Source organism: Tinamus guttatus, unplaced genomic scaffold (assembly GCF_059628265.1).
Source record: "Tinamus guttatus ecotype Peru unplaced genomic scaffold, ASM5962826v1 Tinamus_guttatus_pri_ptg000242l, whole genome shotgun sequence".
In the NCBI taxonomy this organism is placed as follows: domain Eukaryota; kingdom Metazoa; phylum Chordata; class Aves; order Tinamiformes; family Tinamidae; genus Tinamus; species Tinamus guttatus.
This window is the reverse complement of record NW_028288776.1, coordinates 6689994-6799230: the sequence shown is the minus strand read 5'-3', so window position 1 is coordinate 6799230 and position 109237 is coordinate 6689994. Positions and strand designations below refer to the sequence as shown.

Genomic DNA, 109237 nt, shown 5'->3' with positions numbered 1-109237 from the left:
TTCCAGTCCTAAATGAAGTTTGTCCCTTTACCCGTTTCCTTTGAAACTGCTGTATTCCCAGAGCTGCTGAGAGGAACTGTACTGAAAGGACTGTAGGATCAGGAGAGAATATATGCTGGGGTCTCCCATATCACAGCGAGCAGGGACATTGTTTCTGGGAGCTCTTGCCTGCAGCAAGTCTGCCACACTCAGCTTGATGGGTATGAAGTCCCATCTGCTGCTGGGGTATTTTTGGAGCGTGCTGGGTTATTTCAGAATTGGGCTCTGCAACACGGGGTCTGATTTCAATATCCCGTGAGGACAAGAGCAGGGCAGTGATACCATTCCACTACGGAGGCTGAGTCATTTCCAGATGGTTTGTTTTAAATGGGCAGGAGTGAGCTGGTGAAAGGGCCTTGATCCTCTGGCTTAGGAGGACCTTGCTTAGGAATGTCGGTGAAGGAGCTTTTCTCTTCAGAATAAGCTGGGGAGCCCAGAAAACAGCAGGGTGAGATGGGATTTGAAATGGGCTTGTACATCCTTTCCGAGCACTGATATTTGGGTGGAATTGGGCGTTTTCCAACCTTGTCTGTTTCTAAGATGTGTTGTCTATTTACTGAGCAGAACTAGAAGTAGCAAGAAAATAACGGACTGCTCTGATTTTTCTATTGCGTTCAATAGGGCTCTTAGCACAAAGGTCATCAAAGCCACAGATGTGCTCTGTGGCTGGGCAGCGGGTGGCTACCTGGCTACAAGGGATTGATAGCACTGCCAGCTTGACGGGTTCCCCGGGGTGATGTCCAGGCTGAGGAGAGGCGCTGGTGGCAGCGGGAGGTCGCCCTGGTGGCATCTCTGGAGCAGGGCTGCTGTGGGTGCGCAGTGATGGGTGGCAGCCTTAACCCAGAAGCGTTGGGGCATCTTCATCTTTGGAGATGCTCAAATCTTGTCTACCCGTAGCCCTGAGCAACCTGGTCTGATTCCCTGCCAGCATCACCTCTGGGTCCTTCCAACCTGAAGTACTTTATGACTGTTACTACTCTGTTTTCCCCCATTTGTCCTTTCATGTTCTTCCTCTTAGTAAGGGCTTTTAGCCCCCTATCTTCACCAACCATTAGATTTATTTTCTGCCATTGGGAAAACACAACTCTGCAAGCTTCCTAGATGGAGTGCCGGGGCTCTGGGGAATGGCCCTAGCTGGTAATGGGGATTACTTTTTCTTTTTAAAAGCACTAGAAGTTACAGGAACCTGGGCCAAGCAGGAGGGTTGCATCTGGAAACTCATGCAGGACACCCTGGGGTTTACTCCTCACAAGCATGTTGAGAAAAGCATTGGTTTATCCTATAGTTTGGGACACTGCATTGTGGCTGCCATAGTGCTGCATGGGGATGTAGAGACCTGTGAAAGCCCTTCCAAATAACAGGACATGCCGGTCACTACAGTGAGGTCCCAGCTGCGGTCACTGAGAGCTCAGAGAGCGTCTGGGCAAGTGCGGCTGTCGCTGAGCAAGGCCTCGAAACAGCCCTCAGGTGACACTGTTAGTTTGCTGCGCGGAGGTGAGCTGGGGACAGGGAGCGGGTAGCCTGCCTGGATTTCCTCCGTGCAATCCCATATCTCGTATGTGGTGATTTATAGCCAAGTGCAAACTGAACTTCTGCTGTGACAGCACGACACGTTGTGGGAAAGGTCAGCCTGGCTCAGCTCCAGCGATCTCAGGAGACAAGTGTAGGTGCCACTGCAGGGCTGCGGCGTGTTCCTCCTCTGATCTCTAACGTGGGTGGTGGCTGTTTCCTACCGTGCCTCTTGTAACACAAGTTAAGGGTGATCGTCCTGCCTGGGAATTTTGCCATGCTGCTGCCCTGGATGGCAGAGCCAGGAGCCGGCGGCTGCGCTGCCCTGCTCTGTGGCCAAATCACAGGTTCGTATGGGATCGATTTTCGAGAGAATGACACTCGAAAAAGATGCTCATGCCGATGTGCTGAGATGAGGCAGAGCTGCAAAGAAGATGTGTCCACGTGCAGGCAGAGCCGTCAGCTCCACGGGAAGATGGGGAGGGAGCAGGTTGGCACCGCTGGGGTGTAAGTGGCTGCGGGAGGAGCGGGGGACAGGACTAATGCTGTCGCGGCTCGGTGTAGCTGCTCGATGTACATCTCCTGGTTTTCAGCTTGCTGAATTGTCATAGAATAGCTTCAGGTTATTAATACGCACATGTAGACTAGCTGCTCGTTATTCCACTAATTAATAATTATTAGTTAACTAATAATTATTAATAGTTAATACCTTGGAGTATTAAAAGTTATAAATAGGATGACAGGATCTGAACATCCCTACCTCATGTAGGATCTAAAATAAAGTGAACTAACTAATCTTGGTGTTTCTGATCTGTCTTTGCCTGGGGTAGCTGGGGATTCTTCTTGTTCCCATCGCGATGCAGTGCCAGAGGCTGAGGGCACAAGAGGCAATTGGAGGTGAAGCAGTGGAAGTTGGCCACTTCGTTACACTTTGCCCCCGAAGTTTGTCACCGAGGTGGCGCGGGGAATTGATTGGTGCAGCCCTTCATTTGATTTTGCAGACAGATTTACAGGGTAAGAGGAGGGGAAGATGCGGAAAGAGGTTCTCCCACCCCTTTGAAGCACCACAGTCTAGGGTTCCTTCCCTTGATTTTTTTTTTTTTTTTCTTCCAGTGATCGAATGCATCTATGTTACCGTAGAACTATGAAGTATTTTGGGAGTTATGAAGATTTGGGAAAAAAATTACTGCCAACTTTTTAAGGGAATTGATTGATTTGCACCTGGCGAGCGGGAAGCAGGTCACCAGGACAGGCTTTTGCCTGTGACAGGGTCACTTGTTCTTACAGGGCTGTAGCTGCAGCTCTAGCCCCGTGATTAGCGCCTCAGGCTCCGCTTGTGAGGGCTGGGTTCCTGCCAGGAAGATGTGATCTTTCCACACCTCCAGGAGATGAATGGTAACCACCAGCCACTGACCTGCTCAGCCATCCTGAGGAATAAAAACAGAAAGAGAAGGTTGTGTGCGGAGCCTGGGCCGGGCCACCTGCTCTCCTCCCTGAGCTGCTGGGGTAGAAAGAGGCTCTTTTGCAGGTTGGGGCCATGCACTCGCAGCCCAGGCCATGTCCCTGGCTGCCGCAGGGCCTCGCGAAGCTGCTCTTCCTGCTCTATCAACCCCGTACTTAATCGTAGCCCCTGTCCCTGGGCCATAAGCAGAGGTGCACAGGCCCCATGGCCATCGCTGGCAGCAGGAACAAGTGGCCAGCCCTGCTGCCTCGGTGGGAGAGACTCGGGAAGATCCTGCCCAACAGCCCCGCAGGGATGCGGCCTGGCTCCCTGCGTGCCACCCGCTCCCCTTGCGCCTTTGCAGCTAGGGATGGGCCTGGACTCTGCCCCGCCGCGGGCACAGGCAGGCGCCAGAGGGGTGCCCAGACCTTTGAGCTCTGCCCTGTTCGCTGCTGCTCCCGCCCTGCGCCTCCCTGCTCGACCCAGAGCAGCGCAGGGTGGAGCCGGGCCCGTCTCTGCCGCCGCGTCGCAACGCGATGTGACAGCCGCTGTGACATGACGCACCGCGGCCTTACAGCGTGTCCGGGCGCTGCTGGGCGTCGCGGCACCGTTCCTGCTGCCCGGGCACGTTCCTGCTGCTCGGCCGCCACGGCTGCACAGCTTAAAGCTGCTCCGGGGCAGGAAGGCTGCTCCTCCTCCCAGAGCGCTCGGAGCTTCCCCACGGCTGCCTGGCCGCCAACACGCTCTGGGGAAGCCCCGCGCCGGCTTTCCCCACACCCGTGTCCCCGTCCCTGGACCCCCTATTCCCTTCTCTTCCTCCCTCATCCCGCGGGGTGCCCGGAGACCGGGACCGGGCTGCAGTGAAGCCGGGGGCGGCTGCGGCCGGGCAGCCCCGGGCGAGGCCCCGGGCGGAGCGGGGGCCGGGCCGGGCCGGGCGCGGCGGGAGGCGGAGCCGGCGGCGGCGGCAGCGGCCGGGGCGGAGGCGGCAGCGGCCGGTGCGGGGCTCGGCCGCGGGGGCGCGCGGGCCGGAGCGGGGCCGCGATGCGCGCGGGCGCGGAGGCGCCGCACCAGGTGCTGGGCCGGCTGCGGTTCCTGCTGCAGTGCAGCGAGTGCTTCCGCCGCGCCCGCCCGCTGCCCGCCGCGCTCTGCTACGTGCCCCGCGAGGTGCAGTACAAGATCTGCAAGGACCCCGCCGCCGCCGCGGCCGCCGCCGCCGCCCGCAGCCTGCTCAGCGTCTGGGACAGCCCGGGGCCGGCGCGGGGCGGCAAGCGGGCGGCGCGGGCCACCATCGAGGTGCGCAAGGGCGGCTGCCTGCGCGCCACGGGCGAGGAGTACTGCAACGGCGCCGGGCTCTGGGTGAAGCTCAGCAAGGTAACGGCGCCCGGGGCCCCGCAGCGCCCGCTCCCCGCTTCTCAGCAGCCTTCTCGCAGCACCCCCGTGGGACAAGGCCCAGGGGTGCGGCAGAGGCGCTGGGTCCCGACCGTTGTGACAAGTGCAGGTGTGATTTCAGGAGCAGCTCAAAGAGCACAAGGGCTGCCATGACCTGGAGGAGGGCTGGCTCCTGGCGCAGAGATTTGGAGAGACAGGAGATAAGCTGGTCCCAGTCGAGTCTGTGGAGAGGATGCAGTGGCAGCAACAAATGTTCGGGGTTGATTATAAACCTGCGGTCAGGTAGGGCCCAACCTGGGGCTCCCAGCTAGGGCACAGCCGTGTGTGTGTTGCGGAGTCGCATGTCACTGATACTGTCCTATCCCTGGGTAACTGCTCTGCTGGGGCTGTTCCAGCTGGGAGCAAGTGGTGGACCTGATGTACTCCACGCGGCTCGGAGGCAACCCCAAGTTCATGGATCAGGATGAGGCTGCGGTGCAGAAGTTTCGGTACGAGCACATCTCCTGGAGGGGGTCCCCACAGGGCCAGGGTCGGAAGGGAGGCCGGGCACCACTGCATGCACGCAGTCTTCTCTCCACACACTGTCGGGTCACCTGCGTGGCACTGTTTTGCCCAGGTTGGGGTGACCATAAACACCCAGCACGATGGCGGCAACACAGCTGTGTCTGTCAGCCAAAGAGCAGTCCCCATTTGGTGACTGCGGGATGCTGGAGCCATCCCAAGCTGGGGCGACCAGACTGGACAGTGCTGTGAGACAGGCGGGGGGCCGGCTGGGATGTCCGGGGCACAGCCTGGTCACCCCTGTCCTGTCAATGCTGAGCCCTCCTGCAGGTCTCTGCCGGCGTCCTGGAACTACGAGTGCGACGTAGAGCTGGCGCGCTTCCTGCGCGATCACAGCGAGAGGGAGCTGCAGGGACAGGACTGCATGAAGGAACACGTCAACAGCCTCGACGTCTCCTCGCAGGCGGTACGTAGCGCGGCTCCGCCGGCCTGCGCAGGAGCAGGAGCCAGCTGGGCTGGGCAGCCCTGGAAAGCCCCAGAGATGGGAGGAGTAATGAATGACTCTTGCTAAAGCCTCTTCTCGTAAGGGGAGGGAGCTGGAAGGTGCCTGGGTGCCAGGCAGGGAGGAGGCTCCGCTCAGGGCATGTCTCCTGTGGGGAGCTGGAGGTATCCTGGTGAGCCTGGCATGTGCTGGCTAAACTCGGCGTGAGCCGCAGCACAAGGGACACGTGAGCCAGCCAGGCCTGGTGCCTCCTGAGGGGCCGACACAGGTTTTAGTGAAGCTGGTGTGAGTTGGGCAGCTGGAGCAAAGCCCCGCGGCACTCGGTGGCCATGTCCAGCTCGCTCTGGGAGTCGCTGTTCACAAGCAGCCCTGCAGACGCAGGGGCTGGCCCGCTCTGACCTCCTCCGGCTTCATGGGACCCCTCCTGGGGTGGCCCAAGGATGCTCACGCTGCCTCCTTCTGCCCGCTGCGCTCTTCCAGGAGAACTTCGGTGCATCCCACCTGACAGACGGCCAGACAGACACCTTCTGGGAGAGCGAAGGGCCCCAGGGGGAGCACTGGGTGCGGCTCTACATGAAGAAAGGCTCCATCGTCAAGTGAGACCCATGGGTGTCCTCTCCACAGCAGGGGTTGTGCTGGAGATGAGCAGGGTGTGGGGGGCCAAGTGCCTTGTTGTCTTGACTGCAGCTCTTCACCTGGGCTCTCTTTGCCACAACGTGGGGCTCTGGATAGAGGTGGGAGATGGCCGTGTCCCAGGAGGGACGGGGGTGTGCGCAGACCTGCTGGCAGGGCTGGGGGCTTCTCCCAGGTGTCTCCACACCCAGGCAGATCCAGACAAAGCTTCCCACTCTTTTCACCTCCAGGAAGCTGTGGCTGGTACTGGAGTCACAGACCACATCCTACATTCCCAGACGGGTGGCTGTGTATGGCGGGGAACTAAACAGGCTGCAACACCTGAGAAGCGTCCTAATCAGCGAGTGAGTAAGGAGAGAGGAATAGCCTTGGCGCAGCTTGGGCCAAGCTCCTAAACTGCATGTTTGTCCTTGTGGAAGCGCAAGGAAAGGACAAGGGTAAATCCCAAGCGATCTGTCCCTGTCATGGGCCCTCAGCGGCTCCGAGCTCCCTGGGCTCGGGGTTGTATCAGTTGCTGCAAGAGTGATGTCCACTCATCCTCTACCTGCTGGCTAAGCACCTTGAGCTGTACATCTGGCCTGCGCGCTCTGAGAGCTCCCTGGCCCCGTAACTGCTGCTATGTATTTGACCAGTTCTGCTCTAAAAATGTTTGTGTCAACGTATGTTTGAGACATTTCCTGTGAATCCCCCAGGAGCCCCGTTGGGAACAGCATCACGGTCATTTCGCATTTCTGTTCTGCTCTGTCTTTGCTGAATTTATGCTCTTTTCTGGTTCTTCTCTGGACGTGGCTTTCACCTCCTTCAGGATGTCTCTGTTCTTCTGTCCTTCTGCATTCGCTGTCTTCCTGCTGTAGCCCTCGGTGAGCAGAGGGGCTTGTGCCGTGGGGCATTCCGGGTGCATCGCAGAGTCCTAGTTTAGAGTTTGCTTCCCACTTGCTGCTTGGCCGTGGTCGTGTTGCAGAAATGCCCCTTTGGTGCATTGGCCCTGGTGGTTTCGGTAGCCAGGCCTGAGCAGGGTTGGAGGCATTACCGAGACAGGAGCTGGCGCAAGGGCAGCATGGCCTGGAGTGCAGACGGTGCCAGCGGCAGCCCGTGGATGCTGCGGGGTCTGCTGAGGGCTGCAAGGAGCATCTCCGATGGAGATCTCCCTCTGCCCAGGCGCCCTGCAACAGGCCTGCCTGGGAGCCGCTGGGGGCAGGAAAGGGGCTCTGCCATCTCCTCTGTGCTGTGTGTGCAGGAGCAGCTACCGTAACGTGTGCATCCTCCGCAACATGAAAACCCACCTGCCGGTCCTGGAGATCCGCATCCTGGAATGCCGGGGTGAGCTCGCGTGGTGAGACCTGGGGCTGCCAGCCCAGCAGTGCCCGTAAACCCCCAGCAGCCTTCACAGATGCTTGTAGCTTTTTCCATCGTGCTGGCTGCTTCCTTGGTCCCTTGGAAGAAGGGCTGGGGATGAGCCCCTTTGGGATGCTGCAAGGCAAAGCTGGAGGTGGCTCCTTGTCCCCTAGTGCAGCAGCGCTGGGCTGTGCTGGCTGCAGGTCTGCACCCCCGCAGCACCTTTGCCCTTTCTTGGCAGACGGCGGGTACAACGTTCGCCTGCAAGGGATTAAGATCAAGTCCTTCTGGGAGTGGGACCTGGTCCTCAATGTGGACATGTTCCGGCCTGCCAGGCTGGTGCGCTATCCCCTCCTGGAAGGGGTGGACAGGGACACGCTGTACCGGCGGGCTGTGCTCATTCAGAGGTAGGGCACGGGACAGTCCCTCACGCGCAGCGAGCCTGGGCTCTGGGGAAGGACCATGCCCAGCCTTCAGCACGGGGTTGCGCTTGTCTTTCCTGCTAGTTCCTGGGGCCAGCACTGACCCACCGGGAGCCCCTCTGCAGTGAGCCGGCCACCGCACCGCAGCATGGGCCTTGCGCTAGGGCTGCTCTTGATTGCACTTTTTCCTAAGGGGCGTCCAAAATAAGCACTGGGACAGAGGATGCTCCTTGGGCACCCCTCGCCACTGGGCCAAGGCCCCTCGGTGGCGAGGACCCGCATGTGGCAAGGTTGTGCTTTGGGCTCCATGCTGGGCTGGGGCAAGCTGAGGTTGTCCATGGGGAAATGCAGAGAGTGTCCTGGGCTCTGCGTGTAGCCCAGCCTGTCCCCACACTGCTCCTCTCTGCTCTCCAGGTTCATCACGCTCCTGGACAGCGTCCTGCACTACCTGATCCCCATCTCGGACCAGACCATCGGCACCTTCAGCGTGCTCAGGGTGAGCGCTTGCAGGGAACTCGTGCCAGGGACGGTGTGTCCGCGCGCAGGCAGGACCGCAGCCCCTGACTCGCCCTGCCTGTGCCTCGGTAGAGCATCAAGCCCTTCCTGCCGCTGTCCAAGCACTGCAGTGCCCTCATCACCCGGTATCTGCAAGACTCGCAGAGCCCCGCTCCGCAGTCCGTGCCCAAGGTGCACATCAACCGGTACCTGGCCCGGGATCACCGTGTCAACCCCGCACTGGACCCCACCTACAAGAACTCCATCTTCACCCAGGTGCCCTTGGCTTGGCCGAGACGGGCTGCGCGCCCTACCCGGGTGCGAGGCAGGGTGTGTGTTTGCTGTCTGAGCCACTGCTCAGCTCCCCTTTCCACCTCGTGCTCCTCTCTAGCTTTACGAAGGCCTCAGATCTTCAGGCAAGAACCAACAGCCCATGAATTACAGGTAGGGGCCGTGCTGGGATTTCGGGTCTGTGTTCATGGGGTGTCGCTGCCCCAAGCGGGACGTGGGAGGTGCCGGATGCTGCCGAACCCCCACATCCTCTGCCCGGTGTGGAGGAGGCCGGCGCACGGAGCTGCTGCTTCCCCACAGGTGGCCCCCGGACTACACCCAGTGGTGGGAGTGCGACTTCATCTCCGAGGGCATCGTGGACAACGGTGAGAGCCTCCCGTCCGGCTCCAGGGCTCTTCCAAGGGCACCAGCTCGCTGGGGAGCAGCGGGTGGCTTGGGAGGTCGCTGGCTGCTGCAGGGTGCCCATGCTGAGCCTGGTGCGTTCAGGGTGGCAGCCCCGCTCTGCGCCTCGGGATGCTCCCTGCATCTGGGACAGTGCCGGGACAGCCGCCTTGGCCAGGCCCCGTCTCTGTGTCCAGCTTCACCCCCCACGCTAAGCAGCCTCTCTCCACATTGCAGGCGGCGGCTTTCGGGACAGCCTGTCCGATGTGTCGGAGGAGCTGTGTCCCAGCGCGGGCGACGTCACCGTGCCCCTGCCCTTCTTCGTGCGCACGTCCAACCAGGTGCAGCAGCCGCCTGCACAGAGCCGGCCACCCACACCTGGCCTGTTGGTGCTCCTGCAGCAGCTGAATTTGGGCTCCGGGAGGTCCTACAGGCTGGGCTCCCTCTTCTGCAAGGGGCTGCCAGACAGACACTGGGGAGAAAAGTCAGCAGAGTGTGGCACAGCCCATGGGCTTGTCTCTCAGTTATAATATTTTGGGAATTTAGTCCTATCCGAATGCTTGCAGGGCCATCAGCCTGGCTGCTGTGCACGCACCCGTCTGACAGAGACCTCCTGCATGGTGTGAAAAGGGGCAGGGAAGGCAGGCGAGGGGATGGAGAGGGAGCGTGGAGAGGGAGACTGGGCTGGCCCTGGCCGCATGTGTCGCATCTTTGGCTGTGGGTCCTAAACCCCTCTTTCCCGCAGGGTGCTGGTGACACCAGGGATGTGTACGTCCCCAACCCCTCCTGCAAAGACTTCCCCAAATACGAGTGGATCGGGCAGCTCATGGGAGCAGCTCTGAGGGGCAAGGAGTTTCTGGTGAGCCTTGGCAAGGGGGACTGGTGAAGGTCATTGCAGCCCAGGGGCATCAGTCCCTGCTGGGAGTGTCGCCTGGGTGGAGGGCTGTGTGCTCAGGCGGTGCCGTGATGGAGGTGCACGAGGAGGACACGTCTCCACTCCCTCCTGCAGGTCCTGGCTCTGCCAGGCTTGGTGTGGAAGCAGCTGGCAGGGGAGGAGATCAGCTGGAGCAAGGACTTTGCTGCTGTGGACTCGGAGCTGGTGAGTGGGGATGGGGGCCGGAGGTGGCCCTACATTCCTGTGGCCAGCTCGTTGCTCTGCAGCGGTGGCTTTGGCCTGTTTTGGTTCCAGGTGAAGCTCTTGGAAGTGCTGCAGGGGGTCGACAGGGAGGCCTTTGACTTCATGTTTGGCAGAGAGCTGACCTACACAACGGTGCTGAGCGACCAGAGCGTGGTGGAGCTGATCCCCAACGGCAGCAGCACCGTGGTGCGCTACGAGGACCGCAAGGAGTTCATCCGCCTGGTGCAGAAGGCCCGGCTGGAGGAGAGCAAGGAGCAGGTGACACTGTCTCCCAGGGCTGGCTGAGCTGCAAGGTGGACCCTGCCCCATATGGCAGATTCTCCTGGTACCCTTGTAGCCAGCAGCGGGTCTGGTCCCTAACTGTGTGCTGGTTGCTGCCTGCAAAAACGTCCCCAGCACCAGTTCCAGCAGGGTGGTCCCTTCGTGCATCCCATGCAGGGGCTGCTCTGAGTCCCAGGGATGGTTCCTGGCTCTGTTGTGAGCTGTGGGCCCTCTCTGAGCTCCCTCAGCCCCTCGCCTCGGTGCTCTGCCAGCTGCCCCAGGCTCAGACCCAGCGCGGTGACGTGGGACCTCTCCTGTGCTCCCCCAGATTGCAGCCATACGGGCTGGGCTGCTCCACGTGGTGCCCCAGGCCATGCTGGACCTCCTTCCCTGGCAGCAGGTGGAGAAGATGATCTGTGGGGAGCTTGAGATCACAGTGGCCGACCTGAGGAAACACAGTAAGTGCTGCGGCAGACTGACTCTGCTCTCTGCTCCAACCGGGCCCTGCAAGCCAGGACCCCATGTTTCTTCTCCTGGTTATGGACAGGGTGCCAACCCTGCTCAGGGGCACCAGGGGCTCCCGGGAGCTCACTGAGCATCTCAAGCCTTTCCAAGCAAGCCAAGGGTGACCCTCGCCTCTGTTGCACACAGAGAGGGTCTTGGTAGAGGATGGTGGCTGGGGGAGCCAAGGCAGCTGCTGAGGGGAGCCGAACCTGCCTGGCATCGGGTAGGAGGTGGCCCCATCTTCTCCAGGAGCAGTGCTCAGAGTGCGCAGGGTAGAGGGAGAGCAGCCTGCTCCATGCCCCAAGGCTCCCTTCCTCCTCCACTTACACTGTGGAGACTTGCAGAGAGGCTGGACACATCCCACCTTCATTTTTCTTTGCTGGGAGTCTCTAAAAAAGCTCTTGTGTGTTCCTTGTCACAGTCACCTTTGAAGAATTCCCCCCCAAGGACCCCCGTGTCGAGATGTTTTTGGAGGCGCTCAACAACTTCACCAGCAGTGAGTGACCCCCCAAGCCTTTCCTCACTCTTCGAGTGTACTGCAGTGGGGTGGCGGGTCCAGGGAGATGGGGTATCCACCACCCTGTGCCCCTGGGAGACTGCCTAGAGACCATGGGCTTCCCTGGGAAGCCATCCCGGGATGCTGAGGCCATCCAGTAACTTTGCTGTGCACTGTGTGCTCCTGGGGTCCCTGTGGCAGGTGGCCAGGGACCCCACTGGCAGGTTGGGGCGATCAAGAGCAGAGCTTGCCCGCCCCGACAGCCCAAGACCCGACCCTCTGCTTCTTCCCAGGGGATCTCAGCCGCTTCCTCAAGTTTGTCACTGGCCGGAGCCGCCTGCCAGTTCGGATCACCATCTACCCGGACAGGACCAAGTGAGTCTGTCCTTCGCTGGCCCGGGCGTCTCTGTGCTCTGGCCATGGCCTCACTCCTTTCTCCTTGCTCCAAAGCTCGCAGGCGGTGGACATGATGCCAGAGGCCTCCACCTGCTCCAGCATCTTCTACTTGCCCACATACTCTTCGTGAGTGGGGCTGGCCTGGGGGTCCCTCCTGTCCCCCTCTCAGTGCCCATCGCAGCTGTGACCCCCGCCTCTCCCTTGCAGGGCCAAGGCGTGCGAGGAGCTGCTGCGTTACGCTGTCTACAACTGCATGTCCATCGACACGGACAGGAACTTCTGGGAGGAGTGAGCGCCCCGAGGGGCCCACTGGCACGGAGAGCGGCTTGCCGGGAGCCCTCTGCCCCCGGAGACACCAGGATCAATAAAACCGGAGGCCCCTTTGCCTCTATTCCACTGCAGCCCGTGTTTGCGTGCGTGGATTTTGCAGTGCTGGGTGCTCAGGTGGTGCACGGCGCTGCGGGAGGGCAAGCGCTCTGTGCAGCCCAGCCCTCCCCGGGCCCCGCGTGCCCGTGGAGCCCGTCGACGGGGCTCGTGGCCACCAGGTGCCGCGTGCGGCCGGCCGCTGCGCGGAGCAGCAGCAGGCGCGGGTCCATCTGCCGCAGGGCCGGGCTCGCCGCGCTCCCCCCGCGCCCACCCACGTTGCGGCCGCCGGCAGGGCCCTTCGCGGAGCGCGTCCCGCGGCACGGCGAGACGCTCGCCAAGCGGCTGCGGCTCGCCGCGGGCGGCCCCGCTCCCGGGGCCTCTCCCCCGGGGCCGTGGCACCCATGGGTGTTCTCTGTCCTTCTAATCGCCCTGGGAACATTTTGCGGGGGTGTGAGGCTGTATCTGGGCCCCATGGGGCTCGCACATGTTGCCGGTGCTGGAGATGCGACTAGGATGGGGTGCAGCTTGTCTCGCACGCAGGGTGCTTTCCGTGCGGAGCTTTTTCAGCCAGAGCCGGTCACCAGTGGGATGGGTCCCCGAGGGCACGGGGATGTTCACAAGGAAGGAAGCCCCGTACGCAGCCTGCGCCTGCCATGGTTTATGGCGCGCGGGAGGCGGCCTGGGCGCCGCCATGCCAGCCGGGCATGTTGGGGCCCGAGCCCGGCTGGCGCAGGCGGCCGTGCGGAGGCAGCGTGTCCCGCTCGTGCACCTGGCGCAGCCGCCGCTGCCCCAGGGAGGCAAGGGGACCCTCTGCCGCCATCCTCGCACCGGCACCCGCCGTCCCGCTTTGGGCTGAATGGACACAGTCCTGAAAGCGCCTCTGCCTGGGCTTTGGCCGCCCTCCTGCATGGCGAGGAGGAAACTGCCCAGGGATGGGTACAAATGCTCCCCCTCCATCGGCAATGCCCCCTGCACCCTGTCCCCGCTGTAGTGTCCCGTGCACTCTGCCCCCCTGCAATGACCCTGCACTCCATCTGCGCAGTGTCCCCTGCGCTCTGTCCCTCCGCAATGCCGCCTGCATTCGGTCCCCCCCAGCGTCCCCTGCACCCTGTCCCCGCAATGTCCCCTGTCCCCGCAGTGTCCCCGCCGTTCGGCCCCGCTGCGGTTCCCCGCCCGGCCACGCGGGGGCGCTCTGCTCCGAGCCCCTCCGCGGCCAGGCGGAGATCCGTGACTCGGCGCTCCTCTGCCTGGGATCCGTCCTCTCGGTATTCCTCTCGCTGCCCTGGCCGGTAGGGCAGGAAGCGGGATCCATCCTATCGGCGCTCCGCTGCCGCCGTGAGCCATCGAGGCGCTCGGCCGTCCACGCGCGTGCGCAGTGCGCGCCGGCGCCGCCATCGCGGTGCTGTCAGAGCGGCGCTGGGAGCCAGGCCCAAGGTACCGGGGCGGCGCGGGGGGCCCGGGGGCTGCGGAGCGGGCCCAGCCGGGGCCTGGCAGCGCTGCGGGGCCGGCTCGCGCCGAGGGCCCGCACTGCCCGTGTGTTCCCCTTGCAGCATGGAGTTCCAGGCCGTGGTGATGGCTGCGGGCGGCGGCTCCCGCATGACGGATCTGACCTCCAGCATCCCCAAGCCGTTGCTCCCGGTGGGCAACCGGCCCCTGCTGTGGTACCCCCTCAACCTGCTGGAGCGCGCCGGTTTCGAAGGTGAGGCGGCCCCGGCGTGGGGCGGGTGGCCCCGGCCGCCCCCTCGTCCTGGTGCCCTGTCCCTGCTCCCTCGCCTGAACCACGGGGCCCCTCTGCGCCCTGGAGCGGCCTGCGGCAGCCCTCGGCCCCTGCGGCAACCGCTGCCCCTGCTGCGGCCCTTCCTTAGCCCTGGCTGCCCCTCTTCTGCCACGCTCCCTCAGGGCTTTTGCCGTGGGTGTGCCTTTCACCAACTTGGTGTTTCTCTTGGTGTTGTTAACTGGGTTCCTCCCCATTGCTTCATTCTCTGATTCGTTATGGCAGGAGATGCGTGTCAGCTCTCTTGGGATGTCCCTTGGTTTGTTGTTCCAGTCTGGCCTGAAGTTCAGGGTTACTTGCTTTGCTTGAGGCACTGAGGCCTTTGTTATTCCTGTGTGGAGCGAGCCTGGGGGTTTTGTATGGAATAGGGCAGGGGGAACTAGCTTAGCTGTAATGCAGGTAGGGCAGTTAGTGTATTGTTAGTATATGGTGAGGCTGTAAATTTTCTTTACCTTTTGGATGATGGACTAAATCTTCCTGTGATGTTCCCTATGCTGCTTATAGAACTTCTTTCTCATACCCATCGTGTAACTGTTTTCTTCATACTTTTGCTGCATTTTGCCTTTCTGTTTCCCCACTTTTTTTTGTTGTTCCTTTGTGACTACTGTTCTTCTTTCATCCTGAGAATTTTTCTTTTTCTATCTGCTTCATTTTTTCTTTCTAAAGATGGTAAGTTTCACTCATGATTTGTCCAGGCTAGTCTCTTACTACTGTAAAAATATGAAGGGATGGAAGAAAGTATAAACTTAAGCTTTTGGGCTTAATTTTATTTATTAAGAAACCTCTAAGTTTTTTTTTTTTCATTTGGAATTATTTTTTGACAGCTGCTCTTGAAGTCAGCTTTCTGAGTGTTAGTTTTCTTCATTTGTCTGTTCTTCCTTCTCTTCTTTAGGATCATACTTTCATCCTGTGATATGCATTTATGGGCAGCCAAAAACTTCTTTGCAACCATTTCTGTTCTTCTCATGGCTTTTTTTAGCTATTCAGAAATAGCCTTTTCAAGTTGATGCTCCTCAGCACTAGCAGGTGATGTTATGGTAGGAGCTATTGTCTTTATTTTGGTTGCTATGCAGAAATTTTCAGCTTGTTTACACTGTTTGGACCATGCAAGCTTGTGTGTGCATCTCTGGGAAGCAAACTGCCACCTTCCTTCTTTTCTCCTGCTTTCTGAGCAGACCGTTTCCTTCTGTGTTAATGCTCCAGTGCTGCAAATTCTGCCCCCGTTTGTTTGTTTGTTTGTTTTTTTCAGTTGGATCATAATTTGATTACATTTTATGAGTGTTTGCTCCATTCTCTTTATTCCTCACGTGTGCCTGTGTTAGTAAACAGGAGTTCAGCAGGCTGACCGGCCCTTTCCCGTTTGTCCCCCTTGCAAGTTCCTTGTCTCTCATTTGTCCAACTTGCAGGATGTATGCTAAAAGGTGGGAATTCTTTCTCCATCAGGGATTTTTCTCCCCAGTTCAAGATGTTGCTATTCTGTTGCTTTGAGTAGGTCCTACAGTTTGTTTTGAGTCCGAGTTGGCTTCCCATATAGGAGAGGGTACCCATATACAGATACCAAACTGCCCCACAACTCATGTTTGCAGCTTCTTCATTTTTTCTGTTAACAGGTTCATTATGACTTGGGTTTTAACATACATTAAAAACAATTTGTGTATTTTTGGCTTATAACAGAAGCTTCCTAGGCTTATGGCAATGTTTTTTGCTGTATTTGTCTGTTAAAATCTCACAGGTTTATGATGATATGTTTTGTTTTATTTTCCGTTTCAAGGTAAATTGATGGTTAGACTCTTCCTTTTAATTCCAGTTCCTGAGGCCAGAAGAAAAGATTTCATGTTGTTCTCTTTCTAAATATTTTCTCCACAGCATTTCAATTGTCACATTCTTTGCTTTCCAAATATATTTTGATATCATTATTGCCATACTTCAAATATGACCCACCTGTTCTCTTTTGTAAATTACTTTCCAAGCTGATACAAGAAAGTGATTTGAGCAATAAAACGTTGTGGTTGGTGGTGTTTTCCAGAGAGCTACACAGGACTGAGATGGGCAAAGGATGGAGATCTAAATTGTCAGTGGCCTTAATGCAGGGTCTTATGGTGGCATTCCTCAATTCATATTCCTTGAGAAGATAGTTGGAGAACACTTGCTAATGGTAGAAAATGTCTTTGTCCTGCTACCCCTTATGTCACTTTACATGTCAGTCTGTCCCTTTGAGTAGACTCCCCGCAAAGCAGAGGATTTTTTTTCATCTTCATTAGGATCTTCATTGCCAGACCTATTATTACCAAGAGAGCTTAGTTCACTTTAGAACCCAATTATGTGACTCAAGCCTTTCAACACTCCCATCAGGCTTCAAAGTAAAAAGTGAGCATGCCTTATTCATTATAAATACGTTGGTGTCTTTGCTTGATCTCACCATGCTTTCTTCTGTCCCAGAGGTCATTGTGATTACGAGGAAGGAAATCCAAAAAGTGTTAAACCTGGACACAAAAATGAAGCTGGATTTTGTGTGCATCAGTGACAACATGGACATGGGTACAGCAGATTCACTGAGGCATATTCACCAGAAAATTAAGGTATGGTTGTCTCTTCTTGTTTTTTAACCTGGACTAGAAGACATTCATTCAAAATAATATCTTCCCCTCTCTCTCTTTTTTTTTTTAAATCGTACTTATATGGTAGATCTCCTAAAGCATTTAATAATAGTGCAGGTAACTGAATTTCCTTCTTTTCAGAAGATCTGAATTTTGCCTATGTCATTATTCCAAGGGGAAATCAAACAAGGCTTCTAAACGACAGCTAGAAAGGCTGGAGCAGGTCTGGGCTTGGCACTAACCTGCTTCTTAGTGGTACCTTTCTGTCCAGTTAATAAAGATGTTGCACCTATTCATACAGTTTTTGGTATGATGCATGATAGCTGTTGTCCAGCTAGTGCTTGGGTAAGTAGAGTTCTGCACAAATACTCATTTTACTCATTAGGCAATTAGCTGATATTTAAAGAAAACCAGGTTCAATTCTTGGCCCCATGACAGACTGCCTGTGCAGTTAGGCGAGTCACTTACTCTGTGCTTCATCTCCCTACTTTTCTTGTGCTTTTGTTGGCTTGGTCACATTGTAAGCTGTTACATTAATAGCGCTCCAAATTTCATAAAGGGCTGTTTTTCACAGTTGGGTGCTGTTCTAGAACTGTGCACTGAATTTTAACTGCTGACTACAGTAGTAAAAATACTTCCATGTAAGGCTGAAATGCTGCTTGGAATTCTTGCCAAGATTAGGGGTGGAATTTTGTTTCTGTGGTTGTCCTTTGTAACCTTTCTGATTTATTTCCTATCTGTTTAGGTCATCTTAGCCAAATTGTTCAAATAAAAGTTGTGACAGAGTATCAATGGACCATTTAATGTCCTGAGGTGTCTTTTGTCTTCAGACTCTTTTTGAAGGTAATAAACCGCAGGATAACAGGCTGTGTACTCCTGAGAGGAAAGCACCAATCAAGACAAGATGAGACTTAGCAGGAAAGTGTGGTATAATGAGACTTATTTGGCCAGAGATTAATGCACAGACTGGCATGATTCAGTGAGCCAAGAGAAGGTGCAAAGAGGAGAAGAAAAAGCAACAAAATGATATTTTTACTTAACTGAAGGTTTCTGTCATCTGGAGAATTGCACTCTGTCACAGCTCAGTTTGGTATTATTTTTAACTGGGCATATGCAATAAGGAGGTAGCTGTCTGCACTGCAAATGGTGGCCAAGGTCGAACAGTGTTAGTGCCTGATCAGAGTGGTAAGTCCAGCTGTCTGGGCAGATCTCTTTTTGGCAATTCTGGCAGCTTTGCTGAGAAGGCCTGAGGTATGACAGTGAAGAGTGCAAGAGTAAGAAATGGAGTAGAAAACTGACTGTTTCTTCTGAGCAGAGACAGTGTTGGTTTGTGTTTATTCTCCCCCCCAAAAAGTTTTGGAGAACATGGTAGGTGGTAGTGGGAAACGCACAACTTTTCAGTGAACTATGTATGAATGTCAGCAATTGTTTATGCACTTTTTATTTTGTCTTGCTTGTCTGGCCAAAGAGGACATAGTGCTCTCTTATTTGAAAACCCCTATAACTAAGTTCTTGAGCAAATTGCTGTGTTGTGTATTTTGGAGTCATTCCATTAGTAAATGCATACCCCTCATATGCTTCTTACAGGATATATCCTCTCCTGTCTGATACAGGTGAGAGAACTGTGCAGTACAGGCAGATGAAAAGCTGCAGTATGTTGGCTATATCTGTGGGATAGAAGGAGAGGATTCTTGCTGAAGAATGAATTTCCCCGGTAAAAACAACTGCTACTTGTGGCCGTAGTTTGCTGGCAGACTTTTTCCAGCCCATGCCAAAAGCCTCATGAGGAGCTTAAACTGGTTGCTGAAACTTTTATTTGTCGCAAATTGAGTTAATTGCCCGCAGACAGAAGAGCAAGTATGCTCAGTAAAAATGAGGTAACATGGCACAGTATAGCATGCCTGTGTGCAATGCAAGTGACGTGGAGGAAAGCCAAGATTGTAAATGCGCTGTAAAAAAATATGTCTAAGGCAAGCTGAAAGGCTGATCACAAATCTTGAGATGCACATAGATATTGGGCCACTCTAAGGAGTAAAGCCTCATGACTTTCTGCTTCCTCTTGTATTTAACTGAGGGATTCCACCTGCGTAGCACTGCTATTCACTATGCCTGCTTAAGCAGTATTTTTTTTTTTTTGCTGTGTTGCACCTTCATCAATAAAATTTGATACTGTAGAGATTAGATGTTGAGATTAGATTTACAGAATTGCATTCAGTAGTAGCGTAAGAATGCATGTGTGCAAAGCCTATGGAGGCTGAGGGAAGATAGTTTTCATTTTGTTTTATCACTTTTTTTGTGTGTTAGCTGTTTTGGGTAGGTAAGACTGACCGTCTCTGTTCACAGGAACAAGCAGCTGACTCCGCCAGACTTAGTGTTTCCTGGTTGTTCAGAAGTTGCAAGAGAGCAAAGGAAACCTGTTCAAGTTTCCTGTTTGCTCTTTGCCTACTCTATGCACACAGGCTTTTTTGGACATATTTGCTTCATGAGTTGATGTAGTAGATGTGTGTTCTTTGCTCTACTGGAATCTTCCTGTTGTTTTTGGCTGTCTCAACCTACAACTGATTGACAAGGTAGCAGCTTTATTAGGTGTTTTATATTCATTACAAGTCTGAATGTATCCTTTTCTTGGATCCTTCCCACAACAAAGATACTGTGCTAAACTTAGTGCTTCCTAATGAGAAGTAATGAACAACAGAAAGCTTGGTCCTGTAAGTTCTACTTTGTGTGTTCCTAGGCCTGAGTGTCAGACTAACCTCTTCTTTCCCAGTTGTTTTTTTATTGACTTGTTACTGTGTTTTCTAGGACATTCAGTTCTGGTGTCTGAATAGTTAACAACAGTAGTAAGTTTGACTTTGCTACTCAAGGTCTGAGAACTGAGGCTTAGGGAGATGAAGTGACCTATTTAGGATGATTTAAAAAGTTCTGTAAAAGCACTGGAAGCTGGACACATATCTCAAATCTCTCTTAGTTTTATGCACAAATCTGTCTTTACTATGTGCAAATTGCACCGTTCCTCTACCCTGATAAGGCCAGCAAGACAGGAGATTGAACACAATTGCTTTTAATGGAAAGTGCTGAAACAAACTGTAGTAGAGCTGCAGTCCAATTTCTGAAAAGTTTTTTCCAGTGTGTGCTGGAGTATGACTTTAAAATGGTCTTTAGTGTGATACAGTGTTGGTCTTAAATTAAGTAACTGAAAATTCATTTTGCAACATATGCGATAGAAACTGATAAAGAATTTTTGTGTTTGTTCATATTAATCTTTAATTGGATAATAACTTAATGCAAAACATTAAGTGTTTTATTAAACTGCAGCACTTAAAATGACCTGATCAAAAAACAGAAGGTGTATGTAGCAGCTATTCATGTACCTCCTAAATGTTTCCTCTTGTGTAACTGTATGAAAACTGTACAAGAACTTTGTGACAGCTACTGGTCTGAACCTTTAGCTGCTTTCCTGTCTACAATCACAGTGTTTCCTAGAATGCCGTCAGTTTGAGAGCACTGATGCAGCCTGTATCCTCTACAGCAGCTTCTATGGCTATGATTTTAAGGTCTGCTCTTCCCATTTTTGGTTATAGTTAAGTAAATTCATTACAGGAACACATTTTTTATGCCTTCTGACTTCCATTTTCCTTTGGGTCACTCACTCATGCATTTATACCAGAATAACTCTGAAGTTTCAATGCAAGCTCCAGCACTTGAGCTCTGCCGTGTCTGCAGCATGGAAGTGAAAGAAGGTGAGGGTCCAGCAAGACTTCCTGGATGCAGGAAGGGACACGATAGTAGATGTCTTCTGCTCGCTGTCTGACAGGTTCTGAAAAGCTCTGTATGTAAGGAAATGGAAAATACCCTTCACTAAATCTTTTAAAGACAGCAAAGAGCTATGGCAGGCCCAGCATCTTTGGATTATAACAAGCAATAAATAAAGAAAGCAGCTGCATCCTTAGATTCCAAATTGCCAAAGCATTGCAGGCATGGGAAGCACATAGTTTGTGTAGTTTGTCAAGGCACTTGTGGAGTTTGCAAGGGGGAAGAAGGAACTTGCCTTCCTAAGAGTCAATTTCTCTAGAAGAAGCTCTCTTTAGGCACAAACAGGAAAACAGTTTGGATGTAGGGATGTTGCTTTTTTACTGTGAAAGTATGTGGTGTTTGAAGACTAAGGGCTTTTAAATGAGATCAATGCTAGGCACATTTTAAAAACAGAGTGACCCTTCAGCATCCTGCTCTGAGCCATTAGTAATGTTGCAGGTGTGACAGCAGATGCTTCAGTATTCAATACTCAGTATAATATTTGTTAACTTCTACATGCCTTTTTTTAGTGTCCAAAGCCTCCCAGCTGCTGGGAGCAGTTGGGAAGGGACTTTATTTATTTATTTTCATTCTAAGTCATATAAAATTGATTTCTCCTCAGTAACTGTCTCCAGTCCTTGTTTTTGATTTTCATTGGGAAGTAAAAATGGCTGGAGCCTTCAGGTGACTTGAACCTGAAAAACAAGGAAATCAGTAAGAGGCCTCACAGTGCCAGAGTTGATACCTGATAAGCGTTTCAGCAAGAGAGAAGGTGCAGGTGCTGTCTGCAGCAGGCAGTAGAAGAGGATGCAGTCTTGTTTTGTAGGCAGCTCATCTTGTAGTGGTGACTTTCTTTCTGTGATAGTGGTCTGCAGACTGCTTCTTCAAATGTTAACTTATTTTGATGTCTCCTGAAACCTTACGTAACGTAATTACACAACTTGCTTAGGAAGGCTTTTCCTCTAACTTTGGGATGCTTTTATCAAGTTGTACTGTAATGCATTCTAATATGTCAGTTAAGGCTTCTGTAGGGTCCTTCTCTCCTATGTGTTCTCTAATGTCTTCAGCTATTTGGGCTCTACCACCATTCTTGAGAATCTTCTCCTTCAGAAGATCGCAAGGTCAATTTGCAAAATACATGTCCCATGGCCTGTTATATTATTGCACAGTAATAGTGACAGGTCTTTGGTAACACAGGCCTCCCACTGCTGGGGATTAATACATTCTATTTAAGCCAGGAGCTGAATAGTAAATTACAAAGTCCCAGCATATACTAGTTGAATGTGGGGTGATTGTGAGCATGAAGAGCTAAATGTAAGACTAGATTATATTGGGAAAGTGTGCTTTGACAGAGATGAGAAATTATTAATGCTGTGGATGCGGTGGAAATGCAGTGGAAAGAATTTGCCAGAATACTCTATAGGTCTGGAACTCAAATGTATATTCAAAAAAAAGTGAATTCAAATGGGAACAGATGCAAAGAAGGGCTGCTGAAAAAAGGCGGAGGATGGAGAGTTTTTATTAAAAGTTTGACATTTCTGTGGCAAAATCAAGGAAATGTACTTGCTCTCCCTATTTTGGGAAAGGGAAACAAGCACTGGGAGAACAGATAAGATATTCAGGATTACATATAATGGTGGAGCAAATATAAATGGGTTTGAATTTGCTTGAAAAAACATAGAGTGAAAATTACAAAAAGGTTTCAATCAATCAAAGCAGAATAGGGTCGTGGAACAGTCCTCCAGAAGGAGTAATCAAGACCAGAAAAACCCTTATTTTAAGCCGGAGTGAATATTTTTTTCTATAATAAACTAAGTAATTTGATACCTGCAATGGCAGGAGGCTAAGCTGTGACTCGGGAGACCCCTTTCAGAACTGTGTTTCTGTGACCTTCTCCTTGTACCATTCATCAAGCTGCTGCAGAACTCCTTGCGAGTTGTAGGTTACTCCTGACCAAAAAAGAAGGAAAAAAGTCATCGAAACTTACAAATGAGTTCCTGTGAAATTTAGGCCTCCCTAATATTGGGCCATTTTGTTTGAGTGCCAGGTTTTACCAGACCCAACAGCCGCTGTCTGGCGCCACCTCTCAGGCTGGGGCCTCTCCAGGCAGCAGGTTGAGAAACGCGATTAAATCATGAATCTGCATTTCAAGCTGAAACAGGAGGTGGGTTGGGTGTGCCTGGATCAAGCATTTGTCTTCACTGCATCTATATTATTTTCACCTTCTGTTAAGCATTTCTCTCCCTTGTGTCACTCAACTATACCCTGTTTGGTGATTAAAATGTGGTATTTCAGAAGAGTAAAAGCAATGGAACAATTTCACATTTTCCTTCCTTGATGAGCCCTTAGTTGCGTTGATGGAACCCTGACTAATATGCTGTGAATTAATCAGCATGCCTCCTGCTACTATCACTGGTGAGTGCTTGTGTGTGGAATATCTCATCTCAGGTGGTCCACCTGCTTTTCCCTGTTTCAAAAAGCAAGATTGGAAAGTAATACAGCTCTTAAAGCAAAAGAAAACAAACCCTATAAAGCCACCAAAAAGAAGAAGAAGGAAAGAAAGAGAATGTCTTTGAGCAAATAAACAAAGATTGAAACTCCAGATCCTCCTGGTATGTGCATCTTTGGGAGCCATGTTGTGGAAAGGGTGATGTCACGGTGGTGGTCTGTGTGCTGCTGAGGGTCACTGATCCGTGCAGTCTTGGACGGCATGGCTAAGCGCTCCACTTCCTCTGTTGAAAAATCTCCTTTCCAAACACATGATGTAAGTAAGCTTGCTGTAATGACTGGAAGGTGGAATCTGAATCCTTTCGGTACAGCTGAGTAGCGTTTGGTGAGCATGGAAGGAAAAACTTCAGTCCCCGTAATGTATGGCTATGTATTTTTGTACTGTCAGTGAAAATAAAAAACGAATGAAATGCGTTTGTAAGAGACAAACAAGGTCTGTCTCTGTGGGCAAGATACCTTTTGCTATTCCAAATAGATTAATACAACATTCAGTTATCTCATCAGCTTTTTGGGTAGATCTGGCAGCAAATACTGTTTGCTGTGTCTGCCCAAATTACAAATAAAATTGCTCTCTCGCCATCTTTTTTTGTCTCTGCCCTTCATGGTTGTGGCAGCACATTGCATGGGGAAAAGCAGATGAATTGGGTGGCAGCACACAGGGTATGTAACATCTTGTCTCCAGTTCTACCTCTGATTCAGTCCAGATTGAAATTTACCACCATCGAGGTATTAGGCAAAATTAATTACTAATTAACATGCTCAAGTCTCATTCCCAAAGCACAGCTGATCGTTACGCACGTGTACTGGCAGGTACTCAGACTGGTGCAAGTAGGAGTGATACAGCACTGCCTGATTGATACCTGCTGCATGAATTATGCTCTGCACTCTGCTCTGATCTTCAATTTTCCTGGCAGTTGAGGGAGTTAGAGAATTCAACTTTTTTTTTTTTTTTTTTTAAGTTACTGAGCTTTAAAAGTATGTAGTGTTTTTTTTTTTTTTTTTCCTCCTTCCAGTTTTTACTATGGGTCAGGATTAAAACAGCTGAAGTTTGAATGAGGCAATTAGCTCCACAGGTTAGGATCCAGAGTGGTTATTAGGGCATTTGCTCTAATGAGAGCAAATTAGAAGGATGCTGCAGCTGAGAAGGATGCTTCCCATTATACACACAGGCAAAAAATATGCACAGACTTTAGGTGTTTTGCAACAAGAGTCACTGACAGACCCGAGATGCCTGTCAGTTTTAATTGCTGCATCTCTCACGGCGTGTCCTTATCCTTTCTGAGCTCCTGGCAGCTCAGGGCTGTGCTTATTTTGTTAACCAATACCTCTTGTTTCCATGTGGAAATTAATTGTCACCATTTCCCCCTTTATTACAGTGTATGTTTTCATTCAGATCTTCAGTGTGCTGATGAATTGCACCAATTCTGCCTGTTTTAGTTGCAGACATAGTCAGCACTTCGCACATGTGTATAATTAAAATCATTTTCTTAAAAGTATTCTTGTAAGTCTCTTCTGTTTTCCGTGAGCTACTGTTAGTTTCCATTTTGTGGATGTAAGTAAAATTAGTGTGTGTTTTCGTTTTTTAGTTATAAAACATCTATTAATTTCCCTATTTAAAGCATATACAGTCTCTGATAATACTGTGCTGTGTGTAAGGGGAAAGTTAAAGTTTAATATGATCTCAGTGTTGTGCTTTTTGTACTTTTCTGCTTAAAGTGTAGCTTTCATGGATGTGAGTGCAAAGAAGTCACTTTCTAATCTGAAGTTCTATTATTTCTGACTTGTAACTTCTGATCTCCTTGGTCCTTCCCCATAAGTAGGGCCTTCCTAGCATCAAGTATGATGTGATGCTTGCAAGGAGGGGTTCACCTGTGACTTTCTGAGTAATGTTCTTGCTCTCTGCAGCCTTTTTTTCCTTTGTTTTGAGCCTGCATGACTTCTGTTTCCCCCCCGAGCAGTTAGTCGATCTTGATAGCCATGCTCTCATCTGAAGCTGGGATTTCCTTGGAAGTTGTGAGCTGTTCAGCTGCCTCAGTTTTACTACAGGTGATGTTTCTTAGTGAGTATCCAGCCCTCAAACGGCAGGATGGAATTGTTCAGATCAAAAAATGGCATTCGATAAGTTTGTCATTCTGGTTACTGGGGAATGTGAAAGGGAATAGTTGTCAAGCATCAACCCGTGGACTTACTGTGTTAAAAGAGGGTTTTTCCTCTGATGGTTTTGCAGCCTGGTGCAGTAGTGAGTTCCTAATGGTTATAGGAATAAGAGGATAGATACAGGAGGTGATGGGAATAGTATAGGTTATGGGATTTTTTTTTTTGAGTCTTGCTAGAAAGCAAAAGAGCATCAAGTATCCGTATTTTCTTGAAGTAAATTTACGCATTATTTTTGCAATATTTTATTAGCTCCTTTGAGAATATAGTGAGGATCTGGGATGTAAACGAGCAGTGCTGGAAAAGTCAGGGAGTTCTTGACGTTTCGATAGCCTGTTTGTCATAATACCGATTGCTGCAGACCAGATACCACAGGAAAACTGGAGAGGTGCTACAGGAGAAAAAATACACCTGCATAGTATTAGATGGGGAAGAGCAGAGTGGCAGAGTGGTTCCTGAAGGCGTGTGCTGTGTGTCTTGGTTTTCAGTAATATTCTGGTTTGAGACTGAAAGGAACCATTAAGATCCTCTAGTCTATAGGAGCATTTGCTCTGAGTAATTAGAGCTGTTAACCCCCCGACTTGTGGATGAGTTAGAGAATGCGCTTTTCTAAAAGGCAGCAAGTCTGTAGTCGCATGTGCTTATTGAGGAAAAGTCTATTAGTGTAAACACATTTTATGGTTTGTTCCAGATGACATTTATTCTCACTCTGAAAACACTTCATCTTTTATTTCCAGTTTGAACACTGCTGATTCTGATTTCTAGCTGTTGAATCCAGCCATTCCTGCGTGTTGCTTCGTTGCTAAAATATCCTTTGCAGGCTGTGGGCAAGGGTCGTCTTTCTCCTCAATAAGTTGAGCCGGTTGAGCTCCATTAGGACTAGTTTTTATTACTATTGTTTGCATGACTGCAGCACCTGACTGCCTAGGGCTCTGCTTACATTAAGTGTTAAGCCTGGGCTTGAGCTCTGGGCTTTGGCAGCAAGCCGGCTGCGCCGCTGCTCCTGGGATTGGAGTCTGAGGGTGGATTTCTCCTTTCTGCTCGTGTGAGGCAGAGTCCAAGATCAGCTGCGCGGTGGCTGTTAGTGCTGCCGGACGGGTAGTCCTGGGAACCTTCCTTCCAGGAACAGGAGAGCTCTGTGTGTCTCTGGAATTTTCCTCGCTGCAGAGAAGAGGTCTGGCCATGGCCTGCACTAAGTAAAGGGAGAATTCTGCTTGCCCCAGAAAGCCTCCCTGAGCTGGGCAGTTCTGGCCCTGGATTATGGCATACTCAAGCCCTAGATCTGGCTTTTAATGGTTTGTGTAGGAGACGGATCTGGGCTTCTCACCCGAGCTTTAGCCTGATGGCTCTCATGAGTGATAGTGACCTCGTTGTGGATGCCTGGCCTTAAGTAAGGAAAAACAGTCCCTTCTGCAGACTGCCTAGCACCTGAATGCAAACCCAGGAGATAACTGCCCTCAGAGAGATGAGGAAGCGGGTAATAAAGACACTAAATAGTACATGTTGGTATGTTAGGGCAGCATCCCAGCACGCTGGTGGCCTGATGACTGTCACTGTTCTGTAGGTGCAACAGTAGCCAAGCTCTATTCAGGATAATAATGAATTCATGAAAGACATTCATGATAAATACCGTGCCAGCTTGCAGGGGTACACGGAGCGCTCGGAGCATGCCAAGTGCATTGCTATTGATCTAAGACAGAAACAGACCTTTTGCTAAGTGAAAGATCAGTGAAAGGAATAGGCTCTCAAGTGGAAGGTAAGTGACTTGCTCTTGATGTTATAGAAGGTGGGGAACCAGTGGAAAAGGCTGTTGTGCCTGGAGGAGGGAGCCGGGAAAAGATTGTTGGAATTCTGCAAGTGTGGCAAGATTGCATTAATCAGAACTGGAATAAAATATGGATTGCAAAGTTTATATCCCAGACCACCTGGTTTACTGTTCTGCAAGTTTATGATATCAAAGTCCTGCTTGAAAGAAAAATCCATATTAAGTTTATGAATTTATGTAAGTTTGTATGTTGGTACTGCTGATGGTTGTACTTTTTCCACCGCACAAGTCAGTTTTAGCACTAGGTAACAAGACTTCCTCCTGGGAGGAGACAGGATGCCTGCAGGGCTTGAATATCTTTCCTGTTCTGAGCTTATATATATGTAAATTAAAAAATATTGATTTTGGATACTAGGTCATGAGATGTGAAGATAATGTAAAATAGTGTTTTCATTGTAGGATCCCATCTGATACAATGCATAGGATGAGCCATATGATGGGAGCAGGGTTAAGTTTCCTCCCCAGCTCCTGGCATCTGTCTTCCTGCTCTGTTAGAGAAGATAAGCAGTGATGCTGACAGGTTACGTATGCAAAGACATTCACATTGCCTTAAGATATTTTCACCTGATGAATTCAGGGCCATCCAAGAAACTAGAAGAGACTCCCTTGGCTCCTGAATTAGACTTTGCTAGTTAAAAACAAAAAACAACAACAACCCCCCCCCCGCCCCTAAAAAAAAAAGACATCACTTTTTAAGTTTAAGACACTGCTTCCCCCCAGAAAGAGGGGGGGGGGAAAGCACCCAAAAAATCCTCCTTCCACTTTTTGTTGGGGAAAGGCTGCTTCTGCATTCTAGATTGAGGAACAAGCTGGTCCATCCCCAGTTTGACATCCTCAGAAGAGTTCCAAAGGTGCTAGTCTGCAGCAAACCTGCTCTTGCAGGGTGAGTGCATAGCAGATGAATGTTTTATATCTGCTAAGTAAGGACTAAATCGTTTGCTTCTGAATCCTGCTATCAAGGTCATCAAAGCAGAGTGGGAATTCCCAGCCAAAGGCGGTCATTATAGTTTGGTAGCTAACAAGATCCTGCAGACATCAAAAATAAATGTGGTTCCCTGCTCCAGTTACAGCAACAGCCAAAAGGCTTCAAAGAGGTCACAGGTGTGGAAATTGGAGGGCTTGTAATGGAGAGTGAGATAAAAAGGGATTCTCTAAAGCCTTGGATGTAACTCTCTGATCTGAACCATGGTGACTAATGCAATTGCTGGGAGGTATCTCTGGCTTTGCCTAGAGCAAGCTAGCAAGTAATCAAAATGTTTGCCTGTAGCCAAACTGTTTCTGCCTTTCTATGCTTTAGAATAATAAAAGCATTATGCAGAAACCCCACTGTTAATGCAACATACGAGTGAAGTTCCAGGCTATTGTGTACATCAACTCTCAGCCTTAATACCAGCAGTAATTATAACTTATTCCTCCCTGCACGTAGTATGGTGACACCCCAGGAAATGATGCAGAGCTCTCTGTTTGTGCATGCGTTGACTTAGGCTGAGTGTAGGAACAAAGTCCATCTAATCCCTCTTGTTTTTCACCCCCTCTTTTGTTTTTCCCTTCCCGTCAAAGTGTCAGCTGCAATACTGTGCAATTGGAAACTTTTATCATTTAACTGCCATGTTTTGTCTATCCTCAGTCCTGTTAGAAGCTGGTTCTTCTGCGAGTGGATATGTTACTACTTTTCTGTTTGTAATGCAAACTGACATTTGTTTTTCTCTTTCTCTTGAGGCTGATTTTGTTCAAATTAGAGATTTCCTCAGAACATATGTTTTCTCATTTTCTCCTCTGTAGTTTTTGAGGCCCCTCAGCAGTTTAGGCTACAAGGTCCTGCCCTTGTCTGTACTTCATAAAAAAAAAAAAAAGAAAAAAAAAAGAAAAAAAAAGTTAGTGAACACCATTAAAAAGTCAGCTTTTGCTGCCAGCTATCTGTGGTAACCTTGATATCTCCTGTTTGAACAGAAGGGATCCAGCAGTCATTTCTGAATGTGAAAGAGTTTACAGTGTTGCCTTTGGTATGTAGGGTGTGAGCAAGTCCAAGGCTTTTTGTTTATGCTGGTATATTACAGCATACAATTGCACTCATCTTTTGATCTATGGTAAGAATTAGTTCCATTGAAAACATATTTTCTATTTTTAAATCATTTGTCTTGAACTGTGTTCTTGAAATGTTCTGCCTTTTGGTTTTGTTTTCTTTTTTGCATAGATGCTCCGTGTTGTGCTGGGTTTAATATAATTGTTGACATGTTGGTTTGAGGGTTTTTTTTTTCTTTCTTTCTTTTTAATAGTGCTTTAGCCTGTTTTGTATGACTTGCTTGATGTTTTGTGTTACAGTGTGTTATTCATCCAGACTGAAGGTGTGTGTTGTCTCATGGCATCTGAGTACCTGCAGTTTGGAAAGATCTGTCGGGTAATGCAGTGGTATTACCCAGAGTTAGAGGCAGAGATGGTATATGGAGGCCTTAAGTGCTCTGTTCCCTCTCCTGACTAGAGGGAAGTGTCTGTGCTCAGTGTGGGCTGAGCTGGAAGCCCAGGGGTCCTTCCATGCTCGGGACAGAGGGAGAAACACCTTGAAATTCAGATTGTAGGGGCGATAAATTGACTGCAAGAGCCACTTTCTCTCCACTGATTAGAGGCTGAGTTTCTAACTTGAGTTTCCCTCCTTGCAAATCCAAGGTTAAATAGGATTATTGAGGCCTAAGTGACTCTTCATTGGACATTTCTATATTCTGCTGTTTCCCTTGGTTCTTGTGATGCCCCCAGAGAACACGATCTGGTTACAACGTGCTGGGGCTGCTCCACCGGTATCATAGTAATATTTCAGCATCCCCTTGTCACCCATAGTCACTCCCTGTCTCTTTTCTTAAAGGTGGGTCATAGTTTCTTTATGATGCAGATTTTTTTCTTTAGCTCGGCCTGTTCAGCTGCTGCTGTTATGGAGTTCTGGTGTGAAGTATTAACCAAAATGCTGCAGCCATTACCCGGTCTTCCTTATGTCCCTTTCCTCATGCTGCCCCATGGGTGCAATGGGAGTTGAGGGTGCTGTTTGCAAGCCTTTGTGCAGGTACTTTTCTTCCTTTGCGGTGGTTGTGCTTGGGGTGTGTGCTTGCTTGCTGGTTTTCTTTCTTTTTTTTTTTTTTAAATCAGTTCGTGTTGATTCTTATCTTGTGTTTGTATAATAGTTTGGGGTTGATGTAATCGTCGTTACATATATTTCATTAAGAGATGTGTGGCTCTTAGGTGTTTGCATAATTCATGAAGTCAAGTATGTTCACATACCCCTGTCAGCACAGGAGCGCGTGCAGGACCCACTTCTCCTCTTTGTATCAGTGGTTCATTGGGAAGGTGTGCTGTATTTATACGGCCTGTATAGAAGTATATACTTAAAGAAAACATAAGCTCTACCATTTATTTTCGTTCTACTCCACCCGCCCTAAGAAAGTGAAGAAAAACACACACTTCTGCTAGGGTTCTAGGATAGTTTATTTTTTCATTCAGCCATTAGTTTATTCGTTCAGGAGTTGTACACTGGAAAAAAAAGTGCATCCCGTAGACAGTGAGGGCTTTATTTATGGGGGTGGTGGTGTTTCAAAGGGGAGGCTGTCAAGTCCCAAAAGAGCCTTTCATGGTGTATTCTCAGCGTGCTTCTGAGGCCGCTGCTCTGCTCATCAGGAGCAGAGGCAGAAATGTGGGCTTTACAGAGCAGCCGTGTGTTCCGCTGGTCCCCGCGCTCGCTGCCGTTTATTTACATACTGGGAGAGTAAATGGGGAGAACAGATGGCGACCAGACATTTGGTGGTTCTGTTCCCCTAGGCTCCTCGGGGGTCTTACATTCAGTTCTTGCAAAAAGGCTTGTCCTATAGTGAGGAGGGAAAAAAACCCGGGAGCCCGCTCACAACTATGAAAGGCTTGTTGGGATTTTACTGTAGTGAGAGATTAAAGCACTTAGTGAAATGAGAAATAATCACAAGATTTGTTTTACAAGTCCAGTAATTGTGGCTTAAGATAAATCCCCCGGTGTGTCTCTGTTTCCCCCCACTGCCACCCACCCCCCAGGGATTCGAAGCCAGAGATTTCTTCCGTCTACAAAATGAGTTTGAAAAGAAGCAGTTTCTTTATCCAGGTCCTGGGTACATTTTGGCCTTTTCTCCAAGTGTTGTAACTCATTTGTGCTCTTGTGAATACTGAATATCTGAAATTTTTGTAGGGTTTTTCAGGGTGCCTAATATGTGTTATGTTTGTCACTATCTGCAGTTATGAAACTGAAGTTTTGCTTCTATATGAAGATGGATGATTTTATCCCTTGTTTTTGCACACTAAGATATCGATCTGTTCCAGAGCTGTTCCAGAACTATTCCAGAGTAGTGGACAGCTTACTGTTTTTTTGATATTTTGTTTTTCCAGTATGTGCAAGTTGTTCGTGTTAGGCCAGTGATAATTAAAATACTTCTCTGAGGCACAACCATAATATAAAATACACATTTTGAAAATATGTTAAAAGGGGAGCAAGTCTGGTTTGGATGTGTAAAATTCTCAACCTGCACCTTATTGCTTCCCACAAAGCAACCTCAGCGTTTCTCAGTAAATTGGGGAGAAGTCACATGAAAACTGAAGGGCCTGACCTTCTGTGCAACGTGCCAAATCAGCACCTCTCAGTTTGGAACAATGAATTCTCATGAGTTACCAGTAACACTCAGAAGCTTCCTTCCATTGTAGGAGAACCTGTCAAATAAGTTGTATAGCAGACCTCAGTTACTCTTATCTACAATATGGAATCTCCTAATACTAGGTTAAAATTTGTAAAGCAAACCTTCCAGGTCAGAGCTGAATTATTTTTCTTTCAACCAAGATGGCATTTGAATTAAAAATAGAATTATTGATCCTCTATGAGTAAGTAACTCAGACTTTACCAAGTGTTTTCTAACACCCTTCCTATTAAATAATGTCTTAGAAAAAAAAGACCTGAGAAACCACGTTCCCCTCCTTAGGGAGGTTTATATATTAAATTATGGCAAAGAAAGTGAAAATGGTTTATGTCAAGAAAGAAACACTATCTTCTTGAAACACAGACAGTTGATCATTAACAAAAATAATGAGGTGGAAACTCACTAATTTTCTGTAGGCCGTGCTGCAGAAATATTATGTTAAGATTAGTTTAAATGAAGATAATTGCCAAACTGCTAGATTTTTGGCAGTATATTCCACAAGCCATGAGAAAGGCATAAAATCATTTCTAAGTAAGAGTTTTTAGCCTGACTGTATTGGTGGTGTGCGGTGCTAATGAAGCTGCTGGGTCTCACCCAGTGTGTGATTACATTTCTGTGATATATGCAGCAGTTCTCTTAAATGCTTTGTAAAGCACTTTGAAATCCTGTGAGATCAAAATAAAATACAAGCCTGTTATTAAATAGGACCTAACTTCCTCATTTTTTTTTTAATATGGGGTATTGCTGGTTTTAGGAAATGTATTTCTAGGCTGAGCCCACCATCACAGCACAATTACTGAGTAAATCACATCCTAGATAGTCTTTGATCTTTTTTTTTTTCCCCCGTGATAAAATAACATAGTTTAAATCTTTCCAGTGGTTTGTAGCCAGATGCAAAGTCAGCTAAAAAGATTTCTCCAGAAAGATTTCTTTTCTACATCATTATGTAACTAAAAGTAGCCATTAAAAATACTGTAGATTTTCATGGCAGTCTTGGAAGTCCTGGCTTCTGTATCCCAGTCCCTTCCATTGGGAGGAGATGGCAGTTCAGATGATCACATTTTCTTTACAGCCCAGAGCTGGGTAACATAGAGCTACTTCAGAAACAGCAGAACTCAAGCAGTGTGAACTGGTGAAATTCTGTGCCTTGAAGTTAATTGTCCCGCTTCCAGTAAAACCCTATCCCAGCAACATTTTTTTTTTTTTTTTGGTCAGTGTATGTATAACTTGTGTAAAAAGGTTAACTGTTACAGGCAGCATTTGTTGCAAAGTCATCAGATGCTAGTCTCTATCTGGTCATGAGAATCTCTGAAGGGCTCTTTGTGTTCTTCTCTGGCAGACGGATGTCTTGGTGCTGAGCTGCGACCTGATCACAGATGTCGATTTGTACAAAGTTGTGGATCTCTTTCGGGCCCATGATGCTACTCTCTCCATGTTGATGAAGAAAACTCATGAGCCCACAGAAGTGGTACCAGGGCAGAAAGGGAAAAAAAAGCCAGGTATGTAGGAATATATATGTGTGTATATATATAAAAAAAAAAAATAGAGAAACCTATTAATATGTATATTGTGTATGATTATCCATTGGAGAGTAAAAGAGATTAAAAGGTACAGATACTCTGTTTTTTCTTCAGATTCCTTGGTGGCAGTGTGACTTGCCTTTTTCCAGTTCAGAATTAAGTTGTGTAGTCTTGCAGGCTCTGGTCCAAAGCTCATAAGAGTTCAGGGAAAGGCTCCAGGTGACTTCAGTGGGTTTTGGATCAGACCCTAGATTTTTGTTACATGTGAACATTAAACCCATTAGGTTTTTCAAGAGCACTCATCATCAGCCAGATTGTAACTGGGAATTTTACCATTGACCGTAGAGAGCAAAGTTAGATGGGTAACAAATACTTCTGGAAATTCTTCACTCTCATGGTATGTACTGAATTACTCTTCTGAGATCACATCCAGAAGCCTTTTACTAGGAAAAACTCCCACTGATTTCAAGGACTTGGTTAGATGCTTATCTGGTTCCTCTTACCATAATATCTGAGTTAGTGCCTTGTAATCTTTAATGTATCTATTCTCACAACACTGCTGTAAGGCAGGGCAGGGCTATTATCCCTGTTTTACCTATATGCTAAAAGCCCTGAACAGCATAGTGTTGTTCCCATACTCTGCCTCTCATTTTCTTTTAATGATACGTGTTAAATTACTGAGGCTTGATTATTGCCAGTGTGTCCTGGTTCATGATTAAAGCTCACAGGCGTTACAGTAATACAAATAAGAAAGCATGGTTCAAATTGATTGGGAGAGGAGGGAAATGCAAGCCAACAGTTGCACTATGTGTATGTGTGAAAGTTTTTCTTTATTTTTTTCTTTTTTCTTCTTTTTTTTTTTTTAAAAAAAAAGAAAGATACTTAGGCCTTTTACATGAAAAGATTTTTCTAGAGTAACGCATAAGGATAACAGTGCTAAAAACGTTTATGAATTTGACTCCCTAACAGCTCTAAATCATAATTGCATGTAAAACATTGTGAAGAGCATTGCCATAGCTGCACAGCTGAGCATCCAGGAGTTAAGAAGTGCCTGGAACCAATGGATCTATGATTAAACATCAGAGTTGTCCAGTAAGAGCGCCCTGTTCAGCACAAGTCAGGGGAGGTCTGTGAGGAGAAACAAGATCATCTGAAGACTCTTAGCCAAATGTAAACACATCAGGTTGCCCATGCATTCTTAATTTCCTTGTTTCCTAGAGTTTGTGTGCATGACTTTGTAGCATTACTCTTCTTGCATTACTTGTATAATAGTTTGTGTACAATTTGCCTGATCTGTAGAAGGCCAAATTTAAAAATATTTGAATTCCATCATGTGGAAGCATTTTGATGCTGCAGTGTTTATCTGTGAGATTGAATGCTAAAAATCTCCCTCTCAGAGCTACTCAACTTGAGCTGTCCTGGATAGTACTCGGAATTTGCTTTTTCTCTAGGGACTGTCTCCGATAAGCCAGCTACCTGCCCAGGCATTTTCAGTCTTTTGCTAACAAAGAGGAGTGCTGAGACTGAGGCCTCTCAGCTTCTCAAGTTCCAGGCTGTGGAGGGGGACAATATGCACAGACTCTCCTGCCTTTCATCCCTGGAGATTATTTTTCCTCCCTCTTCTATCCCCAGCCTAGAGTCCTTGCTTCTATGTGCTTTTTTCCTCCCTTTGTCCCTGTCAGCTTTGGTTTGTGGGTGTGTATTTTTTTTTCTTTCTTTCTTTCTTTCTTCTCTCTATGTTAATTGTGTTACAGAAATGCAGCAGATTGAGCCCTTTTGCCTGTAACAGTCCTCACAGGCTGAGCAGCCTCATGCCTTGGGTGCTCTCTATGTTCCACCTGATGGCACAGAAGATTCTAGATAGTAACTGCAATTTGATCAGTTTGAGGAACTGATTGATTGAAAGAAAACCTTTGCATAAGTGCAAAATCTACAAAATTGTTTGCAGCTAAAATAGCAGCCTTGCAAAAGTATGTGAAACTACAGTTTTCCAAAAGAACGAGATGGTAAAAAGCACATTCTTGATTTGCAGATCACCACCCTTACTAAATGTCTCATCCCTTCTCCAGAGAATTGGCCTACCAGAACTTTTCAAAGGAAGGGACCATTTACGTTTAAGGCTAAAGGGACCGTTTACATTTAAGGCTAAACACTGCCTTAGAAGCAGCTGAACTGTTTTCTCTGAAATTTTCCCAATTTTCCCCTTAAGGCAGGCAGCTGGTATTGAAAACTTCATCCCAAACAGTTTAAAACAGACAAGGCTTATAAACAACTAAAACAAGATACTAACACAAAAAGTGTTGGGCAGGCGTTCGTGGTGGGTGGCACTGTTAACTCCTTCTCTAATACATGGCATAGCCATGGTTCTGTGTGCTCACGCTGTACTGTTTTAAGTTTAGATGTTAGGAAATGGATCTCTCAGCCCTGATAAGCCACTAGATGTTTTGACAGTTTTATTTATTGTTAGTCTGTTACTACTAATTTGTTATTTTTTGAGTCAAAGGAAAGCAAACCTTTATTTCCCATACCAAGTCATTGCTTTTAGGGTATTATTGAACATTGAAGACCTGTGATGGAGGAAACAATTTCTAAATTATCGTGAGCCCTAAACATCTATAAATTGCTACTGATGATTAAATGCTTGGCCTAATTGAGTTTCAGGATATAGAGTGAAGTTCACTGGCTTCTATACTGGGGGTAGAGGGGGAGTGTCTCATATTGATTATAATTATCCCATGAGCTTCTAAAATTGATTAATTAGAGGTATGCAGAGCCATGGCGATCAAAAAAAAAAAAAAAAGGGAAGAAAAAAAAAAAGGTGCTAATGAATGGTACAAATCCAAATAAACAGTGTGTGTCAGAAGTTCAGGAACCCAGAATGGAGTCCTGCACTTAAAAGTGACTTGCGAGGGACTGGGAGGAGGAAGAGTGCCCGAAACTTTCTGTGTATAAAGAAAAGCAGAGAAGATGGGGATGGTGACTCTTCCTTGCTTGTTTTTCTTGTCTTGAAAGCAGCAGGCATGTCATCACTGGTATTCCCTCTGGTTGCCAGAAGACCTCTCTGGTGGTCTCGCAGGCTGCGTCGTGTGAATCCTCTCCCCTTAATTGAAAGGGTGGGGATACCAAATCCCTAACAAAGGTGTCTTTTTTTTTTTTTCCCCAAATGACAATTAATTATGCTTGATTAAAAAGCATTTTAGATGATCTGACTGAAAATTATTTCTTCTCTCCAAATTGCTCAACTTCCATTCTCTTGTGAGGTCATAATTTCTTGAAGTCTTAAAGTCCTCAAAATTGATGGGATCTCATTTCTAGGGTACTCAGAAATTGCCATAACTGTTTCAGATCCTTATTTTTCTATCACAAGGAAGCAAAACACATCCTGTATTCCATTTTCATACTTTAAATCATTTTGTATTTAACGTCACTGCAGATTTAACATTTTTCTCATTCATCCCTCGCAGGGTGTGTATTCATTCTTATTAAATAGTGCCAGTGTGATTTGAAACAGCCCTCTTGTGTCTCTGGGTAATTGATTTTTTGTAATAAATTTTGTTGTTTTTAAGTTACGATAGTAATGCCTTTGATTGCCAGCATACAGTGAAAAACTTACTTTGACTTGGTATTCACTGTATATAAAATACATCTCTCTAACATGGTTTTCCTCTCTGTTTCTTATGTATCTGCACAAGCAAGAAGAACTTGTTTGGCAGTAGCTATGTAGCCAGTATGTAGTTCTGCTTTGAGCATATTTTCCTTTTATATTTTAGTGTGTAGGCAAGACCTGTGTGTAGGCACTGTAGTGTGTTGCAAATAGCAATACTGAGGGCATATTTAGGAGGTAGGCAGTGACAGGCTGAACTTACCTGGGGAGAGGTGTGGGCCCCCCGTCTGAGACACCCACACACTCGCATTGCTCTGCAAGGACACCCCAATTAGGTGGCACTGGTGACAGTTGTTTAGCCCCTAGTCGCAGATTTCATGGTGCTCCTTAGCATGAGGTTTGTCCTTGCTTTCCAGATTTTATTCTGATTTCAACTGATCGTACTTAATTTGTCATATTGTTGCATGTTCAGGCCTATTTTTGTATTCAGCTGCTGTCTAATGAATTTCTGAGTGGGGTGGGGAGGTTTCTGAAGAGGGTATCCTTGATCACTCAGATCAAAGGCTGCCAGTGGGAAAGCTTTCAACAGCTGCATAGGTTTGACTGTATTTGGATAGTGGTTGTTTCTATGGTAACCCTGATGGAACAAATATCAAGAAAATAAAGGATGGGGCTGAACTGGGGGAGATGGGATTAACAATGTAGTTTAGCTGAGAAAAGATCTTAAAGAATTAACTGCTTATAGAGGATGCTGTTATGTGGTTAAAGGCTTAGGATTTAGGTGATTGAGTATTTGCCAGTATGGCCCTAAATAATAGTATTTAGTGAGAGAAAGGAGGTTTTGTTAGAACTATGCATTTTATATGTGTATTTTTGCACAGTCTATGTCTGCATAAAGAGCAGTCTGTGGGTGCCACCAGAATTATGGCTTACGTTATCAAGTGCAAGTTAGCATAAGCTTCCGTTACTCTGTTCAGAAAAAAATGCTTTAAATTTCAGCAGACCAAAGTCACTGTTGATGCACTGTCACTGATTGCAGCAAATAGAAATCACCACCATAATATATGTGACTATTAAGTATTCTCTTCATTGTCAGTTTTACAAATAGGTTTTTAAGACAAGGTAACCCACCCACAAACATCAAAGTGGTAGGAATTTTAGAACCTGTGCAGTTTATATGTATTTGGGTGGTTTAAGTTTTCTATTGCTATCAGTATTCACCTGAAATAGGAGATGAGTTGTGAAGTAGTTTTGTCTTGCCCGAAATCATAATACTCTCCACACCACCTAATTCTAATGCAAGCAATGGAGTGATTTATGATGAGGAAGAAACAGCTGTTTTTTGAAGAATTTTGATTGCCATGGGTTTTGTCATTATGTAAATTCAGGTATTTTTTTTAAAAAAAAGGGGGGGAGGAAAAAGGCAAGCACAATTTAGTGTAGCTCAAGATAGTGTTGCCTGTTAGGACCTGTAGTTGGCATCTTCACAGCAAGGTTGCAAAAAGCTTCAGGAACAGTGCTTTGAATGTCATGATCTACATATCACCTACCCTGACAGAAAAGAAGTAAATGAATATTGTGGGAAATTGGTACAAATTTGTTATTGCATTAGTCTGAAGCCTAATATTTAATGTTCCAGAGGTAGTTGGTGGTCCCGTTTGTTTTCAGCATACATTAATATAGGGTTATATAATGATTGCGTTTGGTTTTCTACTTTAGTGGAGCAGCGCGACTTTATTGGAGTGGATGACACAGGAAAAAGATTGCTCTTCATGGCTAATGAAGCTGACTTGGATGAAGAACTTGTCATTAAAAGATCCATCCTTCAGAAGTAAGACTATGAGTCCTTGTATTTGAAACTGACTTTGGAATGGGTGGAATAGGAAAAATAGATAAAGGCAAAGTGGGATGAGGAGGGGAGAGAGAAGTTTCTTCAATATTCAGTGAGCAACATTTTATTATTTGTTGTGTCATTACAAGCAGTTGATAGGCCTGTCTGATACCTTCGTTGTGAAAAATTCCAGGGAAAGAAGTAGAATGGGTGTGAACTCTTTTTGAAATGAAGCCTGTATAGTTATAATTCAGATACCATTTAGAGTCAGAGATTCAGAAATGGTAGACCTATGGCCATAAGTGAAATGCTAATCTCACTGCCAAAGTCGCACATCATCTGTGAGACTTGAGGAAGATGCTCAAAATTTCATGGCACTTTTGTGCATGTAGGCTTGGAAAGCTTCACTAGAAAACCCTTTTTATACCCATGGTTAAACTGCACTGATTTAATAAATTAATAAATTAATAAATTTGCCTGACTAGCTGAGCTTTCTGCACAGTGCAATTCATATCTATTAGCAGAAGAAAGATGCATTACTTATTGTTTCTTTATAGTAATTTTACTTTTCTAAGACCCATACGCTGTCTGACATTTCCTGTGGAAAGATTTGCTGGCTCTTTCAGAGCCCAATCTTTGTAGTCTGTCCCATACTGTTGGTCAGGCTTCCCCTTTGAGATTAGACACGTGTAGGGCAGCCATCTCTGAGCTGGGAAATATATCCATGTGCACCTTGTAAATCAAGGATGTGGATGGACATCCAGGACCTGCTCTTAGGTCTATGAAAATATTGCTGATGTATGTGGTAGGCTGTGTGGAATATTTGGGCATTGACAACCTGCTGCTAGGTGTTACCTTCCCTTGAACACCCCATGTGTGTGCAGGTACATCGTAGGTGCTATATGCCTATGGCATGATGACTCTTCTGCCTGGATTTTCGATTTACTCTTGGAGAAAGGTGACCAAAAGTGAACCATGTTAGCTACTGTGATAGAAAGACCCTGTCCCACAGTGTTCCCACAGCCTCTCTCCTTAGATTTTCTTGGTCCTGGCAAGGAGCAAGCTGCAGGCTTGCCTTCTTTGCATGCCCAGCAATTGATGTGCACGGTAGAGTAAATTATGTACTGTTCATTCTGTGTTTTTGACCATAAAACAAATAATAGATCTATTTTGGACTAGGATGGAATATTGTATCTGCTGTTAGTGGTAGGCTTGTTTTTATGGTTTTCTCATAGCAAAAGTGGGTGGCTGTAATATAACAACTTTGAAATTGCTGTAACACATGTGATCCTAGTTGACCTCTGATTTTACAGGTTCATCTAAACAGAGGATTCTCATTCCTGCTATCCTATAGTTAAATTAATCAGACTTTATCCTGCAGGCCAAACTGTGCCTTCAGGAACACCTGTTCAGTCACGTTGCTTCAGCAGATCTTCTTGAGTGTAACTGTTTGGGATTTGGTAAATGGGGTGTTGGTGATTGTACAGATGGGATAAAATCTGTATGTCTCCATGTCTTAGCTTTGATAGTTTTGCCTGAGTAAATGTATTGTAAAATGTTAACCAACTTCAAAGTAAAAGCCACAGATGATAGTCTAGAAGCACAAAGAGAGATCTGCTACGTGTATACAAGTCACCAAGAACTTGATTTTATGTATTTTATTGAGGTTCCAAAGACCTCAAACAGCCTCAGGCTGAAGCATTGGGTCATTATCCACTTGGGTGATCTTCTAATGCTTCTGTCCCTGAAACCGCCTGCTGTGGATGCTCGTGCGCTCGCTCTTTTTCTTGGAGAAGTTCTGAGGAAAGCAGCATTGTATATGGAAATCATGAAGTATTTTTAAGTAAGCCATGGCAGCAACAACTGTGGGAGCTCTAGGAAGACAAAATGTTGGCAGCTAATGATGTTTTAACCACCGTGTTGTCTAGACCTGCTCTAGTCCTGACTTTCTCATGTGAGAAACAAAAGTGATGCTTAAAACCATCTTTGAAGTCTTTTTTTTTTCATACATCATACATCATAGTAAAGCAAGCAAGAAAGAGCAAGCCCAATCTTGCTTTTCTTGTGGATCACTTGAAATGACTGACTTTCAGCTGCCATGTTGGCCATTTCTTGATCTCTGGACTTTGTTTGGATGGAATAACAGACTTTGTGGCACGATGGGAGAATTTCCAGTACACTCATTTTTTCCTTTGTAAAATACAATAGACATCTTGAGGGTGTTGCTCTTGTTTGTTTTGCCTTTAATGATCCCTTTGAAGGGTTATGGTGGTCCTGCTACATGAACTCTAGAACTCTTCCAGTGCTTGGTTTGCACACTGAATCCTTTTGATTTTTCTTTTTTTTCCTTTTTCCCCTCCCTTTAAGGAGGGGGGTGGAAGGGAGGGAGTGGAGGAAGGAATGGGAAGAGGAAAGACAAACTTCTCCTTAAAGTGTGGACTCTTGTTACTACAAAAATCTAGATCCCTTACAAAAACTGTTCAAAGGGCCTTCGGCTTCCCCCACTCACAGGAGGGAAGTTCTGTTGACAAAACATCCAAAGCTGTAGAACGCTAATTTAAATCCTTAAAGAAAAACCTTTTTCTTGACCTTTGCCTTCTTCCTATCATTGGATTTCACGCTCTTCATTTTCTGGCCATAAAAGAGCAGCTGGTGGGGAGGGACAGAGGAAAATACACATTCTCCTGAGTACCTGTTGAGTATTAAATATTTGTTTGCTCTTGATTCAGGCATTCTGTAATAATTAAAGTGTTACAGAATGAACTTTTTAATGAGACTTATAAATTCCTGGTGAAACCTATTTTTCTCCCTTATTCTGTTGCTGAGTATAGTTAGGACTTCTTTTGAGGATTTGTTTTGTTTTGTGCGCTGTGGGTAGTTATTTTGGTTTTGAGGAATACCTGTCCTCTTCGTACTACCACAAAGACGATGTTGGGTTTTGCTCTTTTGATTGCCAGAGCAAATCTGTCAAGGCTTTCTGTTCAGCTGTTAAATTGCCCATTTCTTCTGTGCAGTTAATAGTTCTCAGGACAAGTCCCTCAGGTTGCATCTCACCTCTGGTAAACAAGTGCATAACGGTGCCAAATGCATCCGTTCAGACACATTTCAGTGCCTCTGACACTGCAGCAGGACGGGCTGGGCGGAAAATTTATTGGTAGTGCCTAGAGAGATGCCACGGGGGAAAAGCATTTTCAAGGAAATGGTTCCCTGTTTGGGTCATGAGAGCTTATAAAAAGCCATGAGCAGTCTGTGTGTGTCATTCACTCCAGCAAATAGCTGCAAGATGAGATACTAGAACGAAAGAAATACAGTTTGGGGAAGTTTGGGAGCCAACTCGGGGGCCCTTTGAAGAGAAAGAAAAGAAAGTTATGTGCTCATCCCTGGAGCCTGGTTCTGCCGGTGACATCTCTCTGACTCTGGGTTTGGCAGAATGAAAGACCGAGGAAATAATGAGAATTCCATAGCTGCCTGTTTTGTTTTTGGAGAGAGGGGGTAAAGGTATTTGTTTTCAAAGCGTGATTACAATGGCCGGGGACTTTTTTGCTCCACCTCTGATATTTATGGTCATGCAAAGTGAGACAGTAAAAGACACCTGTTGGAGCAGGTCTAAATTTGGAGTGTTTCCTTTTAAGATATCGTCGGCTGTTGGAGGGCGAGCGGAGCCTTCGTGGGTGTTCCCTCCGCTGCTGCAGGTGCAGGTCTTCTCCTCGAGAGTGCGTTAATAAATCACCATGACAATCCCAGCTACTTATTACCTCATACATTTCAGACAGAAAGGGATACCTCATCTGTAAATATATACATACATACATATATATATATATATACACACATATATATGGTCCTCTTGTAAGTAACCTTGAAGTAACAATACAGATCTGCTTTTAAGATATTTTAATAAAAAGAAGGGGGTAGAGCAGGGGAGGAATTTTTTCGTCCCTTTTTCCCTCGCACCATGAAAGTAAAAATGATGGTGCTGTATCATTTTAAAAGCTAGTGTTGCCAAGTGGGTAGGTAATGAGAGTTCAGAAATAGTTTTGATCCACTCGATATCCTTTCTGTTGCCTTGGGATGTTGCCTTTTTCTTTTTTCTTCTTCTGATGATTTATTTTAAATAAATGGATTGTATATAAATGCACTGGGACTTCCTCAGCATTTCTGTTATCTTAAACTGCCTTCCTTGAGAAGGTGTCTGGGAAATACTTTGAATCACCTTTGGTGCTTTATTTGTTTTTAATTCAAAATGTAGCTCCCTGAGGAAGAGTGGGAGTGACACAGATCCAGGCAAATGCTCCACTCTATAAAACATCCTCAAGGAGGTGTCCCCTTCCAGGGACAGCTGTGTGGCCAAGGGGAAGACCACGGCCAGGCTGGATGTATGAGGGAGCTCTCCGTAAGCCACGTGTGTCAAAATGAGTTGGATCACTTCTAATAGATTAAACAGCGGGACTTTGATAGCGTGGTTTGTGTCCCCATGCTCCCATAGGCAGTACCACTGACAGACCTGGACCTGGTAGGGAAACTGTGAGCGTCGACTGTGGGGCAGTCCCGGGAGCCCTAACTCAGCTGCCTACAGATAAATATATGTATTTGCTTTGGTGTTGTTCCCATGTGGGGAAACTTGGTATCTGCTCTTTTCATAAATAGGAATTAATTTTTTCTGATTACCATCCAGAAAATATATCAGGTTCTTTTTGGCTCACTCATCACAAAAATCAAAGTTGTTTGTGTAGATTTAGGTAATAATCCTTTTGCAGATGCACAAGCCAAAACAGAATCTGGTTCCCCTTTCCAGAACTGAATTGGTTTCGCAGTGCTAGTAGGAATTTAGAAAGTTGTAAAATGTTATTTTGGCCAGTAAAGTAAGCAAATCCGTCTCTGAATCAAAACAGGGGAACGAGGTCTACTGAATAAGAGGGTGCAATTTTTACACACTAACTTTTCAGTCTATAACCACATTTCAAAAACATTGGTTTAACTTAAATCATATTTCTTCATAGAGAAGAAATATAGATTCCTCTTGAAGAAATATAGATTCCTCTTCATAGAGAAGAGGAGCTTGCTGAACACTTCAGCAGCAGACTGTTGGGTTGTGAGTTGTTGCTTAAGCCATGGATTGGGAAAAGATGCTCTCAGGATGCCCTTGGAGATCTTGCTCGCCTGTTCTCAGTTCCCTAAGAGTTACTGCTATAACCTGGAATGAGTTAGTTTGCTCAGAAAGTATGCCTTTTTATTATGCATTTAAACTTTGCTCAACTAGTTATGCTTTTTCTGAAAATGCATCCTGGGAATGACTGTAGCCTTCAACTTCAGAGATGAAGTACTTTTTTAGTTACTGTTTTTAAAATGATTGTTAGACGAATATAAAGAAAATATTTTAATTGATGTTTATATTTTATATTTGTGCAGCAAATCTGGCTATATTGTGAAAGCAGTTTTTGAGACATTGAGCTTTGAAGAGCATACTGCTATTGCTGCTACTGTTGTATCCACTGCATCCACTGTTTTTATTGTGTTTTCCTGTTGCTATATTTTTTATTCATTCAGTAATGGGTTGAAAGAATGTACAACTTGTCCAGTCCTACATATAAAGGCAAGGGCATGCCATGTCTTCACAGACATACAGATAAGCAGTCACGAATCTTAAAATCTGGAATTTCTAGAATCTGGAAATATTAATAAGAACACTTATTGAATTTATCCACAGAAAGACTGATTAGCAATGGGTTTAGTTTGGCTACAAACCTTTTTTTCCAGCATTACAGAAAACATAAGACTAAAAGCAGCAAGCATGGGGCTTGGCATTTGGTTCCCAATCGTCAGTAAATATATGTTGCCTGGACTGTCATTATCCATTTGTCTGTCTAATGCTGTAGTCTCAGATCACCACTCGGGCTGTGATTCAAAGTTTTCAAAGGAGGAGGAGATGACTTTGTTGTTTGGACACTGCTGAGTGCATGTGACTTGGTAAACGCGGAACTTTGCGTGAGTCACCTTACCGGACAATGCGAGGCTGCATCTCATTGTTACCCCGAAGGAGCCTTGGGTCTCCAAAAGACAACAGATGCTCTCCTCGTTTTAGAAGTGTTCATGTTTTGGTGCAGTTGCTGCTGTGTCCTTACTTCTTAGCTGTGCAATGAGTTCAGTTCATCTCCCAGAGTTGGTGCGAGCTGTATCCATCGCTAGTTATTTGTGTTATATTTAGCCCAGTTGACCCAGATGTAACCTGTTTGATCTAGAAATTCCTCTGTATGGTCTGGTTATGGAGGAGACACCGAATGGTCAGATTTTGCTTGGAATCTGTGCTCAGCCGTAGCATGGATTTGATGAGGTAGAACATAAGAGTCTATTGAAATCTTGGGGTTTTGGCCTTGTGTTCGGTGTTTCCAGAATGACCAGCAAGTGATAAAGGGGCCCAGAGTCCGTGTTGTGCAGGCGGGATGGCACAGAGAGAAAAGTCAGAGGTCAGAGGAGCTATCCCTGCTTGTGTGAGCGCTGTCAGGCTCTCCCCTACCACATGTCCGACATGTGTTACTCATCAGCGGGATGTGGGACTCCATGACGCAGAGCAGACTGGAATGCGGAGTTAGTTAACACCCGCCGTTGGGGAATTTAGCAGCCAATGTGGAATACAGGGGGGAGGAAACTGCCTGGTTTAAAGCAAAGTAAGGGTGAAATGAGGCATGTGACTGTTCCTCTTCAGTTAGAAAGCCTAATTCTGCATGGAGCTGAGGCCCTGGTTGCTTAGCCCAAGCAGAGCTTACTCTTGTGGTTCCCTTACCATGTTGTCTTTTTTTCTATTATTATTCTCTAATGTCATGTTTGGCAGAAGCTTTTCCAGTAGGCTGGAGGGAAATACCTGTGGGATTTTTCCAAGACACTATTAATCTAGCTGATGCCAAGCAACCTGGATTTTGAAGAGCCTTTCCATCAGCCTAGTAGCTGAGATCCCAAATCACTAACTCACAGGGACACATAAAAATGATAGTCTGTCTAATAGACTATTTATGTGTCTAATAGACACATAAAATGATAGCCTGTAGCTATTAATTAATATTAGCTACACTGGGTATCAACTGAACTGCTAGTTGCAAATTCTTTAATGCTAATTTATTACACTTACTCTTGGCCATTGTGAACTCCAATCTCGATGATTTGTTTAGCACTGCTAAGAATAAGGCACAAGCCCTAATGGAAAGAATAAGAGCATATAATTAACTGCTTAGAGGTATATATGTGTGCCTGCGATCCTTGTTTTGCACTCTGCTTTACTCCCAGCAAATATATATCTTTCAAAATGTTTCCATTCATTCAGAATACAATGCTGAATTCCCTTGTGAATAGCCGTTGTGTGGTTCTCCCCAGACAGCATTGTGCTGGCAGTTTCTGGAATTACACAGGAAATGAAGAGCATAGCAAACTATCCTTTCTCTTGCGAAGACGCGCTCCCCGGGAGCTCTTCCAGTGGATCGAGTAAATAGCAGTGATCCCTTCCTAAGGGCAGCAGCTCTTACGTTTCAGCTTTGAGCAACCTTCATTTTCTCTGACTATGAATCCCCCTTTTTCTCTTCAAATTGGTTGTAGCTTTTTTCCAGTTTGTAAAGACTGGATATTTCCTTCTGCTACTAGTAAAATATATTATCCAGCCATCATAGAGATTTTGTATAGAACTCTCTCCTTCCCCAACCAATATGAAATACTCAACTAGGAATTAAGAGAAGTGATGATTAGACTTTCATATGCTAACTGGCAATGCAGAGCATTTCACCTTCCACAATTACTTACTTTATACATAGCTTACATGTACCAGCATACCTGCAGATTGGCTGGCAATAGCAGTTGTTATTTCTTTAGCTAGTCTTCTTGACCATCTTGAAATTCTTTAATATTAAAGGCGAAAAAAAGAAAAAAAAACTCCTGAAAAACAAAAGAGGAGAGGAATATTCTTAATTTCAGATTAGTGAAAGCTCAGGAGTTCAGGAAATGTAGATCAGTCAGTGCATACAGATTTAAGGGAACAGCTTAAAGCAGACAGAAGAAAAAAAATGGCTGATGGACTTTAATTAAACTCCAAGGGCTGGAAATGAACCAGTAAGAAATCAAGTGAGATTCAAGTTAAAGCTGAACGTCTAGTTTGTCTGCATTTAAATGATCTGAGCAGCTGATGATATTTGCAAGAGACCATCTTTCAGTATTGCTTTTTTTCTTCTTTGCTTTATTATTCTCAAGCTGTAGCATTAAATATCATTTGAGAAGCATGTCCTTAACTTCTGCCTGTCTTGTCTCTACAGTGCAGGTGTTCATGCATATACATATATGTGTGTGTGTATATATATATATATATATATATATAGTATTTTTACTTTCAGTGCCCTGGTTACAGGATTCTTTCTGTATTAATACTATTATTTATTATTTTGCTTCTTAACCCCACCTCCAGATGAGCTACAGCATTGCTGAAAGTCTCTGAAATTCTCACTTCTGCAACTTTGAATCTTAGCCAGGTAGAACAGTAATAACAGAATCACGGCCAGCGGTGCCATAAATTTCAGCTAAAGTAGAGAGGAAGAAAGCTGATTTCTGTTTGTACTATTGTTCGAGATATTTATGCAGGGCAGGTCTTTCAGCAAGTGTGATTATTTGCAGAGAGGCCCTCTCCCTTCTTGCATTAGAATGGGCTGGGATGTGTGTGGGGAGCAGCACCTGAGGAGCCGCAGACACACAGGAGTAAAATCCCCTGAGAACGAGACTTCTCTTTATGGCCCCCTTTTCTTTTTTCACTTCTAGGGCACTTGAAAAATATTGTTCTTTGGGTAGATCTTTTTCCTAGATCCCTGGGTTAACATTTGGGTGCTTGCCATTTTCCCAGACCAAGAAGCTACTGGAGATTTAAGCTTTTCAAGCAGGAAGGTATGCAAGCACATATTTTGCAGCCCCAGACACTATTGAAAGAATAATGGACCCTTCCCACATTCAACTCCATTCTTTTTGCACTCACTTCCAGACCTCTGGAGCCACCAAGCTAGCAAATGATTACATTCTGCCTCTCTTCCGGAACTCTTCCTAAACAAAATCTTAATTGAGACATTGGTTTACACAATTTGGATTCCTTTGTTAGGCAAGGAGTTAAAGGTAGCCCCTTGTTACTGAGGGGATGGATCCCTGAGCCAAATTACTGCTTGCTGGTATGTTTTTTGTGTATCTTACTACTTGAGAAAATAATGTGTATTAAAGATTTGAGGGGTTTTGTCTCTTGCATTTGCTTTCGATGCAAGTTGTGATACTGCAGCTGTAGAATTCAGGACCTGCATTTTTTTTCCAATTTGCCTTATTATATGAACACAGAGACTCAAAAAAATCAGACTTTGACATGTTTTTGCTATGTCCTTAATATTTGCCAACTGAGAAGGACAAATGATGACACTAGGGAAATTATATAGATTACAAGGCTTTATATGTGGTGGGGATAACCTCATGGCTGGGATAAAAAATGACTTTACATGTCCTGAACATCTGTATTTGCAGAAAGGTTATCTGACCTTATTTCCTAGTAATTTGTAATTTTCTTTGAGGGTAGGAGGGGGAAAGAAAGATGTTCATCTGTGTGATTGTTATAGAGAGCCATTAAAGTAAAAAACCTTTTTCTTACAGAGGAAGAGCGTTCTTGTTCTGTAAGTGGTGTTAGAAAGAATGTAAATTTAAATGTGAGTTAATGCAAGCAGGTGATCTTATATCAAGAAGGTGGTGTCATGAAGTATGAAGAAATAAAAAAGGAGATATCCTGCTCTCTACCTGGCTTCATGGCCCCTGATTTTTGTCTCTGAGTTTCCTCATTTTTAAATGAAGATAATACTACTTTCCTGTCTCATAAGATCATAAATCATAAATCACTGTGAAGGTAAAATGCCACTCTGAGTACGGGGTATTAGCTGTCGCTTTTCCTGCGTTTAGAATTGGAGTCGGACCTCTACAAAGAGCAGCTGCCGTAACATTGCATGCAGCACGAGCTACAAACCGTGTTTACATCTAGCTGGTGGCTTTCAGGACTTGTATTTCTGCATTTGTCAGGCCCCAATAATATTTAGATGTATTGCTGTGTAGTTTATACTTTATTGTGGCACACTGCTGTTCTTATAATCACTATGCTTTGTAATTCCCTTTCGATTTAGTCATTTATTCTCCAGTCCTTCGCACAAAAGCGCAGAACATATGGTGGAAATAAACAAACATATATTTTTTGCATTAACAAGCCACTGCTCCTAGGTGTGTGACCCCGGCTGCAGAGGGGTGGCTGCCCGTGGTCCCCGGGCTGCTTTGGCACACGGTGGCCTTGGCTGGCGCCGCGGGTCGGGCAGCCGCAGAGCCGGCGCGCGGGGCCGTCCCGGTGCCAGGGCCGCGCGGAGCCGCGCGCCGTGCGGGGCCTCCCGGGGCCCGGAGCCTGCCCCAAGGCCCCGGCGGCCTCCGGAGGAGGTGCAGGAACAGTAGGAGGATTGTGTGGGGTTTCTGAGGTCTCCGCTAGCCGGGATGAAGGAGAAAAGGTGATATTTTATAATCGCAGTGTTTGGCTGCTGTCCACTTCCAGCACAACCTTCTGGTGGCAGTTCTTGCACTCTTAAGAAGGGCATTTTTGTTACCAATATGTGCAGCTTGGGTCAGCACTTTCAGGTCCTACCAAAATGCAAATGTCAAATAAGAGTTAAAATCCTTTATAGTTCTTGCTTTAAATAGTTTACTTTTTATAGTAGAAAGCCAATTCCCTTTAGAAAGTGATTGCTCCCCAGACTACTTGTTTTCATTTCTCCCAAGACATTTTAAAAGCATGCCAATAATTTCTGCATTAAAGCGCCTTTTGAGTTGACTTGGGCTGCCAAGCAAGCTTCTTGTGTGTGCCTTTGTGAAAATCTTATGCATGAAGAGAAGGAGTTAATGTTTTCCAAATGACAAACTGTGTTAATAAAGCAAAAGGTGATACTGCCCTGTGAAATAGTGGCCCCACAGATATCATGTGCGTAAATGAGGATCCGATGAACATGTATGTCAAGAATGCTACAGACAGCAGAAGTGCCAAACACTAGGGCTGAAGCAGAGCTGAAGAACCTGCTGGAAAGGAGCCTGCCAGTGTTCCTTTGGTTTTGTGTTTTGAGGCTATAAAGGATTTTTTTCACCATTAGGAAGGCAGCAGCCTGCAGCAAAATAATTTAAGGCTAATTCCCCCTTAACACACTTTCTGTCCAGTGACTACTTAATTTTCCTAAATAAAAATGTTGCGTCCACTGTGGAGGTGACTCATAGCTGCAATTCAGGACTTTCAAAAGCTTTTGCTCTTTTTACCTGCTATATGCCTGCTGCACTGCTGCTGATTTCCACTTTTCTTACAATGGTGATAAGAAAACCTAAGTTTTAATTCAAGCAAGTCTCATGCGAGTATCCAGAGGCTGGATGTCTTAGGACACTACTGTTTCCTTAGTTTTCCAGATATGCTGGTGAGTCATTTTCATCATTGGTCAGTTATTAAGGAAAGTTACTGTATGGTGGAGAGATGAAAGGTGACCAGAGCTGTTCTTGGTAAAAACAATTAAAATTAATGAGGCTTGTGGGAAAGTACTACCATATAGCAATTTGAGGCTACAGCCAGGAGAGTGCTATGTGTGTGATTAATCAAGGCCACTCGCAGTGCATACAGGTCCATAGCTTTGCAAAGGCTGAACTGATATCAAAGTGCAAGTTTATTTGGTCAAGGCTGTTGATTCCTGCATGCTGCAGGCTGGGTAGAGCACTGGTAGGGAGAGTTAGATGGAGTTATACAGAGGAAGGAAATTACTGAGCCTCGAAAGCATTCCCTGCAGGTCAGCGCTGACTTGACCGTGAACTTTGTCTTGGAAAGTATTTTCTTATTTACACTTATAGTTAATATTCATTCTGAAAGTTCTGCAATGTTTGAGCTTCTAAATGTAATATGAGGAAAGACAGATAGACAAAAAGTGCCAATATACAGTGAAATAATGCTACAAGAACTGCTTATTAGCAGTCTTGTTCATGCCTACCTGCAACAGTTAATGAGACTTCCTTGCTGCTGTCTTGAAAGAGGTAACTTTGTAGTTCACTTGGATAGTAAGACCCAAAATAGATCTTAATATAAAAATGATCACTTGAGGTTAGCTGTTAACCAGAACATACGAAGTAAATGTCTGCTGTTACTTGATCATTTTGTGTTTACTTGCCAAGCTGAGATTTTTACCAGGTATATTTATGTTTTCTAAGTATCTTTTATTATTCAAACACTTTGCTTCTGAACAACAGCATCTTTATATACTGCTGGGTCACTTCTAGCTCTGCTTTGAAAGGAGAGGTGGCTTTTTTTTTATTACTAGAAATGGAAATGTTGTGCTGTATGGTTTGTACTTCCAGCAAATTCTTCTGGACTTTAATTTGTATTTGATTTTCTGGCTGGTTTACAAGAATATATGATTCAATTGATTCAGTCGTGTTTTTAATTGAAAACATGCACAGTTTGTATACATGGAAAAAGGATCGTTTGCGTGTAGGGAAGAGCTCATGGGAGGGCATGTGAGAACTCTTATCTGCACCTGAGCATGTAAGTTTAGCAAATGATCTTGTGTCTGATTTTTATTCGTGTCTTTTTATCAATGTACGTCAGAGGTTTGCGCACAAATCAAGTGTGCTGTGCAGGCTAATTAAATCAGGGCCTCTGTAGAAGAACTTAGTTTCTGGAATTGCTCTTGTAAATCACAGATATAAACAAAAATCTAGTTTTTTTATATCATTTTTCCTCTGCCTCGTGTACGTGATTCTGGGAGTTGGAGAGTTATATGTTTATGCATTTGTTTTTATAGCAGAATATTTGTGTGGCTGGATTTTTATTGAAGCATAATTCCTGATTTCCTTAAAGCTGAGCAGTGCTACTGTACAGTGGAAACATGCATTAATTTCAGAGTAACTATAAGAGGTTGTTCATTCTGAAGCCGTCAAGGCAGCAAAATTGTTTTCAAGGGTTCCTTCATTAAGATCTTTTTGCCACTTTTGTAGAAATTGCTGCTGAAAGTAAATGGAAGTTTTTCCTGAGAGAAGGATGTACAAAGAACGGCATTTAGGCTGGGGAACCTTATTGCCCTTCCTTCTCCTGCCACTACTTTTATTTTCTTTCCTTTTGCCTGCATGCCAAGATGAGCAATATCCAGAAGATCCATTTAAGCTGAAGTTAGCTTTAGTGTGTTCTTTCTTGGTTTTGTTTATGGTTTTCTCACAAGTGGACAATGCATTTAGTTTAGAAGTTTAAAAGCCAAATGGGTGTTGCAGTTAAGGATATGGTCCTTGCTTATGTTACATCAGATATTCCAGCTCTTTGAAGAAAGCTTATCTTCCTGTGAATTGCTGTATAAATACAAAATCTACTTTTTCTCAGAATGCACCTTCCTTGGTTAGTCATCAGGCCCACTTCTCATGCCAAAGTGCCACAACTACTTTTTAATTTTAATAGCAAGATATACTGGGAGCAGAGTCAGAAGCTTGGGGTCTTTTAGAAGCAATATAACAGGAGTCTTTTAAGGCTTCCTGCGCATTTTGTTTGTTGCTCGTGGCTTCTTTACACTCTTCAGTTTAATACTGTTTTCTGCAAAAGCAGCCATTGTAGACTTGGGTCTTTTTATATTACTTATACAGTCCAGAGAGTTAGCACAGGTCTTTATAGTTACAGATTGTTCCCAATACATTTTTTTCTTTACAAGCTAAGGGCAAGACTGTACATGAATCTCTGTTATTGTATTTGTGCTTTGTACTCATATACTTGTTGACTGTTTTACAAGCCAGTAACGTAGTAGCCACAGGCTAGGAAGCTTGCCCAGAAATCTGGCATATTTAATTAGTCCTAGTAAACAAGCAGAGTTTCAAATTTAATTTTTCCTTCTTTAATTCCTTATAAACCTCAAGCCATTTAAAACTTAATTTTGACACTAGTTTCGTTTATGCAGTTGGATAATACTGAAGCAGTCCACAACCACAGATGGAGAATGGTCCTGGTCCCTTCCAAGCAAGGAGGGAATATGAAGTGTTTTGTTTTAATAGTATCTGAGGTTGTCATAAAATAGTAAACGATAATTTTCGGGTCATCCAATACGCATTTTCTTTTCCTTTTTGTGTTTTCTTTAAGTGTTTCAAGATGAGGAAATTGTCCTGCCATGGATTTTGCCTTGTAAAGGAGAGGGTTTGGATTTGTTGCCACTCTGGTCTTTGTAAAGAGACTTGCCCTAAAAGTAAATTATAGAGGCATCTGAATTTTGTTATTCACTACAGCCAGTTTATTGCTTCTAGCCAGTGATGTCTAAATCACTACCACCGATGGCCGGCTTGATGCAGGGCTCAGCTGCCCTCTTCTCCTTTTTGCTTTTTGATCTCAGCTTGTGATCAACAGTGAAAATGGCTCTGTACTACTGCTTTCATTACTAGGGACCAATAAAGTCTGGATTAATAGTGCTTCTCCTATCTATTTCATCGCTGAAACGGAGCTCCAAACAAGTAGTGTGCCAACGTCCCCTTCTCACAGCCGTGAGACACTTGCTAGTTTTAGCCAAAAACTGGACTTTGTAATTGCAGCTGCAATCAGTATTTAAATTGTGCAAATATACTGATGAGCAGTGTCTTACTAGCTGTCAAGGCAACTTTTCCTCCAAGGAGGTTTATTTTAAAGCAACAGTGACTGTTTCTTGTATTTATTACGAAGGCAGCTGCCTCCCAACCCTCCTCCCATATTAAGTGCATTAGGACTCGCTGCGATGTGCAGAACGATGCTCTCGTTTGCACCAAGTTTCTCTTTCAGCAGCAGCCACCCGAGGGAAGGAAGCAACGTGGGGCTTCAAACGCTGCTTCTTCGCCTTCAGTTTGCCAGGATCATCTTCTGCCCACCGTGATACTCGCTGTGCAAAAAGAGAAAAGGTCCTACCCAGCTTAAGCTGTTATTCAGATCCTATTCATTGGTGAAAGATGAGAAAGACTTTAAAAATCCAACCCTGTCTTTAGCATGTGGTGTATATTTATGTTTATATTCAGCTGGGGTTTAATGTTGTAATGCTCCAACTTTACGTCTTCCTGAAAGCATTTTAGGTGTAAGCTTACTTTCTTACAGTAATAAGTAATATGATGCAGCAACTTCTGTTATAGCTATTAAAAAAATCTGGAAATTTTAAATCATGAGTAATCTAGTTTAACCAGAAATTAATCCAGTGTGGTTCTAACCACTGTAATTACTTGTTTAAAAATATAAATTTGGACCCTGGGTAGATGTATTGTGCTTCTTGTGATAACAATAGATTTTCATGAGTGGGTTGCTGATTTTGTTTTCTGGTGGTGTGCTTTTTCTTCTCTGATGCTCATTCTTATTGTCCCACAGTATTTCTGATGGTGCTTTGTAAAATACCATTTAGCTGTTAAAATCATTACTCATAAAGTTCTTTTGAGTTGAAAGGAGGGGAGTTCTCTGCAGTTGGCTTCTGTCTGATTTTTTTTTTTTTTTGAATTCTGGTGTCACACTACAAAAAGAACACTGTAATTTCAAATTGCAAGGTTTTAATTAATTTCTTATTTGACTGTCAAAATACTAGTTGACGTATTTAATAATATCATTTCCTCTACAACTAGAAAGGAATGCAAATAACCTACCATTTTTAAGTGATGTTCAGATCACTCAGAGGTTTTTTTTTTTTCTTTCTTTTTTTTTTTTCACTGCAGAATTGGGCTATGTTTTGCTGCTGGAGTTTTCCCTAACCCTGATCACTGTCTGTGCTCCGAAGTCTTATGGCTCAGTGTTGATGTTGTCCTAAATCCAGACTAGCATCTATCTGTGGATTTGTCTGAATACATTGGCTGAGTCATGGCTTCAGCTTGCCCAAGCCAGGAAATCCTTCTATTTTGCTGTAGGGAAGCAGCATTCATCTCATCTAGCTGCTTAGAGCTTATTGTAGTTTCCCCTAAAATGTATTTTTTCAATGCGTGAACCAGTCTATATCCTTGGCACCACAGCCAGGCTCCTTCTGCACTGGTGGCAGAGTCTAGATCTGTACCCGCTTTCTTTTAATTTCTGGCTGAAATGAAGCTGTTTTCATTAACTGCTTGACATTTATAGTTGTCTGTTAAGATCTTGTCAAGATGATTACTTAGTGTGTGACCACATGCTAAAATGTCCACACTTAAAGTTGCAATGTGAATAACTATGACTAGAAAACCTTGTCATGAATCAAAATCGAGGCAGAAGCAGTAGGTTCCAGGGGGAAATCAAAAGGAAACACAGGTCAAAGCATCAGTCTAGGAGGCTACAGAACCTCAAGGAGCAGGAGCTCAGGTTAATTCACTTACTGTAGAAGAAGGAAATGAGTGTTGCCAGATTTACTGCAGAGAACGTCCTACACGGGCTGGATTTAGGTAGTTTTCAGTAATTTAAAACATAACATTTGATTTTTTTTTTCCTTTTTTCTTCCCCTTTGGATTCAGAGCTAATGTCATGTATCTTGCTTTCTAGACTTTTAAATGCTGCAGGGAGCCAGATATTGCTGTCTGTCTAACACAAGACATGCACTGCTGAATAGCATTTGAGATGTAAAAATTAGATACGCCCTTTTATTGTCTCTGTCTGTCTCGTTCTCTCTGTCTGTCTTTCCTTCTAAGCCTGATAGCTTGCTGTCAGTCTCCTGTTGGATCGTTCTTGGGTTCCATTAAATTTAACTATGGAAAGAAGTAGAAATAATGATGCAGTGGCAGTTGCGCACATTGTCTTTTATTTTAAAAAGAGAATCCTAGATGATTCTTACAAACATGATGGTTTGAATGTATGTATCCTGTAAACAAAGAGGCAGAGAGATGCATCTTCTGGCAGAGGAGCCTGTTTGCTCTTCAGTTGAAGATCCTACCAGAGGAGGGTGAGTGATGAGGTATGGCCTGCGCACAGGAAGAGGTTGCAAGAGAGATTTTTAATTCTGACGAACCTATGGTGCAGAAGAAGGTGGCTTTCCTGAGCTACCTGGAGGGTTTTTCACAGTGGCAGAATAAAGGTGTACGTCAGCTATGGTTGTGCTGCTTCTGGGCACTGCACTGTGAAGGGAGACGCTTATTTTTACCTTATTTTTGTCTTTTCTTCTTCTGTATTTGCTTGTAGTTGGAGGTGGGGTGAGTGGCTCATTTTGTGTGTTTCAGTAGTCTGAGGGTGGGCAATGACCTTAAATCTCTGAATTTTGAAGATGACAGATTATGAATTCTAGACAATAGTGAAATCCACGTCGCCTGGGAGGCACAAGAGCATCTTGTGAGCTTCTTCAGCAAGGCCCTGGCCACGAGCTGCACCGTTCCCATTCTGTGCTGTTTGTCTTTGAGTCTAGGCCAGTGACATAAGAAATAGTGGCAGCCTTGCTGTGTTTAAGCTATATATTGCTAGTGACCTACAGCTTTGACCCAGTGTTTAGTTTCACTGTTTCCCATGCATTTACTGTAATTATTTGATTTAAGAAAATATATCATATGTCTACTGCTTAGCCCTCTGGGAGCTGGCGTAGGAGGGATCAGCAGGAGCTGCTGTTCTTCAGTAGCCTCTGTACTATTCTCCAGCTTCAGCTGTTTGCTTAAAACTTGTTGTTCTTATGTTTTGTCATCCTTTCAGCCCCGGTGATTTTAGGAAACTGTTATTTACTAATGTGAATTTCCATTAGGCAGGAAGCAAAATGAGCTGAAATTTGGAAAATATTAAGCTTACCAGGTGCAGACTTTTAGCTCTTTCTCCTTGTTTAACAAAGAAAGCATTTCCCAAAGCTTGATTAAATCTCTTAAATCATAGTTTAGCCCAGCATAAGACAAATAAGCTCAAATACCAGATCTGAACCAAAGTGACTAAGCCGTGTCCTGTTCTGTTGGAACTGAATCAGTTATGGTGTACAATAAACTGTTTATTGTCATCCTGGCCTTAACTGTAGCATAAGATGATTACATTGAATGCATATAATAATAAAGCTTACATTTGTATACACTGCTTTAAATATTTTGGCAAACCATGGAGAGAACTTTTACGTGTGAGGCTTGATTAATTCTTTTCCTCTGTGGATAGAACAAGTAGCTGCCAGAGCTCAAGGGTAAAACCCACTAATAAAGCCCCTCCTGCAATTCCCTCCCTCTAGTGCAGTGTATTCGGTTCATGCTGAACTCTGTACTCATCAGTTTGGTCTCTCTCTGTATGGCAACTTGGGTGTTAAATTTAATACTATTCTCTCTTTTATTTATAAATGTGGAAACTGAAGTGGAACAAAGAATAACAATTTCTGTAAGGTTTTGGGATGAGCTGAGAGCACAGCCAACCCCTAGACATTCAGCTTCGAAGTCAGGGCGATGGTTATGTTCAATCATAAGGTTGGTGTCAAGATGTGACTGCTTCCTACAGGAGCTCATCCTGGTTCATTATAAGCTGATTTTGACCCAAAATCAATATTACTCCTGTGTCCCGAGTGCTATACTCTTTAACCTAAAGTGATTTAATCTTTGCCTATCAATGAAGAAAGTTCCTTTACCAAAAAGTTTTCAGCATATTTTTGTCAGAAACAGGTTCGTAATTTTTGCTATGTCTCATGGGTATATTATGTATATATAATACTAAAAAAAAAAAAAAAAGGCAGGTGGTGAAGGTTTTAAATTAGACATTTCTTTTATTCAGAAGATTTTCAAGAGTGTAGCTCATCAGGTAAATAATATGTTGTGTTGTTTTTTTTTAATTTTATTTTAAAAGTGCTTCAGTGTCTCTTTAGAAGCAGCAGCCCAAGGGATGCAATGTGGAGTTCTCCTTGGGTCGCTATCGGACACATCTCCTGGAAGCTGACGGAGCATCTGATGTTAGTTACGCTGTGGATGTGGCCTGTCCTCCCTCTCCAGGTCCTCAAGGGACCAAAGTGTCTTTCATATCTGAGATGGTAACAAACTACGGAGGAGAAACAGGCGGAGCCAGGGGTGCTGCCGAGCTTGGAAGCGGAGGCCAAGGCCTTGGGGCCCATGGCACGTTTTGTAACACAAGCAGTAGCAGCCGATGCCTTCAGATCCATCTCGGGCACGTGCGTTTCTGCAACGCTGCCCCCCTTGTCTCTCCTGCAGTTCTCTTCGGCCACCAAAGTGTTATTTCTCATAGTGCTAACAGAACAGGTTTTGCCACTGCTGACACTTTATTCATTTTCCCTGAAGTCTACCCGAAAGCGGGTGCCTGAGCAGAGCTGTGCAGGCCGGCTGGTCGCAGTCGTGCTGTGCGCGGCCTACGGCTGCTGCGCGGCAGCCCGGAGGTGGCAGCATTTCACTGGTGGGCAAAGGGGCCCTTGGACACAGTAGGGACATTCATTTTGCTAAGTGCTTTGGGATCTTTTGGGCCAAAAGCACTGTGTGAAATTAAGGTCATAAGATGTCTGGGATTTTGAAGAGCCAACATAACAGTGGTCTTTCATTATTAGTGAGTTTACAGCCAAGAGCTGTCCCGTAAATGAGCAATGTGATTTAGAGATTTTTTTTTTTCTTTAAAAGTAGGAATGCTTGAGACATTAAAGGTGGTCTGGCAGCTTTTGCTATAAGACTTCTTTTAGTGTTGCTCTGTAAACTGGTTTTATATCAACATGAGAGCAAGCAGCTCCAAAATGCAGACAATCAAGGCTCGTACTATGCATTGGATTAGATGGTATGTTTCTTTGTGTAAGAGTACATATGGAGAATGTAGCAGCTGGGCTGCACATCTATATGAGCTATGTGTGATTGAACTAGAAAATAAGAGTGGAATGCTTAGTTTATACTTACTCTGCATGAAAATGGGGGAAGGATGAACTAATATTCCACAAGTCAAGGGTGGACATAGTTTGCGTATCAGTACAGAAACCAGATTAATCATTGTAGTTATGATTGCTTTTTCACCATTTCAGTGCTCAGATGAGGTACAGATAGCCTCGGTTCTTTGAGCTCATTTATAGACCTCCATATTTTCCGTCAGCAGCTGTATGAAGTTAAAGGGAAAGAGACCATGGGATTTCTCTTTCTCAGCTAGTTTATTTGGGAGGTGGTGAGGTTAATGTGGCAATATCCCATGCTTAGTAGAGAGGCTTTTTGGCTTTAAGCATTGTGTGTGCTCCCTTCAGATTTATGATTTTGACCCTCGCCTGGCATTATCACGTTGTCAGTGGGAGTGCAGGGCCGGCTTGAACCTCCAGCTCTTGGCGGTAATCTCTCTTAATTAGTTTACAGCTGAAACAATTGTCCATCTTTTTGCTTTTGAACAGGGGAAGTTTGCTCTATCGGGGGTTAATTTCCCTTAGGGAGAAAATCCTGAGCAAGGTTATCAGAGAGAGAAAGGCTCAGGGCTCCCCTTTGAGAGTAATGCTGTGTATGAAGCATGCATCAATCCTGTTAGTACTGCTTATTATTTCACAATGGCGTGCGAGGAATTACATACCCCAACCTTTCTAAGGACTCTTGCAGACCTTCATGCACCCTCACCCCACGCCAGGATTTTGTGGAATTATGTGCTAATAAAAGCTCGTTTTACACATTAAATTACATTCTTGGAAATTGCTCTTTTAACTGCTGATCTTTTCCGGGCTTCCCAACAGATCCCTGTGCCTCCTCTTTGTCATTTTCCTGCCAGGGAGCCCTCCCTGCCTCATCATTAAGGCTAAAATCTGCCGTCACTTAACACACACAGCTTGCAACTGGGAGCAGCCCCTTGCCTGGCATGTAAGCACACATACAATAATAGCCACTATAATGGCAGAGTTTTACCATGTGTTTAAATGACTTGTGCTTGATTACATTTGCTAGATTGAACTGAAGTTCATTTAGTAATTGGTATGATTCGGAGAGGGGGTTCACATGTGACATTCTTAGCTCATTAAAGAGCTCCAACAATGGCTGCTACAACTTTCATCTTTATAGTGATCCTCTCAGATATATATCCTGTCATTTTCTTTTGATAAACTACCCACCCCAGCATTCATTAACACTTAACCATCTGCAGCTGGCCCCTCCTAGTACCTTCACATTGCTTTGATGATATAATTAAAAGCATTCTGGATTATCTTCCTCAGACCGGTAAGTCTAGGTGCATCAGCCCTCAGCACATGCACTGTTGGTTATTTGATTCTCTCTGTATCAGCTGTTGCTTGTGACCAGCTCATTTTTCATATGCTGCAAAGATTAGCTGATGGAGAGAGAGAGAGAGATCAGAGGCATGGGAAGAGTGTGGCTTTCAGTATTAGCAACCAGATGCTCATTTGAAATGGTGATAGAGTTTGTTATCTGTTAGATTATTTGCCTCCTATTCTTTTACCAGAAGATAAATTGGCCTGAGAACTAGTCGGTGAAAATTGGTGTCATCTTTAGTGGCTGGTTATGATAGAGTGCTCTTATCAGCCTGCTTTAGGGTGGCCATCCTCTCCTCGAGTCTGCTTTACAGAAATCACAGCTTTGTTTATGCATGTGCCCAAACTTGCCTGTTTGACCTCTAAAGCTGTGATTAGAATATTAATCCGTGGGCCTGCTTGGTTGCAAATGGCTTAGGTGGTCTGTGTTTCCGTGGATTTTCATTGCGGGACCTCCCTCCTGTCCGGCGCGTTGTTCCGCTGTGGTGGCTACATGCAACGCTGCGAGCCGGCTCCAAGGAGTGTTCCAGTACCTCTGGCTGCACTTTTTGTGGTAGAGCGGCAGGTAGAATCACACTTAGCTACTGTCTACCCACTTTCACCGATTCTCTGTAAATATGTTACACGTTTTTACTGCAGCTAAGCAACTTTATCTGTATGCAAATATTGTACAAACCTCAGCTAGCAAATCCTCAGGGCCCTGCTCTGTAGCTCAAGTGTTATTCCAGCTTGCAGATGGAAAGACTGGATATATGACAACCCCACAGACAACTGGCAACAGAACCAGCAGTTCGGGGGGAGTTCCTGTTTTTTGCTTTTCTACGTCTCTGCCCTTGCAGCCTTCATGCCTTGCCTGGTGTTTAAGGGTGGCAGAGGGGAGGTGTTACACGTCCTGAGTAGGGAAGGAAGTCTGGTGGCTTTCTTCAAGCTAAGAATTGTTTTCTTTTCTCACTTTCCCTCTCCTTCTTTCTATCATTCCTTTTCCGTTTCATTTTTATGCCTCTTTCCTTCTTCCATTGTATTGCTAAATTTTGCTACGTTCCTGGCTGCTTCATTTCTTCCCATTTTTTTTCCCACCCATTACAGTAAATTTATATATTATTTAGTATACAGAATATAATAATTAAATGCAGGCAGCACTGTTTTTCTTGGAGAAAATATGAAAATTCTTCATCTCCTACTAATACACAAAATATCGAAACCATCCTGAGGATACAGAGCAGGAGGGAGTCTTCTGACTTCCAATTGCAAGACTTCATTATAACTAGTGGAGTCCTTATCCTCTTTGCATAAGAAGTCTTGCTATTTGGGCTGGCTTCCACAGCAACATCTGGGTCACTGATAATAATCAGTACTGGAGCATTGCTAGGTGAGCTCATGTTTAGTTAATGAAGTAATCTACTAAAAGCGTATATATCATTTTTGAGTACAACGTACTTTGCTGCAAGTGTTATACTGTTATTATAAGAAGTTTCTTTGCAAGTGAGACTTAAGGAGATCATCCCTGTATTTAATAATATGCCAAGTTTGAATTGAACCTGCTTGTTTGAACCGACCTGCTTGAGAGATGGCATTTAAATTACAAAATTTTACCCCTTAAATACTTTGGAAGTTCAGTTCAGTAATCAAGAGCAATACACTCAAAACTGGTATTCTCAGGAGCTTTGGTGTTGATAAATATTTCAGCATGCTAGTGTTAGTTTACTAAATATACGTATTATCTCCAGACATTGTTAGTGATTCCTTTATTGAGCTTACAAAATAAGGAAAGTAAAAGTCAATGAAAGGGAACTTGATCACAAACATCTGACTCAATCATATCCTGGAGAAAAAATAAAAATGGATGAAATATTCTGATTATATATTTGGTTCAAATGCCATTATGAAATTCAGACATCAAAGGAGGAAAAACTAAAAATATAGGCAATTTCTGGTGTCAATTGATTTTTTTTTCCCCTCCTCCAAAATAACCTTCCCTAGAGATCACAAATCTAATTACGGATATCTCAAACAGCCCAGTGTCGTCATAATTTGTCTTTTTTCTTGTTTTATTTTTATCTCTAAGCTAAATACTTCTGTGGCTTTTGTGCCATAAGAATTAGTGGAGGGCGTGCAGACATCCCGAACGCTCTAAAATGAGGTTACAGGTGTGTGGAAGGGAAAGCAGCATTGGCATAAAACCTGAGGCTTCTTTGGGATAGGCTGCATAGGACTATCCCACTGTATCCCAGGAGAATGCGCAAAAGGAAGTAATAAATGAGTCTTGCTGCTTTAGAGCTCTGCTCTTAACAGAGATTTGAAGCTAATAGAGGCTTCTGAGTTACTGAACTGCTAATGTGCCCCTGGTCTGATAGGTAAGACTGCCTTATTTGAAGGCTGTTTGGCTAATAATGAGAGAGAATTTGGCTGACCCTGTCTGTCGTCCTGGGCTGACGAGGCAGGTACTCTGTAACTGAGCTTTGACGGCTGTTTCCAATGCGTACTATGGCAAACGGGGGGCAGATGCCATCTCCAATCCCTATCCCCCTCCAGGAAATGTTGGAAAAAATACAGTAGTGTTGTTGTGTTTGCTAGTGGAACGTGCACAGCCTTGCATATTAAGGCAGGCATTTAGCCAGAAGCTTTGAATTATTGTACCCTGACATTACCCGCTGTAACTTTTAGCACTCTGGGCCCATTACTTTGGCTTGCTGCCCAGCAATGTGCAATTTCCACTTAAAAAAATAAGAAGATGTAGCAGGAGTAATGACTCCTGGGAGGAGGTATTTTCTTTTGCAACAAATCAACCCGGAGCCAGCAGGTGTAAGTTTATAGACACAGTCTAATAATGGCAGCCTGTGTCATTCTCCTCTCTGTTAATACAGTGAAAGATGGACAGGAATAGATCTGTCTTGGTTAAACTTTTCACCATCCACTGACTTAATTGCAAAGTCAAACTTTGAAAAATAGTCATGCAAAATTCCATTACAACTTTCCCTTTTCTTTCCTTTTCCAGGCACCCTAGAATGCACATCAGGACAGGGCTGATGGATGCCCATCTCTACTGTCTGAAGAAATATGTGGTAGACTTCCTTGTAGAAAACAGGTAAGACACCTGGCAAAACATGGGCAAGTGTTGGTGCTGACATATTGTTCATACTGTGGCTTTTAAAGGAAAATGTGTTTCAATAAATCAGCTGGCATAAAATAGAAATGTAAAAGAAACACAAAAGAATGTCAGATATTACGTCTGAGTTTCTTATTGATTTGTTTTTAATCTAATAACAGCCTTTAAAAAAATGTACTAACAGTAAAAGTGAAAGCTAATATTTTTGCCTCTTTTCTTCTTCCCTTGTTTTCCTAATGTGTATCTCCTCCTTAGCTGCTCATTTCAGCAGGGCTCCCCCATTGTTAGAGCTGTAAATACATTTCTGACCTTTGGTTTCCCCTACCACAGTCTGTTTTGGCCTTTGAAATCACCTTTTCTCTCCCCCTTCACACCCACCACCGCTGCAGGTGGGCTATCTCTGTAGCATCCTATGTTTTTAGCTTGTGCCGTTCCCCTCTAAAAACTCTGAGACCACCCACCGAGAGCAAGAAAAACAGCCATTTATGGAAGCAGAGCAGGATCTTAGCTATAATATTTCATGAAACGGACAAAAAAAAAATCCCTGTTTGTCTTTAAAAAACAAACAATGAACAACCCCCTCACAGTATGTCGTTCGGTTTTGGAATGACTTCTAGTTCTTAGATTTTTTTTTTTTTTGTAGCTGTCTCCTGCCCACTTTACATACTGAATGCTGCCTGAGTTCTCCAGAGTATTTCTCCTGTTTTAAGTAAGATGACAGATAAAGAGGTTGACTAAGTGTTGTGTTCATAGTGCTTTCCCTTAGTAGATAAACTGGCATGTAAGAAAACACTGAGGGAGGAAAAAAGGGATTTCTAGTAGTCTTGATCATGTACGATTCTGGTGATGCAAGCCTTCAGCTGGGTACGTGACTGAAAGATGGCTTCCAAGATAAGGCTCTGTGAGCGAGTTAAAGTTAAGTGGAAAAAAATGTGTTAACCCCCAGGACAATTTCTTACCTTGTGTTAAGAGTAGAGTTTATCCATTGCTACGACTGGCATGTGGAGGCATTGTACAGTTCATTTTCGTTTCAGCTCTCGTTTGTGTATATGAGCACGTGTGAAAGGTGAGAAAGCTCTGGGAGCAGCAGGTAATTTAAATATGGAACAGGGCTATTATTCATAGGAAGTCTGTGGCGATTTGGAATCCTTATAGATTGTGTGGTAGTGTGAAACAGTGTTTGCTCCTTTCTTTTGTCATAATATGGTACATAGAACTCATTTCTTGTCATCCTGGCCATCTAGTTTTCCTGGGATTAGACATTTCTGAAATATTAGACATTTCACACATTCAGTTCTCTTTCCCCAGTACTTCATGCTGTCTTGAATTCAGATCACTAGGTCTGTGGGACAAGGACTGTCTTTGTTAGACATGTCACAGTGCGTGACACAATGAATCCTCTAAGCATAAATAGTGGTAATTTCAGATTTCAAGGCTTTATGCTATTCCCATTGAAACTAATGAGATCTTTGGCTTTGTCAGTAGCAGGATTTTATCTTACATTAACCAAGACCAGCAGAGTGAATTTTGGCTTTACACTTCTAGAGTTTTCTCCTTTCTCTTTAGAAAATCTGTTGACTTTTTGCAAGTATGACCAGAACTTTTTGCTTTCAGTAGAGATCATTCTTTTCTTCACTATTTTCATGGGACTGCTTTTATTTTCTGTGATGCTTCCCTCATGAATGCCTAATTATCGCAGCTAGGCAGCAATTCTATGACCTATGATAACAACATTTGGGTTACTAGTAGCAGGTAGCTGCTTCATTCTCTTTATTACATGCATGCTTATTATTCAGTCAATTGAGAGCAAGAGAGAGTCAATTGCAAGTAATGTGCTTTCTGGCAAATCTGGGGAATGGGACTTTTGCCATGATGAATAACGTGGGCTTTCAGGCTTTTGGCATTGGTGGGCATTCGCAGCTTGTTTTTCTTCTCTGAGGAAGGGGAGGACGGAGCACACTCAAAGATCTTTCCATGTTTGGCAGCAGTATACCAAGAATTTTGAAAGACCCTGTGGAATATTTTTGCCTCAGAAGTACTGACATCTACATAATTGTTTGGGTTTGAGGATTTTTTTGTAATACTTTGTTTTTTAGTCTAGAGAGAACCTTCAGTAAGATTTTTGCCTCTCTGCAATCCCACACCAGGACTGGAGAAGCTCAGATGCCTTGTTTAAGTTGTGTGTGTTTAAAACTAACAGCAGGGATTGAAGTGAACAGTGAAGCTCTTGTACGATGCCAGGAAGTACTGACACAGTGTACTTCCTCAATATTACAATATTTACATTGTGTTAATATTTTAACAGTGGGGTTGATGGCAGGCAGAACACCTTTTTTCATTGTTTGTAGCTCAGTGAAGCATTTACATTTTTTCAAACTTTATTTTGACATATGACAGCAGAAAAATGGAGCCAGGCAGTAAAAATACCAGGTATTACAACTAGCTTTAGCACACCATTTTACAGAGGAAAACTATGACTACTTCCAGGTCAAAGAATTGCATGAAAAGCGATGTGATGATGTACTTAGGATACCCAGTGTAGTCCTCAGCATAACTTCAGAACTGTGGTTAAATGGCAAAAATAATCCTCGCCCCGTCACTAATGTAGTTTTTATATGTACACCTGTATAATGAATTGCATTCCTCCACTTTGATTAAATCAGTGTATTAGCTGTAGGTGAAGTCCAAATTCACTAGTGACTACTGCAAAAACGGGAAAAAAGTAGCAAAACTTTAGCTATTCAACATTTTGTCATGTGGGACAACTTTGTAATATGACATCTCTGGAAAAAGGCTCAACCCATAGTTCAGTCTAGAGTGCAGTTATGATATGAAGGCTTCATTATCAGCTCTTTCACTGACTTGCTTACTGGACAAATCCTTTTTAAATTATTTTTCTTTCTTTTTTCTTTTTGTCTTATATATGTGCATGTTTTCTCCTCTGGGTGGGTTTATTTGGAGAATAAACAATACTTGTAAAGTGATGCTGAGATTCTTCTGCAGAGGATGTTCAGAGGGGTCAAAAGATTATTTAGCAGTTGGTAACACAGTTCATAATATTTGAATATAGTTTATGAACTGTTTTAACAAGACCAAATAATAGGTTCTATTGCCTGAAGTTTTATTGCGCTGTAGCAAACCAAACAAGTTCTTGAGCTTTAAAAAGCAAAGATCTGTGGTGTGCTTGAATTAAAGTCAGAGGAAATGGTCTGCGTATCAGAACCCCCTCAAAAATGTATGTCCGGAAAAAAAAAGTCAAAAATATCATATCCTTAAGGTTATTTAAACCTAAGGTTATTTTTTCAAGGAATGAGATTGCTCTTTCCTATAGAGGAAAAAAAATGCATTATGGCAATTAAATCTCCATCTCCGTTTACTTCTCATTTCCAGTTTCAGTGCTGAATCTTAGTGAAATTGGTCCTCAAGTGTATGTCACTCCTACCACGCCTGAATCTCCTGTAGTCAAAGGTTCGTGGTTTCAAAGTGACTTTTGAAGGAAGTATTGCCCCCAGCTATTTGTTGCTCCCTTTGGCAGGGATTTACCCCTGTCCACACTCCTGCCACTGGGATGGACTGGTTATCTCCAAATTCCCTGCCCAGCTTCAAGGCACAGTCAGGCTGCTGGGGTTAAACTGCAGGGTTCACTGGCAGGGTCCCTCTTGCCTTGGGTGATCAGGAGGAGCACTTGGAGCTCCCCGGCTCCATCCTGGCTCTGCAGGGAGTACCTGACACTGAGGTGGAATCCTTCCCACTAGGTTCAGGAGAGGCCATACCCTACTACCGACCAAATGTACCCTCCTCACTTCAGACTGTGATCTGAACGTAATCCAGGATGCTTGGGTTCCATATTCCGCTGACTGTTGTTGCCCACAGAGATTTGCTCTGCGCAGACCTTTGGTTCTTCAAGGTTAGATTTACTGATTTACTCGCTTTGGCCGCCACACTCAGTCCACCACGTTGTACCACCTCGACAGAGCTGACGTGAGGCGAGTTAGTTACAAATCTGCTCTCCCTGTATTCAGACAAGAGCTTTCCTTTCCTGAGCGCTTCCTATCCCCCAGTGAGGCTAACCAGAGAGGAGATGCCTGCACGCCGGGGTCGGCGCTGCGCTTTGCAGGGCCAGGCCGGTGCGCGGCGGCCGCGCGTTGGATGCAGGGCGCAGCGCGGGGCCGGGGCGGCTGAAGGGGAACACCTGCAGCACGTGAGGAACGGCTCAATTTCGCCTCGCGAGCGATGGCTGTGGCGGCCGAGCTGCCGACAGGAGCCGAGGCCGGAGCTGGCTGGGGGCACGGCTCCACCCCGCAGCTGGCCGGCCTCCCCCCGGGCCCGGGGTGGCAGCCAGCACGGTAGCAGGTCCCTTTTCTGGCACTCTCCTGCGTGCTGGGTTGGAACCCTGCCTTGTTGCTGCGTTCGCGGCAGATGGAAGAAGAGAGCCCTTATTCCCCCTTCCCTCGTGAACTTGGTCTGCAGCGCGGGGCAGGATCTGGGCCGTGCTCTGTGCGCGCTCACGGGGCGCTCGCCGACAATTCCAGCAAGGCTCCTAGCAGAAAAAATGTGATAAAGTGAAAACACATAGAGTTCTGCATTCTGTCTTTTTTCCAGAAAGATTAAGCTCTTGCCTAGTGAAGTAAAAGATACCTGTTTTAGTCCTAGTTGAGGGAGAGAGAGAAAAGATTTTTTTCCCCCCCAGTAAAGTTCTAACACTAAAAATCCTCGCCTGAAAAATCACTCTGAGAATGTACACTTAGAAATGTTGTGGTGCATTTCTACCTGTGTAATCTCTCTGTAGGCATAAAAGCATGTATGTAATATGCGTTTATAATTCATATTGCATAGACTTAAATCAGTAAGTGTATGATCTCCCTTAAAGTTCAGTGCAGTTGTTATTTTTTTTTCCCAAAAACATGTATTTTCCCTAAACTATACAGGTCATTGCTGATGTGCTAATGAAACCCTAGCTACGGGTTGGACACACAAAGCTGCATTTAAAAATACAAAATCAGCAAAGTTAAGTACTCAGCAGTTAGGAAGGGAAAAAATTGAGGCTTCCTGTGCAATACTCTGCTTCTGTGTGTGCGGCATGTTATGGCACAGTCTCCAGTTACATGATTCTGTACGATTTTTCCTCTGTGACTGTTGCCTCGTTTTGTGCATGAGTTGCTCAGTGAACAGGATACTATTTAATACTTAATTTCTGTGGTTCAGACCAAGGCCGCCAGTTTACTTGATGCTCACCATTTAAACCCTATTCTGAAAATAATTACTTTCTCTAGGGATTCTTGATCCTCCTCAATGGTACTGTAATGCTCTACATTTCATTAATTAAACTTTTAGCACCAGTATGAGTGAGATAGTGCACTTACCCAATTTTAAAGGCAGAAGCTAAGGCACAGCACAGGAGTTTGTTTGATATATCTTTGCTTTAGGTATTTCATTTTTCAGTCTTTACCATGATACTGAACTCTCAAAATATTGGGAGAATCTTCTCATTGGTGATGGTGGTTCCAATAAGCAGCATGTAGTCAGTGCCAATCTGCAGAAGCTGCATTTGTGCTCTGCATTCAGCAGCATCCTCTGACAGAAGCGGGGAGGGGGAATCCGGTTCTTCGGGCATCATTCGTTTGCCTTAAATATCAACAGTTCTTTTCTCCTGTGGTAGCCCTCTGCCTTGAACATTTAACACACATGTTCTAACAAATGAGGCAGGCTTTCTTCTGCCTCATTACACAACCTTGATTCATCTCCAGGGCATAGTCCATCTTTGCATTGGGTGAAGAAGAGGAGAAAAATAGGTGAGCGTGTTTTTAATGATCATGTCATGGTGCGTACACAAAAGGATGCCTTAATTAAGGTTGTATAGGCAACAATTCTAGCTTTTCTTAATTTGAGTACCAAATTGTTACCCTGGTGTTCATTTAAAACTGCATGTGTGTATATATGTGACATTCTTCGCATTGATCAGTGAGGCTGCAACCTAAGTTTCTCACACAAACCACTGTGATTCCAGATAATGGAGTAGCTGTTATCAGCACAGATTTATCACCTTTTAGGTCAGCCAACAGAAGGAGATGTGATGCTCTAAACTTCAAAGAAAACCCTGCTCAGTCTCTGTAACCTTGGCCTGGAGTCTGCTCTGTTACTCCAAGGAGCTGTGCATAAGCAGTCCAATTACCCTGCAGGAAGAAAGAGAGAATGGAGTATGCCCGACATAGAAGGACTCAAAAATTTAGCTGTAAAACAAACAAGTCTCTTTTAAGCCTATATAAACAGTAGTTTTTCAGACTTAGTTCCATGTATTAGAGGTACTTTTTATGAGTTTACAAATCTAACACCCTGACTAAAAGGTGACCTCGTGCCAAATTGCAAGCATGGAAGTGCAAGAGCCTTTCAGCAGAGCAATTGAAATATTTTTAACATGGACAAAACAAAGTATTTTTCCGTAATTTTGTTCTTGGAAATAGCTGAGACATTTTTGATGAAGCTATCCAAAAAAACAAAAAAAAATCAGCTTGAGGCAAACACCTGGCATGGGTAATTTCAGCCAAAACAGTTAAACTTTTGGCAACATTTATGAAGAGATGAGAATAGAGCCTTACAATAGGAAATGCTGGGCAATTTTTGTATGGGCACCCCAACTACACCACCTCTGAAAGCTTTTTACCCGAATTTCTGTGAAAGCAGATGCTTTGTGTATTTGCTCAGATGTTCAGACTTCACTGTTATACACAAGAGTGGTATTTACAAGGTAAAATCTTTGTTGCACTTAATTAACACACTTTTTTTCTTTTTTTTCAAATGAAAGTTTTGGTCTAAATCTAATGCTTTTCACTAGGGCACGGAAATGCCCCAGTTTCCAGTGTGTAGTCACCTGGGATTCGGGCAGCTCTGTTTTGTGGCCAGGAGGAGTGATTTGTGATACTGGAAGGGCAAATTAGAGCTGTCACAAGGGCAAGAGTGATGAACAGCAGCACTGTGGTCATTTGGAAGGCTCTGACTAAGCCTTCCCAGGGCTCACTTGCCACCGGGGAACTAACTCCCTGGGGAGCCTTCCTCCCCCAGGGCACAGCCCAGGAGGCTGAGCTAGGACTAAGGAAACAGATTTTTTTTTTTATTTTCAGCATTGGGGGGCCTGCCTGCCACAACTCCCTCGTACAGAAACTCGTCTCTGAGCTTGAGCACATTTGCTGGGAATTTTATACCCAAAGTCAGCGTGATTTGTGTGCAAAGTTAAACATTGTGTTTTGAACCGCTGAAATAAATTGGAACAAACCATATGAGGTCATGGAGCGCTGCCTTTCCAAGCGGCTTCAGCTGCAATCCCAGAGCAAGCGCCTGCCTTCCCGCTGCCTCCGGGGCCAAACAGCCTCGGCTGGGCCAGCACTAAGAGGCTAGAACAGGTTTTGGTGTCTCAGCAGTGCTCAGTGTCCTGAATCTGCAGCCCTGGGACAAGCTGACATGGAAACACCCTCCTTTTCCCTGAAAAACGATAGGGCCGGGACGAGGGATCTGTGCAAACTGGAGCTGTGAGTGACTCGCTGTGAAGCTCCTGCTTGGATGACTGTGTGCTATGCTGTACACAAAAGCCCCTGCAGGTTTATATTAAGGTGCTGCCCAGACTAAACCAGTGCTTTTTTTTTTTTTTTTTTTCTTTTTCCCTTCTAAATGCCTTTTTATCATTCAGGCTGTCACCTGTGTTTCCTGGCAAAGGCTGCTGGCTGGGGGAGGTCTGGCAAGGCTGAACACCCAGCTTGGTGGTCTTTGTATGGCTGCCTGAAAGATGGCTTAAAACAGAACCTGCTCTGTGAATACCTGCGAGTTAACATGTGTCAGCCGTGTGGCTGGAAGGTTTCTCCCTTGCTGTAAAGGCGGATTTTATAATGAATACTTTCCTTGTGATTGAAATGGGTAAATAAACAAACAGCTCCTGCAGGAAGTATACTGTGCAAAGATGGAGCAAATAGATTGTAGCTCTCCAAACAAGGAAAAGTTATTTAAAAAAAAAAAAAAAGAACCAGCTACTCCTTAGTGCATTTAATCTATTAGAATGTGAAATGGTAGTTTATCTTCCCTATTTCCTTTTCCTCATCAAACATATCCAGCTGTTCGAGCTTTCTCTGCTCCCAATTAGAAATTCCAAGACTTGAATTTCTTTGGACATCCAATGACTTTGGATGTACTAAAATGATCTGACTTAACTTTGTAGTAATTGCAATTCTTTTTTTCAGAGACCACAATATGCCACATTTGCTATGAGCCTGAGATGCTTAAGCATGCTTGGTCACAGGTGACACAAAAGTCATGCAAACTGATCCTATTGCAAATTTTTGGGAAGGTAATCTTAAAATTTGTTCACTTGTCCTTTGGCAGTGTCTTGAAGTATCTGGTAGTGATCTTTTGGGTTCCCTTTGAAAAGTGAATATATGAAGGATGTGAAAATGGCCACTAAGATGTCAAGACAAGGTTTGGGAGGGATATCTGACAGTCCAACTCCCTGTTCAAGCAAGGCTCCATGTCAGGTTGTGCAGATTGTTTGCAAGGTGAGTTTTAAAAACCCCCAAGCATTGAGACAGTCTCCAAGGATGGAGACTGGGCCTTGTCCTAGGATTTCAACCCTCACTGTATGAAGTTGTTTTCTTTATATCCCGACTGGAATTTCTCTTGTTGCAGCTTGTGTCCACTCTCTTGCAGGGCATCTCTGAGAAGAGTCTGGCTGTCTTCTATATTGTTTCCCTTCAGGTAGTGAAAAACTGTAATCAGATCCCCCTGCACCCTTCCTTTGTGCAGGCTGAACAAACCCAGCTCCCTCAGCTTATCCTCACGCTTCATGTGCTCCTGGCCCTCTTGGTGACCTTAGCTAGACTGGCTCTGAGCTGACAGTAAACATTAAAAAATGTTAACAACCTTTTCACTGTTTCATGCAGCTCCAGTTTTCTGGGGTAGCCTCCAGTCAAACCGAATATTTCTCTTACAGTAGAATGTGAAATTCAAGTGCTGTGAAAGCCACAGTAGAGGGTACAAAAGATATGTCCTCACGGAGGGGTGAGGAAGGATTAATGACTAATATGAAGATGCAAGTACAGGTAGAGTGATTGATGAGGAGAAGGACTGAAGGAATTGAGCATCAGAGCTTCTGCTTTATCTCCCGTACTCTTGATAGAAAGAGCATGTGTTTAGTAAAGTGGTCAAACTGAGAATGGTCCTATTTGGTTGCAGAACAGCATCTGTATAAAGAAAAAGAGGTAAGAAATAAAGCAACATTTCATAGAGCCTCAGTGGAGCAGGCTGAAAGAGCTTGTTCTGTCTAACCTAACCAAACAATGAATGAGGAAATCCCTGTAGATGCACCATGGGGAAAAGCAAGAGAGGAAATAGAATTATTTAAGCTTGAGAGCCTTATTGATACAGGAACAAATGGTGCCAATTGTCTACAGATATATTTCACAATTTATAATATTCCTTTAAGCAAAAGCTTAATAACAGTCTATCACAAGGTGTAGCTGATATTTCCTGTCATCACGGTAGTTCCCAGAAGATCCCTTCCCTGTATATATATTCCTGGTAAACATTGTGGGAGGTGTCTCAGGTGTTCTCTACTATTTTGTGAGAAATCTTCCAGGACTCTAGGAAGGTTTCTTCGTTCTTGGAGCTTACTGAATAGTTGAAGCTTTGTTTGAAGAACATGAACCAGATCTGTATCATGAAAGCATATATGTATGAATAACTACTTAATGCTACAGACAAGTCTAAGTTTTTGACATTTATGCGTTGTATGCAGACAAGTTCTGAAGTGTTATAATGTAAATATATATCTAAATGTATATTCATGCACCTTAAGTTTACACAGCATATCAGCTTTACAGACGCCCATCAACCTGACAGGTGCACACTGTAGATATGTTTGTTTAGGCATGTTATCAGAATGCCTCTGTTCAGTGCAGGCTTCAGAAAAGGAGCCTAATTTCAAAGGCACTTGGAAAAGAGCTGAGAGCTCCGATACAGATGGCTGCAAAGACAGAGGTGGGGAAAGAATAGGGCAAGATGAGTTCTGGCAAGGAATCGCGCGTGGTGCAGGTGCGCCTGTCCTAGAAGAATGGGATGCTGTCTGGGAATGAATGAGAGCCATTCCTCAGCAGCTCGCAGCGCCTGCCAAACACCCTGGGTGGCCTCCCCGGCCGCAGAGACTTCGGTCAGAGAGAAGTTCTAAAAATGTCTAAACCTGCTGCGTTCCCAGGCAAAAGATATATTAGTCTGGAGCCGCGTGGCCTTCCAGGCTGTCTTGTGAGTGGGCCAAGCTAGGGTTACTTAGATGACCCGAGGTGGGTGCCTGCACACTTTCAAAGGGTTTCAGCGTGCAGTTGGGGAGCGTTAATTTCTGTGGTCAATTTTGAGAATGCTGTCTGGTTTCCCAAGGGTTCACTGGCAGAATTAGAAGTTAGATCTTGGCTCCTTTAAGCACATCCAGACTGGATGGAACTTGGAAAAGCTTTTTTATGTGGTTTGCTTCCACACCATCTCTTCCATACTTTGATCTGGATCTTCTCTGACTTACAGTGCCTGTGACTGTCACTTGTATGTCTTCCTCTGATTTCCTTCCACCATCCAGGATGCAGCAACTTCCAAGGAGATTCTGCAGCCTTAGGAAGTCATTCATAAACTTGGATCTGCAAAGCAGAGCTGTGCAGTTAGGCCAGCTTGCTCTGCAATGGCTTCTGAAATGCAGTCACACACAGGGCTATGAATGTGGGAATGAGTTGCTGTTGGATATGGAGGTCTTGCTTAGAAAGTAGTATGGAAAGACAGAAATGTAGTCATGTGGAATTACCTCTTAGTAGAACATTTCTCAAAGTTTCCTTGTGTTGTCTGTAGGCTTTTAGCTCCAAAAATAATAAAAGGCACTGACAAATATGTTTGTTAATGTGGAATTGGGGGGCATGGGAAACAGATTTATGCTTTCTATGATAGGAATTTTGAGAGCAGAATAGGACAAATAGAACGGAGGTAGAAATGGAGAATGAAGGTAGAGGTAGAATGGAGGAGGAGGTGGAATGGAGGTCTGTTTGAAGCCATGGTTAGTTTGGGGAATTACTGAGTTAGGAGTAACTGTTAGTTTATTGGTTTGCCTGGTTACTTTGGAGTTGTTCTTTTAGTAAAAATAGTGTTTGGTACACAAAACAAGAAAAAAAAAAAAGATTGTTGAAAGATAAAATTTGTCTCTGCAGAATTTGCCTTCTGGAAAGATATGACCCACCCTACAAATTTATTTTTTTGATATCTTCTCCTTTTCTGTGTAGTCCTTGTCTGCTTTCTCCACATTCTTAGCATGTTTCAGAAATTCCAGCGTTTTTAGTAGCGAATCAGTGAGAAAAGGGGGAAAAGGCCTGTAATTGCTTTTTCCATTGTGCTTGTTAAAACCACATTGTGGGAAATGGACCCAAACACTGTCTTTTAAGTGGTGTTGAGTCTGAGGCAGGTGGTATTAAGTCAGGACTGCATTAACTCTTTTCAAATCTCTTTCCTGTTTCCTTGAGGAAACATGCCTGGTGTATATATGTGGCAAGGGCTGTTTGCCTGCCTCTTGCATTGACATTTTAATTTGGTCCATGATATAAATATCATTTCCCTAATCCCCGTTGCCCTGACCCTGTTTTGTCTTTTCTTCAAAGTGAGTTGACTTTTTTTTCTTTAAGGAGGGGGGAGGAGATGGGAATGGTGACTGGCTGCTCTAGTTTGGAGCATTAAATGCTCGGGAAAAAAATCTCAGAGTAACTGTTGTTTCTTTCTTTGTATTCACATGGAAATTTTTAATCTCCATCAAAGGATCAGGAGAAAATAACGTTGAGATTCAATAAGAGAGCTCCCAGCTTACATGGAATTTTTAAATGTTATTTGGCTTTATCCTTTAAGCGATGAGAACCATGAACTATGTACCTACAGGGTTCAGAATTAACTTTTCTCTTTCTTCCAACACACCCTTTTTTTTTTTTTTTCTTCTCCTTCCCTTTTTCTTACATCTTTATTGTTCTGCATAAACATGCAGCTTCTTTTTGGCTAAAACTACAAGTGCCTTAGGATTTGTTTAGTTTTATTGATGTATACATTTCTAACATTAATTATGAGCACCAGTCTGAAATACCACATCATGTTCTCCTTTTGATGTGATCCGAAGAATCTCTATTGAAGGCCATGGAGCTAAGATCACAGCCCAACTACTGTGTGCTTACATAGTCATGCAAGAGCTACCATTAGACCTCCAAAAAAGAAAAAAAAAAGGACAAAACTAGAGAAAAAAAAGGCAAATAATCTGCCAGTTTGTAGTTGGGGACCACGAGAACTGTCTGCACCTGTGGAAATAGCTGTTTGTAACTCACCCATGGAGAACAGTGACAGATTTCACAGGTGGGTGCTGACAACAAGGGCAGATTTCACGCTTCATCACAGATTAATAAAAAAGGAAAGATATTAAAATGCTAATACTCATTAATACTATTTTATGGTGTTTAACATTAAACATGGAAAATTAAAATGAATGACAGCCGGTAAATGGAAGTGACAGTGTGGTGCTCAGCGCCTGAGGCTGCTGAGAAGTAGCTGCAGGAAAGAAAAGCTGAGGACGCCACCAGTCCTACTGTGGGTCAGGCCAAACACCTCCTTCCACCTAGATTTTTGCAAGATTACCTCAACTTAAATTTATATAACTCTTCTATTTCAAAATATTTGATGAGATTTTTTTTCTGCCAGGATTGGTCAGAAGTGTTTTCTGTGTCATCTGACTATCTCCAGCAATACATTCATCTAAGAGAAGAAATCTCTCAGCCTCTTGGAATATGATCATGCAATGATTTATTTATTTATTTATTTATTTATTTATTTGAGGTGATCATCTTTGTTTTTTTTCTCCCAAATTCTCATTCTGCTTCAGCTGGTTCTATTGCTCTTCTTTTCTTACTAGATTTAGTAACTTTGCCTTCATCACAGAGGCAGCTGCATTTCAGCAACAAGTAAAAGTTGGCCCTCTGTGGGCCATAATTTATGTGTGTGCGTAATGTAATAGAACAGAATATCACATGGATACAAATTTCAAATGTCCAAATAGACCTAATTCTGCCATATTACAGGCCATTCTAATTTTATTTATGGTCCGAACTCACTGAAAAATTTGACATAGCTTTGCTGAAATTTGGTATTTAAAGATTCAGGTTTTTCACACATGAAAATTTTTACTTTAGCACAATTATTAACTCTACCCATTTTGTAATGCAAAAATCAGAGGATTACTGAGAAGACACTGTAGTACATCAGGACCAGGAATAAAATAATTCTAAAATCATGTCACTTATTTTTCTCTGATGGTGACAGCACTGGATAAAGTTGCAGTTGTTTGAATATATTTGCATTCCTTAAAATTTTAGATTTTAAATAAAGCTAATTGCGAGCACTCTAGGTTTATAATGCCTAAATCTGAGAAGAATTACAATTGCATTGCCTCTTGGAAAGTATTTCATTTTTATCCTTAAAGTTTTATCAAATTTGACCACTTTCAAAGCTATTGCTACCTCCCATTGTTCTCAAGGGGTTGAAGCCACATGGGTGTTCCAGGATTTTGTCTCCCTTCCTCTGCAAGCAGTAGTTGAAGAGCACTCTCAAATCTTTGACAGTTTAGTTGAAAACTTACTGCTTTCTGTTGAAGTGAAAACAGACATATAACTTTATTTTTTAAAATCTTAGCGAACGAAAGATCATGAAAAAAGGCTTGTCACTTTGGTTGGAATTTATGAAAGCATGTTTATTTTGGCAAACATTTCTCAAAAGCAGGTTCATTTTTATCCTCTCTACCCTCTAGATTTTCCTGTGAGGTGTCAGACCATGGCTACTCAGATTTGGCTTAGAGCTGGATTTCTGCCAAAAGTTTGTATGACCTCCTCTCCTACCCACTCCCATTTCTTTTTCCCAGATATAGTACATTTTTCCTTATGTTGATCTTAGTGAGTATTTCATTCTCACTTCTTGGTGCTAAAGAAAATAACAAACTCAGACACCGGAGTGGTACCAAGTTTTAGAGGCTGAAGAGAATAAAAAAGCCTGCTTTCTTCTGAATATACAGTATTACACTTATTTCTTCTTAATATAGACATGTGAAGTTCAGGATTTTATTAAAATGTTTTTAATAGACTGGACAAATAACCTCTCTTTATTATTTAGAGGGGTTTTTTGCCTTTTTTTTTTTCCTCTGGAATCTAGGTTACAGTCTAGTTGGTTCTTCCAAACTCTTGCTTTTTTCCCTTGATGAAGGCTCTACAGTTCTAATGCTCCTTTGTCCCTAATTTATTTTGTAGCCCAAGCCAGATGTTTCTTGACAGTCTCCTGACACTGTTGTTGACACTCGCTCAAATAATATTCTCACGCTGTCAGTCTGTATATCCACCTTTGCAAGGTCTGACACAAAAAATCCCGGATTTTTATCACCGAGTGCCTCACTGCAAACTCTGTAATGTTTTCCAAATTCCTTTAACAGTCACATAAATCCTGCTTAAAAAGCAAGCAAGAGTAAACCTTACCACTTTTTTTTTTCTTTTCCAGTAAGAAGGGTGAGTTTCTGAGCCACATCTTATAGATGACCCAGAGATTTACTCCATGTTTGCCGGAGGAATGTGGCTAGCACTTCAGAGACTTGCAGGGAAGCTTTAAGAATTTGGCCAAGAAAGAGTAAAACATAAAAAAACAGGCAAAGCTTCATCTTTCCCCATTTCCAGTGCTTTCATTTCCTACTGTGTTGTGTTGTCCTCTGCATCAGACTATTTAAGACTGCCAAATACTTGGGTATTTTATAGGTAATATATCTTATAAATGCCATGGCCAGCCTCTGAGGGAAACACAGGATTGTCGGTTTTGGACAGAGTATAAAACCCAGGCAGGAAATCATTGCAGAATGGCACAGCTGCAGGCAAACATTTCAAGCTAGTAAACTGCCCATCTGCACACCCACACGTGTGTCGGGATGCGAGGCCAAGACAGCCACGGTGCGCGCGGCTGTAAACGGTTAGTGGGGAGAGATTTTGTGATTAAAAAATGAAGTGTTCTGCTTCATTAGTTCCTGGAATACAACTGTCTGAGGATGGTTATGGTATTATTTTCAAGAACAAGGAAAAATTGTAAACTGGAGCTGTTATTTCTCTTTAGAAAAGAAAAAATACGTTAAAGAGCAGCAGTTCAGATCTGGGCTGGTTCAGATGGTCCCACTGCAGGACGGATGATACAGCACAACCTGGCAGTGGAGACTTGAGGAGGAACTTTGGCAGGAAGGGCAAAAACCCTTTCTATGTTCTATGGTCAGGGCAGACTTGGTGATCACATCTGAATCTGAAACAAATTGTCAGTTTTTTTTGGTCCTCAGCTTGGTTTCCTCATGGTTCACCTTAACAGGCACCTCAAAGGGTTGTTTCTTAAAGTTTGAACTGTTTGAAATTCTGATTTTGCTGATCAAAATCCCTTTTGGGAAACTCATTCTAATACTTTCCTCTTTTGTTTAACCTGTAAGTAGATCCTAGTTTTACTGTTTTCTGTTCTAAATAATTCCTCTTTCTTTGTGGGCTGCCATTTGTTGTACCTTTATCAAAGCTCTCAATGCTTAGTTCTCCCAATACTTCATCAGAAAACTAGCACTTCTGAGTTAGCTTTCCACCTGGTTTTCCCTAGTGTTATTCTCATTAATCCATAATTTAGTAAATAAATGCAGATTGATAAAATAATGAAGTAACAACCATAAAACTGTTTTAAGACTACATGTCATGCACTACCACTGAGCAGCCATTGATTTGAAGATTGTTTCTAAACATTGTACTGAAAAATAAAAGTATCCTCTAATGGTCAAAAATAAAGTGCCAGGGCTAGAAACCGAATTTACAGTTGACTTTTTACTTTCTTGTTTGTCTGTTTGAAGGATCATCCTGATGCATAATGTATAAATCAGTGCAAGAAGGAAGATAATCTACTGGTCAGGGTTCTTGTTGCACATTGTGTACAGCTAAAGTTTTAAGAACCTTTCTATTGGCTGTGAGATATTTAGATTGGGTCGTCTAAAGACTCTGGAACTCTTGCTTCTTTAATGTGTTCAGATGTGTTCGTTACTCTTGGTTAAAGGACCAAATGTTTAAAATGTTCTTGATATTTCATGTGAGCAGCAGATGAGGACATTATTGTCTATGGTTTGCTGTCTTCATTTAAGGATCAGATATTTCAGATGTTCTTGAGCATTTCCGTGTTCATCATATAGAAAAGCTACCTTGATTTTTTCCCCTTCTGCGCTCTTGTGTCTCTTTTCCTGTCAACTGATGCCATTTTTAAGCCATATAAATAGATTTTATTTGTATCAATACAGCGTTGGTGGTGTTCTGCATTATCTTTGCACACAAGCGTGAATTTCAAGATAATGTCATATTGACTTACAGGCATTTCTGTTAAACTGGGGAATTAGTTAAGAATTGCTTTTTTCTGAAACCTCTTTTATATTTTAATTCATTAAGACGGGACATGATTGGTGGATGCTGTCTTCTTACCAGTTGTCTAGGAATACCGGCATTTTGATTTATGATGACAAAAACTGTGCAAAATATTTGACAATGTTATGGTATGCAAAGAAAATAAAAGCATATAAGTTTTAACATTCGTGGACTTAATATGTGCATCTCCTTTCCCAGGACGATCACATCTCTCCGAAGTGAACTGATTCCACATCTGGTTAGGAAACAGTTCTCTTCTCCTACATCGTTGCAGCAGGGACAAGACAAAAACAAAGAGGAGGACCAAAAGAAAAAAGACCAAGCATCACTAGGTCAGTGTGTGTATCACAGAATTGGTAAAGGTTTTAAAGCCCTTGTGTTGCAGTTGAGATACTGGATAGAGTACAGAATTAGCCTGAAGATTAGCCTAGGTTCTTTCTTCTCTCTCTTGTACTTCATGATAGCAAATATTCTAGTAGATTTATTTTTTCAAACAGGAGTGTGCATCTTATAATTCTTCTTTCTCTTCTTTTATTTTGGTGTAAATAACATGAAAGTCAACTGGGTGCTCAGTACTTTTCTTCCAAAAACAGTACAGGTAAATGCACTTTTAAAAGTGTCATTTCAGGAGGAAGTTCTAAGACTAAGCCTTAACTACCCCACAGTAGGAACTGAACAGAATCTCAGATATAGATTTTATTTTTAGCATTGCCACTGTTTCCTTGTGTGACCTTGGACAAAACATTGGATCTGTCCCGTTCCCTTGATTCCCACCTGTAGAATAAAAATAAGCACTTACTCACTACACGTGATAAGATCTGTTAATGATTGCTAAGTATCCAGCCACTCAGATGATGTGGGGCAAAGATTTCCCTTCACCAACAATATTTTAATAGTACTCATCTTCAGAAAGTATTTCATTAAATCCTGTCTAACTTCATGCATGTGTGTGTTCTCCAGACATTTATAGTTTCATAAAGGAAGATAATAGCTTGCTGAAACCTGCTCCAGATAACTCTTGTTGGAATGATCGTAGAGGAGATATGAATGAAACTCTCCATGAAGGAAAGGTGCGCTGTTACGTCCATATAATGAAAGAGGGATTGTGCTTCCGAGTGAATACTCTTGGGCTATATATTGAAGCTAACCGACAGGTGAGAAAAATATGGAACTGACATGTGGGAATGCAGCAATAGTTTATGGGGCATTTTATTCTCCGGGGGTGGTTCCCTGGGTAGAGCTGAGGAGTGCGTGGGAATTGAACCGGTGCCATATTACCTATGCAAACTGTCGGGTTGGTTGCTGAATAGGGGCTTGAGACAAGAAAACAGCCCTGTCACAGAGTTACTCCACACCTTTGAGAGAGCCAGGAAAAACCCCAGTCTGGATGTTTGTCTGTTTTGGGGGAGTGACAAGTCCTACAGCTGAAAAGCAAAGAAATCTGGAAAATAAGGCTAGGAGAAGCTTCAAGTGATCATCAAGTCAATGTCCTTCCTGCCCCAAAGGAAAATAAAAGATTGCAGGGGAGGACTAGAGGAATCCTGTACTAGTTAATAAGCTAATGGTTAAAAGTTTTTACTCTTAATATTGTCTTTTTACTATACTGGCTGATAGAGCTTATGGGTTCTCACTTGAGTGTCCAAGTGATGAACTTTGTGTTGTTTGGAGAGGACAGTTTCCTCCAGTTTTGAAAGACCAAGTGCAGAAGGGAAAGCCTTAGGGTTTCAGAAGCGGGACTGGGAGAGCAGTGCAGTTGTATTGGGAGACCTGGAGGCAGTCGCTTCTGTGCCTCTGCTCACAGATTGAGCAGATTTCTTTTTATTAAAATGAATGAATTTATGCACATTTGAATTGCAGCATGTCGGAATAAGTTCACACGCTGAAATTCTTTCTGCTGGGCGCCTGCAGAGGAGCACAGAAATAAAGTGATTCGTTTTGCATGTAGAGGCATGAGTAAGAAGATAAGGAGGCAGCATTGCTGTCAGAGACGGAAAGATTTTTCCAAGAATATCAGGAACAAGTGTGCCCAAAGGGTTAAGGGAGAATACCACTGCTAGGGGAAGTGTGCGTGTACATTTGGCAGCAGCCACTTCAGTAAAAAGTTATTGAGTTGAGCCAGTCAGACTCCATGTGGTTTTTGTGTTTCTTTTTTTTTTCTTTTAACCTAAATATTCTACATTTTGGTCAGTTCAGGAAATGTGTTTGCTCCTGGGTGGTACATAGAATTAGTACTTTGAAATCACATTGGGGCCTTCAAACCTTGGAGAGGATTTTCCTTGAATTTTTAACTTTTCCAGAATGGTAAAATTTCTAAGGAAACTACATGGAGGTAAAACATAAAACAGAACTTAATCAGTGCTTGTGAGAAAGAAGCGCCACTGTATTTTGTTTGTCTTACTAATCCTGATAACAGATACACATTTACGTTTATCTGCATTCTTTTACCTGTTTATTTGGTCTCTAATGAACAGTTATGGTGAATGGTTTGCTCTTATCTTGGTCTTTGCAGACCAGATTCTGATTCCGTGGCTGCAAAGCTGAGCCCTGTAGCTTTGCTGTCCAAGAGGACAGGCTCCCCGAGCAGTAGCAGGGCCGTCCAGTAGCTTGGGAAGGAATGGCATCCTAACCCATTGCCCTTCTGGTGAGGAAACACTTTGCTCGTATCGTTTCGCTTCCAGCTGGGTTTCTGGATGCCTGCAGCCTGTGTGTGGGCAGGTGGGTTCAGGAGGGAGTTATCTTCAATAGCAGGAAATAGTTTCTTTGTAAGATGAATTAAATCCAAACATATCTTAAACCTTCCCTTGACCCAGGCACTCCCTCTGACTCCTGCCCCCTATCTAACCTTCCTTTTCAGAGCAAAATGCTTGAGATAGGAGCTTTCTTGGGTCACCCCTCAGGCTGCACTGTCATCAACTGATTCTAATAAGGGGTTTCCTCTGGCCAGTAAAACCCTTTATTTATTATTTATTTCATCACACCACCTTTCTACCGAGGAGGGCTTCTTGCCTTTCCTTGCTTCTTTCCCTTCTCAGGGACCTAAACCAGAGAGCAGGAATCTTTCCAGCCTATGCTGTAGGTATGTCCTGGGATCTGTCTATTAGAGCTGTCTGTTACAGCCGCCCTGCTGTGTGTGAGGTGAGGACAGCCTCCCCTCACCAAGCCAGCATAACTGAGGTGAATTGGCTTATTTTGCGGTCCTTTGGTTATAGGATGTTTTTCTGTAGTGTCTGCATCTTGGGCTGAAGGAACTAACCTCCTCTTTTGCTTTTGTTTCTTTATTTAAAAAATAAAATAAAAAAAAAAGAAAAGGAAAAAAGAAAAACAAACAAAACACAAGTCTAGTGGGAAGGCAATCTGCAAAATGTTGAAGACCGGCAGATGTAGAAATGAATGATGCCTTAAGTGAAATGTTGGAGGTGTGACTGTTCCTCATTCATCTGTGTGAAATATCAACTGTAAAAATCTTATGATATAAAAACCACTATTTAACCATCCTTGCATACTGAAAGGGAAGGGTGCTGGTCGTGTGAATATCCAGACAATTTCCTGGAAGCACCTAATTTGAGACCTTGAGGGCGTTTTTTTGTTTGTTTTTCCTATCTGACTCCAGATTCTTTGAATTTATGGGATCTACTTCTTTATGGTCACTCACAAGCCTTGTGCTCTTGTTATCCCAGCTTTCTAAGAAAGTGGTTTGACACAATCATTCTGCGTGGCAGCACCTCCATAGCAACTTTGAATTTTCTGGCAACTTTGAGCCAAATTGAACGGAGCAGTAAAGATCTCCAAGATAAAACATTCCTCACAATTTTGTAAAAGTAAGCGCCTGGATGGAGGAAAGAGACATAACGCGTGCCCCTTCCCGCTCCCCTGATTCCATCACCGTGCTGAGAGGCAGGCTGCCTTCCCAGATGACCCACTCATGGTCTTTTAGGACTCACGGATTAATTTGCCACCTCGTGTCTGTTCCGTGTTTCTTTGGCCGCCCCCTCCGTCGTGCAGCGATGCGTCAGAGCCTGCCTCGGCGCTGCGAGTCCGTGCGGCGCGGCGCTGTGCGCTACGGCGAGGCTCCCGCCGCCCCGAAACCGCCGTCTGCGCTGTCGTCACCTCTGCTGCCGTGTGTGACCTTGGCCCTGCCGGGCGCCTGGAGATGCAGAGTGCCTCAGGCTGTTCTTTTGCCCAGAAAAGGAGGAATGATAGAGTGATATCGCTTCGTTCTACTATGCTGGCTCCCCTTTCTTTTCAGGAGCCAGTTTCAGAATTGCTCTCCATGGATTTGTTCTTGGCTACCTCATGGACCTTGTCTCTCTCTATTACCATCTCTGCTTTGTCTGCTTATCTAACACCTGCCTTCTCTCTGTCAAGAGCCTTTTCTTCTGCAGCTTTCTACCATCTGGAATAGCCACTCGATCAGCTTCAGTTTCTTTCTGCTTAAACATCTGAAATACATTTCTGTTGCCTATACCTCAGCTTGCTGCCTTATAGAGTGGGCTGAATGTAGTCACCTTTTAATGCCACCTTTTAATGCCTGTTTACTCTGTTTTATATTCGGTACTGCTTGGCTGTCATGCACGTGTTACTGAAAGGTACAAAACATGTGGAATTGCGGTGGAAAAGGCAGATGCTGTGTAGTGGTGTATGGGGTCTTGCTCTGCTCTGCTGGATCCAACCTGCTTGCTGGTGCCGATCCAATCCTGCTTCACAGGTGGGAGGCTGAGTCGAGCGGAGACATGCAGTGCACTGCACTGGGAGTACACTGCCTCCTTTATAAAATGGGAAGATGATAAACTGCACATCTGGATGTAGATTCAAAATGCAGGAACTTATATTTTCCTGCGAATTGTTTATCGTAGATGCGCAAGTGCTATGAAAACCAAAGCCTGCCTTGTGCAATTTATATAACATGCTGATATATCAATGTCATATTAACAAACAACATGGATTTCTTCTTCTAGGTTCCAAAGCTATTGCTTAATCTTGGTTTAGAAGAACCACTGATTCATGTATCTGCACAAGTCACTGACAGAGGCATGGTAAGTCTTCCTTCTACCTCCCTCTGCTCCTTTAAAGTTGTCTGCTTGCCCTTCGCTTCAAGAAGTGCTTGCTAGAATTCAGTCCCACTGTTGGAAATGAAGCCGAGTTCTGAAGTACAGATGACCGTGTGAATGATAAGGCCCAGAGTCTCCTGTTGGACTCACTGTGTGTTCCTGCCTTGCATTTAAAAATGTTCAGTAAAAGTGCTGCCTTATCCCTGAGTCATACACTGCAGTCATTCGTGATAGCTGATCCGTTAATCCATTTGATTTGTTTCCCAAATGGCACCAAAGTTCAAGGGATCAATATTTTAGCTCTAATTTTTAACTAGAGCATTTTGGTTAAACCCCAGCTTCAAGCCTTCCTTTTACAGGCCTCACCGTGCAAGCCTAGTGAAACCAATGAGCCCCAGTAGAGCTATTCTTACAACACTTGCCTCTGTGCCTAAGGGCTACAAAGCTGGGACAGCTAATGGACTTTTGCTGGCCTAATGGACCTTGGGAAAACTAGCCAGCCATCTGTGCAGGGGATGGGGCCCATATTAATTTTTTTTCCCTACCAATGATAGAGGGATTCCTTGTTAATGAGTACTGGACACATATGCAGCCACACGGAGCATATGGAAGGAGAACACTTATCAAAGAGCTCCAGAAGCTAGCAGTGAATTTGGGCTGATTTAACTTGCAGTTGTGGTTCTGTGCCCCTGTTTTCATTCTGTTCTCCTCTAGGTTGGATCAGACAGCATCATTGGGTCATCCACACAAGTCGGGGAGAAGACATCCATTAAACACATTAAACACTGTTTTCATTCTGTTCTCCTCTAGGTTGGATCAGACAGCATCATTGGGTCATCCACACAAGTCGGGGAGAAGACATCCATTAAACACTCCATCATTGGCAACATGTGCACCATAAAAGACAAGGTTAAGATAACAAACTGCATCATCATGAATTCTGTCACAATTGAGGAAGGGTATGTCACCTCTTTGTGTCTCAGCCCCCTAAATTTCTTGTTTTCCAGTTGAATGGAGTCAGGAATAGTAAGAGATTCTCAGGTAGGTCAGTTGATCCTAGATGTGTTTCTACGGACTGACTCAGAAATAACTCTCTATAAACAGATCTCAAAGGCTCAAGTGAAATAATTTAATTAGAAGACTGTAGGCTTGGAACATATATTCTTCTTTTAAGAAGGGATCATGTCATCTTCAGAATGCCTAAGTAGTTTAAGTGGATGAACTTCTGCGTCATCCTCCCAAGCTTTATTTTAGTGACTAGATCTGTGAGCATACTTAAATCATTTGGGATAAGAAATATACTTTAAAATGGTACACTTACCAACTAAAAATGCTTTTAGTGCGTTTGAACATTACAGCCCCGCCTAAAATGTAATTTTATTAGGTCCTTTTTTGTCATCTTGTAGCTTTACTTTACTATTGCAAGTGCTGAGTAATAGAGTAAGTGAATAAACTTTTAAAAGAGAAAATCTGCCAGCTAGTAGAGGTTTCCCATGCATTAAAGACACTATATAAATAGGTAGCGCTGATCATTCATTTTCTAAATGTGGGAAAGGTGGCCTATCCATAATTGTTGATGTCTGCATGCCCCTATCTTTCCATGCAAACTGGCTTCCTGTGGATGTCAGTGGAAAGGAAACTGCTGATTGAGTCTGTGCAGGCCTATATAAATTCACTGCTCCTTCATGGCTTGAGGTTTGCCTAGAGCCTCAGGAAAAAGGCCAAACTCTTTAAAATGCCAAGTTGGTTTTCAAAGTTACATATCTGAAAAAAAAAAAAAAACCCAAAGGATGTGGGGCATATGGAGGGATACTACTGTTACATAACTAAATTACAGGTAAGTAGGGTACCTTACTGCCAAGTGTTTGTCTTTAATATAAATCCACAGTAATTTCAAGCACATCATAAATCAGAATTCCTTTGAGTATGGAAAATAGCTAGTTTTCAGTTCAATTGCAAATGGATCCAGTATGGCTGTTTCACAAGCAGTGCTGTCCTAAGAAGTACCAGCACCTCTCTGGTTTGAACATGAGACCCTCTGTCATTTTGATTAATGAATTGATGCCACAGTCATAATGGTATGGTAGCTTTACCATTAAATCACAAAGGAGGCTAAGTGTGTAAACAGCGGTATTTTTATGAAGAGTTCCAAATGAGTAGTGTTTATCTCCACTGGTATGCAGTAATATTCTCCACTAAATCCTAAACAGAGCTCAAGGTTGTTGTCTTAAGCACTCCACAAAGTTCTGTGAGTATTATATGGTATGATACTATTTTTATGAGAGAAAAATCAACATTTTGGGCAATATATTTTTTTTAATTTCTGAAAATGGATTTCATCCCTGGTGCCTCTCAGAATAAAAGCACTGTAAAACCCTTGAATGAAAAATCTGGTGGTCCTAGGGGGTTCACACCCTCAGCTGCTCCATAGACATCACACATTGATGTACTAGAATCTAATTTGCCATGTTTCCTTTCAGCCAGAATTCAGATTGTACACTTCAGAGCTTTATTTCAAAGCATACTGTAATTCATATTGCAGAGATCTGCACAGATACTGTGCTAATAAAGTATTTCTTATTGCATCATGGAATCTTTAAGATTAGAGGGGTGAGAAGTCACAGATACACAGGTAGTGAGATTTGGAAATAGTTTTAGCTACTACATTTTCTTGAAAGAAGGCTTATAACGTACTGAAAAGTTTCTTTGTGTTTTGGCCTTTGCTTCTTTTATGGCAGTTATTAAAGCTGATTTTTTAAAATAAAATACTGATGATTCTGAAACATTTTGATAGATCATTTGCAACAGGTAGATAAATTTGATGAGATTTTGTTTAATCTGTCCACAATGGACAGCTCCCCTTTCCAGACGTCTCCTCTCCCAGGCATCTCTAAATAACTCAGGCATTATCTAATCAATGACTTCATAAAACGTCCTGCACAGTAGTTGGGAAGTCAGTAAATATTGGCTGATATAAGTCAAAATGGGCGTAAGAGAAATCTATTAAGAGATATAATTCATTTTCTGTTGCATAGCAAATGTCCCAAAGTTCAGTTGTTTTTAGCATCATCTAAGGTATTCTATTTTAGAAAAATCTGGAAATGCACCAAGAAATGGATAAAAACTGCATCATTTAAAGAATATATGTTATAATGCAGATGTGAGCTGCCCGACGAAACTATTGGTCTACTGGTGTGCTATGCCCTAGTCACATGCGAGTGGTAACTGAAGGCCAGTCCCAGCAGAGTTCATTGCAGTGATACCACCTTGAAGTTGTAGGCTGGGAAGGCTGCTGTAGAGTACATGTTATGGAAAAGACAAGGCCATTTAGACAACCCAAGGAAGGCATAAAGATCAGATACACCATTTTTGAATGCTGGGAGATGGGAACAAACCAATACAAAAATTGCTGAGCATTCTGAGTTTATTTAGCAAGATGTGTGATTATAAGTGGCACTGCCTTGGTAATTCCTTTTACTGCTTACATCATGTCTAGCTTCTCTAGACTGAATAACACTTTTTTTTTTTTGGTCTGGAAAAGTAGTCAGCAGCTTCAAATCACTATATTAATACAGTAGAAAAAGATAAAAAAGTTTTACACTTGGACTTTTTTTCTTGTGATGTTGTGAATCCAGGAACCTGTTGGACCTCTATATATAGTTTCTGGGGCTTTGGGATTCACAGATTGCATCTCCAAATCAGAAAGAGGTTTTGAATAGCCTCATAATGTTTGGTATCAACTTTTGAAAAGCATAAGCAGGTTCTTTCTGGGCAGCGGGGATACCATGAGGTGCCTAGCACAAAACTCGGTTCCTGTTGTTAGACTGTGGTTAGTTCATTATTGGAGCAACTGAGGCTTTGACCTAGGCGATATCCTTTGAAACAGTCCCTTCCAAGCTAAATAGATGTGGGAAGCAGGCTTCATTTGAACAGTGTCCTTGCCTTCTGTATGGAAATTATGATCCAATCTCAGCAATGATTGATGTGTTGAATAGTCTGGAGGACCAGTAGCAGGGTTTTTTGTTTTCCCAGCCCTGGTATGCAATGTTTCTATAACATTATATATGTCTTCAGTGAAGTGATTTGAGTAGATATGGATCTCCCTTAGAGCAGATTACAGGGGATTAAAGAAGTTAGTAACACAGCCAAAATAGTTGGTAGTTGTCCTTTCTTAATGTGTTTCCCACTGTGCAGCTAATTCTTCCATCAATGAGACAATAAAATAGTGAAGATTACATATGTGCTGAATGATGGACATACTTGACCAAGCTGGGAGGGGTGTAATTTATAGAACAGTGCAAGTGCTGAGAGATGCTGCCTGCCCAGGTGACAGGCTGCAGCAGGGAAAAGGTTCTTATTTCCCTGGATGGCTCCCCAGAGCTCAGTGACAAATGACTGCACTGAGTTACACAGTTGGAGAAAATCTATTAATCGAGCTGAAAATGTAAGTCCCTTGAAAACTTTGTGTATCTGAATATGCCCTCAGCAGCTGTGTGCGTCTTCAGTGTGTTCAGCATCTCGGGGCTGAGCCTTCTGTTTGCTCTGTTTGCACTAGAGGAGGGACTGCACTACTGCATTCCTGCATTCATGTATCTTTGGTCCTCTCATTATAGTTCACTTGCAAAGGAACAATCTGTAATGTTGCCAGGCTAACTGAGGGTGGTTATGGAGGACTGTTTGCAAGCGATGTTACATTAAATCCACTTTGATCTCTTGATATAGCAGAAATAAAAGTTGTTGGACTTTGCACACAATCTTGCAGTTGTTAGGTTATGGTTACATTATGGTTATTATGCTGGTATCAGTTGTGCGGCTATGTATGGACGTGATGTGTCACAGGAAGGTGCTAGGAAAGTCCTCAAGCTGTATGATACGATGTGAATAGTGGTGGGAGAGGCAGCAGATCCTTCCCAAGAGGAGCTCGCAGCTCCTCTCTTGCCAGGGAGTCTGACGCAATGGGCAGTCGCGGTTCAGGAACTGCAGGGCTGGGGTTGCAGATGTGGCTCGCGGCATTGTGTGTGTGTGCAGGGGCATGAACTACTGAACAATAACCTTGTCTCCTTATTGTGTTTGTAAAGATACAAGCATGTAGCTGGAACTACATAAACATATCCTACCCACAGAAAACTGGTGAAACTCCCCGTACGACACTGTGCCAGGAGATTACTTTTTGGAAGGGGAAGGGAGTAAAAGGAAAAGCAGGTATGCTTTGGATCACGCTGCACATGATGGCAGCAAACAGCAAAGCATTGCGGCATCAGGAAACTGAGTGCAAGGGAGATGTTGCTGAGAGCTGTGGGTTATGAAAACTGCAGGGAGGTGGTTTGAATATTGAGGAAATTTACACTAAACCCATTGGGAAATGTCGAAAACCTTTGCTAGTTCAAACACCTTGTCAGAAAGAGTGGACCGGATTCAAAAAAATATTTGAAGGACAAGATTAGCTCAGTTCCTAAAAGAGAAACTGGTACTGTTAATGTTGGCCACAGCTAGCATATTCCTTGCTCAGTCACATCAAGATGATAAAGTGTGTGTTGGATTTTGGTAGCAGTTCCCACTACCTGTGTTGAAATAGATAGCGCAGTTGCTGTAGTGCTACCCATCAAATGGACTGAAGAGAGACCACGTGTGACCAGTTAAATGCTACGTCGGTTTACCACATGTCTCCAATTTATTGCTACTTTCTATGAGAAAATGTATAAAGGAAAAAAACAACAAGCAAGCTGAGTTGGATTGACTACTAACTGCAGATTGATTGTGAAGTTTATTGGTTGTTTCCTCAATAGTGCCAAATCAGCACCTGATGTAGAAACAGTGAGTGGTTTGAAGAAAGTTCTAATTAAAACCAGAGTGGAATTGAGCATTTATAGGGGTTCAGCACATAAGTGGTCTTTCTCCCCTTGGTTATAACAGTACAAAGGAATGATCCTATTGCCAAGGCAACATTTGTTGAAATTGTAAAATATATTTTATAGCACATTCCCTCATGAGAAGGAATGAGAAGATGAAGTTGTTTCCAGCTCCATGGCTTGCAAAGATGGAAATAAAGTTCTGTTTATGTGGGGATTCCCAAACATTTTTTTTTGAACCATTTTTTGGAGAGGGCTATTGTCCTCTGGACGGTTTTTCTCACAATAATAATCACACCCCAACCCTGGGTAGCCCCAGAAAAAAAAGCAAATTTAGAGTAGATATTGCAGAGAGCAAAGGAAAAAAAATATCAACATGATTCAGGAAAAAAAAAAAAACACACACATACACACACTGGCTCAGTTTAAATATACAGATAAAGTGTGTATGTGGGTAAATATATCAAGTGTGTGGATAAGCATGAGGTATGGATAAAGTTAGGTATGGTGCTTATCTGTAGGAAGGGCTGTTGTTTCTTCTGGTTGTGTAGTAAATATGGACTGTCCATTCTGTCACACCTCTTGGTTTAATGCTGCAAACTCCCTCGGTCAGTAACTGTATTTTCATTTTACTGCTTATTTCAATGCACATGCTATGTAAGCTATGTAAGATGCTGAATAGAGACAATCTCTGGCCCACAGAGCTTGCTTTCAGAAAGATAAATTGGAGAGAGGACAAACTGGGAAAACAGTAGGCAGAAGGCAGTTGAGCTACTTATAAGGCTAGTTTTCAGTTAGTTTCAGCTGACTGTGCTATATCTAATGTATTTAGGATATTTCTTATACAGAACCTGTTATAGCACAAATGTCTGAACTATTACTACCAACAACTACTCAAAAGCATTTTCTTCTGGCTAGTTTCTTTGTATATCAATCTGTGTTAAATAAACCACCTGCCTTTTAATCTCGAATACAGATGTTTCCCTGATAGTGCAGGGAGCTCTTCCCAATTTTCCATCCATCTTGTACATCAGATGTTGAACTTCAAGCTTGCCTCAGCTCAGAAAAGCGGCATTTTAAAACAGTCCCTTTCACTCTGCTGATTTGTTTCTTTATGTGGCCAGAGTTGTGTCCGATTTCAGAGCTATAAATAAGCTTCTCTCTCCTGCTAGCCACGTGGATCTAGCAGAAAGGGGGTATGGAGTTTTTCTGAGGCACCTGACAGCTATTGATTTCTGATGGGAGTCTGTGTGTAAATGCCTGTGGTGTTCTTGAAAAGCTTCCCCAAACTGGGTATGGAAAAAGAAGAAATGTTCCTGTAATTTCCTTAGGGAACCATGGGACTAAACAAGTTCAGCTCAGCTCTTAAGAATCCAGGCTCAATTTGTAAGGGTGACATATAGAAAGTCTTCTTTTACCTGTAAACCTACCCTCTCTAATGCAGGAGTTGATTTAATGAATAATAACTGGAGGGATACAGTTCCCAACCCAGAATTGCCCTTGAAAACCCCCAGAGAAATTGTCTTTCTAGAGTATAGGTTAACTATCTCCCTCTCAGCCTGACTGTGCCAACTGTTGAGCAAGTAAAGCAAACACAGTGCTGGGAGCGAACATGCTTTGTTACCTTAAAATAGAAATAGGTAGCTTTCCCTGGGCATCAGCTGAGTGTGTTTAAATTCGTGTAGGACATGGCCCTCCCTCTCTGTAGAAGAGTGAATCCAGAGAAAGGTTGGTTTTCCCATGCGTGAGGTTTCCTGCTGCAAAACACGTTTCAGAGACTTTTGCTGAACTGTGCAAAATCGGGCTTTTGGCTGCATAAAAGGCTACCAATTTGTTTGTTCCAAGATCAGCCAAATTTAACGAAGTTTTAGAGGTGAGGCACAACCTCCCAGGCCACCTCCCCTGGCAGCCGGAGTTTCACTTAATAAAACAACCCAAGGTAGGTTGGAGGCAATTCTTTAAGGTCAGTTGCACTTTCACTGGAAAATACGAGTGCTGGCAAGTATATGCAATATGTAATGCAAAATGTTTAGGGTGTGGGGAAGTGTAAAGGAGCCATACCACAGTGATGAGCTTGGCTAGGAAAGAGATATTAAACGAGTTCCTTAGTGAAAACACCCTCAGAGATGGGTTAAGAATTTAGGGGGTTGGTAGAATGTTTTTGTTATCCCCAAGGGGAAAAACAGGAGATCAAAGCCCAAATTCACATAAGAATGCTTGCTTTGAAATGTATCTATAAATTATAGCACGTACGTTGGCATCTATTGTAGTCTTTGGTATTTACTTGAGTGCATGATGTGAGATTCACAGTACCCTGAGTTCTGCATCTTAGTGTGTAAAAATAAATGCTGATGAAGGCAGCATTTCAGGTTCTCAAGTTTCCTAATAGCGTTTTTTGCCTCTTCCCTATTTTCCCATGGTCTTTGTGCCTCATCCCGTGTGACTGCGTGTCCGTCCCAGCCGCTGACTCTCTGGCCCGACGGTATTCCCGCAGGGATTGCTGGAGGGTTTTAGAGCTGCCTACCTGCCTCTTTGCCACCTCTCATCGTGCCTGTTTTGGCTCTTTTCTTCTCGGTCAGGGCAGGACGGGATGGGGATGTTGCTCCCAAGGGAATCCTCAGCTCCTGTCCCTCAGTCAGCAAAGCAGCTGCTGAGGCTTGTTAACCCTCTGCTTTTAGCTCTTGAATGAGTCCCTGCTTTGTAGCTCACACGAAGGGGCAGGAGACTGGACTCCCTGGCATGGCAGAACGTTCCCAGCCGGCTGCTCTCAGCTTCAGGCTCTTTCCTCCCCTCCAGCTTATATTTTTCAGCATTACATTTTGGACACCCTGTTGCCTTTGCTGCCCAGTGGAGACGATGTCGATCCTTGGGCACAATGGGATTAAACTAGGCGGGCGGGATAACTTCCCTGGGCATTTCAGGCGCTTTGCCGCGCGGCAGACCTGCGACATTCATACCTCCCCAAGCTTGCGCGAGCGGGGCAAGAGCTGCCCGTGAGGGCTTGACCTCGGTTACTTAAGCCCCTCTCTCCCAGGCGCGTTCATCACTTTAATCACAGAGCCCTAAATAACCAGCGGGCAGCCTGTAATTAGGGGGCTGCGGCCCGCAGCTCGCTCCCGGTGCGCCCAGCACTCCCTCGCTGGATTTCCCGTTCCCCCCAGGATGTTTGATCTCAGATTTACACTTTAGAGGGTTAAGAAGAGGTACGGCACCTCGTGCCCTGGCAGCCGTCCTGCTTTCGGGGGTAACCGCCTTTCTCTCGCAAAGCATCTCAGCACCACGGCGATTGACACCCTTGATTTAGGAGTTTGATTTATAGGCTGATACTCGGCCCGAAAGCCAGCAGTTCCAGGGCTGCATAAATCAGCCTGTCTCGGGGACTAATACTTCCTTATTTATAATTTCGACAGGAGATGGAATTCTTTCTCAATTCTTTACATTTCTCTCAGATGTGATCGACCACCCTGTCCTCTGGTTTGAAGCTATGCGACTTTGCCACAAGCGGAGGGAGGCGGGAGGCGCGCGGGGGCCTGGAGCGGCCGCGCTGTAAAAGCCTCATAGTGTGCGCTCTTGGACTTTGCTTTCTGCCGGCTTCCTCCGAGCCCACACAAGAGATGGACTTGAGGTTTTTTTGGCTCTCTTCCCCTCCCCCTCTTTGCGCCATACATACGCTGACCTTTTAGAAAAATAAATAAAAGATAAAGCGGGACCTGGAATGTTGCAGAATGTGTGTACATTTTGCTCTCTGTTGTTTTCTGCTGGGATTAGTTGTTTACAATGGGGGGGAGAGGGAGGGCAGAGGAAGGGGGGTCTGTGGCCTTAGCTGAAATTAGTGGCATTTCGGAGTGATCTTGTTAGGTGGTCCGCAGTTTAAAGACCTAAATCCTTGTAATCCCCCCATGCCTCCTTGGCCACTATTCCTTTTGCTCTTGTTCTCTCACTTTGGGGTTTTTCTTAAAAAAAAAAAAAAAAAAAAAAAAAAAAAAAAAAAAAAAACAGACGCTCTGTCTCTCAGATACAGGCATATAATATACACACACACAGGCACTTTCTCCTATGCTTTCATTCACACTTTGTAGCTGTGTACCAAATTAATGTCTTAGCTAGCCCAAATCTACATCTGTTCCCGCTGCAGGACCGGGCTTGTAAAACGCTCTCTTTAGAATGCAGACACACACTGAATATTTGTATTTATTTTCTAAAAAACACCGAGCTGCCAGAGTTTCAGTTGGTGATTACACTTAAAACAAATTCAAATTGAAATTTCAGCCATAAATCAAACGCCCCAAATTAGTTCCTCTTGTGGGTTTGAACATGCTCTTTGGATTTTAAGGTCAGAAGATATCCGTTTTCACAGTGCTGAAAAGTTTAAAAATATACTACATTTTTAGGAAGAAAAATAAATATGGTTTGCATTATAAAGCTGTACATCAACTATGTGCATATGCGCACACACAACAGTGTCGCTGAAGTGAATGCTGTCAGATCACCTTTGAGGACTAATAGCACCTATTTGTTAAGCAAGGCAGGAAATACAGCAGCTATTTGTCCAAGGCGAACACAGCAGATTGTCGTGAGATGGGATACTTACCCTGCAAGAGAAGAAAAGTTTACTTTTTACTCTTCAGTTTTTTTAAAAAAAAAAGTAAAAATTAAATAAACACACAAAATACTTCTCTTGGCAGGCTTTATGGCATAGTTTAAAAAAAAAGGCATTTACAAATGGTTTCAAAATGGCTGTATTACATCTGTCAGCGGGTGAAGGGAACACCCACAAATTGTGTTTTTATCTCTTGAAGTTTTGTTCCACTTGAGCAATAAAAGCCGGATTCACTGCTGTTTTGTGTGATTGGAGTAATCCTAGTGTTGAGTATGGTTTTAAAACTTCTGCATTTGGTTGGTTTTATAAGTTTTAAGAAACTCCTGGGGTGGCGGAGTGCTTTGTTTTTATTTTTCACTAACATTGGACAAGGGTAGATTTGCAAGCACCTGGCACAGACAAGTTCATCTCGGTTCCCTGGCCTGTCCTTCCCAACAAATGGTTTGGCAGGAAACTTCCTTATCTTTGATGTTAATGTCATCAGCAGTTTCTTTTTTACAATGCTGCTCTTTCCCTGGGAGTTGAAAAACTATCCCCGAGAAGGCTCTGAGCAGACATCCAGTGTTCTCCGGTCTGAACTCCCGAACGACAACATAAATCCCTTTTCCATTTGAGTTGCAGCCTCACTGAGAGCTGTAGTGTACCCAAGGCTCTCCTTGACACGAGAGCTGGTGGGAACCTAAAAATCAGGCCCTCCCAAAGCAGGGGAAGCTCTCGTCTGAATGGTGTGAAGTGATGGAAGAGGAGGGTGTTTTGGAGCATGTGCTTTGGATGGGAGCCATTTCAGTGGAAAACGAGGACCCTCTCCCATCACCTTCGCTAGCCCTCTGGGAAGGCCAGCCGGAGCTGCAGCACCGGCGGGCAGTTCTCCCTCCTCTGATTCATTTCCTAGCCCTCTTCTAAAGGCCGGGTGTTCTCTCTAAGCAAATGCTGTTGCACAAGACGATGGCCTGTGCCGCGCTGTTGGAGAGGAAGTGGCTTGTGACAGTGCGAGAGCAAAGGCAGGCGGGGGTCTGCTGTGTATCTTCGCCGCTTTTTATCTTATTAACGTGTTAGTAGAAACCTTGCCAGGGCAACCTGAGCTGGTGGCTTGTAGCGTAATTGCTCGTTCTGCCTCCTTATAGGTCAGAGGAGGGGAGTTTGAGGGCGTTGAAAGAAGGATTCTTCAGAGGGGACAGGCTGCTCGAGGGGGCTCGTGGCTGCGGAGCCGGGTGGCCGAGATCCGTTTTTACTGCTTGTGCTCCCGCAGAGCTCGCTATGCGCACGAGGCAGATGGCTTCTGCTCTGGCTTACAGAAGCAACGGAATTTAATGCTTAATACAAGAATTTGTGTAACCAATAGCGAGGATGTGTTAGCAGGAGAAGAGTGGCAATTAATTTTAGGATTGGCAGCCTGGAGTGAGCACTGATCCTGCTTTTTTTTCTCCAGGGAATGCAGCTGGCTCGCTCTGCCCTGGTTATGAAACTGGGCTGAGGGCTCTGCCCTGGCGCCCGAGCCCCGCTGCGCCGGCGGCTCGAGCTCCCGATGGCTCTGCCGCCCGTGAGCCGTCGTGGCGGCGCGGTGCGCGCGGGGAAGGCGTTACGCAGCCATAAACTCGTGGCAGAGGTAGGGACAGCTGGAGGCGTCACAGTGGTTCATTCAACTGCAGAAATAGAAAATCACTGAAGCCCAAAGCTTTAGAAAGAGATCAACTGTTTGACTGAGCAAGAATATTCACAATTCTATATATTTACATCTATATAATTATATATATTTTACATATATATATTTATATATATGTATTATATATATATATTTTACATGTATATAATTATATGTATATTAACAGTAGCACAAATGTGGAAGAGTTACTCAATGGTATGAGTCAGAGTGGAGCTAATATGAGGGGCAGATTATCTGTGTCTGTCTGGGGCTGTATATCTTGCTTTTAGTTTCTCACAATCTGTTATTGTGGGTGTATGTTACGCTTGATAAATACAAATTTTTAAGCACTTTTTAGCTGGATGCCTTAGAATTCTCTGCCCTTCAACAGATTCCAGCTCGTGTAGAAAATCAGGAAACAAGTCATCTGCAGAAGAGCTATGTGTTTTTTTCTCCATAACTTTGAAAGAAACTACATTTAATACCATTTAGCAGTACTCACGGCGTTGATTGAGCAGCATTTGAGTACACATCATGGATATTTGCTAAGATTCAGAATTTCCATTTTACTGCTTGGACAGGCGCAGACCAATGCAGTAACTCTTTCAGTGTCCTCAGCAGGGGAGCTGTGGAGCCAGCACTTGGGCTTTTGAACTTCTTTCCTATCTCAAAGATCAGATCAGCAGATCCGAAAGCTTGTTACTGCAGATTCACAAACATTTTGCAAGAAAGTAGGTTACTTTAGCAAAGCTGGTCCTGTTCGACTGTGCCCAGCACAGCATTTCAAACCTCGTGTTGTCTAAGGCTACATGGATGTGAAAATCTCCTAAGAGAATAGACGAGTTCCAGGTTCCATCGTTGTGGGTTTTACTGGTTTGATACCACAGAGCAGTCGTGTTTGGGTGCTTGAATGCAACATGAGCAAGGTCCATCAGCTGAGATACTGATCTGTATGAAAATTCTCACCAAAATTCTCAGGGAAGGAATGAGTTCCTTTTCTTCCCTTTAACTGGCAACTGGGGCATAGAAATGATCTCTGCAGTTCTCTAGGACGTCTGTGGAAAAAACCTGAGACTTGATCTGGATTCCAAGTCCCTGTCAGTGTCCCATCTACAGAGTCCTCTGGCAGTATTTATTCTATTGAAGAAGTATACAAGAAGATACAGGAGGTACAGCTAGAACCTTTTTTTTGCAAACTCACTCTGACAAATCACACAAGTTTTTTAATTACATTTAAATTTAAATTAAAGATGTGACGATCAGAACAAGAAAAGTGGAGATTTTGAGAAAATAGCATACCTGAATTTACTATCAGGATCATGTGGTAGGCTTACTAAATATTCTGGTAGGCACCTTTGTTTTGTGCCTGTCATTTTAAATCATTTTAAATCATTTTCTTGCTTCACTTTGTGTTTGTGTTGTAGGTGCAGTCTTCAGGGCAGTGTTATTTGCCATAATGCTGTGATAGAGAAGGGCGCAGAAATCAAGGACTGTTTGATTGGTAGCGATCAGCGGCTTGAAACCAAAGGTAAGCAGAAAAACTGTTATTTGCAATGCCTTTTTTAAATTTTAGTATTTCTTTATTATGAAATTAGAATTTTAGTCCAATTTCTTCATTAAGGGCCAGTAAACAGTAACCATGCTGCAACGTGGTGTCCAGTAATGCTAGGATTTGCTTTTTTATGGAAAGTACAGCTTCTTGTCATAAATAGTTCAGGATTTTCTCCTCTAAAGAAGATTGATTATAAAGAACAAGATTGGATGCTGAAACAGTCTTTCCCCAGAGACCACACTCAGATCAGCCTTGAAGTTGTCCTCAGCAGAAGGAGGTATTTTTTATTAGCTAATATTTTTTGTTAGTGTCAGGGGTGATGCATTCAAATTACTGGTTGCATAGACTTCTCCTCTTCGTAGATGCTACCAGCTAAGGGTGCCGGACACTTCCATCCACCTTGCTCCAAGCAAAAACTCAAGGTGGAAAAGAGCTGCTGTGCTCAGTACTAAGAACAGGGGCAGCTACATTTAGAGCTGCTTTTCTTAAACAAAATGCTGCTTCCGTGTTACTGCTCCATGGCTCTTCTTTGGGCAAAGTCAGGCCCTGCAGTCAAACTGTGAGTAGCCGTGGCTCAGTAACCGCCTGAGTGGAACTGTTGATTTCCTGCCCTACTAGATAATGGGCAGGAAATGGCTGTCTCAATGACTGCATCCCAAGCAGAGGGCTTTTTAATGAATATTTATGGTTGGGGTTTGGCAGATCCCTGCTCTAGGGTGTGGGCTGAGGACAAAAGTGAGTTCCTTTGCAGGCTCCATGTGAAGTTATTTAGTCAGATGGGGATTTGTTTGCTTGCTTTGTCTTTATAGCATCTGGGTGGATTCCCAGTTGTAACTGTCTTAGCACAGAGCAAGGTTTTCGCTTATGAAGTAGAGCGTGACCTGCCGTTAGCTATCTAAAGTTCTCTTTTAATTTGAAACCAGAGGTAAAAAGATTGATGAAAACGAAGTATAGATACTGCATTGTGAGTCTCAGATACTCTAGGAAACATCTCCTGTGTGTTCTGTGCACTGTGGTTTTGATCAAGTATATCCCAGTTTGTGCTTACTCGTGGCTTTGCCCATCACATCAGTCTGAACCAATGGCCTTAGCATCACATTTGGTTGTTAATCTGCAGTGTGAAGTGTGAGGAAACAAGATGAATAGGATGTGGATTTAGTTAGTATTTTAGAAAATAAATCTCTGCTTGATTCCTTTGGTAGATCATACCAAACAGAAATACCAGCTTTTCACCTTTCTCACATCTACTTCAGTTATTTCTGCCAGAATGCAGATCATAGTCTAGTTGACTCCGGTGTGAAAGCTGTTCTGTCTCTTTGATCATCCTTGTCATCCTTGTCTGAACTTTTTTCAGTGTCCCTAGATATGTATGGAGGGAGAGAAGCAGAGATGAAACCTGTGGTTCATTTTCCTGTTCTTGTAGAGACTGGTGCTCACGTCAGCAAAGCTGAAACCCAGTGCTCAGAGTGTCTGTGGGCTCTCTAGCTGACCTTTTTGGGAAAGTAAACGTTTAGGAAAAGTAACATTTGACTGATGTTAGCAAAAACACATTCAGGTAGATTATGAATAAGCAATTATTCTGAGTGAGAAAAAAAATAATAAAGACTCAGTTCATTTCCCTGCCTCAGTTTCCTAACCATTCTGGATTTTTGGGGGGCTAGGATTTGGTTCTCCTCGGTGGTCTGGGATTTCTCAGTGCAGTTCATGGCTTATTTCCTGAGCTGTGGAGTCTTTCTAGCCCCACATGTCTCTTCTGACCTTGGCTGGTCCCACAGTAAACTGGGCCTCCTCTTTCTCACTGTGAAAACATGCCCATGACTTCCCTTCCCTTACCCAAGACTTCCTGTATCTTGTGCCAAGCTTTTGGTGTGGCCCTTTAAGTCTGTTTCCATATTTCCCCTTTCATCAAGACTTTGGCTCTGTTGTTCTGTTTGGTAACTTTTCCTTCCTCAAACTCCAACCTCCACAGCCAGGTTAGAAAAAAACCCTAATTCTCTTGGGTTTGAGCCACCCTTTGTTGCAAACTGGTCCCACTTCAGCAGATGCAAGCGGTAGTGGCTGGCTGTTGATTCTGGTCTGGGAGCTACATGCTAGAAGTTCGCTCAGCAAAGCTACACACACCTTCCCAGAAACATTAAAAAAATACAGCAGTTCCTTATTCCAAAGCATCAGCCAGGAGTTGTCAAAGGTACAGGGATCTCTGCATCATCCTTCACAGCCCCAGGCAAATCCCACAGTTGACTTTACTGCAGAACTGGCTGTTTGCTGCCCGCTCTGCTGAACGAGCCCAGGCCACCCTGCCCAGGCAGTTCAAGGGACAAGAGCTCTTTGAGCCAGTTGTGCACTGACCTCCTTTCAGAAAAAGAGCTCCAGTTCCATGCGAGGAGCATGGCAGGAGAACAGCTACCACAAATGATAGGCAAGCGTAACTCAAACCAGCTCTGATCCTTTTCCTTCTTCAGAAGAGGTAGGGGCATAGTTCGGGTGGTCCAAATGGTACAGCTGGGAGTAATGGGATTGATTTAAACACAATTTAGGTTGGATATCTGGAACATTTTCCTAACGATGTGGTCTGTGGGATAATCTCCCTGGGGACATGGCAGGAGACCTCATCACTTAATAAGGGGTTTGGCAAAGCTCTGGACACCTAACTACAGGAACACTAGCTTTTGGGGTAGATCAGATACAGCCTGTTACTTCCAAACTGAAAAGAAAGTTAGGGACCCAGGGAGGCCAGGTAACTGTCAGCAGTGACTTCCAGGCCTGTGTTGACTTCAGCCCCTTCACATTGCTGGCCAAAGGGAGTGCTTTTAAAGTGCCTTTGTCACCATCAAGGTATGGAGTTTTTTTAAACTTCTGGGTTTGCAAACGATGTCTCCAGTGAGCCCTACGATTCTCTCTCTTCTGGCTTTATTACCATGCTTGGGAAGCATCCACTTTCCTTCCTCTTTGATACTTCAGTTTAAGGAATTTGCTAGCAGAGAAATAACAGACAGGCTTTATGAAAGCTCCCTCACTCTAGCAGGTAGCGGTCTGAAACATGCTGGTACCTAAGAAAAAGGAGGTAATTGTTAAGACAGACATTAAAGGCAGTTGTTAAAGGAAATGGCAGGCAGCAGTTCTGAAAGAATTTAATTGCACAAAGCATTCAATCATTGTTTCTAAGACAGTTATTAGGATTGTGCTGCAGCCTTTTTGATGAACTTGTTTTTTAAGAGGAGCTCAAAACCAGCATGCACTCACTGGAGCAGGACTGGAGAGAGGAAGGAGTGTTGCTGATGGAGTCAAGGAGTCAGATGAGCCCTGGAGTCAGTGGATACAGTTCCCAAAGGAGGCTCTAGGCCGGGTTCAGCAGGGAGTTCAGTTATGCATCTGGTAGAGGGTAGTCAGGAGGAGGCATATGCAGTAAACTGGCATAACCTGTCCTCAGAGGAACACCAAGAAAGAGACATTGTGGAGACAAGAAAATCCACACAGAATTGCCCACCTTATCCCTCTCCTTCATCTTTGTTGTCTTTGGGTCAGGAATATCATATGTGTTGGATAATAAAAGGCCAATGAAGTCTGGGGACTATCTGAATCATTGCACACCCAAAAACTTCATTACAGCAGTGTTGCTGCTGCAAAGTGTGTGTGCAGAAACAGAGAGATAACATCAGCATCCAGGGTGCTGGTGTAATCTTTGCTTGGTGTCCTGGTACACACTTAATAGTAGCATTAACTCCATGACCAAGGTGTAGACTCAGACTTAACTGTGCTTGGTCCTGCACAGTTTTTGTGCAACCATATATTTTTATTTTCCTTGGTGTTGCTGCCACAGTCTGCCCAGAATGTTAATATTTGCTGAATGCAGAATTGTTCTATATTCCTCATTTTCCTATGATTTTTTTTCCTATGATTTTGTGGCCAGCAAGTTTCACAGGTGTCCGTGGGCCTCAGGAGCCCTGAGATTCAGTCCTGGTGCTGAGGCGAGAAGGGAACTGCAGACTTTACTGCTTCTGCTGCCCAGCATGAGCCCGTCAGTCCCAACTGCATCAGCTATTTCCTGTGTGATCCTGACTGCTGCTAGAAACCTCTCTGTTCTGGCTCTTTGTTCCAGGACCAGCCTCATGCCATTCTCAGTCTTCTCTCTGTCTTCTCCTCCAGTCTTTGTCCCATGGAGATTACTTGGTTGTTCCCAGGCACCCACCTGACTCCAGCTCCGGTCTCTGCTCATAGCTGCTCTTTCCAGTGCCCGTGCCTAGCAGTCCCATGCTCCATTTCCTGTCCGGCACTCGCCTCCTGACTGCTCCGTGTCGGACAGCATCCCTGTCCACAGCGCCTCGGTGCCCCGGCAGCATCGTTCTGGCCACAGGAGAGAGTCAGTTCCGTGGCCACCGCTGCACTGCTCCGCAGCCCAGGGATTCTCCCCCGGTGGCAGGGGAATCCTGTTTTCCTCCTGCGCTTCCATGGCCAAGAGTGCTCACTGCACACAGAGAGTCTCTGGAGCCTTTAGCGGCCCTCCTGGGAGCATGTGCAAACAGAGAGTTTTTTTCCAGTGGCTTATCACGTAGCCAAAAGTGTGGTTTCACACAAGAACAGAAAAAGGCACAAATCCAGTAAGGAATGGCTCCTGTTTCCGATCATTTTCCAAGTCCCGTTCCAAGCCTGGAGTCCTAGGACTTCTCAATGAAACAGTGTAAGATTGTTTTATATTAATGAGGGCCAAACAGCACATTTTTCTCTAATGGCATCCTCTGAAGGCAGGTACAGTTTAGGAAACCTCCACATGTGAATGGTTGACTGCTTGCGAGAGCGCCTCACCCTAGCTGAGCCGCAGCGGGATGAGAAGGAACTAACAGACCTTCTGATGCTCTCCCTGCTCGTGGGAGATGCGAGTCCCTCCTGGTGAAGTCCTCGGGAGCTGAAAGCACTTAGCACAGGGCACGTTGGGATCAGAAAGCGCCCTGCTGTGCAGATGGGAGTTATGAAAGCTCCCGAGGAACAGACACAGACTAAACAGAGCACACGTGTATTTTGTGTGCGGGAGCGCGCGATGAGCTGGAGGAGGTGTAGGAATGGTGGAAAGTCGTAGTGAAACTGAGCGCGCCATGAGATTTGTTTCCTAGAGTAGTTTAACTGCTGCGTGCCCCTGACAGAGGCGAGAGTCGGCAGTTAAAATAAGCATCTCTTTAGAAGTTGTCATTTTATTTTTACATTAGTGACACATTTCTAAGTGATCCTAATAAGCCTGTTCTCCAAATTGGAAAAAAAAAAAAAAAAAAAGGTCTCCTCTGAGGTCTCCTCTGACATTAGTCATGGCTTAAAATTTCCCTGCAATATCCATTCAGTCCATTTGTCCTCACCTCCACTGCCAGGGACTGGTAGGTTGCCCACAGCATCAGTCCCTTGGCCAGGAAAGCTCAGGCTTTCTGGACAAACGGGCTAAGTGAAGTGCCACACTCACAGCATGCGAGGAAAACCTCCCCATAAGGCAGCAGTTCTTCACCTCGTGGAGGTATTTTCACATGCTCCACGCAGGGAAAACAACCCCTAGTGCTCTGCTAGAGCTCAACCACATGAAAGAGCAAGGCAGAAATACTCTGACAAGTGCCAGAGAAAGGAGAGCGACCTCCATTTGTATCCTCCTCCTGCATCTCACTTTCCTTCGACCAACCTTTCTCTTAGCACCCCTCATGATCACTCTCTCATACATCTCTCTTCCCAATTCCTTCACTCCCTGCAATCCATCTGGTCCCAGCTGTGCTGAAATGGGCTCTCCTGGGGCACTGAATTCCACTTGACGCTCCCAAGACCTGCCTGCACCTCCAGAAGGGCTGGGTGGCAGAGGGGTCTAATACGCATGGAACTATCAGAAAAGCCTCTGCAGCCCCGCGCGCGGTGCCCGCTCCGCGTCCGCGTGCCGCAGCAGCGAGGTTCACCCCAACGCTCGTGCTTCGGGCTGGGAGCTGGGCCGGGCCCCCCGCTGCAGGCAGGGGTGCTTTGCCTCAAATCCTTGCAGCCCCACTCCTGGACTGGGGCATCCCGCCTCGTGGAGCAGCCGGGACAGGCACTGGGGCTCCCCAGGACCCACGGATGCGCCTGCCTGGCGCACGGTGGGGACCACGAGGCGCCTGGGGGAAACCTGTGGGACCTGTCTGGCTCTCAGGGCCATGTTTTGGTCCCCCCCCTCCATCTCCTGCTATCACGTAAGTAAAGTGCAGCTAGGGAAAGAGCAGGCTTTGGCTGGAAAGCCCCGCTGCTCTGTAAACACAAACAAATCAGCCCCCATCACCTGCTTCCCTTCTTTATCTCCACAAGTAATTTAAAACACCCTCCAGCCTCCCAAAGTCAAGCTTCAGCTGCTTCCCATCCCCTTAAGCCCCTTCAGTTCCTCTCCCCCCTCACAACCTGGCTGCCTTTCCAGGGCCAACCATCGCTGCAGAGACAAGTTACTCTTCTCTCCCGCTCTCTGATCCTTTCTGTCCTGGGTGAATGTGGTAGGAGCCACCCACGGCGTGTTTTCGTGCATGCGTTTCTGCAGCCACCCCTGCCCCCTCCTTCCCAGTTTTTTAAGTTAAACTATCTCTTGCTTTAAAGAGAGCAAATACACAGCAGTGGCTTTCATCACTGCTGTATAATAGAGCAGTAATTCTGTGCCAGGGACTGTTTTCTATTTTATTTTAAAGGGTTTATAAAACAGTGTATGTAATTGAGTGAGTAAACTGAACGTTTTCTGGAGCCCCCGAGGGCTGGAACTTCGTGGTGGTCCTGGGCCTAGGCCCTAACCTTCTTTTTTCTTTTTTTTTTCTTTTTTTTTTCCCCTTTCCCCTCCTTCCCCTCCTCCTTTACAACCCAGCGTTGCCACCAGCAGCAGCAGCAGCAATCTGTCTGGGGCTAATTGAGCAAACAACAAGGAGATGCTTTCACATGGCTTTTAAAGGAATGCTCCGGCATCCCCTTTCTGTAAGCAGCTTCCCAGGAACCTGCCAGGACGGCTGCGCCGGGCCGCTGAGGGAAGCGCCGGCTCTGCGGCCCCCCGATCGGCTCCCGGGGTTTGTGCTGGGATGTGGAGTCATTTCCGCCCCTCTGTTTATTTGCATTACAATTTGTTTTTAGCCAAGCACCAAAAGCTGCTGCTCCCCGGCTCGCGAGCTCTCCTCCTCATGTTTTTAAGGGGCTAGTGTACAGTATGTGTAAACAAATGTCTTCCAAAGCAGGAACGCATATATAACGTGTGACAGGTTTTTGATTTACGCTCAGTAAAATCCCCGTGGACGCTCGATTCAAGCACCCAGGCTGACTTCAGGCTGGGCTGCGTCAGCAAGTTGTAGCAGAGTGCTAATCAAAAGGTTGAATGTGTTGATCAGCTTGGGTCTGCTTAGCTCCAGATGCTCCCAATCTGAGAAGATCTCGTTGAACATGATTTAAGGGTGCGGAGTCCAACTCTAAGGCTTTCTGCAAGTCCTTTCTCTAATCCCTCTTCTCTCTCTGTGGGCTGAATGCATCTGTAACCCTGCCAGTGTCAGATAAAAGGCAGCCTGGTAAGAAATCCCTAATGGGGAAGGAGAAGGGAGCTGAACAGCTAAGCATGTGAGGTGCTTTTCCTGCCCTCCCCACCCACCCGGAGTTCCAGGCACAGTTCCTGCAGGAGCTGAGCTTGCTGGTACCAGCCAGAGCCACCGGCAACTGGCAGCCGCGGCCGTAATAAATCGCTCTCCGCAGCTCGGCTCGCTTTGGCGCACGCAGAGGCGTCGCAGTTCCCTTCCCTCAGCACGGAGGGCTCCGGGAAGCAAAGAGGGAAGCAGGGTGAATCCTTATCTGCCTATCGCATCCCTCCGGGGTGCGGAATCAGGCTTTGTTTCGAGCAAAACCATTCCCTTCATTGCCTCAAAACTTTCTCGCAGATTTAAGGCAGGCACATTCATGTGTTTTCTTTGAGCCTCTGCAAGGAGAAGTGAGTTTGGAGACTTGCTGCCGGTCTCTGAGGCAGTAGTGACAGGCTGGGCGGGCAGTGTGTGCCCAGCTCAGAGGATCTGGGCGACATGGATCAAGGAGGCGACACAACAGGCAGAGGAAAAGGAGATCAGGGAATGTGTGTCATGATTTCCCATGCAACTTTGGCAGGCTGTTTAGCTCTCTGAACTTGCTGCTGCCTCTCTTTCCCTCTCTGTGAAATGAGAATGCTCTTATTCACCCACTCTTGAGAAGTATTTTGAGACATCAGATGTAAAATACCAGATATCAGAAGAGCCTGTGAGCGTGTCAATGCAAAATATAAATAGTTGGTGCCACCTCTGCAGCAAAGAATGTGACAGGGCCCATCCCAGCTACACAAGTTTAGGACAGCGCAGGATGCTGTATGAAGTGAAGCAGAAAGTTTCTTATTAAAAATATTGCTACAGATAACCTATATATAGAACCACAGATTGACATGGTGCTTCATAAGTGTAGATGAAGGCAAGTCTAATCTGCAGAGGCATAACGTAATTACTGTCACTGGATGCTAGCCAGGGTCTTATTCACATCACAGAAATCAACGTGATAGGTAGTCTGCTTGGAGGAGGTTCAGGAATGGAGTCACAGGAGTTGCTACAGGGCCTGTTTGAGATATATTGGGAAAGTTGTTGGGGGTGAGGAATGTTATAGCAAGAAGTGCTGCAGGTTGGGTTTGAGGTGCCTTGGCAGAGCTGTGTGGGGTCCAGGAGGGGAGGAGAAGATGCTGGAGGCTGGACTTGGGGCTGTTGGCAGAGCTGTGCTGGAGAGGCCGTGTGTGCTACCTACATCGCGCTTGCACCTGGCACTCGTACAGTCGGTCCTCATGTTCCCGAGCACCACATCCACCCCTGCTCGTCCTGCCCAAACTGCTCCAGATGGGGCTTCGTGCTCCAGCGTCGCCATCCAAGTTCTGAGACGTCAGCAGAAGGCTCCATAAGGTTTAATTATCAGTTGTCACTGAACACCCTGAGTGAAGGATTGAATTACCCAATCTGAGGCTGAAAGTGAGAAGTAACTCCTTGTTTTCTGTTCTCTGGAGGGCTCTCTGAAAGGCAGTCGTCTTGCTAACCCAATCCTGTCCCCTAGGCTGCAGAGTCAAAAGCATCCATATGATTGTGTGATTGGGTTTGTAGTTGAAAGTTGTCTTTTCACAGTGCGAATACTCCTTGATGTTTCTAGAGTTGTTTTTAATCAAACTTTGTTGTTTTCTGGAGTGATGGTTTGCCTGGTGCAAAGATAACGTCTCAACCAGGAGAAGCACCGTGTTGGCTCGGCCACCTTGGGAATTGCCAGGAATTTCTTTACATAGCTGAAGGTAGCATGTTTGTTGTTTTCCAGCCGTCTTGCAAAATCTGCTCCCCTGAGGGCAGGAGTTTTTCGGTGGTAAATAAAACACAACTAGTTATTTACATCATCCTTGGCTATCCACCCCCACTGCTGTGCAAGGCGTTGGAGACAACACAGCCTCCATTAGTGAGTCTGAGCACCTCACGGGCCTTGATGGATTATCCCACGCACCCTGGATGCGAGAGCTGGTTATTATTATTGACATACAAAAGGGAAAAATGGGGAGCCTCATTCAAACCACCTGAACTCCACCTGAATAAGTGTCCAAGAGGGTGATTTAGATTCCCTGCCTAACCCTGCCGGTACCCTGAGGACACCCACTTTGAGCAGAGAGGCTTTGTGTCGCGTCTGAGGCCACATGCTTGCTTTTTTAGGCACTGGTCTTTTGGTTTTGTGTTTTTATTATTTTGGCCTTAGATCCCTTATTTGCAGTCTTTCCCTGACAAGCTGCTTGTGCATTTTAAAAGGGAGGCTCTTTCAGTACAGCGTATTAACAGCGCTGGGGCAGGGACTGGCACATTAATACGTCCAGTGAGGCTGTGCAGAGCTCCTGGGAATAGGCAGAGGAGTGACCTTGTGAAAACGGCCCCTCCAAGCGAGCTGAGCTGCTCCAGGGGAGTCTGAGCCGGGCTGTTCTCCGCATCCCTGCGCCCCTCAGCCCTGCAGCGCTGATAACTGCGCTCAGCGGCCTCGCTTCATGTGGCCAATTTTACAGAGAGTTCAACTAGATTTTTTTTTTTTTTTTGTATCCAGGCTTTAAAAAACAAGCCCCTTTTTCCCCCAAACATGCGTTGGGGTTGCTGAGGGTCTCGGTGACTGCATGAGCAGCCCCTCACCTCCACGGCTCCGCTCCCTTCGGGGGCACACGGCAGTCGCAGGGACAGGCTGGGTGGCTGATAACTGATTTGATGTCAGGTTGCCACACGGGATGTCGTTGCGGACGTGCATCTGTCAGCAGCAGCAGCTGTGACTTCCGTCGGGACTTTGTTGCTCAGCAGTGACACGGACATGTGAAGACTCTCATTAGACAAACCCTGCGATGTTTAGTCAGTTGTTTAGGCTTTTGCCGTGTGTGGGGGATACTGTCTGAGAGTGCAAAGAAAGGCAGCGAAGCTGTGCTCGAGCTCCCTAAAACCTGCTTTTCTCATTTGTTTTAAAGATGCGGATTTGAAAAATGCGAGGTCTGAAACACGGCTACAAAACTCAATTCCTCTCCTTTTCCTCCCTCCCTCTCTCTTTTCAGCCAAACATGTTAATGAAGTCATTGTGGGCACTGAACAGCTGATGGAGATATAACCCGAGTAGCTTTTAAAGACGATTTTATGGAAGCCAGCAGCAGAACCAGATGTTCAGCATCGTAAGATCATCCGCGCAGATCAGTACTGGCACAGATTACCCTGTCATTGCTCCTTTCCTGTTCAGCTTTATATTTATGTCTTAATAAAGAAGTATTTACAGAGCGGTGTGTCCCGGCCCTCCCCCCCTCATTGACATGCACGCGGGCTGGTGCCGGCCGATCGGCTCCCCGCGCCGGGCGGACGCACTGTACTTTTCCAGCAGGACGCGGCGCGGGGACCACACAGATCGCGCCCGTCGGAAGAGCCACCGGGCCCGTCTCCCCGCGAGAGCAGCCGCGTCCCCGCCGGCCCCAGGGAGGCGGCTCGGGATGCCGCTCCGCAGCCCGCGGAGCCCAGCGGGAGCGCGCGGGGCATCGTCCCAGCCCTGCGGCTCCGCCAGGGCCTCCTCCTCCTGCTCCCGCAGCGCAGAAGTGTTTAATTTGTGCCTCTGCTACGCTGCAATGTGCCTAAGGAGGCGGGCGCCCACTTCCAATGGGGCCAAACTGGGGCCGTTACTTGGAAATCCTGCCCCTCGCATCCTTGCTGGGGGCAGGAGGGACGAGGCAGCCTGGAAGGAGAGCGGTGCCTAAACAGGGGATGCTCTCTGCTTATTCTGGTGGTGCTCCCGCTTGTCGGTCGCTGTTCCTAATCCCAGACAGGAGGTCCCTTCCCACATCTGAACGGTCTGCGGGTGACCGTACGTATGCGAGATGCGTAGGGAGCGCTAATGCGAAAC

The 109237-nt window shown here is 44.7% G+C and overlaps 2 protein-coding genes across 2 annotated transcripts; both read left to right on the top strand.

Annotated features, from left to right (window-relative positions):
* Positions 1 to 3988: 3988 nt before the first annotated feature.
* Positions 3989 to 12040, top strand: LOC148594496 (E3 ubiquitin-protein ligase HECTD3-like). The gene is made up of 21 exons (XM_088526125.1): positions 3989 to 4360; positions 4500 to 4660; positions 4774 to 4866; positions 5210 to 5345; positions 5862 to 5977; positions 6245 to 6358; positions 7252 to 7334; positions 7591 to 7756; positions 8186 to 8267; positions 8360 to 8542; positions 8658 to 8710; positions 8858 to 8922; positions 9176 to 9279; positions 9684 to 9797; positions 9948 to 10037; positions 10128 to 10334; positions 10666 to 10795; positions 11263 to 11337; positions 11631 to 11712; positions 11788 to 11859; positions 11941 to 12040. The coding sequence occupies exons 1-21, from the start codon at positions 4031 to 4033 to the stop codon at positions 12023 to 12025; spliced, it is 2541 nt and encodes an 846-aa protein (XP_088382251.1). The 5' UTR covers positions 3989 to 4030; the 3' UTR covers positions 12026 to 12040.
* Positions 12041 to 13396: 1356 nt separating this feature from the next.
* EIF2B3 (eukaryotic translation initiation factor 2B subunit gamma) lies at positions 13397 to 108623 on the top strand. The gene is made up of 12 exons (XM_088526139.1): positions 13397 to 13533; positions 13650 to 13798; positions 16313 to 16452; positions 32783 to 32942; positions 38287 to 38398; positions 62543 to 62632; positions 79348 to 79481; positions 80110 to 80303; positions 84105 to 84182; positions 85008 to 85156; positions 97713 to 97816; positions 108408 to 108623. The coding sequence occupies exons 2-12, from the start codon at positions 13651 to 13653 to the stop codon at positions 108458 to 108460; spliced, it is 1362 nt and encodes a 453-aa protein (XP_088382265.1). The 5' UTR covers positions 13397 to 13533; position 13650; the 3' UTR covers positions 108461 to 108623.
* Positions 108624 to 109237: the final 614 nt, after the last annotated feature.

Bases quoted from the DNA above. Each gene is read 5' to 3' on its own strand.
- LOC148594496 (XM_088526125.1), top strand. From the start codon at position 4,031: ATGCGCGCGGGCGCGGAGGCGCCGCACCAGGTGCTGGGCCGGCTGCGG. The intron at 5,346-5,861 runs GTACGTAGCGCG...GCGCTCTTCCAG, and splicing joins TCGACGTCTCCTCGCAGGCG to GAGAACTTCGGTGCATCCCA. The intron at 9,798-9,947 runs GTGAGCCTTGGC...TCCCTCCTGCAG, and splicing joins TGAGGGGCAAGGAGTTTCTG to GTCCTGGCTCTGCCAGGCTT.
- EIF2B3 (XM_088526139.1), top strand. From the start codon at position 13,651: ATGGAGTTCCAGGCCGTGGTGATGGCTGCGGGCGGCGGCTCCCGCATG. The intron at 13,799-16,312 runs GTGAGGCGGCCC...CTTCTGTCCCAG, and splicing joins GGAGCGCGCCGGTTTCGAAG to AGGTCATTGTGATTACGAGG. The intron at 85,157-97,712 runs GTATGTCACCTC...TTTGTGTTGTAG, and splicing joins TCTGTCACAATTGAGGAAGG to GTGCAGTCTTCAGGGCAGTG.